Source organism: Corylus avellana, chromosome 11 (assembly GCF_965113065.1).
Source record: "Corylus avellana chromosome 11, dhCorAvel1.hap1.2, whole genome shotgun sequence".
Lineage (NCBI taxonomy): Eukaryota > Viridiplantae > Streptophyta > Magnoliopsida > Fagales > Betulaceae > Corylus > Corylus avellana.
The window spans coordinates 8,644,377-8,788,555 of NC_142500.1; the positions used below are offsets into that span (position 1 = coordinate 8,644,377).

The window sequence follows — 144,179 nt, forward strand, 5'->3', positions numbered from 1 at the left end:
TCGATACATGGGTCAATTAGAAAGCTTAAGGGAGCTAAGCACTGCATATCCTGCAGACACACACACACAAAGTCTTGGTTATTTCATTCGATGGGAAGTCTAACGAATTTTAAGTATTGATCCATGCATGATTGAGATTAGATTTTTATGGCCCATGACTATGTGTTAAGTTCACTTTACACTAAGTTGAATCTTGTGATATCTGATAATGCCATGTTAGTAGTTTGATTTTTAATTCCCTGAAATTGTGAAGATGGAGTTTGTTTTGTTAAGCTTGCTAATGAATGAGAACCATGATTTTTTTATGATGCTGCATTCTTGGAGATAACATGGTAGTAAAAATGTTTGTAGGTATCATTTCTATTAAACCCTCACAAGACTTCACTCGTCCTTTATGGATGCTTAAGGGTTTAAAAGGCTGTTGCATATACTAAATGCAATCGTACAGCACAAATGTACATATGGAGAAAAAAGGGAAAGCATATAAAGGTATATCCGATGACTTAGTGAGTATAAATGCACATGACGTGCCCGTCATTAAATGGTGAACTCGGTTGTTTATAAAAGAGATGCAGCATTATGAGGTGACAGTTTATCAAGAATGCAATATAGATATAAAACATGTTGTAATATGAGAATCATGTTATAGTTCAACAGTATAGTCTACCTGAGATATTACCCCTTCTCAGCAGGGTTGGTTCTGTCCTAAGGGACCTGTAATACAATGACGGTGCCCTGACCAGTATACACTACCGTCCACCACTAGCAACCTGACCGAGTCCAACCTTGAGTGGCCCACGCTACTAGTGATGTACGTCCTATAATGACCAACCATTTGGCAATGGTTGCGCCGGTCACGAAAACCACTTAGATCCGAGGCACACACATACACATACATTTGACCATAAAAGTTAATATGTATAGTAAGCCCATGGCCGTTATCCCACATGTACCGGTGTACCATGTCATATGATGCAATTAGTCTTATCTGTATTTTACATGCATGCTTTTACAAGTCTCATCATTATCTTGTTAACCAACATACGCTTTCACAAAAGAGAGTTCACTGTAGTTCCAAAATGTATTTCATGAAAGTTGCAAAATATGCATATTTGAAATATATAAAATAATTGTGCAATGCAGGAAAAGTAACAAGTATTCATATGAGTTTGTACTCACCCGGGTCGTGAGGCTTCTCCATAAAATCCCTTTGAGTCTTCATAAACTCAAATATTGTGAAAAGACCTATCATTAGTTCTAAGTCCAACTAAAACGAACCTAGAACATCAAAACAGAGACTATCGGACGATTGGTCCAAGTGGCATTCCCTAGAATGCTTCGGGTCGTACGTCCGGACTCAAGGCTGTACGTCCGCCTAGAAAGTTCAGGTCGAACCTCATTTGTTCCAAACGTCCTCATATCCTCCCAAATTGGTTCTAAAGCTACACAAAGGATTTCTAGGACCTTCCTATCTTAACACAATGCCTCCATGCATAAGAAAATACGTTCCACAAAGATGAAAGGCTAAACCAACTTAAACAAAGATTAAATGCACAATCTAGCTAGAAGCTCAGACCAATAACTAAGCTAGTCTAGAATAGCAATAAAACAACTAAAGAGAAAGTTTAAGCGTAGAAGGTTACCTCCTTGAAACAAAACCTTCAAGAATCACCTCTTTTTCTCTAAGAACTCACCACACTCACAAAACACTCACATAGGGATTTCAGAGGGCTTAGGGACGAAAATGGAGAGTAAATGGGCGTGTAGGGGTGGGGTATTTATAGGTGAAAAAAGTTGTGAGCATTGCAAGGCTATTCTGAAAAGCAGCATACATATAGTACTATAAGGGCGTACGTCAGTGTACTATTTACCTAGCGGACCAAAGGCTGCATTGTACGTATGGCCATTAACCAGTGGTCAACCCAAAAGTTAGCGTATGTCCGGGTGGTCCCCTATGCGTACGTTCGTGTACTATTTGCAAGCGTACGTCTGCGTGGTCCCCCATGCGTACGTCCGGTGTGAAAGTCTGAAATTTCTAAAATGCCCTCTCAGCTGTTCCTAGTGACCCAAAACCCAAATTAACCTTCTAACTAAGCTACCTAAGCTTAATTAATTATTTGGGCCACTACACATACACATAGTGAAGCATAATATACTAGAAAACCAAGAAATAAGTAAGCGTTTCTAAAACGTTTGAAAACCACTTTTTTTACAGGTAGTTGAGGATAAACAACAAAACACTGTTTTCAAATGTTTGTTAAACAACAAAATAAACAATCATATATGTATATAATAGTCTGAATACAGAAAATCATGCAATCAATCATATATGGCTAAAATGCTCAATTTTTTGCTTTATAAACACTTTATTGTTTATCATAGAAAAGACAAGGTCACAAAGGAATTAAGACTAACTAAATATTATGAAGTAGAGAAACAATTCCAGTAAAAATGCCACCTAGTATTCCTATGTATGAAACTGCATCCAAATCTTAAAAAGAAGATGAACTAAAAGGCAGCATGTGCAAAGACAACCACTAGACCTCCAATGAAGATCATCCAAATGTTCTTCAAGTTCATCAAGAACATGAAGTATGCAAAGATGATGATGAACAATATGGTATGAGTGTTGACTCATACTATGAGTTTGCAAGTATGCTTGAGCTTCAATTGCTCAGCCGCACACTTTTGGAAGAACGGATGTACTTTCCTACGCCTCAATGCTTAGCAGAGGCCGAAGTTATATGTAAGTAATCTAACTTATATGTTTGTTCTTGAATCTTATCATGTTTGTCTTGAGGGCTAAAGGTCTTGGGAATTGTGTTTTATTCCACTTGTAAAAAGTAAAATTTTTTAAATTTACGCAATCGATCCCAACAATGAGATCTTGCTGAGATCTCAATCTTGGAATATTGACATTTTTTCAGAACATGTTAAATGATAAAATTATACAGTTTTTGTCACTTTGTTTTCTCATATAGACACAACAACATGAAATTTTTCAGAACATGTTAAATGATAAAATTATACAGTTCTTGCGTCTACTTTTCTTATCGTGTAACAGAGTATCTATGAAGGGTCTGATAATGCTGAGATATTCTATAAAGAGTTTGATAATGCTGAGAAAGACAAAAATGAAAAATTATGAAACATATGATCTGATAATTGGATTTAGATATGACGAGAAAGAAGACAAAAATTACTTAATAAGAACAACAACAAAAAAAAACATATGGAGAAATGGGGGATTACATGGATATGGGAGGATTTCCCATGATTTTAGTCTTCTTGCTGGAGGAAAAGAAAATTTGGGAAAGCGGTTAATTTTTTGACTTATGTTCCTACATTGGTGGCAAAAGTCACTTAATTAATTTTCACAACTTATGTTCCTATTGCTATAACAAATAACAATATACTTTCACTTGCTCAAATCTCCATCTTGTATATGTCATTTTTTTTTTTTAGAACATATTAATGATAGAATTGTACAATTTCTAACAATTTGTTTTTTCATAATTCTAGTAATTCCCCCATCAAACTTAAAAAAAAAACATAAATAAATAAATAATTATTTGATAATTTGTTTTTATTTTAACTTGCAAATTTTACTATCAACTTGACAGGTACTTTCAATGTTCATGTTCTCATGTCTACTTTTGTTATTGTATGACGGACAAGTTATGAAGGGTCTGATAATGTTGAGATATTCTATAAAGAGTTTAATAATGTTGAAAAGGAAAAGAAATAGAAAATTATGAAACATGCAATGTGATAATTAGATTTGGATATGATGAGAGAGAAGAATTAAATTACTGGGTGATGAAAAGAAATCATATGAAAAAAATTAGGAAATACATGAATATGAGAGTATTTCTCGTGATTCTAGTCTTCTAGCTCGAGGAAAAATAAAATTGATAAAGCACTTATTTTTTACGACTTATGTTCCAGTGTTGGAGGCAAAAAACCACTTAATTAATTTTTGCAACTTGTTTTCCAATACCACTTTGAATTATTATTATTATTATTATTATTATTATTATTATTATTTAAAAAAAATACACTTTCATTTCTAGTATTAAGATGGACCCTATTGTTCTAATAACATTCACAAATATGTTGGAGATGAGATCTTGCTGAGATCTTGATTTTGGTATATTGACTTTTTTTTGGGAACGTGTTAATGATAGAATTACAAAATTTCTGCCAGTTTGTGTTTCTCATAATTCTTGTAATTCCCTCATTAAACTTTTTAAAAAATATATTTAATCATTTTCTCTTAGTTTAACTTGAACATTTTACTATCAACTTGGCAGGGACTTTTTCCATGATTCTAGTCTTCTAGCTTGAGGAAAAGTAAAATTGAGAAAGCACTTAATTTTTACGACTAATGTTCCCTATCGGAGGAAAATATTTTTGCAACTTGTTTTCTAATAATACTTTGAATAATAGGTTTTTTTTTTCGGTTTAAATACCCTTTCATTTCCAATACACTTTCACAAATATTGATGGAGATGAGATCTTATTGAAATCTCACCCTTGCTATATTGATTTTTTTTTTTTTTTTTTTTTTGGAACAGATTAACAACAGAATTACATAAATACTGCAAGTTTGTTTTCTCATAATTCTGGTAATTCCCTTATTGAACTTAAAAGAAAAACAAAAAATTATTTGATAATTTGCTCTTAGTTTAACTCAGATTTTACTATCAACTTGGAAAGAACTTTCAATTTTGTTCTCGCGTCTACTTTTGTAGAATAAACAAAGTGAAGAAAGTTTAACCATGGAGTCGCATGAAATACAAAAAACTTCCACTTTTAAAATTGAAATGACGACAAAATTGCTAGTTCTGCTAAATTCATAAGCCATGAATTGTGCAAGAGCTTTAAGTTACTCTCTAAATGGAACTGAGCTATTATCATTTGATGTCATCCAAGCAAAGGTTAGCAGGAGTTAATTGACGAAGAACGTAGAAAGTATAAGAAGATATGGCAATGCTTTTCTTGCTTCGTTTGTTTGTACTCCTTGCCTGTGCTTTCTTGTATCATACATGAATCTAACTGGACACTAAAATGTACCGAGATTATAAACCCAACTCATCTCATAGAAGCATGAAGACATGAATCTAAAATCGTGCATTGCTCAACACATCAAACTAGGGCTGACAATTTTGACACAACCTGAGAACCCAACACAAACAAGACACAAAAAAAAAAAAAAAAAGTATTGAGTTTGGCCTTATCGGGTTCGGGTCTTAATCATGTCTACCCGATTAAGACCCGGTTATTTTTATGTCTAGTGGGTCGACCCACCAGGCCCGGTTACTATTCAGATCTGGTGGGTCGACCCATCAGACCCGTTTAAAAAAAAAAAAAAAAAAAAGTAAAAAAAAATCCTAAACCCTAAAAGTCGCAAATTGATCGCACATATCCCAAATCCCAATTGCTCCCTCTTCTTCCGAGCACACCCAGGATAAACCATAATCAGCAATCAAGTGATGTTATCCACGAAGATGACGTTGCGCTCTCCAAGTTCCTCGCATCCTATTCCAGTATTACCTAACGCATCAAATCAGATTTCAGCCGACTGCCCAATGCCGACACAGCCCCCAACGCAGCTGCGCCTCTCTCTCTCTCTCTCTCTCTCTCTCTCTTTCTCTAAAACTCTCTTCACAGTATCATGCTCAGCTTAGCCTCCTCAGTCCTCACCAATAGACCTACGGACTCTTTTTCTTGGATTGAACAGTTGTGCCTCTCTACACTCTGTCTCCGACCCATATTTACACTGCTAAACATAAGACATCAATGTTTTGACGTTTATTTTGATTGTAAACACCCTCCCAATATCGCGTTGATTGTAATTTGTAAACTCCCTCCCAGTATCGCTTAGATTGTAATAACAGAGCATAATGCTTTGTTTTGAATTTTTGTTGTTTCCCATAAGAGCTTTTTTGCTATATCTTGATTTCTCTAAATAATGTTTAGTCATTTTTTCTCCCAAAAAAATAAAAAATGTAGCAAGTTATTTTAATCGTGTCGAGTCGTGTCTACACAATATGACCCGATTATTTTAAACGGGTAGTGTTAGGTTAGCCGGCTATTTTTCGTGTTATAATCGTGTCAGACATGCTAACCCGTTTAGCTAAACGGGTCATGTTCGTGTATAGGTTAATCGTGTAGGGTCCTCGCGAGTCGTAATCGGGTTGTGTCAGATACCTGTTTCGCCAACCTTGATCAAACATGCAGACTAAATTTGTAATATATACAAAAAGGTAAATAATCATATTAGCACTTCTAAGCTCCTCCCAAAAAATAAAAAAAATAAAAATTCCTCCCGTCTCTTGTCGTGAAGCATCTTCCAAATTGAACACCTGGTGCAGCCTCCTATAAAGATGACAAAACAAGCCAATTTGACATACTGACTTAAGATGATACATCTGGTTATCTTTCCCCTAACTTCAATGATTCAAGAAGAGCTGACTCTTCCTCCTGCAATTTTGATCAAACAAGCCAAATCATTCATTTAGCCCAACATCAGTACGAAAAGAACGAGTTTGTGCAGAAGGCTGAGACATACCACCAACGCATTAAATTCAGTCTCCTCGTCTATGGCGCTTATAACGGCTGGGTCCTCCAGGAGATCCTGTTTCAAAGAATAAAACCAGTGTGCTCGTAAGAGCCATCATCCATTAATCCCCAGTTCTTCAAGACCTTGTGTAAATGCTTAAGTTGGTATTGCTCAAACACAAGCTCAAATGGCACTTCTTCCCCCATAAGAACGGGGTGGAGGGTGAGATTGTAGGTTTATGACTCACTATGTGTGCATGCTTAACTTCCAGAAAAAATGCTTAAAGACAAACAAGTACATTATTCAGCAAGCAATTCTTCCTGAATGGTTTACTGGGAACATACAGCAGAACATCCCAAGTAATCAAAGATGCACAAACACGTGGGAATGGACACACAATGCTGTCTACTGAGTCAAGCTCAAAAGATCCAAAACATTCTTTGGGTAGTGTAACTGGGGCAAAGAATGTTACACGTACACTAGTGCAAACAATTTCCAGTTCTGGGTCCAAAACAACATCTAGAAATGAACTAATCTGTTATGGTTTTATACTAGGCAATCATAAACCAACGGCAAAATGTGTGTTTTGTGACCAAATGGTTAAGCTGACGTATTCCTTTAAGTGGCTTGTGATAGTTGTCACCTGCCATAACTAACCTCATCAATGTTGATCCTTGTGAAAGCAGGCACTTCTCCATACCACAGATCTTTTTTTTCTCTTTTTTTTTTTTTTTTTTTTTTTTTTTTTTTCGATAAGTAAAAAATATATAAATCTTACATAACAAAGAGCAACTTCATGTAATTATAACCTCAAAAACTTTGTATTAACTGATCTTCAGTGGAAACCATGGGGCACCCAAAATCCCCACAGTACTGACATAATTGGTACAGACGTAATATTTTGAAGAACCAAGAATGAAAATTATACTGACAGAAGTCTTGATATGCAGGCAGGAACATTTAAACTCATAATAAGATTGCTTAGTAAACAAAATTTCTTCTGAAATGAATGGGATTATTACTAGCTAAAAGAAATGAAATTACTTACATCATCTGCAATTTGCAATACCCCATTCTGATTCTGCATAAATAAAAAATCAACCTGTATTAGCTCTGTTCCCAAGTCACGCACTATCTAGGCCTAGTCTTAAGCAAACCATATAGCTCTTTCAAAAATAAGAACATTTTAGCTGACCATATTGACAATTTGTTTTTTTTGGCCAGGGGGAGGGGACTTCATCTTGAAATATAGCATATAACCTCTTTTCCTTCATTTTTTTCCCCAGAGAAAGAGGGAACAAAATATTATCAATCACATGGAGGTTCAGCTTGTGTAGGGCTGCAACACTAGTTCCCTTTGATAAGCATAATAAAATTTTGAAGGTACCTTAACAGCCACAAAAAGAAGCGGATCGGATGGCGTGTAAATCATGTAAGGTGCACCATCCTGTAACAAAAGAATGACAGATTAGAGAGGCAGGGAATAACCAGCTAAGCTCATAACTACAGATTGTCAGTCATCACATATATGCACATAAATATATCTAGAAAGCACCGATACTAACATGAGATATGAGTAAATGCGATACAGCTATGACAATACAGGGAATCTTAAAAAACTAGGAGACAATTAACACAGATACGATAATTAAGTAATTAATAAAACTATATTTTTGGAAATCTAATGCCAATTTTAGGCTTTAAAAATATTCCCTATATCCACAATAGATATTGTGATTTTTTGGCTATCTTAATATAGATGAAAGTCTTCAAAAATAAAAACATTTATCCGTTTTAACTTTACATATTGCCCTGTTATTTAATCATGAGAGAGGAGGAGAGAGAGTCGGGATGAATTGTGAGACACAGATTAGCACTAGCGACAAGGCTCTGAAGAGGAAAAGATACAGATGGCACAAAAGAGATTTGAGAAGTTCTTTATCTTCTTTACCTCAATTTAAGGAGAAGCCACATACTACATGTATCATTAGCATATCAGAACCATTTAGTTTTTATTTCCCAGACAAGTATCAAACACATAGACACTCCAGGTATTTTGGGGTATCCATGATTCATAGAAATAGATTTAAAAAAAAAAAAAAAAAAAAAAAGATATAAAAAACGTTTCTACAAGGTTGTCAAACCCATATAATAGAATGGCATGAAAATGCTAGAACTATACAACCATCAATGATATTTATAACTACTGACAACAAATTTCTCTTTCAAAAATCATAGCACCTAATCTTTTAAATAAATTGTTCTCACTGGATGCTAAAATGTTGCAGTAGGACAGATTTAGGAGCTGCAAACAGTTGAGGAAAGAAGTTAAGGTTGTAGATTGAGTTAGGGTGTCATAGGACCAAGCTTAAGAAAAAGTGTTGCAGCTTGAAGAATACTGATTGCTGGAAATTTCTTGCAGCAGCTACTAAAGGTATCCGAGCATTTAGATTGAAAACACCCATGGCATCTGAGCTCCAATCCAGAACAAAAATCACTTCTATATCTATCTATGTATGCTTTACTGAAGAAGATAACAGTTGCATAGGAGAAAATATTGATATGTTAACAATTCCCACAGAAGCATGCAAGTCAGTTGCTCCAACTTTATATTTTTAACCTATACAAAACATACAAGTTTGTCTTCATTTCTTAAAAAATTAACTGTTCAAATCTTTTTCACATATACAAAATATACAAGTTTGTCTTCATTTTAAAAAAATAAAATAAATAAGAATTGTTCAAATAATAGTATCACAATACCAGATGGAAGCATGTGATTTCTACACCCTCGGTTGGCAAGCCATCTATATCTTGCCCATCATCTGCAAAATAGTAAGTATCCTATGAGAAAAGACAATCACACAAAGACCTTAACTTGGAAATTGTTGAATATGATCATAGTCTAAGAAATGGGAAGAGGGTGGAGGGGGCATATAGATAAACAAAACACACTTATATGATTCAGGGAGAATGAATTAGTTAAAAAAGAGAAACTATTGCCTGTACGGAAATCAAATATGCCATCCTCTGAGTAGCAAAAACCTCCACGTGCTGTATAACAAAATCTGATAGAAGACAAAGAAAGAACAAAATGACATAAAGACATCCACGAGAATAGTGACGTTCCAAATAAGCAAAACTACACCATCATACCCACTATGTACAAGATGCATATGTATTTTGGCAAGAGCATAAGCAGCTGATGGAAGAATGGCTTCAACTTCTTCATCGTTGACCTAAAATGCAGAATATATTGATTACAAGGATGTGGAATAGAAAGCTTACGAAAGAAGAGGAAGACAGTGAAACATTGCTCAATAGATCTCAATGCTAACCACTAAGAAAAAAGAAAAGTAATTTTTTTTTTTTTTTTTTTGGAGGGGGGAAGCTATGAGCTAGTTTTCAACTAAGAACCAAAGCATAAAAATGAAGAAATGAATTGCATCCTTGTAATTTGATAATCTATAAAAACATCCCTAAGGAATGACCGGGCTTATGTTTGAGCACGGTGAATCACTTCATGCCAGCCTATAGCCAATAGACTTTCTGGCCTCATTAGAATAAAATATGTAATTGATTCTTCCCTATTTGTTCACAAAATTATGCCCATGGGAGCTCATTATTCATTTTGAGTTCATGTAGGAACAAAAACAGAGAATCAGTTCCTATTTTTCCACTTTTTGAGAGCCGTGTCCTCCCTCCTTCAACTCGTTCCAGGCATGGGATGTCTTTTTCAAAGAAAAGAATGTCTACCGTTGACCAGATGAGAGATTTGAAAAAGAAAAATTGAAGGCCTTTTTCTTGCTTCGCTGTCATGCTTGTTCTATGAGTTGACTACTCAATTGGGGAATACTCCTTAATGTCATATACTGTCTGCTCAAGGCTCACCCAATCAAAAGCTGTGGCAGTTGGGGAGTTTCAAGAAGACCAATGAGCACCCATTGATCGAGTTGGGGACCTTATCTCTACCTTCTTTCAGATTGATCAAGTAAAATTAAATCTAGTACACGTACTTAAAAGACTTATTTTGAAATTAAGATAAGAGTTATACAACTGTCAACTGGTAGTTAAAAGCTCATGCACCAGATACTTTCTGTAAAGAAAATTCTCAGCAAGGACTCGATACAAAATAGAAATTGTAATAGCTTCAAATGCATTAGGTCTTTATTTTTTCTTTCATTTTTCTGTTCTTTTAGCTTTGGGTCAATGATTACAGAAAATAACAACACAAGGCAGCATAACTTTAAGTTTCAGTTACCCATCATATGATATAGTCACGATTTCCATTGAAGCCTAAATTTCTCAGTAGAAATGAAAAGAAACAAACCTCTTCTTGGATGATTAATCAAGCATGCCCTAAGTCCTTCAGAGAATTTCTGAGCTAATACCTAACTTTTATGGATAATAACAGTCAAGACATCTTACAAAACTATCATAACCCCTATTTCTAAGAGGATTGAAACCATCTTGATGAAATGGAAGGTGTATGGAGATTTTAAAAGTCCATCGTGAGTTTCTCGACATACCAAAAGGTGACCTTGAAGAAAATAATATTATTTAGGGAAAGAAGCATCCTTTGGTTTTTAATAAATTTTGATTACTTATAAAGAAAAAGACATCCAGAAAATGTTCTAGCATCAAAACTTGGAAAATCATTTATCAAATCAAGTCTGAAAAAAGCAAAAACTAAACTAAAAATTTAAGGTGGAAGAATAAACATACAGCGGACCACCCATCAATGTTCGTGCTCTTTAATATCTGTACAGGCCTGCAGCAATTATCTGCGGGTTAAATATCAAGGAAAAAATAATATAAATTTGAATATGCCTTCTGAATATACGGTATACATAGAAGCAACATTTCTTACGTGTCAACCGGGCACAGCAGCATGCATTCATTCTCTTGAGAACTTCTGAATACTCTCCTTACAATGCACTCTAATGGAAGATTATTAGTAGGATCAACCTGTCCATGAATTCTTTAGAACCTTCAAATTTATGAATCCAAAAAGCCAACAAAAACGTAGTAGTCCATCACTTCTTACAACCAGTTTCATTAAAAAGTAACTTATCTACAACTAGCATTACTCATTTTCTTTAATAAAAACAATAAAGAGCATTGGCAAGAAAGAAAAATAATTCATACTCCATTTTGAAATTTTCACCTAACCCATCTTTGATTGATGCCACAACGCTCTATTCATCCTTTCATACTAACCAGTAAACACACACACAAAGTAGGCTAGTTGGGCTCCAAATCAAAACTGAATTGGTGGAAGAGCAACAAACAAAATAGATATACAATGACCAAAATGACGCAAACAGAAACAAAGGAAGCATGAAGTAACTCACAACGGTGACAATTCGCTTCGCCGGATCGGAAGCCATCACAACCCTCCCATGATCATCCACCACGAACCCAGCCGGCGGTTTCGGCAGCGGCATCGGCTGATACGGCAAGGACCGGCCATCCGAGCTCAAACCCTCCACACCATCATCACCATCCACATCATTATCAACAACACCCAAATCACGCACAACCTCAACATCGCTCAAATTCAAACCCTCGGAAGCACCGCCACTGGCCTTACTCTTTTTCTTCTTCTTATTGGATGGTCGTTTCTTGACCGGACCGGTCTGGGAGTTGGCTGCCCGGCATAGAGTGAGACGGAGCGTGGCGGTAGGACTGGGATATGGGATTGGGAGTGAGATTGAGGTTGGGAAAGGAAGGAGTGGGTGGTGGTGGAGGTGGAAGGAGAAAAAGGAGAGGTTTGAAGAAGAGGGCGCTGCTGGGATGGTGGAGATTGAGGAGGACATGGTTGAGTGTAGTGTGTGAGTGTTGGTTGCTAATGCCATGGAATCTGAGAATGGGGGAGGTTGGGCGGTAGAATATGTTATTTGTTGTTATTTGTGTGAAATGGATTGATATTGGATATTTTCTTGTTGACACAACAAAACTGGAGCTGAAAAATGCCGAAAAATAAATAAATAAAGACAGGAGCTGAGGTTTAATTAATGGGTTCCAAATTCTTGATATCCTCAAATCCCTACATTCTCTAAAACCCTCGGTCCCTCACCACCACCGCTAACACAGAAGACATGTCATCAGGCCCTGGTATTACGCTCCAACTATCGTATTCTGTCCAGCCAACGGCTCATAATCTGCCACCTAATTAAACGTCTTTTTTAACTTGCAAGTACATTAAACAACAAAACACGAACGAAGCAAAACAACTAAATAAGCCTAAAATTAACAAATCAAGACCAAAGCCGGAGGATTATTTCCACTAACAATCTGAACAGGGGGAGGTGGAGACGGAGCAATAGGAATGCTGCCATTAAAAAATTTGGTTGCGGCCCAATGTGCCACTGAATTAATACAGAAGTTTGCACTTTTATTAACTTTTGAACTGTCCAAAATGAAGAAATAGGGATAAAGTCAAGCGTCTCTAATATAATGGGAGAAATACGCCGATCTTGAGAGAAATTAGGATTGAGTAGAGCTAAAGTACTGACCAAAGAGTCTCCTTCTAGGATAAAATTGTTAATGTTAAGAGAAGACAGAGACACAACAAGAAGGGCTGTCATAGCTTCACTAGTGTTTGGCAAACATTTGGAGCTAATTTGAGATGTCATTCTGATAATGTTACCAAAATTATTATGACAAACCACAGCTTGCAATGAGAATGAATCCTTAATAGCAATGTCATAATTGATCTTAAAGCAACCTAGCAGGGGAAGAATCCATTTTTCCACCGATAATATATTACACTTAATGCCAACTTTCAAAATGATCAAATGTTATTTTATTAACATTCCTTGAAACTTGTAGAGCATCGAAAGTGGTTTCATCATGATAAGCTTTGTTACGAGAGAACCACAACATATCGCATGCTACCTAAGTAAAGATTTGAAACCGATGATAATCTTCTATTGGAATGCCTAGAGTAGCCCCAAGGTAGATGATAAGATTTACCCATTCCCACATATTAGAGAAATTAAGAGTCATTTAGTTAAGAGGCCAAAATGAGTTATGCCAAATAATACGGGCAAAGCTGGAATTGAATAACAGATGCTGGAGAGAATCTTCTAGTATTTTGCATACAGGGCAGACTTCAAGATTAGATGGAAAAATAGAATTTAGCTGCGCTTTTGTTGGAAAGGTGTTCCAAGCTATTTTCTATAAGAAAAGCCTAAGCCTATCATTAAGATTGAGTATCTATATGGACTTCCAAAAATTTGAAGAGACCAAAATAGCATTTGTGGATTACCTGGAACCAATAACAGAAAAGATAGGCTGAGCTAGTGGAGAAGCGCACTGAGCAAGAGGGAGTCTGATAAGCGTTGAATGTTGCACATTCAAGCTTCGTAACTCCCATATGTTAATTTTTTAGCTTTGTTATCTTTTTAATCTTCTGTTGTTTTAGTGTTTACAGGTTATGAATGAAGATGCAAACAAATTCCATTGATTTTTGGCTTAAAACATAACTTTTTGAGATGCTGAAGAAGTGACTTTCAGTGAACTCGAGCTCAAAACTACCTACGAGCGCAAGTGAGCTCGAGCGCATCAAGAATGGAGCTAAGGTTTAATTAATGGGTCCCAAATTCTTGATATCTCCAAATCCCTACAATCTCTAAAACCCTCACCACCTCTAATACAGAGGACATGTCAGCAGTCCTATTATGCTCCAACTATCGTATTCTGTCTAGCCAATGGCTCATAATCTACTGCCTAATTTAAAATACATCGTATGGTCAAAATTATACGTCTTTCTAGAGGAGTTCTTCTTTTTTTTCTTTTTTCTTTTTGACATGTCCGTACAAGGGGAGAGAAAGGGGTGAGGATGATTCGAACTAGTGACCTCCTCTTTATGGCATAATCCTCAGCCAATTGAGCTACCAATCTTGGACATTTTTGTCTTTTCTTATGCATGTATGGATTAAGATTTGAAGAAGTGTTACACTTCCAATTTTTTTTCTTTCTAAATGATGTATCACCAACTTATGGGATTATGACATATCATTTGACAACCAAATTTTGAAGAAATTTTTTTAGAAGTGTAGCATTTCTCTTCAAAGAGTAAAAGAATCACTTTGCTTAGCTGGAAATGAATTAATCATTTGCCAAAAGCATAGCCCCCCATTCTGCCTAGTGCCCATCCTCACCTATACGGAGACAGCACACCATAGGTAAATTTTGAGGTTATTATTGGCAATGGCACAACTATGCTTATGGCCATGACGGCAAGGTTTTGGAAATAACATTTTGGGGTAAGATCCTTCACCATGGATTAGTTTGAGGGCAGTTTAACCACCTCTGTCGTTGTTCTTAGGGTTGTTTAACCACTCCCTAATCCTTCCTAAAACATTGGGCTTTTTCCGGTGTCCAATTTTTTTGTATTATTTTTTATTGTATTTTTAATTGTGAATACTGAGAAATTTTTTTTTTTGAAATTATGTTTGAACAGCTTTAAAAATAGAAAACAAAATTACAAAAACATTGGGTAGTAGTATTTGGTATGAAATACCAAGTACCAAATGTCTGTTTGAGAAATTCGTTGGGATGGAGATGGATAGCGAATGGCTCGCATTGTTAAGTAATTCTAAAAAATTTTCTTGTTTCATTCTTGTAACACTCTAAAAATAAGGTAGCTTTCAAAATTATCATCTGATCAAAATTTAATTATGATTAATCACAAGCCTAATGGTAATTTTAAAAGCCACATCATTTATAAAGTGACATAAGAGAGACTTCTAGTATTACTCTGCATTGTCATGTCTGCTTAAATAAATGTGATCGTTGTCATCATAGTAATATTTGTTTGAAAACTCTTAGTTTATATTCATGATACATGATGTTATATAAGGATATTTGGATAGATGTCTCAAATCATTTATTTATGTTTTTCCAGTTGTTTTTATTTTGATAAGTTAACGTTTAGGGCAATACTACCAGTCAATTACCAGTTTCTAATGTCTTCTCTCTCCAAATCGTTATGGAGGCTAGTGAGGAGTGGGATTGCGGTTGGATGAGCTGGCCGCGGGGGGGGGGGGGGGGGGGGGGTGGGGTGTTATCTGCTCATAAGTATTTTCTTGGGAAAAATGCTTGGTGTTCTACTAGTATTCTCCTGATGTCTTCAAAACTATAATATGGCTTTTAAAATCACCAATAAATTAAATAATAATCTCAAATTCAACGCTAATTTTAAAAGCCACAACACAGTTAGGAGGACATTAGGATAACACTAGAAGAACACCTAACATTTCCCTTTTCTTGGTGATGCTGAGCTCGAGCAATTTACTCACGGACACTTTGTGGCCTCCATCTTGTGGCCAACTCGACCCAACTAGAGGATCCATCAATGCTCCTCTTCTTTAATTGTCCATCAGTTTTTTCGTAAAAGTCCATCGATTCCTTCGTGGAAGAGGGCTTTCTTGTTGGTCTGTCAGTCTGATTATGTAAGTAGTAGGCTTTCTTATAGGCCCGCTAGTCCGTAGGTAGTTCCTAGACCCTCCAAAAGTTCCCCAGTTCCTATAGACAATTGGAAGATCAATCCATGGGAATTTTGTGTGAGCTCTTTCCTCGGTCAATCCTTAGGGCCTTCTGTAAAGACTAGTGAGTTAATAGTCTTAGTGTCACGGGGCTAATTTTTCACCTTCAACCAGCCACGTGATGGCCCTAAGCAACGCACCACACAGCGCCTTAGGCAGCCAACTCACCCTCACCAACTGAGGTTAGTGGAAAGCCAAGCACAGCACAAGCACAGCACACTTTCTTTTTACGGGAGCAACACCTCCCAACCTTTACAATTCACTCAACGAATCTGTACAAGGACGGACTAGGGTCCACAGCACACTTTGGAGCCCTTAGTCTCAACACCAACTCAGCCTTCAGGCTTACAAGAGATACATGAATGACCCAGCCACCAAGGCTTTACAAGACAACAATGAAACTCTCACACAGCCCACTGTTTCTCACTACAAAGTCACTCAGCACTCCCCCAAGTGTGTGGCCCTCTTCCACAACACTTGTCTGTTACAAGCAAACCAGAATCTCCTATCTAGCAGCAAGCAACATCGGCCTCCAGCAGCACTTCGGCAGTCTCCAGCACACACAAGCCTTCTCTGCCCTTGGTACTCCTTCAGCTCACTTTGAGCTCTCAAGCTACAGCCAAGCTTTCTCTCTTAGCTTTTCTGTACTCTCCAGCTTCCTGAGACTTTCCAGCCTGCTCCAACAAGCAGCCATGCCTTGCTTAAATAAGCTCCAGCATGGTTCTCAGCTCATGGCAGTGGGCTGCCACCTGGCTCCAGCCCACTGCACCCAATGTAGCCACCAATAGGCATGCTGCCTCTCTTCAGCATGCCCTGCACCAGCCATCCACGTGTTGCAGGCCCCCTTGGCCCATTTGAATCCGTCCAACCCCTTCAGCTTGTGCACTGCCACAAGGCAGCCAACTTGTAGCCATCAGGAGGAATGGCTTTGCTGCAGTGGGCTGCCACCTGGCTCCAGCCCACTGCCTGTCGCAGCTTCACCATTTCCAGCAAGCAACCAGCCACCTGGACCATGCTCCCTGGTCCATTCGAATTCAGCCAACACCATCAGCTGATACTGCTACAAGGCAACTCAATTGTAGCATGCTTTGCTGCAGTGGGCTGCCACCTGGTTGTAGCCCACAGCATGGTGCAACATGGTCTCCTCCAGCAAGCAGCCTGCCACCTGGACCATGCTCCTTGGTCCATTTGAATCCAGCCAACCCCTTGCTTAGCTTGCTGCCACAAGGCAGCCCTTGCAGCTCCACTGCAAGCATCAACTGCACCATTGAGGCCCAGCAAGTTTCCTACCACTTGTCCAAGTCCTGCAGGCAAGGCAGAACACCACTCTGCCCACTGTAGCAGGCAATGATCAGCCATGGGGCTTGGCCAGCGCCCCACACCATCCCACTGCTACACTCAAGGTCAATCAGCCTTCCAACTCCACTGCAAGGCAATCATAGCACCCTGGCACAGCAGGTCTTCTTGAACAAGGCAAGGGCACCATGTGGCTGATCCAGCAAGCCACACCATGCTGAACAGCACCATCACTTGGGCAGGACAGTGCCACCACGTGGCCACTGCCTGCAGGCATTTTTCCAGCATAACTCAAAGGCATCTTGGGCGCCATGTGGCCCCTCTCAGCAGCATACTGCACCATGGTCCAGACAGTCAAGCATAGAAGGGCCTGGGCCACGCCCAGCCCACTCACACAAGCCATCCCAGCAATCCATGCGCCCCACAGCAGCTCTTGGGCCAACAGCAACATGCCCAAGCACCTTGACAGTGCATGGGCCACTCCCTTTGATCCTTTGCAGCAAGCTTTAGCCTTCTCCAAGCAGCATCCTCAACCTTGGCATGCCCCTTCATGCCTTGGCTTAGTGGCCAGCAGGGGTGCAAAGCACTCATGCCCCTGCTGCCACACCACAGCCACATTAGGGCCGTGACACTTAGACTCATTGGGCCCTTCAAGGAACAGGTATTTCACTCATTTTTTTAAAGGAATATGTATTCTTCTCCGTAAGAGAATAGCTATTCTTAAAATGGTATAGCGTGACTGATTTCGTTCTCTTTCTCATAGATTCCGCATACCAAAGTAGCCCTTAAGTATTTTGAGTTTATCGCGGTACTACATATTTTAGAGGAATATGTGCTCTTCTTCGTAGGAGAATATCTTTCCTAAAATGATAAAGCGTGACGGATTTTCATTTTTTTTTCTCGTAGAGTCCACATACCAAACTGGCCCTCAAGCATTTTTTTATTTTTTATTTTTTTGAAAGGTAGTATTTTGAGTCTATTGCGGCAGCGCTTTTATAAAAATATATTGCTTTTACATGATAACTAGAAGGAAAATGTTGCAGAACCAATCAAATTTATAATTTATAAAGACAAAAGAGAACAATATATTGCTGTTTGTACCCTTTTTTTTTTCATTGACATTTCTGCACAAGAGGGAGGAAGGGAGATTCGAACTAGTTACCTCCGCTTTATTAGGTGTGGTCCCAGCTGATTGATCTATTTCTTGGAGACTTGTACTCAGAGATGGAGGGAGGGGGGACCGGGATGGGCCATGGTCCCCCAAAATAAGGAAAAAAAATATTATAAGTAAAAAAAATAATTAAAAAATTAAAAAAGTAAAAAAAAGAAAGAAAGTAAAATTAAAGTTTTAATTGTAGTCATTTGGCCCCTCCAAAAAAAAAAAAAAAATTGGCCCTATTTTTAAATTTTTTGGCCATATCAAATAAAAACTTTTGGCCTTATTTTTAATTTTGTTGGCCCATACCCACCAAGTTTTTTTTATTTTTGGCCCTTACTTTCAAATGTCCACTTTTTTTGGCCCTTACGGTAGTCTTTAGTTCATAGAAAACAACAAAAATAATTTTTTTTAATAAAAAAATTCTAAAGAACCGAAAAAAAAAAAATTGCCTGGCCCCCTTCCATAAAATTTTCTGGCTCCGTCCATGCTTGTACTTCTTTACTCATGAAGTAACCACATTTTGAAAATTTATTTATTTATTTATTTCACTCAATAAAACGGGGTTTCACCACCATGTAAAATATTTTATATATGCATATTGTGAGAGCACAAATAATAAATGGGTAACTTCACTTTAGACCCCTCAATTATCACGTGATTTGAAAAGATCCCCTAATATTCAAAACCTCTCAATTTGAACCTTTGTACTTTTAATTGCAGTCAATTTGAACTTTTCCGTCAGATTTAGCCATTAACTTCTAATAGCAATACTTAAAAAGACCAAAATATCCTGAATTTTCCTTTTTTTTTTTTTTTTTTTTTTTAAAAAAAGAAAGATAAAAGAAAAAGAAAAAAAAAGACCCGTAGGTCACGACCAGACCCAAGCTGGGCACAAGGCCAGACCTTGAACCCTTTTTTTTTTTTTTTTTCAACTTTATTTATTTATTTTTTTTAATTTGGAATTAATGGTAAATTTGAAATTTTATAAAAAAATCAGGGGTATAAACATCATTGTCTCACTTTTAACATTTAAAGTCTAACAAATGAGTTTAAATTAACTGCAATTGAAAGTATAAGAGTTCAAATTGAGAGGTTTTAAACTTTGAGCGAATTCTTCTCAAATCTCGTGGTAATTCAAGGGTCTAAAGTCAAATTACTTCAATAATAAACCATCAATTACAACTAAAGAATTTTATTTTATTTTATTTTTATTTATTTTTTATTTTTTATTTTTTTCTCATTTCTATTACACCTGTCACCTAAAGATAAGATATGTTCGCTATCGAACCTATTCTTTGCTGCGACAGAATTGGCTCTTCTTTATATTTAATGGAAGAATTAGGTAATAAATCTAAATGTTTGATCTTATTTAGAAGTTTGAATTACAACAATATACACAGTAATTTTAAAATTATTGCAATTTATATCCATGGTGCGTCTCTATTATCTAAAAGTAACATCATCCACTTTAATCTTAAAGTTTTGGTGAAGATAGAATAAACCTTCATCCCATCCCCAAAGTTTATGTGGCCTGATTTATAGTCCGAAGACCTAATCTGAGCAATTTTCATATACTAAATGTTAAGAGAGACCACGCCACAGAAACTTTGAGGGAATAGAAAAGGGATGAGAAGTGATGTATAAGCATTACTCCGTTTTGCCAAGTTTAAGAAAGTTGTGTTGTGGATCTCACCCTCCCTACATCCAATGGAGCTGAATCCAAGAAATTAAGTCTTTACATGCCAAGAAAATGAATTGATATCGAATACCTTTTTTTTTCTTATATTGGCAGAAATTGGCTTAACGCCTGTCTTGCTCAAATCAACAAAAATGACCAACAGCAGACTTTCCTGCTACAAATTTGAATAAATTGTATCAGGAAAAAAAAAAACTCACTGATAAATTAGGAAAATAATAATATTCTTTTCCTTCTTTTTAGCTAAGCAGGGAAATTGATATCATGTGTATTTGAATCTGCTCTCCATTGGAACTGGTAGTTTCAGCTGCATACGGCTTCTACAGCAAGTTTCTTAGTTGCAGAGGGGCACAAACCCTTACTGAAATTTTCTTCTGTTAGTTCTATGGCACATTCGTTTTTGTTTAGGCACATCTGCAATAATGTGGAAGCATATTAAGGAATGAGAAAAATATTATTAACATCCATATGAAAACTACAGCTACGTATGTAATCGTGATATAAAATACTACAGGTTAACTGGAGGCCCACTAACCCTCGGACTCATGGAGGTCTGATCGCCCGCACAAAGGACCGAGCATCCCCTCGATGTGGGAGCCCTCAGAGGTTTCACTGAATGATGGAACTTCGACCAATGGGTATGGGCAGCCCCCTAAGGGGGCCGGCCGACCAACTATCCTTCCATGAACCGATGGCCCCCTAACTAATGGTCATAGGTTGATACTGGGTTCTCGGGATTACATGCAACCTCATGCATACGGGGGTAATAGCATGCGAGGCCATAATATGAAATGAATGAAAGATTTGACAAGTTCAGTTTTATATAAAGTTAAATGAACTTATTTCATATGCTGAACTGAAAAAGTTTTTATTAGAACATGTTTTTAACCAACCTGTTTTAACTTGGTTGGTAATATTGCATATTGAGCATTTCGCTCAGCCGTTTCTTTTTTTTTTTTTTGCCTTTTTCCTCGTCACGAGGAGACAAACTAGGAGGCTGGATGTTTTGTTAGTTGTGAGCGAAACATGTCATATTTATTATGTTTTAATTGTATCTTTTAATTTCAATAAGTGCCTTAGGGCACACGAGATGTTTTGAAACTTCATGTTGCATTTAAGTTTTTTTCTATGACCAAATGTTTCCACAATAAAGATTTCATTTCATAAATTTAATAAGTTTAGCAAATGCTCTGGATGTTCTAGTAAGTATCTTCGCACTTCTGAGGCTTTATGATAACAAACCTAACCCTAACGGGTCAGGGGTGTTAGAACAAATATCTCTGATGCAAAGATGTTGATGTCTATGATAGGAAGCTGAAATTAATGCTAAATTGATTCCCTATACCAAGTAACGCGCATAAGATTGCGGGGCCAAAAACAGTTTGTCCAAGAATAAGAAAAACAACTCTGGATATCTACACACAAACATATACTTATAATCCTAGAACCATGTTGATGTTGCACTTTGAATGGGACTTGTAAGAAATTCGTTGTATGGAGACATTTTAATATGTCATTTTTTTAAATGGAAAGATTAAACATGTCATGCTTTCATGACCACCTACTCATTTATTTATTCATATTAAAATAGGAGCAGAATTAACTTCCACTGGACAAGATGATCACCCGATAAAAAAGTACGAAGAAAAAGAGAACTAATTTTTACACATTGACAAACTAGTGTAATGGAAACACAAGACAGAAATACTTGCCTTTTCAACCACAGAAGTGGAATTAGGATCATGGCAGTCTCCCTTGCTATAGGATCCACAAGCTCCAGTAGGGGTCCCAAAGCTGGCAAATTTTACAGTAGACATACGAGTATTCTCGGGGCACTTCAAAAGGACAGTCGCCTTGGTTTCGTTGTTCACATTTCCATTTTCATGCCAAGATTCAAGTTCAAAGGAAGGATAATCATCAGCAACGGAAGCACATACACCTGAGATTTTCCGTCTTGAGAAACTGATTTTTGTCGGATCTCCACCTTTCTCCTCGAAGATCACCAGAATGTTTCCAGATGGCTTGAACCAAGAACGTGGAACATGGTACCTGCTCCATACAGAAAGTAAGAAATTTATGACAACAGGGCATTTTTGTTCTCTCTTTAATCACAGTTTACTTTTAATGAAACAATATATATGGGGGGGGGGGGGGGGGGGGGGGGGGGGAATGCAATCATCACCACGCTCAAGTAAAACAAAATTGGCCAAATTTCGTGAACATGAAATGAAGGTCTACTGACTTCTGAAAATAGTATCAAGAAACTGATGAAATAAATAAATAAATACTCTTAAGATGATAAACCAAGAAACTCTTATTTTTCATGTTTTCTAAAGAGCCACGGGTGAAAAACTGGTGAACTTCATAGATTCCATATAAAGAGCTAAATAAGTACCTTCAGTATCTTTGACAGGTAATAAATCTTTTAAGAACTCGAATATCACTTTAGACATGCCGCAAGGGTCTTCAAAGCCGAATGTGGAGGCCTAAGTGCTCTAGAATCAAGTGAAAAACCTTTTGTTCTTTCTCACAAATCTGTGATTTTTTTTTTATTTTTTATTTTTTAATATCGGATTAATAATTTTCTTGATTCTTTGAAAAAATAAAACTTGCGAATGACCTAATTTTCATTAAAATACAATCATCCATAGATTTTTATGCATTATGAGAATTTGTCTACAAACTATGCAGAAGCATGTTCTGTTAAAAATCTTCAGTGATTGTAGTTAGGCTGCAATTGAAAGGAAAGAAGAAAGAATACATGGATTCATAACTCCTTTTTTGTGGTAAGTTAATTTTTCCTTACCATCTTTGTGTTGGCTCTCCACATCCAGTGAAGCACTTATCAGGCATAAATTTGCCCCTGTAATCACATTCTTGAACACACTTATCATGGATAGAGCTTTTCCAAGGCCAGTATCTTCCAATTTCTTCTCCATTCAACCAAGCTAGACCTTTCCCCATATGTATCATATCCAGCCCAATAGGTTCATCCCCTGAAGGAGGGTCCACAACAGCCTGCAGAGATAAGTATTTCCACAGATGATGATTTGTCCACTATACATTGGTATCCAAATAAACAACACCTGTGTACTTCCACAGAAGCAGTCGAGAATGACTTGTCCAAGTAGTTACCTTGTACCATGTCAAAGGCTGTGTCTTTGGTGGTTCTGTGGTCGATGACCAATTTACATTTTCCAAACCATCAGCCTTGTATAATCCCAGGTGCTCTCCTTCCAATCCAATCTGGGAAAGCAGGAAAGAGAAGAGGTAAGCCTTTCAAAAACTTTTAAGCCTAAATCCTAGGAAGAATATTTCACCATTTAGCTCATCTTATCTGATTACAAAGCCCTGCTAAGGTTTCAGGAGGCACTGCTTGACTTGTAGTGAGTACAGGTAAAAACAAGCCAAGCTGATCTCAGCCTCTGTATTTGAGCTCAGTTCAGCTGATGAAAACTAAAATTTTAGCTTGAGCTAAGTAGAGAATTTTCTGAGGCTGGCAATCCATGCTCATTTCACTAGTTTAATCAAGCTACATGGCTTGTTCTTTTGTGTTAATTAAAACCAGGTGAGCACAGACAATTATGGAATAGTAGAATGGGATTTGACTTTTAGGAGTTATTGTCAGATATCTATTTCAAGAAATAAAACATAATTAACAAATTTATTTTAATGTATTTAAACAATAAATAAAAGAGAAAAAAATTGAAAAAAATCTGGATTTACCAATAAACCATGATGTATCTTTTGTTGATCAACTTCACATAGAAAACACATGTATTGCTTAATATGCTCTTTTATAGCATGAATGTTATTGAAATTACATTAGATCAATGACCTCAGATTGATTCGACTAATGGGCTTGAAATTAAGTAGTCGTTTGGCTCAATTAAGTTTATGAAAAGCCAAAACAAGCAATAGTGAGAGGAAAGTTGAGTATCACGTTCAATTTACAGTACCAGCAATTAAATTCTTTACTTGCAAATAAGATATTGACACTACATATACATTATGGCCCCATCAGTCACAGCCTTCAGTTGTTTCCCTTTTCTTGAAAAGTAGAAGCATTGAGATCTCAGATCAGCAAGACATAGGCCTTTGAAGCACAGGAAGCACTGGGATAGAAAAATGACATTTCAAACGAGAAAGAGGTTAGTTTAGGATGGTTGTCGTTTGGCTAAGTGAATGCTTTTTCCATTGTAAGATGATGCTTCTATCCAGCAACTGGTTCTCTTTTTTTATGTCAAATACTAGTGTTTTTCATGATTAGTGGCATTTGAATTAGCCAAGTGATGATTTAAATGAAAAAGGGCAATTCTATAAGACCCTTGGACCGTGAAAAGGATTAGTTTGACCCGAAAACTCGAAACTAGTAATGGATCGATGACCAGGGGAGTGGCGGTAGTGACTAGTGATTGCGACTGTTGGCAAGGCATAAGTGGGCCAGTTGAATGGGCTTGTTTGGCCCAACCCATGGACCGGATGAAAGATTGGTCTGACCCGAGAGTGCTCGCTGAAAAATGACCGCAAGAAGATTGAATTCCACCAAAAAAGGCCTGGACTGGGTTGAATTCTGCCAAAAAAGGCCTGAACCGGGTTGATCTGATCTTGAAATTACTGAACCAATGGCGAACAAACCTTGGAAGCAGTGTGACTGAATTGTACAATGCACGAACTGACTTGAACCGGACAAAACAAAGGCCTTACCTAGAGATGCCAAAAGCAAAAACAAACCACAAATATGAAATTAGGACAAAAATTTGAGAAAGAAACACCTGGTCACTCTGACGGTAGTCAAAGTCCATCACAATTGTCAAAAGTCAACAGTCAACTCAAGGCATGCTAGAGGTGCTGATGTGGCAGTGTGGCTGATGTGGCACTAGGGCTGACGTGACAATAGGGCTGACAGGGCGTTAGGGGTGAGGTGGTGCACTGTCTGGATGACACGTGTCTATACCGGAAAGGGTAGAGAGTTTGGCACGTGGGGTAGACACACTTTATTGGCGGTCATGCGTCCTGGCTTTGTTGGCGGCGAGCTCTGTGGATCTGAAACAGCCGTTGGCAGATCTATCTAACGGCGCAGCAACCAGGCTGACCGAATGTCTGGAGAGGCGCGTGGATCTCCGGCAGTGGCTGTTGAGGCGCGTGGTGGTGCATGAAAACCTCGTCTTGGCGGTGGAAGACTCGTCGTCACCGGATTTGTCTTATGATGTGGTCAGCGCACCGATTGGGTTGCTTTGGTGCTGCACGTATGCATGGGCAGATTGTTTGGGCGGTGCATGGCAGCTCGTTGAATCTCCGATGAAGCTGGGCTTGGCGGCGATAGACTGACCGACTCTTGATCTAGAGGGGTTTGCTGGTTTCAGATCGGTACAAGAAGCGGTTCAGCACCATTCTTGACCAGTTCAGTGTTGTTTCATACTGGTTCATTGGTGTTTTGTCTGGTTCAATTTGTTTTATAACTAGTTCAGTAGTTTTGTTCCTGGTTCAGTGGGTTTGAATACCTGTTCAGCAGCTTTTATGCCCGCTTCAGTGGTTTTCAGACCGGTTCAGTGTGTATTCTGACCAGTTCAGTTATGTCCAATACCGGTTCAGCCTCTTTTAAATCTGGTTCAATAGTTTTTTGTCTGGTTCAGCGCATTTCCTGACAGTTCAATGCGTTTCCTGCCAGTTCAGAGCTTTTCCTGCTGATTCAAAGCGTTTCATGCCGGTTCAAAGCATATTCCGGCCATTTCAATGAGGTTCAAGCCCAGCTCGTGTTAGTTCAAGTGATTTATCGCTTGATTGGGATACATGGAGCAACCATCAAGTTTGTTGCTCAGGGGGAGTACTAGAGTAACTTACAAGTTGTCGTTGTTAGTTTCTCTGTCGTTGGTGGTATTGATGATCAATTCAAGTGTTCTCTTTAATCTTCCCTTGAGCTCACGTCCAAGTGTTTTTGTGTAGGAGCTATTTAGTTGGATGTTTGAAACTTACAAAATGGGGATAGAGAGTCAGGTGACCTCCTATAGCGAGAATCCAACCCTCCACTCCAAAATGAGTTATTTAGTTGGATGTCTGAATTCACACAAAAATGGGGATAGAGAGTTAGGTGGCCTCCCATAGTAAGAATTCAACTCTCCACACACGAAGCTCAAGATGTCGGGAGACTTGTTGGAGATTTCATGGCTGTCATATGTGAAGATAGGAGAACAACTTGTGGATAGAGAACAACTTGCAGATATCTTGACAAATTGAGTGTCTAGAAGTGTTTTCCATTCCGCCTAGTGCAAGTGCGAGTCATCTATAACTCAGCTTGGAAACTATCGATACAATTTGGTCCTCCTTGATTTATGCTCTTATTGTTATTCTGATATGATCTTATTGTAATATATCATTACTTCTTTCCATATTAGTTCCTAGGTCTTCTTTTATTTAACCTGTATAACCGTATGGAAATATCAAGTAATAAGAATATCATTCTTTGATTCTCTCTTCCTCTCCTCCTTCCTTCTTATTCTCTATTTTTCTACTCGATCAAGTGCAGGAGTAGTGTATAGAGCTATGGCTCATACTGCTATTGAGCTGACTTGGTTACAACACTTTCTTCAAGAGATGAGCTTCCCAGTACCTATTCCTATTCCACTGTCTTGTGATAATCAAGTTGTCCCATGAGAGGACGAAGCACATTAAAGTAGATTGTCATTTTGTCCGAGAAAAGATATTGAGTGCAGACATAGTCACACCATTTGTAAATTCTGAGAACCAACTTGTTGATATTTTCACAAAGCCATTATGTAGAAATCAATTAGAGTCAATTTGTTCCAAGCTGGCCTTACAAGACATTCTCCAGCTTGAGGGGGAGTGTTAGAATGCTCAGAATACCATGCTACCATATGTTGTACTCTTCTAGAAGGAAACTCTACCAGCTATCCCTACCAACAGTCGTTCTCAGAATATTCTTCCTAATCATTGTAACTAATTCTACTATATATGTGGAATGGATTAAGGGCTGCATAGTGTAAGAAATGCCTCCCTTCTTTATTCACTTTCTATACTGCGATTATATCAGAATTGACATCCTTGTAATTAAAAGGTACTAAACGTTATGAGAAATAGATTTGGAAAATGAAGAAAATTACCTTGTATGACCAAGCATATGACGAAATGTCAATTGTCCCATTATTGAACCCCTCAATCTTGACACTTGTTAGTCCTGCTGCTACCCATTCATAAAATGAGCCTGCATTCTGAACACAACAAGAAAAGTGAAATAAGGTTTTGATAGCACTAACAAACCAAACACATAGAGTCTAAAAAAAGTTCATGCTACATTGTATAATTTCATTAAAGTAGCAAATATATTGTTATTGACACATCATCATGACTATATATTCTCTGATTTATAGGAAATTTAAGTTGTGAAGGGAATATATTTTCTTTCTAAACAATCAAAATATCGTTGGCTCTAAATGTACTGTCTGGCACCCAATATTTTATTTATCATGATAAAAAGCACCCAATATATACAAGAGTAGGAACTAAACTTGATGTAGAGAAATAAAAAGCAAATGCCTCCTAGGGATCCTTGATTCATATAAGTGTATGAAATACAGGGAGGAGCTCAATTTAGTGGCTAACGCATAAAGGAAAAGCATGAAGAAACCCTTCTACTTGCAAATCAGCTAACTAATGAATATGGAGGGTTACGTGACACTGAAACATGAGATGAGCGCAGAATATGAAGGACCATGGGGACATTTAACAAAGTTAATTTAACTACACATCTAGGATAATACCAATACCTAGGATCAAGTTTTTCCAAATACTTGAAAGCAATGAACTAGATAATTAGATAGAAATCTGCACACCGAAGCTCATATTTGACTGTAAACCAAACCCTATTGCCATAACATGAAAGAATTTCAACTAACAATTAATTTTCCCATTTGTACCAGATGAAGTTAGTGTCTTAATGCGAGAGCAAACAATCAGCACTTATAAAAGAAGAGTAACTCACTTGTAGACCAACAGTCATGCTTAACAGAGCAATTTCATTCTTCCCTGCTTTGAGAGAAATGGGTTTCTTAAATTTGAAGGGTGAATGCGTGCCATTTCCAGAGGCACTATCTGAAGATCACCAAGAATAAATTTAACTAAGACCACTCATAAGAGTTCTTTAAATAGATATGATGACAAGATTATTTAGAACACTGACAAATTTCAAAAGTAACTCAAAAGAATGCATGTACAAATGATGCTTGAATAAAAACCATAATATTCAATAATAACAAGGGGTAAAACAGTGAAAAAAAAGTGTCTAGTAGATAACCGTTGAGTAATACAAGAACAGTAACAAAGATAGTAAATTTGATTGTAGTAGTAAAACACTTACATTTAAAATAAGCAGCCTTGTACCAAAAAGATAAGAGAGAGAGAGAGAGAGAGAGCTGACATTTGCTGTCTCTAATGATACATTCATTCACTTTGAAAGGAACCTTTGTTCAACATTCATGAAAAATTATTAATTGGAATTAATTTCAAGTGCACCATCATAGTCTGGTAAGCTATTTATATATTCAACAATTTACATAAGAAGCAAGCACAATTCAACACCACCTAGGAACCTGAATGGTTGAAAACTACCTAAAAGGGCCACTAGAAGTCAATAGCTTTTGAAAAATATGGACAGCATTGAGAAGCACTGATATTCCATTTGTCAAAGCTAGGTATCCAAATAGGGGGATTACCTAGTATTGGTCCCTTCAAAAGCCTTATTGGATACCCTAAATTATTCTCAACATGACCAGAGTTTCAGTTGAAGCTATAGCTTGAGGTGCTTTTGGAACTTTCATGGGCAATATGCTTATTTACATAAATTTAAGCCATGGCTCAGCATGCTATACATACATCCTATCATCTACATCATCTATTTATTCGTTTATATTAAAGGCAACATAGGGTCAGGAACTTGGATTTAGAACTACATCAGTTCCAAAAAAAGAAAAGCAAGTATACATATGAGAGAGAGAGAGAGGGGGCGGGGGAGCGGGGCGGGGAGCATTACATTGTGCATGTATATTTAAGATTATAGCCTCCCATATAAAGAATAACAGGCTTTTTTTTTTTTAGAGGTCAATGCAAAAACTAAAAGTCTACATAAAAAATAATTCAACATACTTATGCCCCAAGAAAAGCTAAGTATTTTTTTTTTTTTTCCTTTATTGTTTTAATGAGAAGATTTGAACTTAAGAGCCTGTTTGAAATTGCGTTTGAGAAATAGAGCTTTTAAGTAAAAAAAAGCTTTAAGGCAAAAGCTTCATTTTTAAGCTTTTGCCAAAAGTATGTTTTAACCATTTTTAAGCTTTCTGGATCCTTAAAAGCGCTTTTAAATTTTTTACCAAACGAGTACTTCTTTCTTCAAATAGACTTTCTCAGTTTTAAAAGCACTTTTAGGCCTGTCAAATGCAATCTCAAACAGACCCTAAGATCTACCCCAACCTCAAAGCCACCCAAACAGTTGACACGTAAACCAAGGTCTAGAAGCATAAGAGAATCTTGGGGGCGGTGGGTAGGCATAAGGTAATCTATCATAGTTAACACTAGCACTACACATGAAGAATAATATACATGTTAAAGGAAGTAACAGGACATAAAACAGAAATTGCAAATTTGTCAATCATCCCAAAAGCTTGATAGGAATGAGTGAATTTAAACATGTAACTTAGTATTTCAACCATCTAGGCTCAAACTCTTCCTCAATAAGTTAGGCTTAACACGTGAAATATTTGATTGAAATGGGAAGTAAATTACAGAAACAAAGTTCTAACATAGGAAATCTACTCTAGTATCATGTTAAATCACCACTTGTCTTAAAAGTTTTTTCTGATAGAAATTGATGAATTTAAACATTTAACTTAATATTTCAACATTAACAACGTATAACAATTGAGTCACTGGATTAATGTATTATGTGTAAATAGAATGTTGGAAGAAATGGATACTGACCTTCAAGTTTCTGATTGACAAAAGCATGGAGAGCATGACCCTTTGACTCAATAAGAAGAACTGGATGGCTTCCCTTCTTTAAGAAATCTTCATTTTCATTAACAAATATACTGCCATCAAGAATAGTATGACTCAATTTATCTTTAAATCCACTTCTATCGCAGATGCATACTTCATTTACTTTGCATATACATTGCATTCTGTGTGGTCATAAGCTTAAAAACTATATGAGCAGTATGACAGATCCACCAAAGTGCATAAATCCCATAAAGAAACCATTTATTTTTTTCTCCTAACCAATAAAGAAAACATTATGTAAAAGGACGGGTAACCCATGGCTAGCTCTGTTGTGAAAATTCAATCAGATTCATACAAGAGACGGATACCCAAACACATTGAACATGTAAACCCTAAATTTGTGTGTTCAATATATTGCCTCTTGCTTGTTCTGGTAAAGAAAGTTTTTCTTCTATCTTCTTAGTGTTAAAGCACTTAATGTATTGGCAATGAAAGGAGAATCACTTTGTGACTCACACTCAAGAAGAGATCAAACCTAAACCGATAGCCACAAGTGGTAGAAGATAGGATAAGCCAAGAGGTTCAGTTGTAGATAAACTGCATGTAACGAGGACTCTTCCTCTGCTCTTCTAGTTCTCATGTATTTCCAACACTTTTTTAGTTCTATAAATATCAATGCAAACCACCAAGAGTGGTATGCATTATAAGCATTAAACCAATATTCTTCTAGTTCTTATACTGGGCAGCAGATTTAGAAATTCACAAACCTTGTGTGTGTGTGGGTGTGTTCGCTAGAGAGAGAGAGAGAGAGAGAGAGAGAGAGAGATCCTTTTTCAACAATTTCATACAATATTTTGCAATACTAGAACTTACAGAAAACCAATTTGAAAACTATCTCGCTTCACCATGTATACATATCGATGGGACCAATCACCCACTAATACAATGTTAAATATGACATTTTACTATGAGCTTGATATTTATTGTTGGCCTACTTCCAGTCAGTTTAAACTTTTGAGACACATGCTTTTTAACATAGTATCAGAGCCTTGTTTATACAATTCATTCCTGTTTCAGCATTTGTTTCTCTTTTTGTCGTTTGGAAGTGAAACAAAGTGTTTGCACATTCAACTAGTGATCATTAACATGGGATGCAAGCCTTTGTTAGAAAGGATGCTTTTTTATGATCTCATAACACCCATCCATGGAGCACTGATCATCTCAACCTCCATGTTTCTTAACTTTCAAGTAGAATGAAATATCTGCAAACCCTAATACATTTTAATATCTTTTCAAGGTTGATGATCATAGAAAAGATCATCCAATGTAAATTATTGGGTGATAAAAATTTTTTAAGAGTTTTTCCATAAGAATCATAGTAATCTATTTTATTACCTTGACAAGTGTTGAACAAGGGTGAGAACTGGCAGCAAGTTAGATAGTCGATAATTTGAATATTGAGAGAAGAGTTCAGATACAGAGTGAGCTGGAAGAAGACAAATTCAGGAAGGAATCTAGCTGAAAGCAGAAAGCGAATGTCAAGTGGGGTAAAAGTGGCACCAATTATAGCAGGATCTTGTTAGAATATAAATTACTTGATTAAATTCACCATTTCCTATAAGTTTAAGCTTTTGGGATAATTGGTGATTAAACATTGTATCAAAGCAAAGATCATGAGTTCGAACCGAGTCTCCGTCACCTCCCATTTCAATTACAAGTGGGGTAAAAGTGGCACCAATTACAGCAGGATTTTGTTAGAATATAAATTACATGATTAAATTCATCATTTCCTATAAGTTTAAGCTTTTGGGATAAGTGGTAATTTAACATTATATCACAGCAAAGATCATGAATTCAAACCTTATCTCCGTCACCTCCCATTTCAATTACAAGTGGGGTAAAAGTGGAGCACCAATTATAGCAGGATCTTGTTAGAATATAAATTACATGATTAAATTCACTATTTCCTATAAGTTTTAAGCTTTCGAGATAAGTAGATTTAACATTGTATCAAAGCAAAGATCATGAGTTCGAACCTTGTCTCCGTCACCTCCCATTTCAATTAAATATTCCACATGTTGGGCCTCACTTTCTTTTTTTTTTTTGATAAGTAATAAACTGTTTTATTAAAAAGCGTAAAGGCGCCCCAAAGTACACTGGGAGTATACAACAGGATCACCTAACTAGAAGGAGAAAAACAAAAGAGAAAATCATCAATTGGGGCTCACTTATTAAGAGAGAATTTGAGCCCAGTGATGGGGAATATTAGAATATTAATTCTATGATCAAATGAATCACTTCCTATCAGTTTAAGCTTTTGACATAAGTGGTCATTTAACATATCTATCATATAACTCCAAATGGTTGGAAAATGAAAGTTCCAAACAGTTGAGACAAACAACGAAGAGCACTTAAGAGTACTGACTCTTTTATCTTTAGTGGGCGGAAAGCATTTGGAGGACCAACAAGGGACTATAGGATTCTAGTTTAGCCCACTGTATGGAAGGAAGCTGAAATGATTTTTAAAGCTAGACTTGAATCGAAGAGGCAAATTGAGATAGGAATCTAAAAATGAATTTAAAGCTAGGTCATTTGACAAAAGGATTGAAGAAGAAGAAATTTAGATAGTGCCAGATTTTAGATGTTTCAATACTTCATATTATTAGGAAATGTAGGAAATGTTGAGAGATGTAGAGGGATTTGTTCTTTAAAAACAAGTTTTCCTCCAAACTGGACTTGAGAAATTTCCTTCAATACAATCTATTAAACTGGCATCTTTTAATAGAGCATGTGGTTTTGAACCAATGTCAGTTTAATTTGGGTTGGAGGAAAACTTCGTTGGGAATGGGGCCAACAAAGTAGTCCAGCCAACCGAGATCATTATAAGACTGACCATGACCTCATAGGCCCAACAAAGCCTGATAGCAGATCCAAAAACCCGGTCTTATCATATCACGTGCAGCAAGGATTCACTCCAACAACCACAAAATTGTAATCACATCCAATCCCGAGATACCATTAACGTTCCAAATTTTAGGGAAGAATGGAATCCCGATACCGAAGCCTTGTTCCCACGAATCAATGAGGCTAAAACAGATCCTTCAACAGCCATGATGAAATACTATAAAAGGGAAGATTAAACCAGGTATGAAGGAGTTTTTTCCCTCATCTAAAAACTCCCGTTAATTGCTTTCAGCTTTCCTTCTTAGATAAGATAATGGAGCTATCCCCCGCCAGCACCCATCGGCAAGCTCTTGTGCTTAGATTTTCCTTTTCTTGCAGGTCCAATTTGATTTGGTGTTGAGCACTAGGAAACTGTTCTAACAAACTTTGTGCTTTCTTTAAATAGGTTGTGGCATAATCAAAAATGTTGATCACATACAGACAGTAAAGTGAATACATACATTATTCCATAAGCATCTATATTTTCAATACGGCTACTAATCAACAGATAGTGATATAACTAAAGATGCTTCTACTTTCCTTATGAAACAAAAAAAAAAAAAATTGAACATTATGTGCATGCATGTTTCTCCATCGTTAGTCTGTTCTGTCCCACCAACTACTAAAGAGTACCTTCGAATGACAAAAACAACATTTCAAGTGACCAGAATATGATTTAATATTGTTTGGCAAGACAAACCTTGTTGTATACCAGAGGTAGTCAGTCGTATCTTTTGTGGTATTGATATGATCTACAAAGCCATTTTTAATGAAGTCAGCTTCTCCCCAAATCCCAGCTGTCTCCACAAATACTTCCCATTTAAGAGCTTTCATGCCTTTATCTGGTGATGCCATTGTTGGTTGCAAATCCTCCGGTACCATTTCCACTATGGTGGTTTGAGTTCTAACCTGTTAAGGGTTTCATGTTTACGTGCAAAGGTTCATGCAATTCATGAATACTATACGCAATAAAGGAGGTTCTGAGAATCCATGTCATCATGACTAATTTTAGCGGTGTATTTCCATACATTAATTGCCAACACGACAATAAACAACAATAAGGAAATTATGTAATAGATTTGAGTACAAAGGGATCTGTATTTTAGCATCTCTACCATGTCTAGAACATCTAGATTTACTAGTTTCAGAAAGCATTTTGTGACTGACAGCCATGTCTTGATTCACATTGCTACGAGATAGCCAAAATCATGTCAGTGCACTATTGTTAGCCATATACCATTGACGCAGCAAGTCGAAAGTAAGAAGCATAGGTGCAAATAATACAAATAATCTGACAACTTGTGCATAAAAGTTTCTACGAAGTTTGGTATTGAGTTAATAGGCTGCAAATTGTTCAAGTGAGTGATTTTAAATGCATACTGTCGCTAAAATAAGATGCTATAACAGTACACAAGGTCATTACTGATGCACATTGATAAACTTCTAGAATTTGTTGAAAACTTCCCATGATCACATTGCATTCTTCTTTTCCTAGGAGATCGGATTTGTTCCAATAAATGTTTGATAGACTACAAGCATGAAAAAAAAAATTAATAGTTACCTTGGCTGTGTTAAACACAGCATTCTTGCAGTCAGGCAGAATGCTAACTGACCACGCAGGTAGGTGATATGAAACATTCTGAAATTCTACTGTCTTGTCATTTTTTTCATCCATGTTGGCAATAAAGGCAGCACATGCTCCTGAAGAGTCAGTGTAGACATCGGCCTACAACATATTATTCAGTAAGCAGGAGCAATTGCAGAAGAACAGATAAAGGCAAATTTCAGTTCAAAATCATAGAAAACAGAGAATATGAAATTAAAAATAACAGACATAGAGAAACTGATGAGTAGTATACAGGTTGTAATAGTTTTCAATGCCCACTAAGTAATACTTCCACCATATGCAGTATCGTAATTACGCAGCCAACATTACTCAAGATAGGTTATCTTCAGCTCAGCATCCAAATTCAGGTGATTAGGAAGTTTATGCTCATGATTTTTTTTGTTTTTTTTTTATAAGTTTACACTCATGATGTAAGACAATGATTTTATGCTGGATATAGGATGATTGAGAAAGTAATAAGAGCTTCAAATTGCTACAATTTTCATACTCTCTGAGTCCAAAAGTGGATGTGGTAAAGCATTTTAATGAAGTAAAATAAACAAAACATTCTTCCTAAAATCCCCTTGGGTGGGTGTTAGAGAATCTAACCCAAAAGCTTAAACTAGTATGTGAAGAAAGCCAACAAATACATATACCCCCAACCAATGTCGGATTCCCTAGTACTCTCTCATGTCAAAGCCCCAAAAAATTAAATAAATCAAAACCATGACAAATAGGCGTATGCCACAACCGAAACAAAGAAAAATGGGCTTGATGATCCAACCAAAACTGAAACGAATACTAACGAGCTTGGCACATGGAGTCCAAGAACAAATTTTGCAGCCATACCATGTTAGAGCATCCAGTCTATAAACTTAAACTAGTGATGGATATACATACTTGGGCTCCATTCTAAAAAATATTAGAAGCTGTTTTTTATTTAAAGCCTACTTTTTCTCTGTTTTCTCTATCTATGAGACACACGAAATTGTGACAGGAACTTTGTGTGATACTACATTTCGGTTGTTTTTTGTTCCGTTGCATGTTAGGGTCTAAATTTTTTTTTGATAGGTAAGTACTGATATTATAAAAAGCGTAGGGCGCCCCAAAGTACACTGGAAGTATACAACTAGGAACACCTAACTAGAAGGGGAAAAGCGTACAAGGAAATCAACATAGCTAAGCGGAACCGGAGAAACATAAGCTACAGTCCAGAGATAAAGAGTATGGAAACAATAGGCTAAAGTGTCCTCAATAGACCTCTCCACATCCTCGAAACACCTATTATTTCTCTCTCTCCATATACACCAAAAAAAGCAAATAGGCACCATCTTCCAGACTGCAGCACTCCCCCCCCTTCCTGCAGACCACCAACATGCTAGCAACTCGAAAACCCGTCTAGGCATCACCCATGATAACCCAAAACGGCCAAAAAAGGCACTCCACAGAGCAGACGCCACCTCACAATGAAGAAGAAGATGATCCACCGTCTCTTCACTTTTCTTGCACATCCAACATCTGTTCACCACAATCACATTACGCTTTCTGAGATTATCTAATGTCAGAATTTTCCCCCAAGCTGCCAACCACACAAAGAACGCTGCCCTAGGGGGAGCCTGAGTCCGCCACACCCTCTTCCAAGGAAACCTCCTCCCTTCCGAACAAGCCAAAGAGAAAAAGAGATACTTGACCTTGAAAGATCCTCTTTTGGAAGAGTTCCACCATAACTTATCTTCCGACCCTCTTCTTACTCTAGTAGAATGTAACACCTGGAAAAAGGAGGCAAAGGCCTCCACCTCCCAATCATGAGCCTCTCTGGAAAAACTCACATTCCACTGAATGGACCCACCCAACATCTCCACGTTATCCGCAACTGAGGCATCCTTCGCACAAGCAATACTAAAAAGGATCGGGAAGGCTATCTTGAGAGCAGAATCTCCACACCACCAATCATGCCAAAAGCTAATCCTGGTCCCATCCCCCACTTCAAATCTCGTAAAGCCTTTGAAAGTATCCCACCCTTTCCTAATATTCTTCCATAACCCCACCCCACACGTCCCTCCAGGCTCAGCAGAACACCACCCTCCCCATAAACTTCCATACTTCGCATCTACCACAACTCTCCACCAAGCATCTCTTTCCGACCCATAACGCCACAACCACTTCCCTAAAAGAGCGCGGTTGAAGATCATTAGATTCCTAATACCCAACCCTCCTTCCTTGATCGGAGTGCAGATCTGCGCCCACTTCACCAAGTGGTATTTAAACTCTTCTCCTATCCCTCCCCATAGAAAATTGCGTTGAAGCTTCTCAATGCGCCTCGCAACACTCGCCGGAATATGGAAAAGAGACAAAAAATAAGTGGGCATATTAGCAAGGGTACTCTTGATAAGGGTGACCCTGCCCCCTTTCGATAAATACAACCTTTTCCAACTGGCTAACCGGTGTTCAATCTTTTCAATAACTTCATACCAAATATGCTTGGACTTATAAGAGCCTCCCAATGGGAGACCAAGATACTTCACTGGCAAGGTAACCGCCTCACACCCTAGGATACCGGCTAGCATATCCACGTGCTCCACATTCCCCACCGGAATAAGCATCGTTTTAGCCAAATTAACCTTCAACCCTGAAACAGCTTCAAACCACAGAAACAAACACCGCAGGTAACGTAACTGGGCAGGCCTGGCATTGCAGAAAATCAAGGTGTCATCGGCAAATAAAAGGTGAGAGACTGTAGTGTTGCTGATTTTGAAGCCTTCTAACAGCCCCCTCTGAACCGCTGCCGAAATCATCCTACTCAATATCTCCATCACAAACACAAACAACAAAGGAGAGAGAGGATCCCCTTGTCTCAAACCCTTGGAGCTGCTAAAAAAACCTTCGGGAGACCCATTTACCAGAATCGAAAACCGCACCGTGGAAATGCAATGTTGAATCCAAGAACACCAAACCCCTCCAAAACCACATCTCCTTAGCACATACAACAAGAAGCCCCAATTCACATTATCATAAGCTTTTTCCAAGTCCATTTTGCAAATGACCCCTGGCTCCCCAGATCTCAGCCTACTACCAAGGCATTCATTAGCAATCAATATGGGATCTAGAATCTGTCTACCTTTGATAAAGGCATTTTGCGACTTGGAAATGATCTTATCCAACACAACCTTCAATCTGTTTGCTAAAACCTTGGCAATAATTTTATACATACCTCCCACAAGGCTAATCGGGCGGAAATCTTTGAGATTGGTGGCACCAGGAATCTTCGGAATAAGCGAAATGAAAGAAGCGTTGAGGCTCTTTACAAACATCCCTCCCTCATGGAAAGCACTAAACACCCTCATAATATCCTCCCTCACCACGTCCCAACAAACTTGGAAGAAAGCCAAAGAAAACCCATCGGGGCCCGACGCCTTATTGCCATTCATCTTAAACACGACCTTTTTAACCTCTTCCTCTTCAAAGACTCTAAATTATAAGAGTTGGATTCAACTCTTGTATTTTTCAATTGGTATTAGCGTGAAAACACACTCTGCATGAAAAGTATTTTTTCCTATGTGATCCTAGACCCCCAGTTTTCATGGATTCTTTCATGAAACATGTTGAGTGGTGAGGACCTTGAGGTTCCCACAAGTGGAATGTCCACTTAGAGTCATGATAAGCGTTGAATGTTGTACATTTAAGCCCCTTAAACTGGCATATGTTAAATCCTTAGCATTGCTATTTGTTTGATTTTGTGTTGTTTTTGTGTTTCAGGGTTTTAAATGCAAGATGCAATAAACTCCATTGAAAATTTAGCTTAAAGGACAATTTGGATGCACTCTGGAGACTTGGTATCGAGCGCAAAAGCACTTGGGCTTGAGCACACCTGTGCTCGAGTGCCCAAGCACTTGGGCTCGAGCACACCAACGCTTGAGCGCCTCCTCCCCTAAGTGAGCTCGAGCGCACGAATCCCTGGGCTCGAGCGCACACAGGCGTCCAGCACACGGCAGAAGTCCTTTTCCACCTTGGAGTAGGTTTTCAGTCTCCCACTTGGACTGGGAGACTGACCTACAGTTTTCCTTGGGTTTTTTGGGTTTTTAGGGTTCTTCTACTCCCTATAAATAGGTCTCTAACCATTGAAGAAAACACACTGCTACCTAGAGCAAAAATTCAGTAAATACTTTCGGAAGGCTTGAAGAGTTGAAGGAAAATAGATACTACACAAGTATCTTGAATAGGTACTCCAAGAGGATCATCATGTGGAAATCTTGGAGGGTTCATTGAAGCCAACATGGTGATGTGATTGCACTATTGAAGAAACAACACAAGTCTACCTACTAGTAGGGATCGGTAAGGAGTTCATTTGGTGAAGATCGGCCACGAGGGAGTTGGAGGAGATACTCATGAGGAGCACATTGTCCTATAGATGGTCTTGGTAAATTTATTAGGATTTAAGTTTTACTATTGCCTATAATTAGTTCTTCACATTATTGAGTGGAATCCTGAGTTTGGCTGTCCTAGAGATGTTTTTCCTAGGTATCAATATTTCCCTCTTCATCAACAAAAACTTTTGTTTTGTGTGGTTTGTTGGCTTATTGTTTTATAACTGTAGAAGTTTTACATTGTGATATTTATTATATCAATTGTCATGTTGTTTTTTGTTCTGTTGCGTGTTGGGGTCTAAAGTTTAAGAGTTTGATTCAACTCTTGTATCTTTCAAAAGTGATTTTCTCTTCTTTCTCTTTCCCAGCTTTTTGCCTTCTTTCTCTTTCTAGCTTCTACTTTCTTCTTTCTCTTCTTTGGGCTTTTTCACTTCTCTTTCCTCAATTTCCTCTCTTTACACTTTCCTTCACCCTGTGATTTCTTTTATTACTGTGTGTCCTCCATCACTTAGGCTATTAGAAAGTGGGCAACCAATGAGTATCAAGCACACTAGTACTACCAAAGTATGTTTCAATTACTAAATATATTAATTTCTATTCATAGAAATATTCTTGCAAGTATGAAGTCAGCAAAAGGTTATATGAATACACTGCACAAATTTGGATTTAATCAACCAGCAAAAAAAAAAAAAACAAAGAAATCATTTAACAATATAGCACTGATAAGTGTAAAAGGTATAAAAGAAAATTACCTCTTGATTAGGACCAAGTGACATATGAACTGGGTCACCATTGAGTAATACATGCTCACATTTCTTTATAGCTCCATGAAGTTCTTTAAGGTGACCCCATTTTGGAAGCCTTTGCAATCCTGTGAGTGATGTGAGAAACCTTCAACTAATATTAAATTGCATGTTGATTGTAGTAAATTACCTATTATTCCATATTGCAGATATAAAACCTGAGCATATAATCATTAGAACGAGAAATGTAGTGCATACCATATTCATCAACTGGTGCATCATAGTCATAACTTGTTGTAATGAATGGTCCACCTGAAGTGCGACCAAAATTTGTCCCACCATGATACTAAAAATAAAATAGTAATGAGATTATAATGAGGACCGTGATAATGTATTATGATGAGGACCACGATAATGTAACAATATCAATTATGACATACTACTAGTAATTAGGAGTTGATAACATGGTACTACAAGTAAATTACCAAATAAAACAATTACTAAACGTACAAAACAATTCATGATAAATAGAAAAGTAAGTGAAATACCATGTAGTAGTTTTGGACACTACCACCTTTCTGGAAAAAACGGGCTACAGAAAAAGCCACATCTTCAGGTGGCCTATGAGGATCTCTGGACCCAAATGTTTTAAACCTGAAAATAGCGAAAGACTTACTGCAAAATTAGTAAAGACATAAAAAATGATTTCAAGAGCTAGACTGGAGGGCATTTAAAAGACTTTTGCCTACCTTAGAGTAAAAAAGTCAACCTAAAGCAAGAAAACTCAAACATCACTGAATTAAAAATCATTTGGCAGAAAAATCAAACATTATTCTGGACCTCAGCTAATTGCACTTAAAATACAGCTCAAGAAAAGATTACTTGACAAAGTCAGAAACAGCTAGGAGACTGAACCACAAACAAGCAAGAAAACTTTATGGAGGAGGCACAGTAGCAGTAGATGAGGGGATAATTTAAAGATTCCTCTGAAACCAAGCCAACAATTGAAATGCTCTATGAAGAAAATTCTATCCCAAACTTCTATTTTAAATAAATGTCCACACATAGAAGAAAAATGAACGTGACCTTAGAAAGTGAAAGACATCTGGATCCTATATACAAAAATATATTGCATATATACACAAAAGCAATTGCACATATATGTACATACAGATATACATGCATCTATATAAATATATATACATACGTATGCACATACGCACACCCACACACACAACATACATATATTACTATATCTATAAAAGAGCATGAAACGGGGCACATTAAGCTAAAATAAAGGTTATAACGGTGAAATGTCATCAGAATCAGGCAACCAGCAATTCTGGTACCAGAGTTTACACTCTTGATATAAATACTAGCAGATCTTTTCTAGGACTGAAAAAAAAAAAAAACCAACGAAATTGACTTTCTTAGAGTCTTTTTTCTTTTTCTTTTTTCTCAGCGACTTTCTTGCTGAGAAATTTTCTAAGGACCCACGCCTTCAAATGACATTGTAAGATTTGAAAAAAAAAAAAAAAATGCTTAGAGATAAATATTTAAGTTTCACAGCAATACAATTAAGGTATCCCTTCTAGGCAACCTCCCTTGTTCAACGCAGGCTTGTGAGTTAGATAAGCTTCACTTTTGCCTGAGCTTAATACCTACACAGTACTCATACATAGGTGCCATTGCCAAAAACATTACACGAATGGCTTAATCAAAAAAATACCTAATCATTGTGCATCATGGGACTGAAGAACTTCTAAGACTAGTGATCCTTTCAAGACCATGCCAGTAGTTTCTCCTCAATTACAGAACACACAATTATGCTATCCAGTCTAGGCAAGCCTCCCGTGCTCAAGGTGGGTTTGTTCACTTACTGAGCTTAACTTTTGCCATGACTTGCCTCCCTACCGAAATCACATGATCCTTTTTGTCAAAACATTTCACTAATAATTAGGGTTGGTATGGTGGGAAGGATGGAAAAGTGGGAGGAAGAAAAATGTAGGATGGAAGAGAGGATGGAAAGAAGAGATGATGATTCTCTATGATATATGTTTGGCAAGAGGGATGGATAAATGGAAGCATGAAAAATGTATCTCTCTTTCCCTTGTTTGGCAGAGGCAAATGACGAGAGCAAAGAAAGACAATTTTGTATTTTGTGTTCTTTTTGCCATAATAACCTTTTTGAAGAAAAGGACAATCTTAAAAATTAAGACTATGAGGAATAAAATTGTGAAAGCACATCAACCCTCATCCTCCTTTCCATTTTTTCTCCCAAACTGGGAGGATTAAACGTGTGGGTCTGGATGAACTATCACCATCTGTCCCTCCTTCCTTCCAACCCATTTCCCCTTTTACCAAACACTAGAAAAAGACAATCTACCCCTCATTTTCCTTCCTCCCTTCTCCATCCTGTTAGGAAATTAATCCTATTTCCCAAGACCCGTGAGATGCGAAAAATAAGAAGAATGCGGAATAACAAAGATAAGCAATCACACACGACACAAAGATTTAAGTGGTTCGGCTTAACAAGCCTACATCCACTGGCGAAGACGACCCGGAGAAAATCCACTATCAAAAGATGGAGTACAAAAATAGTAGAGAGAAAATCACTCAGATCCCAAAGCCCCAATACACCCAAATCTCACTATCACACAAGAGAGATTATTCCCAAAATAGAATACAAAAGACAGATGTACAAACTCTTCTTTTGCTGGAACAGATGGCGGCTGATCTCTATTTTCTTCTCTCACTCTGCAGCACCCTTTTTCTTCTAATCACTTGTTTTTGGCTTCCCCAAAAACCACCAAGAAGAAAACACCCTTGCTGCCCTTGTACCTTCTTCTCTCAAATTCTCTTTATTTTCTCCTCCCTTTGGTGCTTCACGTTTTTGGCACACACACAAATTCACCTTGTGCTTTGTTCCTTATATAGAAGCTTTAACTCTCCTTTTACATGTTGGTCTAGGATTTCTACTATAAGTCAAACAAGGAGTCCAATAACACATAGGAGAAGGACTCTAAAACAAACTTGGACAAAAGTCTCCTAAACCCAAAAGGAGTAGAGAACTAGTGGGGCCCATGTGTGATGGGTGGCAAGTCACACCTAACAATCTCCACCTTGACTTGAATCCCATCAAGTCTACCAAAATGTCTCCTCTAGATGTCTCCGCCTCAGCCCCCAAGGGCAATCACACTCTACAAGTGTCCCTCAAGTCCAAGCGCCTCTTGAACTTGAGCATAGGACCTGATTTAGACATAATACCATGCCTCCCTATTTGTCCCGTCGACCATACAGCTTTATCCGATGACTCTTTCTTCCTGTAGACCCATCTGCACCCTTTAGCCTTCTTTCCCTTGGGTAATTCTGCCGATTCCCAAGCTTTACCACTCCGTAGTGACTCCACCTCTTTCGGCATACCATCCTGAATAGACAACGGATCTCCACTACTAGCTTTTAGAGCAAAAGAAACCATATCCTCAAAGCCATACCTCTTTGTTGCTTTTCGATCACGTTTCTCTTTGCCTCTTGCTAAAGAATAAGACTCTTCCCGGTGCTGTAAGTTTCTTGAAGATTTTCTGTCATCACATTCATCCGTGAGTGAACACTGTTTATCAAGCTCCACCTCCACGAATTGTTTCTCTTTCTGCACTGTACTTTCAGAAAGATCATCTAAGTTAACAAACTCAGACTTCTTCGGTTCCTGCTCTGTAACTTCAGGTTCTGTACTTGACCCATCCTTGTACATAGCACACTCATTAAAAGTCACATTCCGACTTCTAATGATCTTCCGATTTTGATCATCCCAAAATCGATAACCGAAGGCCTCATCTCCATATCCAATGAAGAAACACTTTCTAGATTTAGCATCTAGTTTACTCTGAGAATCAGACTCATCATGGACATACGAAGCACAACCAAAAACTTTCAGATGTGAAAGATTTACCTCTTTTCCACTCCAGACTTCTTCCGGTAGTCTATAGCTCAGGGGAACGGAAGACCCCCTATTTATCAGGTATGCAGCAGTGCTCACTGCATCAGCCCAGAAAGTCTTTGGTAACCCAGCATGCAACCTCATACTCCTAGCACGCTCATTGAGAGTTATGTTCATGCACTTAGCCACGCCATTCCGCTGCGGCATTCCCGGGATAGTTTTCTCCATTCTAATCCCATTCACTGCGCAAAACTGTTTAAACCCCCTGTCTTCGTATTCTCCTCCATTGTCTGATCTCAAACGCTTGAGCTTCAAGCCTGTTTCAGTCTCAACCATGGCCTTCCATTTCTTAAAAGTCTTAAATACATCAGATTTACTTTTCAAGAAATAAACCCATACCTTCCTGCTTGAGTCATCAATAAATGTGATGTAATACCGCGAGCCTCCAAGAGATGCCACTGGTGCTGGACCCCACAAATCCGTGTGTACCAGCTCCAGCTTTCCAAGCTTAGGTGCTTTGCCAACTTCCACGAAACTCACCTTCTTCTGCTTCCCTATGATGCAGCCTTCACACAAATCAGACTCAACTGACTTTAACCCCGGTAGTTTCCCTTTTGACATAAGTACCTTCATCTCTTTCCCGCTCATGTGCCCAAGCCTTAGGTGCCATAGTTTTGAGTCAGCAGTCGTATATACAACAGCATCTGTATCCTTGCTGTTCGTGGTCATATAGAGAGTACCCGTCTTATGACCACGAGCCAAAATCCTAGCTCCCTTGCTGACCTTCCACTTTCCACCGTGGAAATGAATTGAATGCCCTTCCTCATCAAGCTGTCCCACTGAAATTAGATTCTTCTTCAGCTCCGGAACATACCTGACCTTCTGTAGCTTCCATACCGAGTCACTGTGAACTCTAATGCGAACATCGCCTAAGCCCACAACATCCAGCGCCGTTCCGTCAGCCAAATACACCTTCCCGAAATCTCCAGCAACATAGTTCTCGAGAATTTCACGGATCGCTGTCGTATGAAAAGATACTCCTGAGTCTAAGACCCAAGAATCAAGGGGACTGTCAACAGAAAGAAGTAGGGCATCATATACTTCTTCTGTCACTACGTTTGCATAATCATTCTCAGTCTCCTTCCGCAGTTCCCTGCAATTCTTCTTGTAGTGGCCAGTCTTGCCACAGTTCCAACACTCAGGTTGTCGGTCGAATCTAAATTTGCTTCTCCCTTTTCTGGAATTTGATCTGCCTTGACCAGAGTTTCTATCTTGTCCTCTGCCCCGAGTCTCGAGGTTTAAAGCAGCACCAGAACAAGAGGCTTCACCCGCATCTCTTCTGCGAACCTCTTCACTGACAATCAAATCTCTGACGTCTTCATAGCTCAGTTTACTCTTTCCTACAGAGTTACTCACAGCCATCCTCACTGCTTCCCAGCTATTTGGCAAAGATGCCAAGACGATCAACGCGCGAACCTCATCATCAAAATTAATTTCCACCGAGGACAATTGATTTGTGATGGTGTTGAACTCATTGAGATGATGTGCCACCGAAGCTCCTTCCGCCATCTTTAGGTTGAACAATTTCTTCATCAGATGCACCTTGTTGTTAGCCGACGGCTTCTCATACATGCTTGACAAAGCCGCCATTAGACCTGCTGCTGTCTTCTCCTTTACAACGTTGTGTGCAACTGATTTTGACAGTGATAACCTGATAACTGCTAGGGCTTTACGATCAAGCAGAGCCCACTCGCTATCATCCATGTCGTCGGGTTGTTCTTCCAAAAGAGGTTGATGAAGATCCTTCCCATAAAGAATATCTTCAATCTGTACCTTCCAAAACCCAAAATCTTTGCCGTCGAACTTCTCGATTCCCATCTTTCCTTCTTCACTTGCCATCGCTCCCACTCGAACCAACAGCTTTGATACCAGTTGTTAGGAAATTAATCCTATTTCCCAAGACCCGTGAGATGCGAAAAATAAGAAGAATGCGGAATAACAAAGATAAGCAATCACACACGACACAAAGATTTAAGTGGTTCGGCTTAACAAGCCTACATCCACTGGCGAAGACGACCCGGAGAAAATCCACTATCAAAAGATGGAGTACAAAAATAGTAAAGAGAAAATCACTCAGATCCCAAAGCCCCAATACACCCAAATCTCACTATCACACAAGAGAGATTATTCCCAAAATAGAATACAAAAGACAGATGTACAAACTCTTCTTTTGCTGGAACAGATGGCGGCTGATCTCTATTTTCTTCTCTCACTCTGCAGCACCCTTTTTCTTCTAATCACTTGTTTTTGGCTTCCCCAAAAACCACCAAGAAGAAAACACCCTTGCTGCCCTTGTACCTTCTTCTCTCAAATTCTCTTTATTTTCTCCTCCCTTTGGTGCTTCACGTTTTTGGCACACACACAAATTCACCTTGTGCTTTGTTCCTTATATAGAAGCTTTAACTCTCCTTTTACATGTTGGTCTAGGATTTCTACTATAAGTCAAACAAGGAGTCCAATAACACATAGGAGAAGGACTCTAAAACAAACTTGGACAAAAGTCTCCTAAACCCAAAAGGAGTAGAGAACTAGTGGGGCCCATGTGTGATGGGTGGCAAGTCACACCTAACACATCCCTCCCCTTTTCCTTCATACCAAATGGACCATTAGTTCAGAAAATAACCTTGATACTAGGCCTCATAGAACCAAGAGTTATTGATGGTTCCTTTAGAGACCATGCCAGAGACATTAAACACTTTACTAGGTCAACATGCCAATATTCAATCTTTCTTCTCAATCTGAAGACAGTAACTTCTACACAAACTTCTAAACATAAGTGGCTCTTATAGATCTTCAGGCTAGGCTTCTCAGGAGGTTCAGTGAGGCTATTAAGTAATCACATCATAAAACAAATTTTCAGGATGACCTTTTCCTGAATACTACTTCTAACCACATGTTCATTGTCAACTGTAGCACCATAGTGGAATTGATAGGTCAGACCTCCTTTCACCAGAAGACAACCCTTTTTAATACTTTAATGATATCTCTCTCTCTTGCTTAGGCATCTAGATAAAATTGGGTTTTACTGACCCATATCCCCCTTCTTTCTCATATTAACACAAAATAGATTGAGAATCAACCAAGATTGAGAGAATGAGGAGTTAAAGAATCCAAAATATGTTAGTTTATAGCTTCATCGTTATGTTGTAGTTTCCATTATTATATTAATAACTTGCTTTATTTATTTGACTTGTATGTGTAATTAGTGACACAAAGGAGCAGTTTGGACACAAACTTGCGTAAAAATCAAGTGTTAGATATTACTATATTGTACATCTATAAAAGGTAAATAATGAAAATAATTAGATCAAAAAAGAGAAATAAACTTTCAAATGCGAACATAGAAAAAGGTGGAAAATACAGAGATAAAAGGTGAAATATAACATTACCAGCCAGGCCAATTCTCAGTCCAAATTTTGGGCTTGTTGGGAGAAAGAGGTTTGAATTGGTCACAGTAGAAGGAGTTACAAGTATCAATCTGCAAAGGAAATATGAAAGGCCACGCTTTGAGTTGAATATTAATATTCTCATTGATCCAAATATTATCAATCAAAAGAATATAAGAACTGATCCTTATGAAAGAAGTGAAAGGAAAGCCCAATCTTGACTACATCAAGAATAATAAAATCGCTATGTTTGACAAATATTTGTAAGCATATAGTGTTCCTGTAACTTTTTGAATTCATGTATAAGTACCATAACAATTTCCAACTCAAATAAGAATGAACTAACATGTCGGCAAGAAGACGCACACAAGTCAGAGGATATTGCATCTGTGTATGAAATGAATGCCTTGAGCACATGGAGAGAGAGAGAGAGAGAGAGAGAGAGAGAGAAGATTTTAGAGAACAGGTCTATTAAATGAGAAAAAGAAGAAAAAAGAGGGGGCAGTCATCAAATCAAAACTGTTGACATTCTGTAGTATTTAGAGTGAGTTGATGGGGACACCAGGACAAACACTGATCACAACAATACACTGAAATTAGGGCAAACAGAGAAGAAAAATGCTTCGAGAAAGAGGGGAGAGAAAGGAAGAAGAAGTCCAGAGAAGAGGAAGCCAGGAAAGAGAGAAAAGAGAGAAGCTAGGGAGAAGAGATAGAAAGGAGAGGGGGAGAGAAGGAGAGCGAAGAGGGGAGAAGAGAAAGAGAAGAGGCAAGACAAATCTGGTAGAGGTTCAGCTTAGAAATAGTTTGTGATATTAGGATCAGCATTCCATTTAATATTTTCAATAAATGTAGATAAACAACGCTTCAGGTTAGAAAACAAATTCTTACCACAGTATCAGGAGCATCAAATTGCTGGCACATAATCCAAGGGACGCCTATATTCTGAGAAACAGCCATGCTAGCAGCCCACATGGCATATCGCTTCCCTCCATCTCCATACGCACTCTCGTAGTATCCATATTCATTCTCTATCTGCAAAAACAAGAACAAAATGCTAACCGCAATCTCCATTTTTTTGTAACAAAGATAAACAGAGAAGCACATCAAAGCAGAGGACTTGCAAAGCAGTTTTTTGATAGGATCATAACCTAAACTTACCAGACAGGCCAAGGCCAAGGGTCAAAGGCGCTGACAAGCAGTTGAAAGGTATAATTAAGAACAAATAATTTAAAATTACAGATAAAGGAAGCATTTAGTATGAAATCTAACTTTGGCTTTCAATCCCTATCACAAAAACAATAATTTCAAAATCAAATAGAAATAAAATAATCTTTTTCCAGAAGGAAATTTCTGAGAGATGCCTCCAACTTCTTTTTTTTGATAAGTAATAATGCATTAAAGAGCGCAGAGGGGCGCAACCCAAGTACACAAGGAGTATACAAGAGAGCGACTAAGCTGGGGAGAGAGAAGAAGAGAACAAAAAGAGGAAATCAGAAAAATTAATCACTATAGGAGCAAGCCAGCCTGCAGTCCAAGTGAAGAGAGTGTACAAAAAGAAATGAACAAGGTCCTCAAGATTCCTCGACAAATCCTTGAAACATCTCGCATTTCTCTCCTTCCAAAGGCACCATAACAGGCAAAGGGGAGCCATCTTCCACACCACGGCACTACTAGGTCTCCCACCCGACCACCAACTGGCAAACAAATCCTTGACACTTCTAGGCATAACCCAACACAAATTGAAGCGAGAGAAAATAACCTCCCACAACTTGCGCACAACCTCACAATGAAGAAATAGATGATCCACAGACTCCCCGTCCGTTTCACACATACAGCAGCGATTAATCACCACAATGCCTCTCTTTCGAACATTATCCAATGTGAGAGATTTTCCAAGGGCGGCCAACCAAGCAAAAAAGGCCACTCTCGTAGGAGCCTTTGTGCGCCAAATGCTTTTCCAAGGAAAGTGATTGGACTCTTTTGAGACAAGCATCCTATAAAAAGAGCGAACCTCAAACTTCCCTTTTCTTGAAGGGGTCCACCACATCCGATCCTCCCCTTCCCCACGAATTGAAGACGAATACAAGAGCGAGAAGAGGGAGGCTAAGACCATCTCCTCCCAATCATGAATTCTATGGGTAAATGTAACATTCCAGTGAACCATACCATTAGAACACTCTCGAATATCCGCAATGGAAGCATCCCTATTGCTAGCAATGTTGAAGAGACCGGGAAAAGCTTCCTTGAGGGACATATCGCCACACCAAGTATCTTCCCAAAATCTGACTTTCACCCCCAATCCAGAATCAAATCTAACGTGGCTATGAAACAACCCCCAACCCTTACAAATATGTTTCCACAACCCCACCCCATGTGTTCCACGAGGAACTTTAGAACGCCATCCACCCTGTTAGAAGAGTTAGGGTTTGAGTCATTAAGGTTTTGGGGGTATTTTAGTCTTTATGGTATTTCCCTAATCCTATATAATAGGATGCTTGTATTAGGTTAACATAAGTTGAATAATAAAATAGCTTCCGCCTTTTGTGTCTAAAACGTTCATACAAACTATAACATGGTATCAAAGCTTGTTTCGATTCTTGGGTAGTTTAGTTTTCAACTTGGTGGCCGCACTGCCCGTGTGGGCTAACCCACACGGGCAGTACCTTCAAAGAGTTCCATAGAGCTGTTTTGTTCTTGTTTTATGGTGACCGGAACTCCTTCTGGTGAGAAAAAAAAAAAATATATATATATATATATATATATATATATATATATATATATATATATTTTTTTTTTGTTTGTTTTTTATGTTCTATGATGCTGGCCGGATGGTTCTGCGGTGGTTTTCTGTCTTGTCTGAAGTGGCCGGAGTGTTCTGTGGTGGCCGGAAAAGTTGCAGCGGCCATCGGGGAAAAAAAATATTCCGACGATTTGATGCTTTTGGTGTTGAAACGTTACTGTGTGGCCCTCTATTGATTCTGTAGTTGCTGTTTTTGAAGTGGCCGGAGTGTTCTGTCTTCTCCGGCAAGTTCCGGCGATACTCCGGCAATGGTCCGGCGAGCCTCCAGTGACTGTTTCTGTTCTGTTTTTCAGTGTTTTTCTTCTGGTTTTTAGGTATTGCCAGCCTGTTCTGTGTGTTTCCGGCCAGTTTTGAAGCCCCGACAAAGTTCCGGCGTATGTCTAGCGAAGCTCCGGCAAAGTTTTTTATTTTTCCGGTGTCTGTTTTCCGGCTAATCTTGTTGGTTAATCATATGAAAATTTGTTGTTTGTTTGTTGTTTGTGATTGATGTATCCGACCGGCCTTGGATTCTCCGGCGAGAACCGATCAAGTGATCGTTGCATCCGACCGGCCTTGGTGTTTTTCGGCGAGAACCAATCCCAAGATCGATGTATCCGACCAGCCTTGGATTCTCCGGCGAGAACCGATCAAGTGATCGTTGCATCCGACCGGCCTTGGTGTTTTTCAGCGAGAACCGATCAAATGGTTGTTCAAGTTACCAACGAGTTTTTGACCGGCATTGAAGTTTTATTTAATTAACTTGTGTGGTCCAAGCAGTTCCAGCTTGAGGGGGAGTGTTAGAATATGTTTTCTAGTTGTTTTTCGTTTGCTTGTATCTTCCAAACTGGATTCATATGATGTATATGCTCCAGCTTGAGGGGGAGTGTTAGAAGAGTTAGGGTTTGAGTCATTAAGGTTTTGGGGGTATTTTAGTCTTTATGGTATTTCCCTAATCCTATATAATAGGATGTTTGTATTAGGTTAACATAAGTTGAATAATAAAATAGCCTCCGCCTTTTGTGTCTAAAACGTTCATACAAACTATAACACACCCCAATCCACCCCATACTTTGCCACCAAAATACTTCTCCACCAAGCTTCTTCCTCATTAGCAAATCTCCATAACCATTTCCCCAAAAGAGCTTGATTAAAAAAGTGCAAACTTCGAATCCCTAGACCACCCTCAGCTATCGGAGAACAAACCTCTTTCCAACTGACCAAGTGGAACTTAGGCTCGTCATTGAGACCCCCCCATAAAAAATCCCGTTGAATTTTCTCAATGTGCTTCGCCACAGAAATAGGAATGGGGAACAGAGACAGGAAATAGGTGAGGAGGTTGGATAAGGTGCTCTTGATGAGAGTGAGTCTCGCCCCCTTGGACAGGTACGAGCGCTTCCAAGGGGCCAACCTTCTAGCAATCTTCTCCAACAAATCATCCCAAATAGCCAAAAGCTTGAACGAAGCCCCTAGCGGAAGACCCAGGTACCTCAAGGGCAAAGAACTAGTGCCACAACCCAGGATACCAGCCAACTCCCCTGTCACCACCGAACCTCCGACAAGGACCAAGACAGATTTGGCTCAGTTCACTTTTAACCTTGAGACCGCCTCGAAGCCAATAAGGAGGGCTTTAATAAATCTAACTTGGCCAGGAATAGCCCCACAAAAAACTAGCGTATCATCAGCAAAGAGAAGGTAAGAAAGAGTTACCCGCTCAGGCACTCTAGCACCCACATAGAAGCCATTGATAAAACCCCTACTGATGGAAGCATTGATCATCCTGCTGAAAGCCTCCATGACCATGATGAACAAAAAAGACGAAAGAGGATCACCTTGTCTCACCCCACGCGAACTCTCAAAGAAACTGGAGGAAGAGCCATTAATCAACACTGAAAACCGCACCGACGAGATACAATGCTCGATCCATGTACACCATTTCTCACCAAAACCACACCTCCTTAGCAAATAGATTAAAAACTTCCAGTTCATGTGATCATTAGCCTTCTCCATATCCAGCTTACACAAGAGTCCGGGATTCCCAGATCTGATGCGGCTGTCCAGGCATTCATTGGCTATGAGCACTGAATCCAAAATATGTCTTCCTCTAACGAAAGCATTCTGCGGGTTGGAAATCACCCGATTCATGACTCTCCTCATTCTATTGGCTAGAACCTTCGCAATAATCTTATAGATCCCCCCCACGAGGTTGATAGAGCGAAAATCCTTCAGATCAAAAGCCCCATGCGACTTCGGATTAAGAGCAATAAACATAGCATTGAGGCTTTTTTCGAATTTACCTCGGTCATGGAACTCCATAAAAACAACCATGATGTCCAGTTTGATCACCTCCCAACAATCCTGGAAGAAAGCCATAGAGAAACCATCCGGGCCTGGAGCCTTGTCCCTATCCATTTTTTTGACCACCTCCCACACCTCCCTTTCCTCGAAGGGAACCTCCAAACTAGAAGACTCATCCTCCTCCAACGTATCGAAATGGAGATTATCCAACCTCGGTCTCCATCCAAGAGTCTCTGTGAAGAGTGACTCATAAAATTGAGTGATATGATTACTAATAGCCTCTTGATCTGAAGTACTAGTGCCATAAATGTTCAAAGACTCAATATAATTCTGTCTTCAGTTGGCATTAGTGATCCGATGGAAAAATTTCGTACACTTGTCGCCCTCTTTCAACCAACGGATCCTAGATTTTTGCCTCCAACATATTTGTTCTTGAAGAAGAGAAGATTCTAGCTCTCTAGCAAGCACCCTTTTCCTCTCAATCTCTTCTGAAGATAAGCCTCTCTCTTCCTCCATCCTATCCAAAGCTTTAAGATCTTCCATATGAGCCTTGATGCAAACCCCCACGTTGCCAAAATCTTGATCATTCCATCTTTTAATATCCCACTTAAGCGCTTGCAACTTTTTAGAAAGGATGAAGCTCGGCGTGCCCTGAAAATGATACGAGTCCCACCAGCTGCGCACTTTGTCCACAAACCCCTCCACTTTGAGCCACATATTTTCAAATTTAAAAGGCCTTTTACCTCTCGGATAAGAATTGCAATCCAAAATGATAGGAGCATGATCGGAGCAAACCCGAAGCAACCTCTTTTGACGCAAGTCCGGATGACGGGCTTCCCAATCCAGAGAGACAAGAAATCGATCAAGCCTGGACCAAGAGCTATTGTTTGACCAGGTAGAGATCCCCCCAACTAAGGGAAGGTCCATGAGGCCCTGCTCCGAAATGAACTCACCAAAATCCCTCATTGCGGCCTGTGAGTGAGTTCCCCTCGACCTTTCGCTTGGGTAGAGGGTGACATTGAAATCCCCACCGATACACCACGGCACGTCCCAGCAACTCATAACCCCTGTCAGCTCCTCCCAAAGAAAACGCCTAGAATATACTCTGTTAGGACCATACACTCCCACAAACGCCCACAGAAAACCATCCTCAACATTCTTGAAAGAGCAAGCCACCACATAATTCCCCAACACTACCTCTACCTTCTCAACAGCCCTCTTATCCCACATGAGTAAAATGCCCCCCGAAGCCCCAATGGAAGGAACATAGCACCACTCCACATACGGGCAGCCCCATAAACTCCTCACAAAGTTAAAAGAAATAAAATCTATTTTAGTCTCTTGGAAACAAACTACATCCGCTTTCCAACTTCTAAGCAAATTTCTAACCCTCAGCCTCTTATCCTTCTCATTCAAGCCTCTCACATTCCATAAAAGAATCTTGAGCTTCATGATTTAACTCGCCTGGCCCTCCCCGTTTTCCTGTCCCTCGAAGAATACTCCAAAAAATTGACAGAAGACTCCAAATGATAAAGCTCCCTCTTACCTTTTTTGGCTGTAGAGGTACCCTCTTCCCTTTCCAATTCATTGCCTTTGTTGTCAGCCATCAGTAACCCGATGGTCTCCTCAAGCTTTCCTTCTTCTTTGTCACAAGATAGTCCGACTTCCTTGCAAGCCTTAGTGATAAAGACCCTCTCCTGCTCCTCCAACGACTCCTCAGGAAAAGAATTTGGAACAAAAGACTCCTGGGCAGTAGAAACCTCTACTGTGGTAGGACCCCAACTATCAACCGATGTCGCACTTATCTCCGATTCCTTGCACAGAAATGCCAACACAGAACCACCCAGAGATTGATCAGCTGGATTGCTTCCCACTAAAACTTCCCTCCCAACCTCCTCACAGCCACCAACAGCGGGCCCAGAAAACACCCGCTCGCCAGGCTTCTTACCCAAAATCCCTATTGCAGGGACACACGATCCCCCCTCTGGGGAACACTGAGCAGAGAGACTAAGAGGAGTAGAGTCAATCGACAAAAAAGAAGCTCCGTGGGCCTCCCTGTCGCAGAGCATCGAACTAGTTGCAGAGCATCCAACTTCTAAACCAAGATAAATGTTTGCTTTCAAAATTTAACACCCTTCTTGTAAGTAAGGAATATATCCATATCATATTAGGATAATAGCATAACGAATATAGTAATAAAAGATTAATTTTATTAGACCATCAAAATTGTGAATCAATTCCAATCACATGATATGACAAATGAATGAATAAGAAAAAACTGCTCCTACAACCGCAACAACTTCCCTGAATCAAATTTCTAGCCCATCAAATTAGATTATGAAATCACACATGGTTCAGTAAGCTCTTAGATATTTTCCTTTCAATCGAACTTCATGATAACAGTTCTTTCAAATCATGATTGTCAAACACCAACTGATAGAAGCAGCCACTTATATCTTTTTTATATGCATATATTAATATATATAAGTAATTGAAATATCATTAAAAGCGCAATGCGCAACCCAAGTATACAGAAGTACACAAGAGAAACACATAACTAAGAGTAGAAAAAAGAGAACTCGTTAAAACTAGTCACCAAGAGAGCTAAAAACACATATGTCCAAGTAAAAAGAGAATAAAAGGACTTGAGCTCCTCCAATGTCCTCTCTCGGTCCTTGAAATTTCTATAATTTTTTTCCCTCCATAGGCACCACAAAAGGCAAGATGGCACCATCTTCCACATGACAGCACTCCGAGAGCGTCCACAATTGAGAAGATGGTCCACGGACTCCCCATTTCTTTTGCACATGCAACACCTATCAACCACAATGACATTTCACTTTCTAAGATTGTACATGGTAAGAATCTTTCCTACAACTATGACCAAGCAAAAAAAGCTACTCTCAAAGAAACCTTGGTCCGCCAAATACTCTTTCAAGGGAAAGGAAATCCACCTTTACAAGCAAGGACCATGTAAAAGGAGCTAACATCAAACATCCCTTTGTATGAAGGGGCCCACCAAAGCTTTCCTTCCCATCTCACTCAATGAGAGAATACAACAAAGTGAAGAAGGAATCCAAGACATCCATCTCCTAAATAAACTATAACAGAATCATCCTTCACACGAGCAATATAAATCCGGGAATGCTTCCTTAAGGGCCATCTCTCTCCGCACCACACATCATCCCAGAATTTGATCTTAGACCCATATTCCAGCTAAAATCTAGTATGGTATAGCTATAAAAAAACCTCCACCCCCTCCTTATATTCTTCCATAACCCCACCCTATGCAGCCCAGGGGGATCAATAGAACACCACCAGCCTAAAGCACTACCAAATTTAGATTTCACAACAACTTTCTACCATGCCTCTCTCTCATACACATAGCGCCACAACCACTTCCCTAAAAGTGCCCAATTGAACATCCTCAAGTTCTGAATTCCCAAACCTCCCTCAGAAATAGGAGAGCAAACCTTGGACTAACTAACTCAGTGACATTTGAATTCTTCACCTATCCCACCCCATAAGAAATCTCAATGGAGCTTCTCTATGTAACGTGCCACACCAACAGGAAAGGGGAAAAGAGACAAGTAGGTAGGTAAGTTAGAGAGAGTGCTCTTTATAAGGGAAAACCTATACCACCCATATACAGATACATTGTTACGATCCTAGTGTCCCACATGGGTTAAGTCTAATCTTGACCATGTGTATATAAGCTCTTGGGCACCCTTCTCTTGCAAGCCGATTCTCAAGAGTGAGTTCTACCCAAAGTTCATATCATTTGGTATCGGAGCTAACCACCACGTTGAAAATGGGATCGAATGAGTTGCAGCTTTGTGGTTGAGTCATGAAGGAGGCAACCTATAGGCTGGATGAAAATGTCTTGGTGATATGTATGGGCATAGTATTAAGTCATTGAATATTGATAGATGAGTGAAGCCGCCAAAAGCGAAATGGCTACCATAGGGTCAATGTCGATAGAGTGAGCCGCCGTGGACATCAGCTGCGAAGCGTGGTGGTATGTTACGATCCTAGTGTCCCACATGGGTTAAGTCTAATTCTGACTATGTGTTTATAAAATTTTGGATACCCTTCTCTTGCAAGCCGATTTTTAAGGGTGAATTATACCCAAGGTTTATATCATACATCATTTTCCACCTAGCCAATCAACGCTCAATCTTTTCAACAACACCATCTCAAATAGACTTGGCCCTGAAATAGGCACCCAAGCAGAAGACCAAGATACTTAAAAAGGCAAAGAGAAAACCCCAAAACCTAAAATTCTAGTCAACCTATCCACATTACCCACAAGAACCAAAACTGACTAGCCAATTAACCTTCAAACCTGAGACAGCTTCAAAACATAAGAATAAAATACGCAGATAGCGAAGATGATTAGGGTTGGCCCCACAAAATACCAAAATATCATCCACGAACAATAGGTGTGTAATATTTACCACTTAGAGAGCCTAGTTCCCATAGAGGAGACCCCTATCAACAGTAGCAATAAGCATTTTACTTAAAACCTTCATGACAACAACAAACAGAAGAGGAGAGAGGTCTCTTTGTCTCAACACACGGAGCTACTGAAGAGATGCAATGCGCTATCCAAGAACACAATTTTTCCCCAAAACCGTACTTGCTCAGCATATACAATAAGAACTCCCAGTTGACAATCTAGTCGAGATGAGTATGCCTGGCTTCCCCATACATTCATTAATACAGACATATGGTTCAATCATCAGGTCATGATGGTCACTTCCATTCGAAGCAGGAACAAAAAGAGACATCAAGTTCAAATAGTCAAAGAATCATATGCCTTTTCAATATCTAGCTTACAAGGAACCCCTGGTTTTTCACCATATTTGATTTGACTATCCAAACATTTTGCTATAGGAACTCAATCAACAAATTAATTTTTGTAACAAAAGTAGCTAGAATATGTCATGGATATGCTAGGATGGGATACCATCTGGGTCCTGTAGGGATATGATTCAAGCTAAGAATTGAATTTTTTTTTCCTTAAGGAAACGCCAGGGGGGTGTTAATGTAAAATGGCTAACTTTGTGTTTATCAAAGTTAGAGTACTTCAAAGTTAGAGAATGCTATGAATGTCAATCAAGGATCACTGTTCCCCTACCCCTACAAGTCCTCAAGCAGAACTCTAGGTTGAGACCAAACATTATCATAATATCTATTTACATATATTTAATTATATATTAATTAATTACATATCCTTTCCCTATTGTATCTAGATTTTCCAAGAATTGACAAACCGCCATATCAACTAGTGCCCATGTTCTGTATCAGTGTTACATAGGTTTCTGCTAGTTTTTGAATTGTCAAATTCAGTGACAAAATAGGCTCGTCTGCAATGGCGTCTAAAGCATGTCCGAAAGAGACATAAATTCCAAATTCATAGAGACGCTCATCTGCAAATGGTCCGGACTCGCCACGCCAAAAAAAATCTGATTTAGTCGTTATTAACCTAGTGCATCCGAATGAGAAAGGACCTCGTCCGGACGCCATAAGTTCTGCAGTTTTATTTTCAAAGTTCGTATTTTATTAGAATAGGGACTATTGTAGTCTATATATTGGAAACGTCTAAGCACGAAATATATATAGATTCTACATGAGAATCAAGTGTGCTAAGAGAGCTTTTGAGATTTAGAACGTTAAGAGTTTTCTCTCTTAGAGTTCAGGTTGTACCTTCATCCACAAATCATGAACAACGTATGAAGCCTATCGAAGTTCCGATAAAGGAGATTACATAGAAGAAACGTTCCAGAGGTTCTGAAAGAACTATTGCGGTAGCAGACAAGTGGGTCACTTGTCTAGTACACAGGATTGTCAATTGCAAAGGTTTTGTAAGTATTGACATTGTGTAATTTCTTGTTTTTATATAGTGAAGTGATTTTATGGGTTTGGTTGCCCCAGAGTGGTTTTACTTTTGAAGAGTTTTTCAAAAGGTTTCCATTTCGTAACCAAATATCTGCGTCTCATTAATTTACTACACTTATATATATTTGGTGAATGACTGCATGATTATTAACTTTTAATTCTGCATATTGTTGGTGTACACCTATTCAACCCCCTTCTAGGTGTCTAATTTTTAATATATATGCAGAATTAAAAATTAATTCTGCATATATTTTCAGTTTCAAGTCAAGGAATTACGTGGGAATAGCCACACCATTTTCAACATTTAGCTACCAAATTAATCTGCTAATGGCCCATCAATCTCTTATTAAGTCAAAAAAAGAAGTGCAATTATGTACTTGTAAGAGGAAGGTGAACAGGACAAATAGGGTACCTTTTTTTGGATGAGGAATAAATAGGGTAACCATTGTTTATGTAAAGGAAAAGACAAGAGAGGAAGAAAACAGAAAAGAAATAGGAAGTGGGGTCTCATTGTCAAATTATTTACATGAATGACTTTGAATATAAGTTGCATGGTTTAGTTTTACATCATTAGAAAGCATATGGTCAAGACATAAATAAGATACTAGAGAAAAGGAAAAAAGATAAAAGAAGTATCCTCCAAAGCAAAACTGCTTAAGATCCTGCAACAACTAAGAAGCTGAAATTGATAACTCCAGACAATAACTAAGAAGCTGAAATTGATAACTGGGGTTCATGGGAAGTAGTGTGCCTACTAATAATACCATTAATACTTTTGAATCAAGTATCATCCTCATGTGCTGCAAGTAGAATAGCACTTGTTGGGTTTGTACAACAATATCCTGCATTTACTATAGCCTAAATTTTTTGAATAACTAAGGCTCAAGAGCCACAAGGCCCTTAACTTTCCATATTGCAACTAAATATTGATGGAAGAGCTGTGGAAGCAGATAAGGAAAAGTTCAGAAAAGTTCAGAAGTAGATAACGATAACAAAAAAAGGCACACAAGCAGTCTCATCAAACTAATTTCAGAATAATGTTAGACTTGCCTGGGCCAAAATGATGGGACCTCCTTGTGATGCAAAAAACTTCTCTTGTTTCATTAGGTTCACTATGAATGTTGTAAACTTCTGCATGTAATGCTAAACCCACCAAGCAGCAGAATCAGTTAGAAAGAGCCTCAATATCATTTTATAAGGTAAAGATTGTATCACAAGAAATTAGAACATAATGTTGTACTATTTTTTTTCTTTTAAGTGTTCTTAGAGTTTAATGGTGACAATCCCATTTCCATACCTTAAAAGGCTCATTGTCGGTTCGAAATACAGTTCCGGGCACATAGTGCAACCAAACAGGTACACCACTGTATCATAGAACTGTCTTTTAGGAATTTCCAATCAATAGTTGAAGTTTGAAATAGTGAACGAACATTAATAACTGCCATGCTCCATAGTCTTAGACATCAAGAGTGGATTTAAAATCTATTCATTATTCTAAAAGAGACAATATCACAATATATGATTGTAATAACATACCCAAAATTCCATTCTGCCGCAACAAATGGACCAATTCGAAGAATCAAATACAACCCCGCCTTCTGAACAATCTTCACAAACTTGACCAGATCATATCGCCCCCCGAAATAATACTACCGAAATCAAAGAGAAGAAGAAACAAACCAACTGAATATGATTAGATACATAGTGATCAACACATCTGTTATTAATTACTGCCTCTATCTCAAACTAAATGATATGGTCTGAAAAGGCAAGATTATGAAAGAAAAGGTAAGAATATAGTGATTTTTCTAAAATTTCATTTTATATTAGAGGTCGCACGATTTTTGTTATCTCACTCACATTGGTCAATGATCAAGTACTACTTATCTGTTATCTCACTTACATTGTCCGGAGAAAGTTCATGACCATTCCAAAATACATATGTTTCGATCACATCAACCCCTCCATCCTTCGCTGTTTGAACCAAGCCCGGCCACATCTATCACAAATCAGAGTCATGTAAACAGAATTAATTTCCATCAGAAATAGCAGAACAAAGAAAAAAGTAGTCCAAAATAAAGCTATAGAGAAAACGATCAAATAGCCAAAGCAATGCTTAACCCCAAATGCAAATTACACAGGGAATCAATTAAAAACCAAAAATGAGAACGTTCTATTAAAACGGAAATGTAAATTAAAGAAAGAATATTAAACTAAACAAGCTAACAAATCAGTAGACTCCCTTCCATTACGAACAAAATGAATGGAATAAAAATAACAAATACATTTTCTTTTCCAAAAGTTTCTTAGCAATGAAAAAAGAAAACAGAAAAATCAAACAAATACGCAAATATAACTCATGGAACTCTACGAAAGCAGGAAACTGCAGAATCAGCGCATTACAGAGAGTGAGCAATCGATAAAATAAAACAATCAGGCCCCGTTTGGTCGCTGCGAAAATGTGAAATGAAATGAAGAAAATGCGAAAATGTGCAGCAGCTCAAGATTTCGGTGCTCTCATTCTCGGACGCTAACTTGTGAGCAAGCGAGCGGAGGATTCGGCAAAAAAGTGGAGTGGAGAAGAGAAGTGAGAGAGTGGTGGCTCACCGCGGGAACGCTGCGCGGGTAGTGAATGGAGGCGGAGATGAGGAGCTTCCGCTGGCCATTAATGATGAGCGAGCGACTGTCGAAGGTCACATTGCCGGCAATGGATAAAGCGAAGCAGAAGAGCAGCAGTATCGTGAATCGGAGAAGAAGAGAGGAGGAGAGCTTCATTTTTGGTTGTGAGTGAGCTGAAAGAGAAGCTATGTATCCATCAGAGGATCGTGTAGGGAGGGAACACAGCATGTGTGTAGTTACGACAAGCTTAGCGCGTGGGTGAGGCCAGCAGGGGAGGCCAGGACAGATACTGCCGTATCACAATGTCCAACCGGTAACTTTTAACTCCAATTTCTTCTGAAATCCCGTAGCCGTAGGATTAGAGGTTTTTCTTTTTTCTTTTTTTTTTTTAAAGAAAATGTATTTTTTCACGTGTAATAAATGTAAAATTAGTTTTGAATTTTTTTTTGGGAAATTGTATATAAAATCCTTAGGTAAACGCGCCTTTTTTAAAAACTCCCTGGGTTTTTTTTTTCGAAAATTTACTCCTTGGGTCACTCGAAATTACTAGAAACTCCATACCGTTAAATTTTGGTAACTGCCGTTATTTGAATGAAACGAACCGTTTCACTTAAGTCCACCTAAGTGGAATTTTTGTATCCTACGTGTTCACATTGGACACGTAGGATATAAAACTCACCGTTTTGGACCATCCAAAACGGTGAGTTTTATATAACTAGATGGCTTCTTTTTTGAAACCCTTCCATACGGACCATACGAAACCCACCCGATAGAACCAGCGGCGAGCCACCGACGCAGCAGACGCCACCGACCCAGACTCCGCCGGCGACAGAACCACCGGAGACGGAACCCACCGGCGACAGAGGCCACCGGCGACAGTACCCACCGTTTGGACCATCAATTCCGGCGTCACTTTTCCGGCTAGGTTTCCGTCGATTCACAATATTTTGAATCGGAAAAATCCGGTTTCGACGAAGGTATTTTCCGAAATTTCTCTGTGGGTTTTGTTGATTGACTGAAATGGAAGCCTTTAATAGTTGTGTTTTGAATTTTCTTGTTGTGTTGGAAGCTTTTGGTCGAAACCCCATCCCCAACCATTTTTTGTCCAACATCTGTCGAATATTCCACTTTTGAGCCAATATTATTGTTGATTGGCAGTGGGTGTGGTCCACCTTGGTTGTGGTCCTGGAAAGAGACTGGTTTTTTTCGTGTGCACTGGCAAGTTGGTCAAGGGGGATTGTTTGATTTGTATAATTATTTATTTTATTTTGTTGCTTCTCTACTCAAATGGTGGATTGCCGAGGACATGAAAATAGGAATTCTTTGTGCATAGTTTACGCCAGTTTCATCATTCTACAATTGAGCAGTATTTTTTGAATTTTTTTTTTTTTACCTAATAGTTCATGCCATACTTGCCATACTTTTCTATGCATGTCTTTGTTTTTAGGTCCTCCAATATTGTTGCCACCTTTTTTAGTTGATGAGAAGAAAGGTCAATTACTGAAAGAAATGTTAATCATATTAGTATTAACATTTGGAAGAAAAGTATTTTTCAATGGAGAAAAAAGTGGTATTATTGTTGGGATATGATAGATTGTGGTTGGTTGGGTTTTAATGACTTTGTAAATTTTTTTAGGGAAGTTTCATCATTCTACAATTGAGCAGTATGATATATGTGGTTGGATGCTATGGCTAATTTCTTCTTATTGCATGCTTGATTACACTGCATATTTGCATGTTTATAGGGAGCCCTCTATGCTCATATACCATCTCTAGCTACTACACTAACAACTTAGTATTGTTTAGATTACAAATTGAGCAGTACTATTTCTGTAGGGGAATCACATTTTAAACAATGTGATTATCTATCGGTTAGGGTTTAGGGTACATTATTTTTCCCAGTATTGTTTAGATTACAAATTGAAGTGAGAATAATCTTTTGGCAAGCTTGATTTTATTTTTCTTTTATGAGCTTGATTATTCTCTCACATGTCAGTTATATATTGTTAGGTTCATATTATAAGATGAACAGGAGGAAGAAAGATTTCGGGATAGGAGACAATGAAAGCGAATTCTACGATGGAAAGATGAAAAAGGTTTGTGAATTTTAATTAGTGAAACCCATTAGGGAATTGTGATTACTTCTAATAATTGTGGGTTTCACCGTAGAATGAGCAGTCAATGTCGTCGGCATCTATGACATCATCGGTGAAAGAGGATATGGAACCTGTGCAGTGTAGGTGCGGACATACAAGCCCAATTATAACATCCACTACTATAAAAAATCCTGGGAGGCGATTCTATGGGTGTGCTATGTATGACCGTAAAAAGGTATTTGAATTTGGATAATTTGGTTTTACGAAATAGTTATTACTTTGTGCTTGTTCGTAATTATCAGATTTTTTTTTGTGTAATTACAGAAAGCTGGCCAATGTCTTTTTTTCCAATGGTATGACAAAGAAACCTGTGCTCGCGGAAGGGAGGTCCTACCTGCGCTGTATAAACAAGTTCATTCCCTGAAATGTGAAGTGTCATTACTTAGGGGCAAACTAAAGATCCAAACATATTTGTTGGTTTTTTTGTTGGTGATTTGTGTACTGTTGATTTGTCTAAGGTTGATGGGGCATTGAGGCATGGGAATGAGGCAATTAGATTATTATCAGTGAAATGGACTATCTGTTTTGTTGTTGTCAAGGATATTGTTTACTTACCTATGTTGTCCACGTGGATATATGGTTATGTCTTCTATGTAACAATTACGTAAAAATCCTGCTTGTTCGTAATTATCAGGTTGTTCGTAATTATCAGGTCGGCTGATTACTTTTATGGAACAACTATTTCCATGCATTAGTTTTATTTGTATGCGGCAATTTATGATTATTTGTACGTTGCTCTTAAGTCTGAAATATTGAACCCTACAATATAATTTGCAGGCATAATTAATTTTATCCGTCCACTAATACAATCTGGAATTGGTAATTGTGATGACGAAATTTAAAAATGTAATTCAATAACTAACAGTACATGTTTAATGCTTAATGAACAACATTGAAGCTAACAAGCACATAAAGTCCCAAAATGAATACCCCAAATGTTTTTATATTACAAACATAAAACCAAAAAAACCCGACATATCACTTGATTATAAAATGGGTATGCGGGAAAAAGGCACTATGAAGAGATGTGATAAGTTTCAGCTTGTGATCATTGCGTGGCACTACTTCCACGGCTTCTTAGTACACGTGTACTACCACGATGTGATGATTCCGCTGTTGCTTCTGCCTGTGGTTCATGTTGGGATCCAAAGGATGCGTTAACAAAAATAATAATTATTTGCAGATACCAAAAAAAAAAAAAAAAAAAGAAGAAAAAAGAAGAAAAACCGGAAATCAGTGTGAATATTACAAATTAAGCACAAGTATATGAGTTTTTTAAGTACAAAAAAAAACTGCAGACTAATTTACTAAATTAAATCACCAATTGCAAACATTCAGATATTAGTGGGCAGCTATGGAGTCATCGGGAAATAACAGTTTTGTTAATAAAAAAAAAAAAAATAAGAGTTTAAAAACTTGAATTTTACCTGTGACTGAGTAGCCCTACGTGTACGCACAGTTGGCTGTGATGACTCGTGGGCTTCTGCCGCTGCCTGTGATTCATGTTGGGATCCAAAAAATGCGTTAAAAAAAAAGGGGGAGGGCGCGGGGGAATCATCGTGAAATAAGAGTTTTCTTAACCACAAAAAAAACTTGAATTTTACCTGTGCCTGAGTAGCCCGCCGTGTACGTACACTTTGCTGTGATGACCCGGGGACTTCTGCCTCTGCCTGTGGTTCATGTTCGGATCCAAAAAATGTGTTAAAACAAAAAAAAAAAAAATGAGACAAATGCTTATTCACCATATGTAAACTTGATAGAACATTCAGATATCATGATTCTCGCTTATAGATGGACATCAAGTAAATAAGTCAACATCTATTTCCTACAACATAAGCATCAAGTTTAACTCAACAGTAAAGCTGTCTAGAATATACCCATGTAAGTAACTCAAAATACAGCAACCTTAGTAACCCAATGAGCATGTTTAAAAAACTCAAAAATATTTTCTAATTCTAATAGCCAAAACAACCCTTTATTTCAAGTAATTTCTATTCCACATGTAGCTTCCATAGCTTCATCTATGTACCACAACAAACCAATATAACCAAGCATTCTTAAGATACATCCTTCAACAACCAATAACAAGAATTATTTTTCATCTTCACAATCCAACTTGTAATAATTTATCCAATCAAGTAACAACACTTCATCACTCACAAAACAATAAGAGATATCATGCCTTAATCAAGGGAAACATCCTCAAACCACCAAACAATTCAATCAAAACACCCATTTTCCATCGAAAACTCCACCAGAAATAACCCCAGAAATCCGTTACTTTAGCTTTTTCAGTTTCAGCCAATGTCTACAAATATCCAAGAAATCAACCCACAAATTTGTGTTCAACTCTCCCCAATCGGTATGGACCAAGAACTAAAACTTCATTTTAGCCATAAAACAAAAATCGGAAACCAACCCAAAACTAAACCATAATCTGTTAAACACAAATCAGAACATCAAAACAATGTCCATAAATTTCAGCATGAGAACATTCCACTAAATTTGGCCAAAACAACAACTAAATCAGTTCCATTGCCAAACCAAAAACTTACAAAAATCTACACAAAATTTCCAACACCCAATCAGAATCAGAGAGACAATCCAACAAGATCTACCTACAAAATTTAATAATTATTATATTACTTGTACAATAATAATTAAGTTAACAAATGTTGGAATTGTTTTACCTGTGCTTGAGCAGCATCTTTTTTCGGCTTATATTTCTTTGGTTTCCACCTCTTCCGATCCGGGTTCAAAGGTAAATGACAACCTTTATAATTATGCCCTAAACCCCCACAATTTCCACATTTAACGATATATCCACTACGGGTTAGCTTGTAGGGGTTAGTCGGCTCATCTACATCTTTTCGCCTACTAATCTTTGGTCGACCAGGAGCCCTTCTAATGATAGGTGGCTGGATTTCATCGCATGGATCATCAGCTGGCCATGTCTGTGGACCTTCCATGCCATACACTCGAGCTGCATATCCTTGCATATACTTGTCCATCTTGTAATAATCATCCAAATAATCCTCTGGTTTTTGTTTATGCATGTAAATTGCAGCACAAGCATGTGAGCAAGGGATCCCACTCACCTGCCATCTTCCACATGTGCATGTGAGATGATCTAACCGGACTAAACGCCGTGGCTCGTATATGTGCTCGATCTCAAACTCCAACTCATTCTGCCACCGACTAATACAATTCCTTGCATCGCTTTTTGACCTCTCCAATTTTTTCTGGATCTTTGGGCATATTGTGTAGTGCGTCGACCGGATTCCATTCCTTTTCTGCTGGAAGCGTGCCATTATTTGCAGACGAATTTCTTCAAGCATAGTCAGTATAGGCTTAATCCTAGCTTCCTTAATCCACGCGTTAAAGCTCTCAGCCAAGTTGTTTAATAACATATCACTTTTGGTTTGGCAGTTGAAAGCATGTCTGGACCATGATGCTTTAGGTACACCACTAAGGTAATCGTGTGCACCTTTCTCCATTGACATTATATTCCGCATGTGATGGTCAAACGCATAAACATTGGAGGCACGTGCAGCCCCCCACAACTCATCCTTCATAGCTTTCCCTGTGTAGCCTTTCGCTTTGAGGTTCGCATGTAGGTGCCGAACACAAAAGCGATGCTCAGCGTGTGGCAACACAGCCTCAACCGCAATTCCAAGCCCCTACACACATAAATTTATGTTAAATTATATGTAATAACATAAAGGAATAAAATAATACAATAAGAACATAAATAGTATTTTACACCAAATACCTTCTGTCTGTCAGACATTATAGTCCAACCAAGTCCGCCATCTGGCCCGCATAAGTCCTCAAATAAAATGGCAATAAACCACTGCCATGAATCTCTTGTCTCTGCCTCGGCCACAGCAATTGCAATGGGGAACATATCGTCGTTGCCATCCTTGCCTATGGCACACAACAATTGCCCCCCATAGTCCCCCTTCAGATGACAAGCATCTAAACAAATTATGGGCCGACACCCATGTATGAACCCCTTCTTGCATGCATCAAGACAAATATACATCCTCTGAAAGAATGCTCCATCTCTGTGTACAAACGCACTACTACCAGGGTTGGTGCTGAGTATTGCCATTGCATATCGCCGTGTGAGGCGATATTGCTTAGAGTGCCTACCAAAAACTTGATGTAATGCCTCCTTCTTCGCTCTATAGCAACGATCAATAGGAACATCGACGTTAAGGTCTCTCTTCACCCTCTGTTTCAATGCATATGGTGTCCACGTGGGGTCATCCTTGAAGTCCCTCTTATAAGTGCGAACAAGATACTCCACATCGCATCTGGAGTTTTCGTATTGATTACCACAAATATGAACCGGGTAGTACGTCTTAATTTGAAAACAAGTCCTGGTAGCATCAGTAGAGGCATGAATCCTCCATGAGCAATGCCCTAATTTACAGACTGCACTCACCCTACTCGTGTCATTGTGCTTGTAGTTGTAATCAAACCCTTTCTGCACAGCATGCGTCTTCAGTGCCTTCTTGAATGAACCTGAATCTGCAAATTGATCCCCAAGCTCAAACGTCACTGGAATCTTCAAGTCATGCTTCAGATTGAACTGTCTATACCGCTTCCTTTTTTTTCCAACCTCGCCAGCGTCACTTTCTTGCAAACTTGCAAGACCATCACTTTCATCATCAGATTCCTCATCCCCCAAATCGGCTCCTTTCTCACCTATGTTAATGTCAGCTTTTTCCCACCATTTGGACGTCCCATCCTTCTCTTTTCTGACACCATCAGCATCATAGAAAAGGTCCTCATCCTCGCCATCAGTTGCTTCGAAGTCAGTCAACAGCTCCTTGATAACTTCATCAATATCCTCTTCCACTTTCTTCTTTCGTGGCCTACCACCACGTCCTTTTTTTTTTGTACCAGTTTCGGGCACGGTGTCTGCACCAACATTCGGATTGTCTTCCTCGTCCTGCAAAACCGGTTGAGCAACCCGTCTCCTTCTTCTTCTGCGTACTGAAAAAATATATACAAAAATTAAAATAAAAAACCAAAAACAAAAGAATCAACTAATTAAAAACCATAAATAATCATGACAACATAAAGTTAGTTGCTGGTGAATATTATTTCTAAAAAAATAAATAAAATAAGAATCCAACTCAATTTCAGTTTGTATGTACCTCCTCGGCTGGTGGTCGGTTCCCCGCTTGGTTTCTTGGATGGCGTAATAGAACGGGCAGCCTTAGTTTTAACTCGTGGGCTTTTGAAATGTCTTGATTGAGAATTTCCACCTTCTCCACCTTGACCTTGTACATCTCCATCTTGGCGTGCAGCATTAGGTATGTCCTCCATCCCTAAAAGAAACAATCAAATTTGTTGTTAGTCATTCGGGAAGGGAAGGCTAAGTGCTGTCATGATATATTATTTGAAAAACAATTAAGTTAACAAATAAGAAATAAGTATACTACCTTCAGCCCTAGGTATTTCATCCACCCTGTCACCTTCTCCATCTCCGTCATGAAGGGGAGGACTAGGTATCTCACCCACCCCGCCACCACCTTCTGCATCTACATCATGACGGGGAGCCGTAGGTATCTCACCCACCCCACCACCACCTTCTCCATCTCCATCATGCCGAGCAGTGCTAGGTATCTCACCCACCCCGCCACCACCTTCTCCATGTTGTCTTTCAACAGCTTCAAGAAATAAATGCTCATCTACCATTATAGCACTGTCCACCATATGCTCAACATATAAATGAACATCTTGTGATCTGTACTCAGCCATAATATTTACAAAATCTACAACGTCTGCATCACTATTTAAAGATATCACTTGAGTATGTGGACTATCACCGACATTATACCAACATCTAAAGTCGCTCATGTATCCTAAGTCACGAACCAACTCTTTCACTTCCCACATACTAAAATAGTCAACATCATAGCCTTTCACTTCATGGACGTCGCCACCAATGTATTTAAATGGGGTATGGGTCATTGTCCCACCGTGGTGCATGATTATATTGACAGCCATATCTGTAAACATATAAAAAAGTGTAAGAAAAATATAAAAGAGTGTAAGAAAAAATGTTTGTCCATACAAGAAAACACAAAAACAATAATATCTATCTATTGCATGAAATAGATTACGTGCATGTTTTGGACTCAAGATGCCCAACTTAAGCTGATACATGTCCATCATGATTGCTAAATATTAAGAGAATGCGATATTTACATGATGTAAAAGAGCGTTTACAATAGACTATTTAAATAAAAGTTAAATTAGAGAAGAAAAATTTATTTTATCAAATTTAAAGAGCCACTTTTAAAATGAGACAAATTTCTTCCAAACTAATTGGGAGGAAATTTCATTCAACCTATTCTAACTTAACTTTTTCTCATTTAGTGTCTAAGAGCATCTCCATCAATAATAGTCCGAATACCTACCGAAAAATTACACTATCTACTTTAGCTACTACTTTTTCTCTATGATCTCTCCAACAAATTATCTATTTCTTTCACTACTTGCATTTAAATATTATTTCTCATTCTTATATCTTTGCATTTAAATGTTATATTCTTTTTTTTTTAAGTATACGTTGACATTGAAGTCATTAAATTATTCTTCCCAAATATTATATTGAAAAATATGGAATCAATTTCAAGTATTCAATTGCCATTGAAATCATGAAGTTATTCTCAAGCATTTAAAAATAAAAAATAAAAACGTGTAATCAATAGAGGACCATGTAAACTAGCAAATACAAAGCCATGAGTGTGATCAACAATAAGTATCAGAAAAACAAAGCAACATAAAACAACCGACCAAAGCAAAAAAAATGAAACTAAATGGAAATATCTAAAAAAAAAAAGGAATACAAGAGAAACAGGAATATCAATAAACAAAGGAACCCATTGATTTTTCGTCCATTGTTTATTATCTAGTGCGTGAAAACATTTCACTGTTCACACTAGGTGAAAAATCTGCAACTTAGCTATTCGGTTGGAAACCAAAAATGACTCAAAATAGTCAAATCTGACTATTTTAAGTCATTTGGCTACTCTTTTGGAGATGCTTTAAATAGGCTGATTAGTTTATTCACTATTCACACTATAAACTTTGGTTATTATTTGTTCTCTCTCACTTTCTTTATTTTACTCTCACTCTCTCCTCATCTTTTTTTTACTTTTTCTCACACAAAATAATATTTAAAGAAAGTAAATAGTATAACATGCAAGGTATTTTTTTCTTTGGCTCCAAACTGATAGAGATGCGATAACATGCAAGGTATGGAGATGTAAGCAAAAAAGTTTGTCGGTGTAAGCTCATGAAAAACAATTTCGATATATAAGTTAGTAGAAAAGAAAAGACGTAAATAATGTACAATAGGAATGTACGGTTGTAGGTATTTCCCTCATAATCGAAATTGCAACCAATTTAAGCGGTTATTCATTTTTAAATAACCGCAACCATAACCGATATGCCGATTAGCGGTTAATTGTAAATGATACAACGTTAATCATAATCTAATCCATAAAGTTCTTTCACTTTTTCCATTGCAATTAGAGTAACCATTCAAAATTACTGAACTTCACCAAATGTTGAGAGAAAAATTGAGTGAGCTAAAGCTTTTTTTCTGTTTTTTAACAGTATATTGGGCAAGTTGAGTTGTACATTAAATGGAAGGAAATTAAGCCCCACATAAAAAAATTGGTAGAATCCCTTCTGCCTAACACGACAAAATCAGTCTCTTTCCAGGACCATACAGTGCACACGAAAAAAACCAGTCTCTTTCCAGGACCACAACCAAGGTGGACCACACCCACTGCCAATCAACAATAATATTGGCTCAAAAGTGGAATATTCGACAGATGTTGGACAAAAATTGGTTGGGGATGGGGTTTCGACCAAAATCTTCCAACACAACAAGAAAATTCAAAACACAACTATTAAAGGCTTCCATTTCAGTCAATCAACAAAACCCATAGAGAAATTTCGGAAAATACCTTCGTCGAAACCGGATTTTTCCGATTCAAAATATTGTGAATCGACGGAAACCTAGCCGGAAAAGTGACGCCGAAATTGATGGTCCAAACGGTGGGTACTGTCGCCGGTGGCCTCTGTCGCCGGTGGGTTCCGTCTCCGGTGGTTCTGTCGCCGGCGGAGTCTGGGTCGGTGGCGTCTGCTGCGTCGGTGGCTCGCCGCTGCTTCTATCGGGTGGGTTTCGTATGGTCCGTATGGTCCGAATGGGTTTCGAAAATAAACCCCTCAAGTTATATAAAACGCACCGTTTTGGATGGTCCAAAACGGTGAGTTTTATATCCTACGTGTCCAATGTGAACACGTAGGATACAAAAATTCCACGTAGGTGGACTTAAGTGAAACGGTTCGTTTCATTCAAATAACGGCAGTTACCAAAATTTAACGGTATGGAGTTTTTAGTAATTTCGAGTGACCCAAGGAGTAAATTTTCGAAAAAAAAAACCCAGGGAGTTTTTAAAAAAGGCGCGTTTACCTAAGGATTTTATATACAATTTCCCTTTTTTTTTTTTTAGTTTTTTTTTAATACTTTTACCTTTTGCTAAAGTGCAAAAATAAAACTTTTAAAGCAAACATTAATTGTCAAACAAAACTATAATCCTAGTAGAGTCTTCTCAAATGTGATAAAATTTTTAAATAATTATCATTTCAAATTTAACAAAAAATTTAAAAGGTTAAAAAAATTCTAAAATGATTATAATCATCTTTATATCATTATTTAAATTAAAATCATATTATACGGGTCAAATAAGACACCATATAATAGTGGTTATAAATAGAGGTTTAGAGCATCTCCGTCAATAGTGATTATTTTAGCTATTTAAAATACACATTTTTTTTTTTATTTTAGCTATTACTTTTTTTTTTTATATAAACTCCAATAATTTATTTATTTGACTCTCTATTTTCTTTAATTATTATTCTTTAATGAGAAAACTAATAAAAAAAAAAAAACAGAAGTAAACTATTGCTTTTAATATTATATTTATTTAATGTGCTATAGTGAATTTTTGTAGCAAACACTACGTTGCTAGAGAATCAAAATGACTCATATATATATTAACCAAATACAACTAAAATGACCCATATTAAAGCATCTGTTTCTTGCCCCCCGAGTAGTCTCATGACAGCCGACAGGTGAGTTGCACAACACTTTATTATTATTAATTTTTTTTTTTTTTTTTTTAATTTTTGTGTTATCGGAACAGCTTAATAAGAGAGGAGATTTTAATTCATCTCAAAGGACCCTATTCCATCTTTGTGTAGTTCAAGTGTCCTTCAATTAATATTATATTAACTAACTTTTTTTTTTTTAATTAATACGATAAATGAATGAATTTTGTAACTGTAATTAAGAATTATCGAAAACATAAAACAAAAAAAGGGTAGTCCCAACAAAGAAGTTACTGCCATAAAAAAAACATAAATAAAAATAAAAAAGACACATGATCTCGTGGTTATGTCGGTGGGTGGCTGCTATTTGGAGAAAAGGAGGGTTTTGGGCATTTTGGCCGAGTTGAAAAGAAAATTTGGCTTCTTATTTACAACAACAAAAAAAAATACCGAAATAGGCTCGCAGGATAAGAACAACACAGATATGGATGCTGGCCAGCCAACTCCAGCTGATCAAGAATGCAAGCTTCATTCTTCAAGGAAATGAAGATAGACACAAACATCACTCTACATAGTTTTAAGATCATATACAATATCTGCTCACGTACGGCTGTAACAAATTCTACGTAACCAAGAGGAGTTTGTTGTATCCGATTATTATAAATATAAACATTTCTCTCCATGATAATCATTGAGAGAGAGATTAATTGTATATTCTGTTTGTTTTTTTATACTTCATGAATCATGACCATACTTTTTATATATTTATCAAGTGTTCTCAATTAATGTATCACAATTTTATAAGATTGGGATACATTTTTCAAACTAATAATTCTTATAAGATTGTGACATACTATTTAAAAATCAATTTTTTTAAAAAATATTCGACCTCAAAATTTGATCAGGCCCGATTCCCAAAATGGTTACCTAATATATATATATATATATATATATATATATAGGAGAAATTATGACCAACGGCAACAGCTCTCATGGTCATGGGCATGGCCCGCATGGGATTGAAAATGCTGACGTTTATGTCAGACTTTGGCTTCTTTAACGAACAGGGAAATAATACTTTACACAATAGTCTACAGGTTTCACCCAACCTCAACACATTGATATTTTGATGGTAACATGTTACTAAATAGATAAGGAAATATGGTCTTTGTTCAATTGTTTAGTTGGCGAATACAAAGATATTTCTATTTTTTACTATTTTTTTTTTGGTATTTTTTTGGTTTATTTTTAAAAAATTTATCGTTAAATTAGTAAGCTCTTCATCGTAGATCTCACTGATTTAATAATAAATTTACATATTTTCTATATGAAAAAGGACAAAAAAAAAAAAAAAAAACGTAAAAAAGAAAACAGCTTTCCTTAATTTCCAAGCCTTACTGTCAAAGAAACTGGGCCAGTGGAAAGGACATTAGTCACATTACCTAGCAAGCTGACATGAACTACCAGCACGTGATTGCTTAAAAATTGTTGTCCGGTTCCGACGCATGATTTATCCAGGTAATGGGTTTTTTTTTTTTTTTTTTTTTCCTTCTTTAATAAACATTTTGGTAATTACCTTGAAAGCTTCTTTATTTATTTGGTTTTAATGGCCGAGAAAGTTACTGGGGACCAGTTCCTGCCTTTGACCGCAAGGCATTTTAGTAAAAAACAAAAACCTGAAGAGAAAGTTTAGAGGTCTCAAATCTAGGAGGAACATTGAAATCAACCCATCAATAAGCTCACTTTTCTTAGAGCTATTGTTGTCGTCTTGCAAACAACATAATTTTATATTATGCTTTTCATGACACTTGTTTTAAAGACTTTTTCGTTATATCTTTTGAGATATATTTTTTCAGTGAGTCATTGAGTACATGTTAATGACGGATGAAGTTTTAGCGGCAAGCTTCATTAACGAGTGGTGAGCCATAGATGGGGTGAGAGAGAGAGAGATTAATTAAAATAAAAAAAATTGAATATAAATTATATATATATATATATATATATATATTAAGAAAAAGTTAAATACTGTATTAGGGATTCCAGGGGATCCGAATCCCTTTATCAGTACCTGGGTTTGAATTTTTTTTTTTTTTTTTTTTTTCTTTTCTTTTCTTTTCTTTTCTTTTCTTTCTTACATGGGATTTAAATCCTATCATAAATGGTACATTGACTTACCAGAAAAGACCAACTTAATACCTCTATAAGGTTCTATTAGCCCAAACTAACAGAATGTCATATATTATCACATAGACATATCACGTGTCCTAAAAAATATTTTAAAAATAATAATATTAAAAATTAAAAAAAAAAATTGAAAATTTATGGGGTGTCCCGGCCACCCTATTATGGGCAACAAGGGTGGCTAGTCACCCCCATTTTGGCCATTAGGGGTGGCTTGGGGGTGGTTTGGCCACCCCCAAACTAGCCTTGGTGGTGGCTGATGTCCAAAATGGGGTGGCCGGGCCACCCCATAAACTCTCATTGTTTTTTTTAGGTTTTAATTTTTTAATTATTTTTAATTTTTTATGACACGTGGCATTTCTATGTGATGACACGTATAACAAAGTGTAACGGAACAGGTACTAACTTAATCTTTTCTCGTAAGTCATATACTATTTATAATAGGATTTAAACCGCGGGTGATAAAAAATAAAAATGTCCAAATCTAAATACTAATAAAATATTTAACCTTTAAAAAAAGTGAAGTTTTGAGCTAAAATTTTGTTTGTCCATCGTTCTCGTAGGAGTTTTACCTTAAGCAAAATTGATTTATTTTTTATTTTTTAATATTGCATTCCAGATAGCATGCATATTAAAAACAAAGAATAGTTAACTAAAAGAAGCTTATGATATTTTTGTTCAATGGTTTTCTTTTCATTTAGAGAAAAATATATAAGATTCGATCTACTGTGAGCATAAGACTTGAGAGATTTTTTTGTAAGTTTTTTCTAAAAAAAATTAAAAAATAAATAAAAACTTTGATCGTAAAACAACGTAATAATAAGCTTAATGTAACTTTAGAAAAGCTATCCACCAGGTGGTTAATGCTTGTAATACGTAAGAGCATCTCTATCTACCTTTTTAAATTTGGTTTTTTTTTTAATATTTGAAAAAATTTATAAAAAAATCATTTAACAAGCTCTCTATTTTATTTCAAATTTAACTTTAATCAATGAGACTTTCAAAATACCAAGTGTCAAAAAGTAAAGTTATTTAATTTTTTAATCTTATATATTCATTTTCTTTATCTCTCTTATTTACTAAGAATAAAAAAGGAATTAAAATAATAATAAAATAATAATATTTAATTAAAATAAAAAAAGATATAAAAAATTTGATATTTAGTTCATTTTAAAAATAAATTTTTAAATTTAAAATAATAATTTTTTATTATTTTTTATAATTTAACTTTTATTTGAATAAATGAGAGAGGGCTCGAATGGTAAAGACGATTTTTAAGCAGCAATTTGCTGCGATGATGTCAAGATCGAGCTGATTGATGAACTTGATTAAACAAATAAAATAAAATAAAAATCTTATTTCCATTTTTCAAAGCAAAATTGTCGCATCGAAATTCGACAACTGTAACGCGGAAACATGGTACCGACATGTAGCTTAGTGAGATCATGGATCAAAACAAAATCTAATTTATTGGGTCCCACAAATCTACGAGCATTAATAACTATATATGATATGTTGGGAGTATATATATATATATATATATATATATAGAGAAATGATATTTTATTTTACTATAATAATCATAGACTCAAAATGGTGGAATTTTCTCGGCTCAAGGAGGTGTTTGGGTAGAAGGGTGCATCATCAATTGGCCAGATTCCCAGTAGTCCAAGTAATGGTAAAGTTCTGCAGATTTGGAGGTGCACCGCCAATATAGAATTTACGTTGGAAGTGCCTATCCTCTAGGAAGTTTTATGGGTACAGGTGGTGAATGCTGCCAAAATTTTCATGTGGAGGGCATGCAATAGCCTACAAAATATAATTTATTTAAAGGTAAAATTATGACTGATTTGTAATGTCCCATATGTGGCTTGGCCTCTCAATATCAATAGGGCATATTTTATGAAATTGTATTATATGTCAGGGACACATGATAGAGTTTCTCCATGTAGTGGACTCTAATAAGAGTAGGCTAGATATGAATGATTTTGAAGCATCGGCGCTGGTTGCAAGAAGTCTATGGTTTGGAAGAAATTCCTTGATCCATGGGAGGGAGTTTTGCCATCCGAACCGACTTGAACGTAAAGCAATGGAGTCCCCTTGTGGCTTACAAAGATGCCCAGTTAAGACCGCAATTGAAACAAGAAGGGATGGTGGGAATCATCGATGGAAAGCCCCTTGTTGGGGGCGGATGAAAATTAACTGGGACGCCGCGAAAGATAAAATTAAAAGAAGGATTAAATGCTTTTTAGTTTTAAATTTTCTCCAAACCGGTATTGAAGAAATATTCTCAAAACCATATAAAATAGTGTCAAGTGTCTATAAATATTTAAAAGACATATTAAATTTAGTCTAAATTAGTAAACTGTTATAAATAAAGTTAAGAATTTAATGTGTATTTTAAATGTTTATAGACACTTGACATTATTTTACATAGCTTGGAGGATATTTCCTCCAAATCGGTTTGAAGAAAATTTATGTCCATACCTTTCAACCCTCTGTAGTTTAATGACTTTATTTTTTTGTCCCCTCGATTTTAATTCATATCACAAATGGTACCTGGGTAATGGCAAAAAACGGAGATGGTATCTCCGTCTAAATTTCGTTTAAAATTTGGCCGAAAGCCACGTTAGTACCATTAAAAAATCGATACATATCCATATATTAATTAAAACTAAAAAATATAAATTAAAATTTTTTAAAATAAAAAATGGGGAAAGGGGTGGCTCGCGCTACTAACCACCCCCATTTTGCCCATAAGGGTGGCTGCTAGAGCCACCCTTTGCCAGTTTGGGGGTGGCTCCACTCCCAAGGCTGTTGGGGGTGGCCCGACCACCCCCGTTTGGCCTGGGGTAGTTTGGCCACTCCCATATCGAAACCACCCCTAAAGGCCATGGGGGTAGTTCGGTCACCCCTTTCCTTTTATTTTTTATTTTTTTTATTTATTTATTATTATTATTATTATCAATTGGTCATGAGGGGTGATTCGGCTACCCCCAAAGGCCAACCCCTTTCCCTAATTTTTTTTCCTAATTTTTTAATATTTTTAAGGGAAAAATATAAAAAAGCCCCCCAAACTACTAGCCGTTTGCGATTTAGCCCCCTGATGTTTCAAAAGTCATAAAGTAGCCCCCCAAACTACCAAAATGTTGCATTTTGGCCACTCTGTTAGTCAAAACCGTTAGTCTGGACGGGAACCTCGAAACGACGCCGTTTTATTAGGGTTAAGTTACGAAATCGCCCTTATGGGATTTTTTTTTTTTTTTTTTTTTTTTTTTTTTTTTTTTAAGCTGGAGCAAAACGACGCCATTTTGCTTAGGGTAATAGGTAAATTTTTGGGTTTAGGTTTGTTTAGTTCTCCTTCTTCTCCTTCACGTTCACGTAGGCCCCTTCTCACCCGGTCCCCTCGTTCACCCAGCCCCCCGCCCGATTGTTGGCTTCCCCATTCACGCAGCCCCCCCGCACGGTGCGCCGCCCGATCGTAGCCATCCCCCAGTCACGCAGTCCCCACGCAGCCCCCCTCGCACGGTGCACTGCCCGATCGTAGCCATCCCCCGGTCACGCAGCCCCCACCCAGCCCCGCGCACGGTGTCGACCGGTCGTCGCAGTCCCTTCACGCAGCCCCCCGTTCACGCACCCGGTCCCGTCATCTTGAAGGTAGCCCACTTTCCCGATTGAGTTTTTCTAATGGGTTTGGTTGTTTTGTTGAAGATTTTGTGGAGAATGTGTTTGGTTTGTTTGTAGAAGATTTTTGTGGAGAATGGGTTTGGTTGTTTTGCAGAACATTTTGTGGAGAATGGGTTTGGTTGTTTTGTATATGTATTGATGTTCTGATTTAGTGTGAAGGAGAATTCGCTTTACAGTGTCCAAAAGTGATATGGGTCCCTATGTTTAGAATATTTTTCCCTTGTCTGCAGCATAGTCGTTGTTTTTAATATAATTTTTTTTTGGTTAAAAATTGAAAGTTATTGGTTGCTGTGTATATTGTCTGCTTATTGTCGGATGGGTTGGTTTAAAATTTTGCATTCTGCCTTCCCTTTGTTCTGTGGTCCCCCTTGTTGTAATGCATGTCACATGTGGTCCCCTTTATTGTCTGCTGTAAAGGAAAAGAAAGAAGAAAAATCTGAAAAAACCATGACAAGCAATACATCATAAGGTGACCGAAAATTAACAAAAAAGAAATGAAATTGTCCAAATGTAGAGCACCCACCTTGCTTCTTTCAACCTACGGCTTGGGTGTCGAATTATGATTTTTGTATGCTACATAACGCCATTTTATTTAAAATGCACTCCCAAATGAGGAACTTTCAACTATTTTTTTTAAAAACACATCTTTGGCTTGCAAATTCTTAAATGAACTCCAATAGAAAGTAGGCATTAAAAAGTTTGGAATATAACCACTCTTTCGCAAAAATTTTGGAATAAGTTAAGTTAAAAAGAAAGTGAAAATGTCTAGGGTTAAACACAAAACACAAATGTCAACGAATTAGTTGCATCCTGAGGCCATGCTTGACTAGCTCCAAAAGGGGTATCCAAATATACACGTTTTTCTCCCTTTTGATGTGAGAGTTTCAATATTCAAATATTAGTATTTTCTTCTCTTGTTTTTCTTTTTTTTTTTTTTCTTTTCATTTTATCTCTCCTTAATTATATGCATCATGCATGCATGGGAGAGGACAAAGATAGGAATATGTCTCACTTTTGTGGTATTTTGTTGCTACTTGTATGCTGCACGTGTTTGAGAATGTCGAAGTTGACAAGGATGAAAATTTTTTAATTTTTAATTTGTGTAAGGGAAGCTTGCATATTTATTTATCGGAAAAAAAAATCAGTTAAAGTTACAAAATTGTGTGGTCATTTTGTAACATAAATAAAGTTAGATTGGAAAAAAAATATGTATAGCACTTACTTCATTTTTACTCTAGTAACGTAAATATATATTCTTGAATTATTTTTTTATCGCACATATACAATCATGATAATTTTATAGTGTCGAGTAACCCTACATCCCATCACTTTTTCCAACCTCCATCCGCAATGGGTGACGTGGCCATATAAAATAATGTCATATAAAATATTCATATGATCATATGAAGCTTCATGTGCCTTTATAATTGGGTGTGCATAATTAATGACCATATATTGTCTAGATTTGTTTCCGATATGTTCCCTTACTTTAGATTGCATGCCTTGTACAATTTAACGTTAATTATTATTTTTATTTTTCCTGTGAAGTGACTTTAAATTAGTTAAAGTTAAATTGTACTTAATAGTAGTTGATATTTACATAAACTTGAATTTCCATTAGTAATTTTTTTTTTTAATATTTTATTGAGTTGTTAATTTTCTTTACTTCTTTTATTGTTTAGGATGACTATACGAGAGCTTGTGTTTGAGGTGCATTACGGTGGTAAGATTAATAGGGGGTTTACGTGCACATATGTGGGGCGTGAGGTAGATGTGCATGATGAGACGTACGATGAGGACAAGTTGTCATTTTTTGAGATTGAGGGTATAGTAAAAAACTATGGATACAAGTCAAAGGATCTGGTGTATTACTTACAACTAGGTTGTACTTTTCAAAGGGGTTTGAAATTAATTTCATCGGATCATAACGTCTTGGAAATGGTTGCTGCACATAAAAGGGTACCGGTTATTGAGTTGTATCTTGTTTCATTTGATGAGCCTGCAGTTAATGACGATGAAGATGAAGACGATAATGATGATGATGATGGTGAACATTGTGAAAATAGTAGGATTGATTGAGATGATCCTTATTGGGAAGAAGTATTCGAACCGGACTTGTTTGATGAAGATAGCAATCTACCTGGGCCATCCACGGCAAAAGGAAATGTTGAGGAGGGTGGTGTTGAGGGTAATGACGAGGGTGATGGGGAGGGTAATGAGGGTGAGGATGGTGAAGAGGATAGTGATGGTGATGAGGATAATGATGAGGAGGGGGAGAGTGATGAGGCGGCGGAGGATGATAATGAAAATGCAAATGCAAGGGTAGGTAAAAAAGGTAGTGGAAGGGGTCAGTGCTATGGTGATGAGGTTGATGATGATGATGCAAACTCTGACATGGCTAGAAGTGACATTCTTGTATCCCCTCCTAGAAGTGACGAGGAGAATGAGGTTTCATCTGTTTCCAGATTTGTAACTAGGCAAACAGAGTTTCAACCGACTGACATGTCGAATCCACAGTTGAGTAATGGACAGCTATTTCCCTCAATCAAAGTGTTTAGAGAAGCAATTAGGGAGAACAATTTGAAGAAGGGGAAGGATGTAAGGTTTTAAAAAAATTACTTAGCCAAATGTATTGTCATATGCAGAGATCCAGGTTGTAGGTATCGGGTTTACGGTCGTAAATCCAAGGATCAAGAGTCATTTGAAATTAGATCGATACAAGACAAGCACACTTGTACAAGGCAGCATAGGAATTCGACTGTGAAATCTGCATGGATTGCAGATAAACTTATTGACAAGTTTAGAGTGCAACCTAACATGCCGTTGAAGGCAACTCTTGGGGAAGTGAAAGACAAATGGGGTGTTGATGTTAATAATTGTCAATTGTATAGGGCTAGGAGAATTGCAAAGGAAATGCTGCAGGGCAAAGTAAAGCTGCAATACAATAAGCTGTGGGATTATTGTGAAACCGTTAGACAAACGAATCGGGGTAGTTGTGTGATGATGAAGGTTGAGAGACCTTTACCTGACTACCCATCATGTTTCCAAAGGTTGTATTTCTCATTGGCTGCCATGAAGAAAGGTTTTCGAGCAGGTTGTAGGCCTATCATTGGGTTGGATGGGTGCTTTTTGAAGGGAACTTATATGGGACAGCTTTTGTCAGCCATTTCGAGGGATGGCAATAATAACATTTACCCAGTGGCTCTTGCAGTTGTTGAGGCAGAAATCAAAGACAGTTGGATATGGTTTCTTGAGACATTGGTCTCAGATCTTGGCACCCCTCCTGCACAAGGATGGACATTTATTTCTGATCGTCAAAAGGTAACTATATTATAAGTTCATTATGTTTATTCTTTTTTTGTTTTTCATTGTTTTTGTCAAAAGATAACAAAGTGTTGTTTATTATTCATTGTGGTTGTAGGGGCTACAACTAGCATTTGACGTGGTGCTTCCCGGGGGTGACCATCGGTTTTGTGTGAGGCATTTGTATGCCAACTACAGAGACGCAGGGCATCGTGGTCTTGCATTGAAAGACAAGTTATGGGCTGCGGCCGCTGCATACACTGAAGCTGAATTCCATAAGGAAATGGATGAATTGAAGCATATAAGCGAGGATGCATACAACTACTTGTCAAATGTTGACCCAAGCTCATGGTCCAGGGCTTGGTTCAATACATTCCCAAGGTGTGATCTACTTGTCAACAACCTCTGTGAGTGCTTCAATGCTTACATCCTGAATGCGCGTGACCTGCCAATCATATCCATGCTGGAATTCATAAGGAAGAAGTTGATGAAGAGATATCAAACGAAGAGGGATGGCATCCGCACCATGACTGGTAGGCTATGTCCAAGGGTTGTTGCCAAATTGGACGAAATTGGACAAGTTGCTGGGCATTGCTACAGCACATATGCTGGGGATGGGTTATACGAAGTAACCCACAATAATAAACAATATGTTGTGAATTTGTTGAGGAAAACTTGTGGGTGTAGACAGTGGTACATGACAGGAATTCCCTGTGCACATGCAATGTCTGGAATTTGGTTTTTTAATGCAAACCCTGAGGATTACGTAGATGATTGGTATAGCATTAAGATGTATAAAAAGGTGTATGATGACATTGTGTATCCAATGCCTGGAGAGGACCAATGGGTGAAGACTAACTATGACAAAGTGGACCCCCTATAAGTAGAATACAACCAGAGAGGCCCAAAAAAGTAAGGACAAGGGGTCCAAGAGAGCCGGTTAATCAATACCGTATGAGGAAGGGTGGAGTGAGGATGAGATGCAGCAAATGTAGAGGAATTGGACACAATAGCAGAACAGCCCACGAAACAGAACAGAGGCAGTGAATTATAGAAGAGGAAGCAGTAGTGGAAGACAACATGAAGTGAGTTACTACATACATATATTATTAATTTTTAATTTTTAATTTTTGTCAAGCGGATTTTCTCCTGTTCATTATATATTGTATGATGTTATTAATTTACAAACTTATTATCATAGGTACAAGATGATAGTGGTCGAGGTGTACATGATCAGACCCCAACTCCCCAGCCAACCATTGATGCTGAAACAGTAAGTGATAAACTGTTTAAATGTCATTACTCATTATAATTAGCTCATTACATTTGATTTACCAAGTTGACATCATATTTGCAGATTTCGCAAGATACTGATGCATCTTCTAGAGGTAGAAGGAGTACTAGGGGTAGGGGTAGGGGTAGAGGTAGAGGTCAGTTTCAACCTACCCCAGAAGGGTCTACTGGACTGCAAAGAGGTGGACCAAGAACTAGGGGAGGGCCTACTGGGCTGCACATAGGTGGACCAAGAACTAGGGGAGGGCCCACTGGACTGCATATTAGTGGACCAATGACTAGGAGTGGAGGTAGAGGTCGGTTTCAGGGTACAGTCCACACCGTCAGATTATATGGGCCATCTCAACATCAAACCCCACAGTCTCAAGGCAATGCTACTGTGAGCAAATGATTATAATATTACTTTTGGATGACATAATAAAATGTTATTTCAAATATTTAATATTGTGAAATGTTACAACGTTTCAGGGTACTGGTACTGTCAATACCGTAAGGTTATACGGACCTCCTCATACACAGTCCGCACAATCTCAGAGCCTTTCTAGTGTCAATGTGAGTACTTCACACACTAAGTGTTTCTTTTGTTAAATTATTATACACTTCAATCATAACTTGAAGAAGGATGTTAAATAAATGATATTATTATGTTTAGAACAATCGATAATCTACGCCATCGATTCATTTGTCCCGTTGATTGGTTGGATTTTTTTGTTTAGATTGTAATAGGAGTATGAAGATAATGGTTAAATCTTTTATGGAAGAACATGTTTGTATTGACAAAGTGTTTAAGCATATTTGTGATATTATTTTTGTTGACTGTTGTGCCGATATTGCCTTATTAATGAAATTCTGCCTAATTCCTTATTTAAAAAAAAGCTGAATTCCATAATAAAATGATTAAATAAATCCAATTCAACGGGATTTTTAAGTCCTATTAAGTGAAACTTTGATTTGTATTGTAACAATATCTTTCATATTGCCATGAGAAAACAACCAAGTAGTGAGTAAGGAATCCTGCGAGGCTTGGCTTCTACGTATTTCAAGTTATGATTTTCAAACTAAACCCATCAAGTGTTGGGTTTGGTCCTTCTTATTGACATTTACTTCACTCACGTATCTATCCTCATAATTAATTACAATGATGTGTGTGGGATGAGAAATAAAAGCAGAACAAAACAAAAGAGTTAGGGTTTTTTTCATTTGTTTGAGCCAAAAAAAGAGAGGAAAAAAGTTAGGTTTTAATTTGCTTAATATGCGTTTTTGCGTGAGAAGTTAGGTATATATAGCAAGTGAATAGCAAGTGCATGTAAGTTCGATTTTATAATGAACTCTTAGTATGATAAGAAAATATTATAAATTGAGAATGTTTGTCAATATGTTTAGTTTTGAACTAATTTTTATATCTCCCCCAAAAATGTTATAATGTGACGTGTGTGTGTGTGTTTTGAATTGTTTGTTAATGTGTGTGTATGTGTTTTGAATTGTTTGTTAATGTCTTTTGTCTTCTATTTATATATATATATATATATATATATATATATATATATATATATATATATTAAACGTATCTACAATTTTGGGAATTTTTTATTTTTTATTATTGGTTCCCCAAATGTGAGCCCACACTTGTCGACGCAGGAACATGGAACATCGCAACTAGAAGGGTCTGCTTTACCAAGCGGATCTTCTCAGCATTCTCAACAACATTTGGGGTGTACTACTGCATGTACATCAGCGCCTGCCAGAAGAGGTAAAACGATTGTACTGACTGTGGAGAAGGCAATTGCAGTCATGGAGGCTAACAAGAGAAAAAGGAAGAAGCCAGATTGGTAAAAATATTAGACACCAAGAAAATGGATTACTATAGAGATAATTGATCGTTGTGGATGTGTATATATATATATATATATATATATATATATATATGGTTAATGCTACAATTTGGTTATTTTGGATGTGTAATATGTATATAGGTGATGGTAGACACATTAACCTTGTAGCCGTTACAATTTGGTTATTTTGGATGTGTAATATGTATATAGGTGATGGTAGACACATTTACCTTGTAGCCGTTACAATTTGGTTATTTTGGATGTGTAATATGTATATAGGTGATGGTAGACACATTAACCTTGTAGCCGTTACAATTTGGTGATTTTGGATGTGTATTATATATTTGGTTTATGTTTAGAACATGTACCTTGTGTATGAAACCATTGTAATTTGTGATAGAAAATTCAACTTATCAAATTGTATCATGAACAGACTCTTAACTACAATTGCACGAGGAAAACACCAATTACACCAGGACTAGGTGTAAACACTACTTTATAGAACACAATCAATGCAATTCGGTTGGAATAGGTAAATGTACAAACAATTGAAACTCATCAAATTGTCATATTAGGAAATTGAAACAAGGTTTCGCACTTTAACATAGGTTTCACACTTTAATACAACATACTAAATAATAGTCCTTAACGTACATAGGTTTCTCCCTCTCACGTCAACATTGCCCTACTAACAGTGCAATGACATTTCTCCCTATCATTAACAAAACAAGACAACAACAAAAAAGCTAAGATCAAACAAGTGGCCAATGACATCCTTAAGTTTTTTTCAATGCTATTATTTTTGTACTTTTCAGCAGCAATTTGCAACGTCAACTTCGCCACTTCAGTTTCAAAACCTTTCTTCTGATCAGCTATTTGGGCATCAAACTGTGACACAGGGAGCATAACTTCTTCGTCAACCCACATAAAATAATCACAACCCCGATCACCTTCGCTCTGCATATTTCATAAATGAGAATTACTAACCAATTCACAAACAGAGTGTAATATAATTCACAATGGATTTTTTCAATGTTATTTGATTTAAGAGAGTCAAAAACAAAAGAAGACAAATAAGACAACAACAAAAGGAGACCTTATGAGCTTTCAAACTATTTCTATTTATGGAGTGTGAAACATTTACATCCTTCAATTTTCCAATACTCCAATGGAAAAGACCCAAAAACTTTGTCAAACATGGCCACCCTTATTTGGTAATAGACATGCCTAATTCTAATAAAAAATAATAATAAGAATAAAAAAAAAAAAAAAAAAGAGTCTAAAGACCCACCTTTCTAATTAACATTATCTTTATTTGCTTAGAACAATAAATAATTGCTGTATGCTCTTAGAGAGAGCTAAAACAGTCGCATAGAATGGGAATATATACCATGTTATTATTAATTATTATTATTGGGAATAGATTGACATATGTTTTCATCATGTACATAAAAACGATGTCATTAACCTTCAAGAAGCAATTAACCAAATTAATAAGGCAAAAGGGGATAATAATTAAACTTATGCTATTGGGATACAAAGTGATGAATGGGATACAAAGTGAATATGCTATTGGGATACAAAGTGATGAATGGGTCTGAGAAAATGGGGTCCTGCGTTTCAAAAGTAAATGAATATGTTCATCAAATATCTTTTTTTTTTTTTTTTCTTTCCTTAATTTTTTGGCAGCTTACTTACTCAAACAAATTCATATTAATGGGTGTAAGTCTTCTATTCTCATCACAGAAGCAAATGAAAAACGTCTAATATAAGTAGTCATCATCAAAAACATCAAATGGAACCCACAAAAAAACATTGGCTACACAACATGGAACACATCTCTTAGAATAGACCCACAAATCCAAACCAGCAATCACTGTACAGATTTGAATCAAATGGAGAAAAACATAAAGAAAGAAAGAAAGAAAGAAATCGAAAACCCCTAATTTTTAAAACCTAAATTCGCACCTTATATTTACCGCATCCAATAAACCTTCTACCAAGATTTTTCTGCGTGCGAGAAGTCATCACTGGTGATTCAATTCCGCATAGGCATTTCATACACGTAGAGGTAGACTTCGCCTGCGAACTTCCCACCGACAGTACACAGCCATTCGCATCATCTTCGCCGGCAAACTTCTCCATCGTTGACGACAGGACGGGATGATGGGACCGGCTGCGTGACATGCATTACAACAAGGGGGACCACAGAACAAAGGGAAGGCAAAATGCAAAATTTTAAACCAACCCATTCGACAATAAGCAAACAATATACACAGCAACCAATAACTTTCAATGTTTAACCAAAAAAAAATTCACAGCAACCAATAACTTTCAATTTTTAACAAAAAAAAAAAAATTATATTCAAAACCAACGGGTCTGCTGCAGACAAGGCAAAAATATAGAGACAAAAATATTCTAAACATAGGGACCCATATCACTTTTGGACACTATAAAGCGAATTCTCCTTCACACTAAATCAGAACATCAATACATATACAAAACAACCAAACCCATTCTCCACAAAATGTTCTGCAAAACAACCAAACCCATTCTCCACAAAAATCTTCTACAAACAAACCAAACCCATTCTCCACAAAATCTTCAACAAAACAACCAAACCCATTGGAAAAACTCAATCGGGAAAGTGGGCTACCTTCAGGATGACGGGACCGGATGCGTGAACGGGGGGCTGCGTGAAGGGACTGCAACGACCGGCCGGCACCGTGCGCGGGGCTGGGTGGGGGTTGCGTGACCGGGGGATGGCTACGATCGGGCGGTGCACCGTGCGAGGGGGGCTACGTGGGGCCTACGTGACTGGGGGATGGCTACGATCGGGCGACGCACCGTGCGGGGGGGCTGCGTGAACGGGGAAGCCGACAATCGGGCCGGGGGCTGGGTGAACGAGGGGACCGGGTGAGAAGGGGCCTGCGTGAACGTGAAGGAGAAGAATGAGAACTAAACAAACCTAAACCCAAAAATTTACCTATTAACCTAAGCAAAACGGCGCCGTTTTGCTCCAGCTTTAAAAAAAAATCCCATAAGGGCGATTTCGTAACTTAACCCTAATAAAACGGGGTCGTTTCGAGGTTCCCGTCTAGACTAACGGTTTTGATTAACGGAGTGGCCAAAATGCAACATTTTGGTAGTTTGGGGGGCTACTTTATGACTTTTGGAACATCAGGGGGCTAAATCGCAAACGGCTGGTAGTTTATGGGGCTTTTTTATATTTTTTCCTATTTTTAATTAGTATATGGACACATGTCAATTTTTGAATGGTGCTGACGTGGCTTTTCGGACGGAAGTACTACTTCAATTTTTATCCATTATTCAAGTACCTTATGCGCTCTCATAGTATCCATATTCATTATCTATCTGCAAGAACAAGAATAAAATACTAACTGCAATCTCAATTTTTTGTAACTAACATAAACAGAAAAGAGCATCAAAGCAGAGGACTTGCAAAGCAGTTTTTTGATAGGATCATAACCTAAACTTACCAAACAAGCTAAGGCCTAGGGTCAAAGGCACTGACAAGCAGTTGAAAGGTTTAATTAAGAACAAATAATTTAAAATTGCAGATAAAGGAAGCATTTAGTATGAAAAATGACGTTGGCTTTCAATCCCTATCACAAAAACAATCATTTCAAAATCAAATAGAAATAAAATAATCTTTTTTCAGAAGGAAATTTCTAAGAGATGCCTCCAACTTCTACACCAAGATAAATGTTTACTTTCAAAATTCAACACCCTTCTTGTAAGTACGGAATATATCCATATCAAATTAGGATAATAGTATAAAAAATATAATAATAAAAGATTAATTTTATTAGACCATCAAAATTGTGATTCAGTTCCAATCACACGATATGACAAATGAATGAATAAGAAAAAACTACTCCGACAACCACAACAACTTCCATGAATCAAATTTCCAGCCCACAAAATTAGATTATGAAATTGAGTAGTGATTTAGTGGACACCGGCTTGCGTGAACAGTACGCACGCGGGTGACATGGCAGGTGACACGTTTGCCCCAAATTTAAAAAAAAAAAAAAATCAAAATCAAAATCAAAATCTCAACAACAGGTGTGTCCCCAACCATTTCATCCCCCCACCCCAAAAAATTTCCCCACCAAACTCATTTTCCCTCCACCCCAATCTCCATCCAACCATATTCTCTCTCCACCGGCATCGGCTCCGTGATCCCCACCAAAACCGACATCATGATTTCCTCTCTCCCCCCGTCACTGCCGCCAACTGACCCCAAACCCTTTCCTTTCCCCCTTTTTCTTCCCAAACTCATTTTCTCCCCCCACAGACACCATGCGTCCTCTCATCTCCCCACCGTCACCGCCGCCGACGACCACCTCCACTTCCTTCCATTAGCTCCAGCCGGAATCCATTCCCCCACGAGAGGCAACTCTTCCCCTAAAACTCTCAATTTTCTAAAACCCAAAATGCTCCCTAGTCTGCCATCTTTATCATCGCCTACAACTACTACCTCCATTACCACAATGGAACTAACAATAGGCTCCACAAATGCCTGGAAGGCCACCGACGCAGTTCGTTCTGCAAGCCACAGCTCGACAGATACGGCCACGCATCCATCTACTGCTACCCCCAGTCATGGCTAATCCCCTTGGGTCACTCCTCCATCAGTTGCTGCCCCAAATTGTGGTAAGCTCACACTCTGCAAAATTTTTCACTTTGAACACTAATCCTCATAAATTGTAATTGTAATGGGTGTGTTGAGGTTAATGTACTGGTAATGCAGAATTTATTGTTCATAGCCTTGCGCATTTTATGTTTATAGAATTCTGAAAATAAAATTTGTTGTTGCCTTACCATAGGCTAAGTCTCGATATTTATAATAGTGTTCGTTACAAGAAAATAGAAGCAATTACAAATTGTAAACAAGTAAAACTCTATGAGTTAGATAAGATAAGTACATAGCAATTTCAAATTGTAAACAAGTAAAACTCTATGAGCTAGATAAGATAAGTGTTGTACACGATAATAAGTGATTGTAAGAATTATCTAATGCTTGAATTGTTGTGATCTTCATCTTTATCATTCTGATAAGAGCTTGAGTCGAGGATGTCTATAGTTTGATCTTTATCTTTATCCTTATCACTCTTATGAGAGATTGAATTGGATATTTGTCTAACAATGTTTAATTAAGTTTTATGTCATTTGTTAACTTAATATGTTGTTAGTTAACTTTGTAATGTTGTATTGAGTTGTGTAGCTGAAAGTTGTCCATGTGTAAGCTTCCTATTCCTATTGGATGTACTCCCATGTATAAAAACTTGCTTGTAAAGAGAAAAACATGATTGAACTCCACTCATCTCATTAATTACCGAGTGGTGGAGCCTGGGAAATGTCTAAAAAAGGTTCCTTATGTTAACTTCTAAATAAACAGAAAAATTAGATGTAGATTAAACTCTTCCGGCAAAAGTAATACTTAGGAAGTTCTTGGATTTTAAATGGGGAAGGATAATCTTGACAAATCAACAAATAGCTGCCATATCAATGAAGGAAAAACATGGAATCTCTCTAAAGCAGTGCCCTTTGGATCTACTTCTATAAAGTAAACCCTGAATACCTATAGTCACCCACAAACCATTCATAAATGGAGGAAATTGGTAATTGTTTCACACCCATGTGTTTGCTTTTGTTATCTTGTTGATAAATGATATATAAATATATACATATATTGAACTTGCATCGCTATAAATGCAAACAATTACAATATGATAGATGTGCAACCTTTCTTTTTCTTGAGTTTGGGGTTTCTTTTATTTATTTATTTATTTCTAATTAAATATTATAAAATGAGGGATGTGGTCAATGATGAATGATATTGGAGAGTGGTGGTGATGATAGTAGTGATGTTGGGGGAGTTTCCCCAGTGAGAAGTGTGTGTGTGGTGGGGTCCAATCTTAAACATAAAATGACACATGTAACACTTCCATTATTCACTTCCATTATTGTCAATGTTTATATAGTGAGAGCCAGAAGGTGGGGGTTGTTTATGAACTTATAATAATAGGGCCTTACTCTATGTTTCTAGAGAGAAAGAAAGTGGAGTTTCCATATATTTGTTTTATTCATTACTTTCGGGATAACATGTGTTTGATAGTAATAATATTTCTTTGGGATAGTAAGATTTGAATTTTTCTATTCTAGATTCTTAATAATGTCAACATGATGGTTATCCTTCAGAGACAATGGGCAACCGTTACGAAGAAAGATATCACAGCTTGTTGCAAAAGTTTCTTCAAATAGTAGTGGTTACAGCATTAAGCGATGAGCATTACATGGATGTCATGCGTGCTATACACATGCTAATGTTGAAGTACAGTGGCTCAAGGTTTGAATCTGATCAACCTTCCCATCACTGCAAATGTGCATTCTCTACAAGTAATGAAGGTAGTGTGGCAACTCAAAGGAAGGTGCGACTATCAAAAAGGAAGGTGCTTATAGTTAAAAGGATTGTGGAACAAGCAGGAAAAAAAAAAAAAAAAAAAAACTGAATAAATTCCTTGCCAAACAGAAGAGAAGAAAAAATCAAGTTTCTCATTATTTTTCTTTCTTTACGTGTGCTTAATTATGCTTACTAAAATTGGTTCTGCATCCAAAAAAAATTTCATGTATATTGGAAAACACTTGGTACTTTATTTAATTGAAGACCTATGAATCAATACAAGAAGAAGAAATGAACACAAGTTAAGTTCCATTGAATTCAACAACTTGTATTCATCACGGTCGTGTAATTGGAACTGAAGATAGTGTAATGACTCAGGTATACATTAAATTGTAGAAGCTCCATTACCTTTGATTTATATATTTGTAAGTGTCAAAACTATTAAATACTTGTAGGGTTCATAAGAAATCACAAAGTTTATTGCAGCTGGGACGGAGAAGTTGGCATTAGCACCTGTTGGTGGTGGCACTTTTGATTGTGTAATGTTTTGCTTATAAGAACCTAAATTTTTTTTGTTCCTCTCTCCCGGTCTTAATTTTTTTTTTCTATTGTCAAAAGAAATTATGTACTTGCTTGTCTCCCTTATCTTTCATTTTTTTTAAAGCTTTTTAGAATTTGTGCAAGTTTGTTGAATTTGCTAACTTATAAATTTGTTTTGCTGCAAGATACATGTTTCAAGCTCTTCGACTAGGCGATTGAACATGTTGTTTTGTTTCTTTTTGAAAGCATTACTCTTTTTTGTTCAACTAGTGCTTTTAGCAGATGATACTACCTTTGAGTATGTAATTGTGTAATGGTAGTGTATTGTTTTTGTAGTATCAATTAGTTGGAATGGTGTATAGTTTTTGTAAGTATGGAATAGTTGGAATGGTGTATGGTTTTTGTAAGTACTGAACTTGTTGAATGATTTTTGTATGGTTTTATTAAGCGTTGAATAGATGGACCCCACTTTTGACTACAAGAGGTACCTATCTATTTACTGTTCCTATCATGTATTTTCAAATCAATTATTTTGCTTTACTGTATTCAATGACATTAATTCAAAGGTATGAGAGTTGATTTGTATAGAACAATGATAGAACCTTTTTGTTTTGTTTCATTTTAAATAGGTAAACATGTGATCAATCTATTTATTCAATTAAATAGCTGGAGAGCTTCATTGTGATCCTATTCATTTACCAATAGGTAAGCCGAAACTTCTCATCTCTTGACTTGTTAGGTTTTACTGCTATTCCTATATTGGCTTGAAAAATTTTGTCCATTTATTCAAGAATAGGTAAAACTAGGGTTGTGCAAAATAACTGCATACCGCTGGCTGGCCGGCCAAGAACTGACCGACATTGACTGTCATCACTTAACTGACGGCCGGTACGTGGTAAACGTTTTCTATTTTCAACAAACTCGGTTCAGTAGGCCGAATAACATTTCTAACCGACCGACTTTACCGTCTTTTTCCATTTCTTTGCTTAAACATATAGTCATATGAAAGGTTAGCGAAGATTACTAAATTACCAACCGACATTACGGATTGTCACCATAATCACGTCAGGAATGGAAAAGAAGGTTAGCGGAAGAAGTCGGTGAAAATTCTGACTTTATTGACCATGGCAGTGCGAAATGCGAAAATGCCATTTTTGTAACCGAGTTATCCGACTTCCAGCCCTAGGAAAACTATCATGTTGATTTGTTATATTACGGAAGTATTTAATGAATTATTTGCTTATTGGATTGCATTTTGTTTTTACATTTTAAACCGTCAATGAAGTTACTAATGCTCTAATTTTGTACTTAGAATATATAAATAAAGGACCACGTATGTCACCGCCACAGAGAGTGTGTGTATTGGACTTCTTCTATGTTTGGATTTGTTTTTTAAATTTTTTTTATTTAGAAGGAATAATAGATTTATGCAAACTAGTCAATTGTGACAGATCTACATGATGGGATGAACTGCATGCCTCTTTTTCACTTACGTTTCCAATTCCATTCGCTTGTACTTTTATAAAGCCTCTTACAAGCATGTTTTGTCATTGTAATCTTTCATCCATTTAAAATTTTTGTGTTCCTCAATGTTATAACTAAGTTTGATTTTTTAAACAAATTTTGGAAATAATTTGTCATTGTCCTCTTTCTTTCAGTAAGTGGAACTTTTGACTGCCTCTAATACATTTTGACTATATCATATGACTTAAACGTGGTGAGTTCATTCTTACCATCTCCGTAAATGTTAGCTTGCTATCGGTTTATTCTTATTGCAGTTATTTAGTATGGTTTGTTCTTTTTCATTTTTATATTGTTAATGGTTAAGTGTTTTAAATTCTTGTAGGGATCTCATGAATGATGGAACATGTGGGAAGGTCTTGGAGCTTTGGGGGCAGTGTTGTTGATTTTGGTTGTCGATGCTGTTAGTTTCTAATATGTATTGTTTTAAGAGTTTATTATGTTAAGATTGACTTTCAAGGTTTGTGAAACTTCTCACTTTTTTAGTATTTTCAAAATGGACATGACACTGTATGTTTAAAAGTACTCATCTTTGTGTTCATTTTTTGGTTGGTGTCTTTCTGATTGTAAGATCTTAACCATAAAATTAAACAATTGTAAATGTGAAAACAATTTAGTATACAAGGAAAAAAAAAAGATTAAGAAATAAAGAAAGTAGAACAAGACAAAAACCCACTTTTTTCTCTCCATCTTTGAGTTATCCAAAAAGAAAGAGATTGTGCTAGAACACTGAGGTTGAGAGTGGCTTAATCAAACCTTCTACTAGCTGTGACTTGTAGCTTATAAGGATGACCATTCATGTAGAATGGTAAGCTTCATTTTTTATTTTACGTGAGTCCGTGAATGAGCAAGAGATCATCAACAAATTAACCATTTGCAAGGGAAATGGGAGGAGGAAATTGCTTGAATTATCTTCTTTAATCAAGTTAATAAATGTCGTCCCCTTATAGAATTATATTAATAAAATCTACTTCTCTAAATTACTAGCCTTGGTTGTTCACTTTTTCTCAAGAAAGAAGTAAAGAAACTGGTAACTAATTTGACAACCTTGTAGGCAAAAAGTATCCTGTTACATAACAAAGACATAATAGCTTTGATCTTAGTATCACAATTTATGTATGTACTATTCCTCATCTATCGATGCATTTGATTCCCGATCAGGTTGCATTTCTCATGTTCTCTTGATAAGAGCAATCATAGAAATTTTATGTGAACTCAATATTCAATTAAGCATCATTCAAATTCACATAAACACACAAATTAAAAACCACAACATGATCTTGAATGGTTAATTAAGCTTTGGTGAAGTAGTACTAGTCAGCCATACATATTGAAACTTAATAAATATTCTTATTGGACGCATGTTAATAAACTTAAAAACCACCACACAAGTGTGGTAATGAGCATATGTACAATGATGTACTCAGGTACATGCAGCTTAGGCTCTTCCAAGACCAGAACCGAATTGACCTTCTTGTAAATTATATAGAGCAGCATCTGAACAATGCCAAAGAGAAAACCCACTGTAATTGGAAGTTGCATGTTGAAGATCCCAAGAAGAACAAAATGTAAATATAGTGATTAGCCAGCCAGATAAAATTAATAATAATCAATAAATAAAAATCTGCCAGGCAAAAAAAATTAATAATAAATAAATAAAAGAGTGGCTGTCAATTTTTGGTAAAGAAATGAGATGGGCAAAGAAGATTGTATAGGACCTGCTTGTGGATTGGTCTAGATTTTATGCTTTCTACAACTTAATTATTCTGAATGAAATCTCTACATCAACTTGCAAGAAAGGTGAAAGATACATGGAGAAATAGTGCATTTTTTATGACAATTGCAGCACTACTAAGTACCAATAAACAAAAAACAAAATCAATATTCTAAGTGGGTTTTGATCGACTTGTACAATTACATACATATTGAAACTTCCTGACGGCATAGATTAAGCTGCATGTTGATGATGCCAAGACTTTTCAACAACGTCAAAAGTCAACACACACAAGAAAATGCACCTAAGCTGTTAAACATCAAACAATGTGCAAATAATTAATGCCACATGTGATTTCCTTCCATTTTCTGCATGCAATAACTTTTGTATATTTTTCAGTGTAGATATTCTAATGAATCTCCATAATAAAAACACTTTATGCCACCACAAATGAATTTCCCCTTTCAGTTTCTGAATGCATGTTGCAACCAATTGACATTCTATAGCCCTCCACAAATTCAAAAACTAGGTCATACCTAGTTAATGAGTTAGATCACAATGAAGCTCTTCAGCTCTTTAGTTGAATAAACGGATGTATCATATACTCATCTATGTAAAATAAAATAGAAAATTAAATTCTATCAATGTGCTATCCAATTCAAAAGTTAGTGTAATAATTCTTTCAATGTTGATCGACAATTGATTTGGAAATACCTGGTGGATACAGCAAATAGATAGGTAGCTATTGTAGCCAGAAGTAGCTTGCATCTATTTAACGCTTACAAAAATTGTACACCATTCCACATGTTTAGCACTTACAAAAACCATGCACCATTCCAACTATTTCACACTTGCAAAAACTATACCCCACCATCAGCCAAAAAAGAGCAATGCTTCCAAAAAATTCTTGTAACATGTACTAAAAGCACTAGCTAAACAAAAAAGATCAATGCTTTCAAAAAAACAAAACAACATGCTCAATCGCCTATTCAAATAGGTTGAAACCATATCATGCAACAAATCAAATTAGTAAGTTAGCAAAACAAAAAAACCGTTATAAGTTATTAAAGAATAAAATAAAAATAGAAAAGAAAAAGGAAAAAGGAGAATGACAATGACATAACAATGTAATTTGACAATAGCATGTAGCTTCAAGTGTGTTTACCTTACTAAAAGCAGTTTCCTGCGTTCCAATTATGTGATCATATTGAATATCAGTTATTGAAGCCAATGGAGCTTCATTTGTGTTCAATTCCCTTTCTTGGATTCCTTGGCAGGCCTTCAATTTAAAAAGATACCAAATGTGTTACAATATGCTTGAAATGTTTGTATGTGATCACGTGTTTAGTAAGAATAAGTGAAACAATCATAAAAAGGAAGAAAAATAAGCAACCTGATTTTTTCTCCCCTTCTGGTTGGCATTGTTGTGACTCTGATGTTTCTTTTTTGCTTGTGTCATGACTTTTTCAATCGTAGATACCATTCTTTTGAATGGTGCCTTGCCTTTATAAGAACCTTAGTACTTTTCATTACTACACCATCAATGGCTTCATTACTTTTGGAAGATGCGCGTAGAATATCATGGGAGGGTGGATTGGGTTCATACCTTGAGCACTTGTATTTCGTTAGCAACATGCCTACACAACGCATGACATCCATGTAATGGTCCTCACTGGTTGATGTAAGCGTCGCTAATTCACTACATTTTTTCAACAAGCAATCATATCTTTGGGCGTTAGGGTTGTAACTGAAGACATTATAACTACTCTCAACAAGAGTATATGTGCGCTTCAAATCCTTCCTCCATCGGTTAAGAAAATATTTTGTGGGCAAAGATTTAACTTTCTTTAATGTCAGTACAACAAAGGCATGCCTACATAAGATTCCTCTACATTCAAACAAGCCACAAGTGCATTTAACTTCACCTCCATCTCCATTGAAGTAACTACAAAAATTTCGTTCTTTTGTGTAATCATCAATTGTTACCTCATCAGATACTTCATAGGTAGAAATTGCACCTTCACTTTTAATAAGAAAGCAATTGCAATACATTAAGCAAGTAAACTCCTTACGAACTTCTTTGAACTTTGCATTGGTGAAAAGTTCTTGAAATTTCTTCTTAATAGAAAAATGAGATATACAGGGAATGATGGCATTAAAAGAATTGAAATCAGCTACTTTCTCATTCTCAGCCTTTCTCCTCAAAGCATTGTTAAATTGGTCAACAAATTCCTTCAGCATGCTTCTGGAGTGCACATAATTATCAAAAAAAGCATTCATACTTTCACTTCGTTGTGTAGTTTGCATTCTGACCCAAAATGTATCTTTTAAATATGCTGGTACCCAATGAGCCCGCTCACTATATAACCAACACAACCATGCATTATCCTGAAGATTATACCTTTCAAGTACATCTTGCCAACTGTTATCAAATTCAACACAAGTTTGAGAGTCGTTCGTATGGCACTCTTCAAGCCACACTTGTATTGAGCATGTGATCCTAGCTTCTTTGGAAATTTTTTCATGATGTGCCATAAACAAAATCTATGTCGGGTTCTAGGAAAAACTTCTGCAATTGCACTTTTCATAGCCTTATCTTGATCTATTATTATTGCAAGTGGAGCTTGGCAGTTCATGCATTTCAACCATGTTTCAAACAACCATACAAATGTGGCTGTATCCTCACCTGATAGTAATCCCGCCCCCAAAAATATTGATTGACCATGATGATTCACTCCCACGAAAGGAGCAAATGGCATTTTGTATATATTGGTCAAATACGTCATGTTAAATGTAACCACATCCCCAAAATACTCATATGCAGCCTTGCTTCATGCATCAGCCCATAACACATTCCTTAGCCTAAAGTTGTCATCCAAATCCATCACAGCGTAGAAGCCATCATTCATTTCTCGCATTCTAGTAAAGTAGTCATAAAGTACTCCAGCACCTCCTTTGCCAAGCTGAAGATGTCTTGCCTTGTTAATAAAATTCCGACAATCTCTCTCTATGAATGACAGATTCTCATACCCTCCACCTTCAACAATGAGAGAGTTAAAGTTCTTACTCACACCTAACCTAGCTATATCGTTTAATTCGACCCTTCTTTTCACATTATCATCTATCCTCCTATAGCATCGAAAAAATCTTGTTTTACTAGGGCTTAAAGCATGATTATGGTTCACATTAACAGTAGTCAAACACCATGCTTCATCCTTGAACAATGCAATGATCTTGGCCTTACACCCAGTTTTTGTTGTCGGATTTGGCTTGTCAATATTAATTGCATCAGTTTGCTTCTTGCCATAACGAGCACATGTAAGGGTGACACACTTATGACTCCTGTCTAGATTATTTTTACCTCCTTTAGATGTCACCCAAACCCCGATTGCTGAGCATACTGCCTATAATATAGTTTTAGATCTTTTTCAGGACTAAACTTCATTCCTACCTCCGGTTTTGCTTCTTTCTTATTGCATTGCACATCATTGTCATCCTTGTCTACCAACTCTAAATCACAGACAACTTCATTTCCATCTAGATGACAAAAAAAAAAAAAAAATACAGTTACCCAATCAACATATCGGAACAAGATTGGAATCACAACATTCACAGAAATCATCCAAATTTCTCATGGAAGAATACACATTCAGGTAACTCAGCCCCAGGGCCACACAATCAAGCTCAATCCAACAGGCAACCCTATCAACCTCAGTCCACTTACCGGCCTCCACAGTAGCAATACCAGGCCCCAAAGACTAATCTTGAGGATCGGGTGCTCAAAATAATGAGTGAGCTGGCGGGCAAGATAAAGCAGACGGTCAAAGCTCAAGAGGAGATAGTAAACTCTCACTCCCAATCCATTGCCAAGCTAGAAGTTCAAGTCGGACAACTTGCCAACACCCTCAATAGAAGAGACAAGGAAAGCTTCCAAGTCAGCCGGTGGTAAATCCTATGGGGCACTACATGGTAGATGAGGGCACGTCATACCATCAGCAAGTTCAAGCCATCACCACCTTGAGAAGTGGAAGAATAGTTGACAATCATGTGGAGGAGAAGAAGGATGAGCACACGGAGGTTGCACAGAATCTGCAAAATGATAAATGAAAGCAAGTAAGCAAGGAGGCGTCGTCATCAGTATCGCCCACTCCAGAGATTTCATATGAGACATGGGCCCCCTTCCCAGAACGTCTCAAGGCACCATCCCACTTTGGGAAACAAGGAGAGAAAATACAAGGAATGATGGAAATGTTCAAACAGGTGAAAATCAATCTCCCTCTTCTTGATGCCATCAGACAAGTGCCTGCCTATGCCAAGTTCCTTAAAGACTTGTGTACTCAAAAGCAGAAGACCAGGAATAACATCCCCAAGAAAGTCCTTCTGACTGAGCAGATGAGTTCCCTGATTAAGCACAACACTCCTCCGAAGTTCAAAGATCTCGGGGCTCCTACAATTTCATGCATTATCAGAAAAAGAGAGATTGATAAGGCACTTTTAGATCTGCGAGCTGGTGTGAATTTACTTCCATATTCAGTGTATCAGCAGCTCGGCCTAGGGGAGCTGAAGCCCACCACAGTAATTCTGCAACTAGCTGATCGGTCAATTAAGAAGCCTGGAGGGATTGTAGACGATGTGATCATCCAGGTGGATAAATTTTTCTTCCTAGTTGACTTTATAGTGCTGGATACCGAGCCTGTGCCCAATCCGGAGAAGCTGGTTCCTGTCATTCTTGGGCGTCCTTTCTTAGCCACAGTGAATGCCTGTATCAACTGTCGAACTGGAGTCATGGAGATCTCATTTGGCAATATGAAGGTTCGGTTGAATATCTTTACTGCATTTCAGCATGCTCCTGATCAGAATGAGTGTTTCTTTTTAGACAGCATTGAAGAATATATAGAAGACTCACTACCCAGTCTCCTGACTAAGGATCCAGTGGAAGCCTACCTGAATTACTTCGACTTTGAAGAATTCAACACTGACCAATACATTCAAGCGGTTCATGATTTGCTCGAAACAGCCGCTAGTGCAGATTTCCACCCATGGAGAGTAGTAAAGGAGCCCCTACCTGTGACATCGAGCACTCCTCCTGTTCCACCTCTACTGTCTCCACCGAAGCTTGAGTTGAAGCCCCTGCCAGCAAAGCTCAAGTATGCATTTCTGGGGTCTAACAACACTCTGCCGGTTATCATTGCTTCCGACCTACAAAAAGACCAAGACAGTCTGCTCGAAGAATTAAAGCAGTACAAGGAGGCCATTGGGTGGACCATGGTAGATTTGAAAGGTATCGACCCTTCTATCTGTATGCACCGGATCCATTTGGAAGAAGATGCTTGACCCTCCTGTGAGGCACAGCGCCGGTTGAATCCCAACATGAAGGAGGTAGTGATGAAAGAGGTAGTCAAGTTACTTGATGCAGGCATCATCTACCCTATCTCAGATAGCAAATGGGTAAGCCCCACTCAAGTAGTACTAAAGAAATCTGGCATCATTGTCGTGGAGAGTTGGTTCCATAGAGCACAACCACGGGATGGCGCGTCTGCATCGACTACCGGATGCTCAATTCCCATACCCGGAAGGATCACTTCCCACTCCCATTCATTGATCAAATTTTGGAGCGTCTTGCTGGCCAAAGCTACTATTGCTTCTTAGATGGCTATTCCGGGTATAATCAGGTTGCAGTTGATCTCCAAGACCAAGAGAAGACGACATTCACATGTCCATTCGGCACCTTTGCTTACCGACGCATGCCCTTCGGCTTATGCAATGCACCTGCCACATTTCAGAGATGTATGATGTCTATCTTCTCCGACATGGTGGAGAAATTTTTGGAGGTATTTATGGATGATTTTTCTGTTTTTGGATCTTCTTTTGATAAATGTCTCCATAATCTTTCACTTGTGCTTCAATGTTGCAAACAAACTAATCTGATTTTAAGTTGGGAGAAGAGCCACTTCATGGTGCAGGAAGGTATTGTTTTGGGCCATATAGTGTCCAAAAGAGGTATTGAGGTGGACCGGGCTAAGGTTGTGCTAATTGAAAATCTACCGCCGCCTACTTCAATGAAGCAAATCTGTTCCTTCCTAGGGTAAGCCGGCTTCTACCTCCACTTTATTAAGGCTTCAGTAAAATTTCAAGGCCCTGATGTAACTTGCTTGCTAAGGACGCCCCTTTTCACTTTGATGAAGCATGTCACGAGGCATTCCAGAAGCTCTGGTCTCTGTTATCTTCTGCTCTCATCTTGTAGCCTCCTGACTGGTCTTTGTCCTTTGAAATCATGTGTGATGCGTCTAACTATGCTGTGGGAGTAGTTTTGGGACAACGAGTAGGCAAGCTCCCTCATGTCATTTATTATGCTAGCAAGACTTTAATGGATGCTCAAGTCAACTACACCACCACCGAGAAAGAATTGCTAGATATGGTCTTTGCTCTGGATAAATTCCATTCATATCTTTTAGGATCAAAGGTTATCATTTTTTTGGATCATGCTGCTTTACGACATTTGTTGGCCAAGAAGGAAACAAAGCCCCGATTGATCCGCTGGATATTACTTCTGCAATAATTTGATATTGAGATTCGGGACAAGAAGGGTATTGAGAATGTTGTTGCCGACCATCTGTCACGAATTTTATTCGAGACACCACAGCCGATTCCTGTTCATGACTCTTTCCCAGATGAGCAATTATTTGAAATCACTCCGCGAAATCCGCCATGGTATGCCGATATTGGTCTACGCAACAGGACGGATTCCTTCTCATTGGTCTAAGCAAGATAAGGACCGCTTCTTCAAGCAAGTTCGATTCTATTTTTGGGAAGATCCGGAGTTGTTCAAGTATTGTGCTGAACAAATCATCCGACGCTGTGTTCTTGAGAGTGAATTTTCCAGTATTCTCACAGTTTGTCACTCTCTAGCATGTGGAGGTCATTTCAGTGCCAATAAGACAGCAGCCAAGGTTCTACAATGTGGATTCACATGGCCCACCTTGTTCAAAGATGCCCATGAATTCTGCCAAACTTGTGAGAGATGTCAACACCTAGGAGCTATGTCTCGGAGGGACATGAAGCCATTGAACCCCATCCTTATTGTCGAGATTTTTGATGTCTGGGGTATCAACTTCATGGGCCCCTTCCCACCATCTTGTGGATATGAGTACATTTTGGTAGGAGTGGATTATGTCTCTAAGTGGGTAGAAGCCATTGCCACAAAGGCCAATGATCACAAGGTTGTGGTGAAATTCCTCCAAGCCAACATCTTCAGCAGATTTGGTACTCCTCGGGCAATCATCAGTGATGGAAGTAGACACTTTTGCAACTGGTTTTTCAAAGCCTTGCTTCTCAAGTACTCCGTCACACATAAGGTAGCCACTCCGTACCATCCTCAAACAAGTGGCCAAGTGGAAGTTTCTAACCAGGAAATTAAGCATATTCTGGAGAAGATGGTTAAGCCATACCAAAAGGATTGGTCCTTGCGCCTCAATGATGCATTATGGGCCTACCACACAGCTTACAAAACCCCCATTGGAATGTCTCCCTATAGGCTGGTATATGGCAAGGCGTGCCACCTCCCTGTGGAATTAGAACACAAGGCTTTGTGGGCAATCAAGCAGTTCAATTTCGACATGCAAGCAGCCGGTTCCCACCGGAAACTTCAGTTGACAGAGTTGGAGAAGCTGCGGCAAGATGCCTATGATAGTGCTCGCTTTTATAAGGAGCGGACTAAGGCTTTTCATGACAAACATATCTTGCCCAAGACGTTTGTACCGGACCAGAAAGTATGTCTCTTCAATTCCAAACTCCGGCTTTTCCCTGGAAAGCTCCGCTCCAGATGGGACGGCCCTTTCATAGTTACCTCGGTGTTGCCCCATGGCACTGTCGAATTGCGGGACCCAAAGGATGGCACTCTGTTCAAGGTCAACGGTTAAAGGTTAAAGCCCTGCATCCAGAACTTCGAGCCAGGTACAGACGTGGAATCCGTCGATTTGACGGATCCCGTCTATTTTTCTGATTAGGGCACTGACACCCTGGGCTCGAGCACACCCACTGTGCGCTTGATCCCAGACCACGGGCCTGCGCTCGAGCCCACCCTGAGTGGGATCGAGTGCAGCAGCTCCACACTGCCACACACTTGCACGAGTACGATCGAGCGTACCTTCTGGAGCGCTCAAGCGTACTCCTGCCCATGCACTCTACCCTCTGCGCAAGTGCGATCGAGCGCACGCTAGTGCCGCTCGAGCGCACTCGTTCAGAGGCCTCACGTGACCTTTTTAGGTCACGACCCCATTTTTTCCCCATTTTTCCCCCAAGCGCCGCATCCCCTATAACCCAAACACCCCGCAGCTCCCCTCCTCTCCCCCACACCACCCACCGCCACCATGCCACCTCACCACCACCGTACCCCCTACGGCCACCGAACACCCCCACGCCGCCGCCACCATCCTCCCCCCACTCTCTTTCTCCCTCTCCGACCTCTTTTCTCCCCCCTTTCCTATTCTCCCAAATCCCCACCGTGCCCCATTTTCTTTCACTTTTTTGTGGAAATAGCAGTCCTTGGGTAAACAGACTGCTCTGTGTTGGTATTTCCTTCTTTTGTAGGGGGTTGGGCAGCCGAGTAGGGTGGTTCTTTACCACTTTCTTTTTGAAGTGCCCCTCAAGTGTTTGACAAAAAGCCTCAACGAAGCCCAATCATGCTTCTGGCCCCTACGTCCACTTCTTGGTCTTCCCCTGCTCAGGACACCACCCCTGAGGCCCCATCCTAGCCGCTACACCGCCGTGGGAAGCAACAGAAGCTTATCTTGGAAACCTCATTTGCCGTCGACACCGTCTTCCGAAGCCTCCAAGCAACAAAGTGGGCGGTCAAAGAATGTCAACGACGCGGCCTCACTGCACTATTCCAGCCAGTCAGCCCCGTTGCTTACGAAGGGCTGGTCCGAGAATTTTATGCCCATCTCACATTTGACTGTACTCAGCCGGGCATCCTCACTTCATCAGTGGCGGGCATGGACGTTGAGCTGACCACCGACGACATTGCTGCTGCTTTGCAATGTTCACATGATTGCCCGTCTAACATTTTGGCTCGGGATGGCTCCCCTCGGTACTCCGACCTACCGACCGATCTCACATTGCAATATATTGTGGACGACATCTGCCGCGGCCGCTACACCGATGACCTCCGCAACTGTACAAGCAAGGTCCTACTACCTTCCCGCCTGTGGTTTGTGGACTTCATTTTGCAGCAGAATGTGTGCCCCTTCGGGCATAAGACTCAGAGGCGCGGCTCCTTCCTCGCGGCCCTCTATGCCTTTTAGAGAGGATTTTGGATTTCAATCCCCAGCTCATTTGGGATTAGATACACAAGTTTTGGGACGGGGCGATTGTGCGGTGCACTTAGGGCTCGTCTTCATGGGGACTTCCATTCTCTTTTCTCCTCACCCATATCCTTTAGACCCGCAGCATTGAGGGTACACCCGCTGATGGGCCGATCTCTGCACACCCCCAGTTTGGCCTGATCCAGTGGAACCAGAGTTATTCCCACATGCCGAGACGACGTCGGGAGCCCGCAGCAGCTGAGGTCGTTAGGGAAGCTGATGGGCCTACACATGATGAGCCACCTGCAGCTGAGCCGGTAGCCAGAGAGGGAGCGGCAGCGACCGTCACTCTGACCATGTCACAATATGAGTCCCTTTAGAAAGAACTGCTGGAGCTCTGATCTGAGCTTGCTACCTAGAGGGCGGAGGACAGGAGCCGGGCAGATGAAAGGTTTGAAGCCCAGCAAGAACTGTTGTGCGCTATTTTAGCATGGCTGCCACCTGCTTCAGGGGCATCTTCTTCTGCGCGACAGTGACAGGTCAGGTTCTTTTATCCATTGCGTTGCTTTATTGTTTTTCCACACATTGAGGACATTGTGTGTTTTAAGTTAGGGGGTGTGGGCATACATGTTAGTTCTGAGCATGCAATTGATTTTCCTATTGTGATTTGAAATTCATTGATGGGCTTAATATGACCAACACATGATCACTTAATTAAGGAATTAAAATTGTGTTACTGTCATTAGCAGCATGAAATATTTCTTGTTTCAATTTGATTTTCATACGCACACCAGCATGTAGTCTGTGGGGCATAAAATCTAGAATCAATACTGTCTGGTTTCAATATTTGGAATAAATTGGGTAACTTATTAGGAAAATGACCTTGGCATAAATTCAAAAAAAAAAAGAAAAAAAAAAAGAAAAATCATTTTAAACTTTTCACCAAGTAACCGGACCTCTTGCCTCATTAAGCAGTGAGTGTTCGTGTCAAAAAGTGAGAAGTTTGGTTTGATTGAAAAAAAGAAAAAAGAAAAAAAAAAGAGTAGCTTAGCTTTGTAGCCTTTTTGACCCGAGTTAGTAAGTCCTTAGGGGTGTCTTTACACCTAATGCCCTAAAACTATCTGGTTTGAGAGTCATTGGCCTAACACTCGATAAATGGGTCAATCAAAAAGCTTAAGGGAGCTAAGTGAGCTAAAAAAAAAAAAAAAAAAAGAGAGGAAAATTGTTGCCTTGGTTGTTTTATCCAATGGGGAGTCCAATGAATTTTGAGTATTGATCCATGCATTAGTTTTGAAATCCCTTGACTATGTCTTGAGTTCACATACACTAGTTGAATCATGTAATGCTTTATAATTGCCATGATTGGAGATAATTTATGGTTCCTGAAATTGTGAAGATGGTGTTTGTTTTATTAAGCCTGATAATGACTGAGAACCATGATGGTCATGATATTGCATTCTTGGGGATTACATGGGTAGAAAATGTTTGTGGGTACCATTCCTGAAAAACCCTCACGAGACTTCACTCGTCCTCTAGGGAATTCCTAGGAGTTTAAAAGGCTTGTTGCATACGCTAAATGCAACCGTACATCTCACGAAAGCTGGATTTATCTTTTTGTTTTCAGTTTATTTTCTGTTTTGTATTGCTAAGGGACTAGCAATATGTAAGTTGGGGGGTGTGATAAGCGCCGAATGTTGCACATTCAAGCCCCTTAATTTACATATGTTAATTCCTTAGCATTGTTATTTGTTTGATTTTATTTTGTTTTTGTATTTTAGGTCTCATTTGACAAACCATTGGAAATTGGGCTTAAAAAGACAACAAAATGAGCATTCTGGATCTAGGATCAATCGCAGGAACTCCTAGGATCGAGAGCACTGCACTCGAGCGTCTGCGGCCAGGGATCGAGCGCATGCCTGCGCTCGTGCGCACAAAAGCTAAGCTCGAGCGCACTGCACTCGAGCGCACAAGACCTCGGATCGAGCGCAATCGGGCGTGTACAGCACGGTAGCAGTCCTTTTCCAACATGGACTTGGTTTTCAGTCTCCCAATTGGACTGGGAGACTGATTTCCGACTTTCTGAGGATTTCTAGGGTTTTAGGGTTTTCCAAATCCCTATAAATAGGGCTCTAAACATTGTAAACAGGGACACAGCTTTCTAGAGCAAAATTCAGTAAAATTGTCTTTGGAGCGTAGAAGATCATGAGCAACTAAACCCAATTGTGGGGTATTGATGTAACCCTCTCCAATCACAATGGTTTGATTGTATTTAATTTCTAGTTTTTCAATTTATGCATGTTGATTGTATAACTCTGAGGATTGCTACAATTGATTTCTGTTCTTCATATTAAATGCAATTGTTTTTAATTCCAATTCAATAATAGTAAAATTCTTATCTTGTCTTAGAAATTATTTTACTATTATCGAACTCAAATCATTCTTATTTTCTGTGATTATAAGAATTATGGTTATACAATGGTTCTTAATTGACATGTAATCAATAAGGTTAAATAGACCATACCTCGGAAAGACGGATCGTACTACACCCTAGTTTAGTGTAATTTAGGTAGACGATCTGTGCCAACCGAAGATGGGTTATGCTATTCCGTTGATTGCATGAATTTATTTTTATATGTTTTCTTGTTTAAATTATAACGTGCATAGAAAGAATTGCTAGAATTAAATATGGTTAACCATTGATGTGCGGATAGTGGTAAAATCAATACCCTACTCTCTCTCTCAAATATTTACTTCCTTTATTTCCGTTTATTTTATGCACTTTAAATTCACACAAACAATTCACTCTCTTTTAATTAAGTTAACTTTGATCTTTTAATTTTGATAATTAAACTCTTGCAGTCCTTGAGGTTCGACACCCATTCTATGGCCGTATCCTACAAAGATTCGTCCTATTGCGAGTGGTTATTTTTATAATTGATATTTTTGGTCACAAAAATACCACATCAATTTCCAACTCATATAAGAATGAACTAATGTCAACAAGAAGACGCAAACAAGTTAAAGGATATTATGCATCTATGTAGGAAATGAACATCTTGAGTACACGAATAGATAGATAGAGAGAGAGAGAGAGAGAGAGACAGAGAGAGAATTGGTTCTGTAAATGAGAAAAAGAAGAAAAAAGAGGGGGCACTCATCAAATCAAAACTGTTGACATTCTGTAGTATTTAGAGTGAGAGTTGATGGGGACCCCAGGACAAACACTGATCACAACAATACACTATGAAATTAGGGCGAAGAGAGAAGAAAAATGCCTCGAGAAAGAGGGAAGAGAAAGAAAGAAGCCCAGAGAAGCGGAAGCCAGGAAAGAGAGAAAAGAGAGAAGCTAGGGAGAAATAGAAAGGAGAGGGGGAGAGAAGAGGGGAGAAGAGAAAGAGAAGAGGCAAGATGAGTCCGGTAGGGGTTCAGGTTAGAAATAGTTAGTGATATTAGGATCTGCATTCCACTCATTATTTTCATTAAATGTAGATAAATAATGCTTCAGGTTAGAAAATAAATTCTTACCACAGTATCAGGAGCATTAAAATTGCTGGCACATAATCCAAGGGACACCTATATTCTGAGAAACAGCCATGCTAGCCACCTACATGGCATATCACTTCCCCACATCTCTATATGCGCTTTCTTAGTATCCATATTCATTCTCTATCTGTAAGAACAAGAAAAAAATGCTAACCGCAATCTCGATTGTTTTGTAACAAAGATAAACAGAGAAGCGTATCAAAGTAGAGGACTTGTAAAGCAGTTTTTTGATAGGATCATAACCTAAACTTACTAGACAGGCCAAGGCCCAAGGTCAAAGACCCTGACAAGCAGTTGAAAGCTTTAATTAAGAACAAATAATTTAAAATTACAAATAAAGGAAGCATTTCGTATGAAATATAACTTGGCTTTCAATCCTAATCACAAAAATAATAATTTCAAAATCAAATAGAAATAAAATAATCTTTTCCAGAAGGAAATTTCTGAGAGATGCCTCCAACTTCTAAACCAAGATAAATGTTTGCTCACACTCTTAAGTATTCTTAGTCATTGGTAAGAAGACTTGAAGGTTTCAAGATACTTGAGGCTCCACGTGATTTTTATTGGAGGAGCAATAGATTTTGCCCAATTGGCAAGGAGTGGACGACGAAATACTGATAAGTGTTAAAATAGTCATATTTTAGCCCCTTAATTTACATATGTTAAGCTCTTAGTTTTGTTATTATTTGATGTTTTGTTTCCTTTTTGTGTTTCATGTCTTTTTATAGGTTTTTGAAGAAAATGAAGCATTTCTAAAAATTTCGAACTTAAATGGCATTTTTGGGAAAATGTCGAGGTTGAGATCGACCACATGCAGACTAGGCTTGAGCGCACATACGCCTAGGCTTGAGTGCAACAGCGCTCGAGCACCAGATAACAAGGAGCGAGCCCAGTAGCCACGCTCGCACGCACAAGAAACAAGCTCGAGTGCACACAGGCAAGGATCAAGCATAGACTTGCGCTCGAGCGTACCGCACCTAGGATCGAGCACACTCATATGCTGGAGAAAAATCAGATGCAGCCAAGACTCCTTTTTCAACCCAAATTTGGTTTTCAAAGTCCTACTTGTACTAGGAATTAAAACCTCCGATTTTATTAGGTTTCCTAGGGCTTCGATGTTTTCCTAAGCCTATAAATAGGCCTTTAAACCTCTAGGAAAAAGTGTGGAGAAGCAGACATAAGCTCTGGAGAAGAACTGAAGCCTAGATCAAGAAGAGTTTGGGTTTTTCTTCTCTTCCACCTTTTATTTTGTTATGCAGTTTAGTATTTTAATTAGGGTTAGATTGAAATCCTAATCATGTTTGTTTAGGATTGCAATATTGGCGCCTTTGAAGTCCTAATGATTTGGGTGTTTAATTTGATTACTTCTTGTTTACTTGAATTCTTTATATTAACATGTTTAAAAATATGCATGTGCTTGGATTTATGTTATTTAAGTCAATTTGGATGACCGAGTCCTTGGCTTAATAAAGTGACAAAACAACCCCATCACAAGTTCTTGGGCTAATCAACATTGGGAATCGAGAGTAGATACCATGCCTTAGGCGGATCAAGATCCCCTCCAATTGTGAGTAATTGGAGAATCTCATTTTTTGAGATCCTAGCCATGTAAAATATCCAAGGGTCTAAAAACATCTAGGAACACAAAACTCAAAAACAAACTTAAAACACCTGATTATATCAAATAATAAAAACATTTTTTTATTTATTTAATAAAAAAAACAATTGGAGGAGAAGCCACCCCATAAGGCAGCTCATCGCCGCCGCCGCCCATCCCATGGGCGGTTGGGGGTGGCGCGAGGCTAGCCCTAGGCCATGGGGGTGGTTGTGCAGCCACCCTATGGCCAAGGGGTGGCCTCACGCCACCCCCAGAAGCCCATAGGGTGGTCGTACGACCACCCCCAGCAGATCTAGGGGTTGGCCATAGGGGTGGCCACACGGCCACCCCCTAGCCCTAGGGGTTGGCTGCGCGGCCACCCCTAGGGCCTAGGGGGTGGCCGCGCGCGGCCACCCCATGGCCTAGGGGTGGTCGTGCGCGAACCCCAGATGGGCAGCTCTAGGCGGAGCCGCTGCAGGTGTTTTCTTATTTTGTTTTCAAAATAATTAATTAATTAATTTTTTAATTTAAATTTGGTATAAAATCCATTGTGGTTGTGTTTGTATTTGGGTTTTGAGATTGAACTATTTTGAACCCTTAGATTCACCTAAGAGGTGAGATTAGAGAAAATGAGATTCTCAGTTTCCCCCTCAATTGGAGGGGATCCTTATCCACCCTAGGCCTTGTGTGATTGTCGATTTTCATAGATCTATGTTTCCTTAGTAGATACCATGCTAAGCCCTTGGGGGAAGAAAAGAACTATAGATACCATGCCTAGCTTGTTACTTAGGGAAATCAATAGCTTAAGGAGTAGATACCATGCCCTTAGGTTGACAAACATTAAATATCTAGATATAATTGGAATATTAGCATATTGTTAATCTTATGTGAGTGTGGTTAGCAGTGGATTTCAAAACCCTAATCCTTTTTAGTTAAGTTAATCTTTTATTTTATTTCTTTATTTTAATTCAATATGTGACAATTGAGTTAATTCTGTTAATTAAATAGGAAATTACATTCTAAGCATAATTTACCAATCCTCGTGGGAATGATCTCGTATTTGTCTACTATACTATCGTTTTGATCTTGCGCACTTGCGAGTAAAACGTAGTGAATATTCGCCTATAAATTTAGGTGGGTATTTGTCATAACAAGTACCAAGTAGGTGTTTATCTTTTTTGTTTGTTTATTTTAAATAGCATTGTTCTTCACATGTTCCTCATAAAGTTTGATCTTGAATTGAGATTTATTTTAAAAAAATTTCGTTACGCATATATCATGCTATAATCCCAATAGGACAGTCAGAGATTGTGTAACGACACAAGGAAGAGCGCAATCTCGTTATCTTGTGATAGCCAAGCTGCTATACATATTGTATCTAACCCAGTTTTTCATGAAATGAGCAAACATATTGAGGTTGATTGTTTTACGTTAGAGACAAAATATTCGATAGAGATATATCTACAATATTCTTGAAGTCTGGAGACCAATTAACTGATATGTTTACCAAATCTTTATGTCGTAACTGGTTAGAGTTTATTTGTTCCAAGCCGGGTTTATATGATATATATGCTCTAGCTTCAAGGGGAGTATTAGAAAAATGTATTAGGGTTTGAGGGTAGTTTCGTCATTGTTGTATTTCTTTAGGCTTATATAATAACATGTTTGAGGTTGGCTACGCTAGAATGAACTAGCCTCTTAAGAACTTTATTCTTGAGCATTGTTAAGAATAAGTTAGAATTTTGTAAGAGATAAGAACTCACACTCTTAATTATTCTTAGTCATTGGTAAGAGGACTCGAATGTTTCAAGATACCTAAGGCTCCACATGATTTTTATTGGAGGAGCAATAAGATTTTGCCCAATTGGCAAGGAGTGACCAAAATACTAAGTATGTGTCTATCTTTTTTGTTTGGTTATTTAAAATAGCATTGTTCTTCATAAAGTTCGATCTTGAATTGAGATTGTTTTAAAAAAATTTCCACTGTGCATATATCGTACTATAATCCTAATAGGACAATCAGAGATTGTGTAATGATACAGGGAAGAACACTACCCACATTTGCACTATCACCTCAAAAAGACTAGTCAATTTGAAACTTCCTTAGAATTCATTATAACGGCGAGTTTTACCTAATAACTAGGCAATGTGGGACTTAACACTCATAACTATCTTGATAAACTACTCATTCTATGTGACCTACTTTTAATCTTTCCAATATGGGAACGTAGTGTTACAAACTCCTCATTTTAAATTCCTGACGTCCTCGTCAGGGCCATGTCATGCAATGCTCCAGTACCACATGGCCTAGTGTTACTAGGTGGCTTTGATACCATTTGTAATGCTCCCACCCCAATGACACAATATTGTCCGCTTTTAGCTCTCTCGAACAAGACTTCTTATGAGGTCATCCATCCTACTATTGTTCTCGCATAAACACGTTTAACTACAGAGTTTTAATAGGTTCATGACTATTACGACTTTAAAACATGTTATTGCCAAGAATGGTGCAAGTATACATATAAGTGTGCTTATGCAATATGTAACACCTTACCCTAAATGATATAATATTGTTCGCTTAGGGCCTCGGTTTTATTATTTGGTTTACCCCTAAATGATATATAATTGTCCGCTTAGGGCCTCGGTTTTATTATTCTTGGTTTACCCCTAATACCATTTACATAAAGCATGTTCTATATAAACATATCCCTCTTCTGACACCCAAGAAATGTTGGACGCCATAATCACCCCATCTTGGGACCTAGAATCCTCGTCGATGACCCTTATAGGCTTGTGCATGTTTCCCTCATCTCAAGTTGGGCTTCAGTTATGATACCATTTGTAACAAACCTAGAAAAAAGTGCTAGCCACATTTGTATATCACCTCAAAAGGACTAGTCAATTTGAAGTTTCCATAGAATTCATTATAAAGCCTAGTTTCACCTAGTAACGCTAGGCCATGTGGTACTCGAGCATTACATGACGTGGTCCTGACGAGGACTTCAGAACTTTAAAAAGTGGAATTTGTAACACCCGAGTTGTAAGACCCAAAAAATTTATTAAGATAACTAAGAATACTTTGGCATAAATATTGGGTTTAAGTTAAAACAAATATATTCAAAAAGATATTAGATGTCTAATTTAATGTTCACAGTCTAAACTTAGAAGAATTTGATAATTCTAATTTGGTTCCAATCAAGTTCTAATTTAATTTAAATTGTCACATTTTAAATAAAAGTATGGAACTTTATAAGTTTTTATAGAATTTTGTTTAAAAAATAAATTGAAGCATAGTTGCACGTTTATGTAGGTGCACCATAGCTTATTCTTAAAATTCTAGAAAAGTACACCTCACCCTTACCTCTTGTGAACAGTAGCTTGTTCAAGCGTATCCTAGAGCTTGTTTTACGGCTTGAACATTTGGTAGTAAGGATTTTATAAAATCCTCTGGTAACTTGGTTGCACGCCTACTTCAGCAAATAAAGTAAAATAATGATATTTTTAAAAGTATTATATTCTTTTTATTACACGCAGCAGTTTATTGAAACTTTCCACCGCTTTTCTTTCATGAGAACTGATTCAGCAAATTTTTTTTTTTTTTTTTTTTTTTTTATAAGATAAACAGCACGGGCGTGCCACGCACGCTGCATGCTGTTTATCTTTACCCTTCTTTCATAAATGCCGATATTGTCCCAAAAATTCTGCCTATAAATAGCCCACGGCACGATTTCTTCAGAAAAATAATAATAACTCTCTCCCTCTCGCACAGTGAAGAAAAAAAAGAAAAAAGGAGAGAAAAAAAAAAGAGAAAGAAAGAAAGTGAGAAATAAGTAGAAAAATATATAGGCTTTAAATCCTAAAGCTTTGGAGCTACTTCAAGTGGGAGTGCTAGGTATACATCTTTTATTCTTAGTTTATGTCAATTCTAATTATTAGAATTTAAATTATATCGTTATGATGTCTAAATTGTTCGGGAAAAGTGCGATTGAATATCTCAGGGAATGATATTTTATTAAATCATCATTTTAGATGTTACAAATGCGTTGTTGTACTGCCTAAATTTTATTAGGTATTTTATAATAGCGCCGTTGTAATGCCCAAGTAATGCTAGAGTTTTTATTAAATATTACACAAATGCCATAGTAATGCCTGTATGAAAATATGAAGAAAAAAAAAATGCTATATAGTCGTTATGATGCCCAGCCCAAATAGTATTACGATATTTATATGTGTCATTATGATGCCCAATTGATACCAAGATATTGTAAACATGTCGTTATGCTGTCCAAATTTTTAGAATAAGGGTAAAGCATGAAAATAATGTTTCTCGAGGTATTTTAAGGATTCTAGGATTTAAAATGAGGCTTAAGAATAAAATAAGATAAATACATGCTAATGTGAAAAATACAATATTAATGAAGAAGGTGTACAAAGGAGAGTATGTATAAGGAACTTTAAGCTCAAAAGGTAAGTTCAAACTTACTGACCTTGCATTATTTTATAAAAGCATGTTAAGTATATTTTGTTGAGCCCAGCTATTCTAATTACACGTATGGATATATTTTGAAATGTTTTACATGAAAATGTGTTTCCAAAAGAAATGATTTATGAAATGAAGTTGAGTTTTGGTAGGAAAACGAGATTTGCGAAAAAAATAATTATATAAAAAAATATGATGTTATGTATTAATGCATGTAAAGCCCAACGGACAGGGGGGGATTATGCGCCTGACACCTCGATGTTAGGAAGGGGGAAACAAAGTTGCCTAACAACCTAGTGGTTGAGTGGGGTTACACGCTCAACACCTCAAAGGTATGAGAGGGATAAATTATTAGCAAGTGGGGTAACACTTAGCAAACTCCAAGGAATAAGTGGGAGTATAAATTCACTTATGATGTTATGTATGTTATGATATGCATGTTGTGAAATATTATGTTATGATATGATATGTTATGCAAAGATATGTACATAAATTATGATGACTTTTAACTGACGTTTTACTCATTATGTTATGAATTGTTTTACTGCTTCATATTATCAAATGTGAAGTTAATTATGTAGTAATAAATATTATTACGATTTATTACTATGTATCAAATTATCTGTCGTCTAGTTTACCATTTAGCCATATGTTTATTAAAACTTATTTGTGAAAACCCTGCATACATGACTCTTTAATAAACATTGGTGATAAGATTGACTTTCAAATAAAGATGGGCTCACATTATAAATGGTCAGTTTGCTTGAACTTACTGAGCCGTAGACTCACACTTTTACCTGTGAAACCATAATGATTTTACAGATGTCACTACAAAGACTGTCGTTGAGGAACCGTATGCCTGATTAGATTCCTACCTTCTAGGTTTGTAGGAAGCTTTTACTTTTGAAGAGCTATCTTTTCATAAGTTAGTATGGTTAGTTTATTTATATTTAAGATGCCTGTGACTCATTGTATTAAGGATAAACTTTATGATGTCATAATGATGTATAATAGAAGCTCTGGTATGTATTTATTAACGAGTGTTGATTATATAAAGAAAAGAAAATTTACTACAGATTTTTCGCTGTGTTATTTAGTAAGGAGAAAGTAGTAATGTCACGTGAGAATTTAGATAATTCCACTTACAGCTTGCCTGGAAAAGCCGGGGCGTTACACCAGTCCCTGATAAGTGCTAAAATATACATATTTTAGCCTCTTAATTTACATTTGTTAATTTCTTAATCTTGCTATTATGTGTTGTTTTACTTCATTTTTGTCTTTTCTATGGTTTTATAGGTTTTTGAAGAAAAGAAAGCATTTCTAGAAAGTTCAAGCATAAAAGATCAAATTTGGGAAAATCTAGAGCATGGGATCAATCGCACCAGAATTAGGCTCGAGCGCATCTGTGCTCGAGCACATACAACATAGGATCGACCACAAGGCAACGATCGAGCTTACCCCATGTGATCGAACGCACTCAAGCGCCCAGTTGCGGCCAGACTCCCTTTCCATATCAGATTATGTTTTCAGTCTCCAATTTTAACTAGGAGAAAGACCTACGGCTTTATTAGGTTATCTAGGGTTTCTAGGGTTCTTCTAAGCTTATAAATAGACCTCTAGGCCTCTTAGAAAAATATACAATTTTAGAGAGGAGAATTTGGAAGCTACTTCCAAGAGTCGTTTTCAATTCTTTCTTTTCCTTATTTTTATTATGTGTAACTAAATTATTGTTAGGAGCTAGATTGAAGGCCTAATCATGTCTTTTTAGGATTTCAATATTCGCGACTTTGTTACAATCATATTTTGGTATATTTAAATTGGTTATTTTCTGGTTAATTGAATTCATCATGTGAATGTGCTTGATCATCATATGCATGTGTTTGGATCTGTTAATTAAGTCAATTTAGATGACCAAGTCTTAGGCTTAATAAAGTGACTAAAGAATCTCATCATGGTTTCTTGGGGTAATCAACATGTAAAACCGGGAGTAGATACCATGCCTTAGATTTTATGTGTTTGTCGATTTCCATAGATTTATGCTTCCCTAAAGAACAACTTAGTAGATACCATGCTAAATCCTTTGGGAAAGAAAATAATTAGAATAAATACCATTCATAATTCATTGCTTAGGGAGATCAATAGTTTAAGGAGTAGATACCATGCCCTTAAGTTGGCAAACATTAAATATACCGGTATAATTATGACATTGGCATATTATTATCTTAATTAGTCTGATTAGTAGTGGATGTTGAAACCCTAACACTTTTGTAATTTTATTTATTTTCAATATATCAATCTTTCGTGACAATTCTGATATTTAATTTAGAAAAACTGTTCTAAGCAAAATCACAATCCTCGTGGGAATGATCTCGTACTGGCACCCTATACTATTGTTTTGATCTCATGCACTTGCGAATAAAACGTACAAAGTATTTGCCTATTAATTTATGTGGGTATTGGCACAACAGCCCCATATTGGGAAGAGATGAGTAACCTACATAGAGTGGATAGTTTATAAGAAATAGTCATGAGTGCTAAGTCCCACATTACCTAGTTATTAGGTGAAACTGGACTTTATAATTAATTTTAAGAAAGCTCCAAATTGACTATTCATTTTGGGGTGATAGCACATATATGGCTAGCGTTGTTGGTCAGGTTGTTACAGATTGAGATTTTGCTTTGACAACAGGGTTAAGGATCACACAAATGAAATTTATCCAACAAAAATGAACCAAGGCTTTGATACCAATTGAAACTAAAGATTTAGACCCCAATTAAAAATTAGCCTAATCAAGATTACCAAGCCAACAATTAATCCAATTACCATAAAAATAAAAATAAAAATCACTATAATCACAATAAATAGTAAAATAACTAAGCACATAAATTTGGTGATGAAATGAAAACCTTTTTAAATAAATTAAAAAAGTAAAACCACTCTGGGGCCAACAAACCTCAAAGGCATCTACTATAGAAGACCTACGTTTTATATTGCTCTACTTGCAAAACCTTTGTAAGCCTAATGACCGAATCTCATTTGCTTCAAAACTAGAACTCTAGTGGGTCCATGCTCTTTTGTTTTTTGGAAGGCCATGAAGAAACTAGAAAAAGTTTAGGATTTGTTTAGGCTCAATAACAATGACAAACTTCTCTCCTAACAAAGGAGCAATGCCTGTCTTGTTGTATGGAAGTCGTGGTATATGAGACTTACATTGAATGAGAGAAAAGGCTTTTTAGACTAAGTTGGCTAGAGTTCTCACAATCTGTTACAATCTTGTTCAAACGAGATCTAGGGTTTTTGCAATTTTAAATATGTGGCATTCGCACGAACTCTGAATGACATTCCTACGAAAGAACTTTGCAGACCTCTCGTCGAACAGTCTTCCAATGAGGCTCTTTGGAACTTCTTTTGATCCTCCGTTTAGTTGAGATACGATCAAGACAACAACCGAAGCATTATGGAACTCAACTTAGCATCTTGTTCAAACCAACCTAGCCTCGTTCGAATGAGAAGTTCAACTTCTTGATTTTCATTCTTTCATCTCCCAAAATGTATTGACTCAACCCTAAACCTAAAATTACATCCAAAGATGTTTGGATAGCATTTGCCAACTAAAAATCTAACACTATATATTGTTCTTCTTTTATCTAATTGTACTAATATGCTCATACTTGCATATAATAAACTATACAAATCCTTCAAATAAATACTTCTACTCATTAAACTCATGTTTATGTTCTTTTTCTTTTCTTTCTTAAAACTAATATTTGTATCTACTTCGCTTTCAAATCCAAAGATGAAATAAACCTTCAAAGTTTGTAAGCTTTTACATGAATGTCATGTTATACTTTCAAAGATAAGTGTACACCTAAACATAATGAGTGCTATTTATCCCAAACACTCTTAAACAAGGTTATTAAGAGTGTTTGGGAATGCGATTTCGCAAGATAATCTGCATTTTTAAAAGATAACGTAAAACGTAAGGCGTTTGGTATTACAATTTAGAAAGCACTTAATTTAAAATAGGAAAAAAATCTGCAAGTTCTATAAGCAGGCTATGGGGTGCTTATTTGAAAATGCGTAAATTTAAATCAAAATTACGATTTCTCATTACAAATATTTAATAAAAATATATTTTTTAACATGTTTTACCAAACGCCTTTGCGATTTTAAAAAGTATCGATTTCAAAAACACATTTTTTAAAAACGTAATTTTTAAAATCGCACTTATTAAAATCGGAACAAAGTTTTCCTTCAAACTGGGTTGGATAAATTTCTTTCAACCTAGTCTATAAAGTGACATGTGTCCATTTTTTAAAATACATATGAGACGTACATGAGTTTTTAATAAAATTTATTCTAACTAACCTTGCTATTAAAAAAACATGTGTTTTTCACATGTTCAAGGAATACATGTCACTTTTATAGACTAGGTTGAAGAAAATCCCTCCAACCCAGTTTGGAAGAAAATTCTATCCTTAAAATCACAATCTTAAACATACCCTAATTCACATGAACTTAATTAGGTGATTAATGCCCGTTTCAAATTATTAGGACAATGACTATAAAAAGAATAGAACAAAGATTTATTGCTGATTACTACTTTTCATGTTATTATTACATTACAATGTTGATAAACTCTGCTAGAGCCAATAAGATTATCACTTTGTAATAAGCTATTCCATCCCTCATAATATATCTCTTCTCTATGAAATCATCGAGGGAGGTGATAGTAAGCTATATCCTCACGTACGCTGGTGACCGACACAATGTTCAAGGAAATCTGAAGAGGGTTTCCACCAGCTTCTTCAAGCAAAACTAAAAGGTTTTCAGAAGCTTTAAGGAAAGATCGGGGCACATGATACCTACGAAAACACAAAAGCGTAGATAAGAAACTGTGGATCTATATTAAAATAATGCAAAATAGTGGATAACCCAATAACGATAACCTTAAAAAATTTTGCAATAGCATTCAATTTTGTACGAGATAACCGAGTTTCGTATATGGTATGTTATAGAATTGAAATTAAATATTGCATCCCATGACTGCAAGTTCAATTGTAGGCCTACGAACATAAGTGACAAAAAAGAAATCCACAGGAAACCCTAGCTTTTTCTCTAGAGCGCTGCACAAGTAATCTAAACTCAGGTTTGGGGAGGAGGAACGGCCGTTGGCTGCCTCCCTCCTCCCCTCGCTCCCTTCGCGCGGTGAGTTAGCCTATTTACTTGATGCCCCTAGCTCCGTTACCTCCTCCCTCCCCTTTCTCCACTGTGCCGTCTTTTTTCACCACCATCTGTCTCTACCCCGCCTTCTTGCTCTATGGATCCATTAGTGTCCATCCCACCTTTTGCACCAGATCCGTCGCTTCGGCTGTTGTTTGTTTCTGTTATGTTTTTGTGGCTTTTTTTCCTTCCTGATTTTGCTTGTTATTTGCCGTTTGCTTCTCATGGTGTTTGTGTTTGTTTCTTGTTGTTTTTGCTTGTTTGACACACTTTGTGGGTACCGCTCTTCGGGGATTCACTCAAACTCTTCCCCCAGTTTCTTTGAGTGCACTGCTGATCTCCTCCATGCCTGCTTTGCCGTCCACCATCCGCTACCGGGTCTTTACACGCGTCCCCCCACGATGAGCTTCTAACGCCACCCTCTGCATCGGTTTCTAGCCAGCACGCGATCGGCCTTCTTCTGGCCGCTACCATCTACTTTGTGTGCTTCTCCTATTATTTTCGCTATATTGTGATTTTTCTTTTGTTGTATTTCCGTTTTCCATGTATTTGTTATTTACTTTCCTATTTTATTTCCCTGTATGTTTTTTCTTTCCTGTTTTTTGTTTTTAATAAGGCTCTGTCCTCCCTCTATGATTTGCCGGTTTGCTTTTTGTTTAGACCTTTGGGTTGTGGATGTAAACGTTATCTTGGCTTTCGGGTTGAGGATGATGAGTTTTAGCATGGGGTTCTTTGCTCTCAGGGCTGAGGAATAAGTGCTGCCTATGCATTGGATTGTGTCTGTTTGGTGTAGATCTGATCTTAAACCTGATGAATAGTCATGGGTTAGCGGATGTTGTTGCCTTTGTTTGGCATGTTTGATTGATGACTATAATTTTAGCTTCGGCTATAATTTGCTTCAGAGCTTTTTGCTCTGTTTGTACGAGCTCTTACTCGCGACATTTTATCAATGAATGAGTATGAAATATTTTCCCTTTAAAAAAAAAAAAAAAAAAAAAAAATTGTAGGCCTACGACCTTGTTCAAATGATAGTGATCGAAATTAAAGTTCACTTTTTTTAGCTGCTGTTGAATTAATTACTCTTAGGAATAAGATCATCTCAATTTCAAGTGAAATTGATAATATTCATTTTATAGTCATGATTTAAAGTTGATGCATCTAATGATGTACATGATTTCACATTATTTAAATTTTTTAAAAGACGTATCAATATTGACTTTATGTACATCATTAGATAAACTAACTTTAAATCAAGACATTAACGATAAAAATGATACAATCAATTTCATTTGAAATAGAAAGTGCAAATAATAATGCAAACTATAACAAGTGACCATAATAGAGGGTGTATAGACCAATTATCATGCTAGAAAATTTCAGGGGTAAGGATAGGGTGCAATTAGGCTCTGGACCAAGATCACATTACCAGCAGATTACATCATCCATTACTTTATTATGCAAACCATAATAAAAATCTTTATTTGTATTTTTTTTCTTTGCCATTATTATTTCATTTTCAGTGTTTGACATGTAAGGTTGTATTCTTTTAATTCATTAAGGTAGTAAAAGAACATTTTGAAGGTTATTGGAGGATCATTTATGTTTTGATCTTTTCTGGTGGCTACCTCAAGTCAACCCATTCCACTAAATCTTTCATGACATAGTAAAGATTTTCTTATAGATATAGCATGAAATTGTCTGAAATAATTTTGTATAGGTTTTATTTGTATTATTGGCTTGTTTGTTTCGGTGTTAAATATGTTTTGAAAAAATGTTTTTTTATTTTTTGCGTGTTTAGCGCAATGTAAAATAGTGGTCAACTTAAAAACAATATCCGTTGACCATCGAAACCTAAGGGTTGAAGCATAGAACATCTTTTCCCACTTGAGAAGCACCTTACTGGCTTACTTCCTCCGATTCTCTTCCACAACTCTGGTTCTTGAACTCATCCTCGCCATCGCCATCCCCACCGGAATCTAAACAACGGCTTCGTCCCCGCCACCTAGGCTTATGCCTAAAAGTAGAGAGTTCTAACCCATTTTTATTTTAGTTTTTTTTTTCTCAAACATTCTTGAGGCAATTCTCTGATCTTGTGTGTTTAATTAATGCTTATCATTCTAAAAAAATAAAAATAAATAAATAAATAACTAGTACCAATATGAGTGTGTACGTACAGTGTTTGTGATGGATTGCCTTTAGAGTCAGGGAAGGAGACCCAATAACGACCAATGCTTTGTCCATTAACCCAAGCTTCACCTTTACCCATTGTGCTCAGGTTTAAGGTGACGGGGTCATCTCCCGTGGGTGCATCGAAAAATATCTGCAAATTAAATGAGTTATAAAAATAAATATATATTTAATTATGATTATCTACCCTCAAGTCATGGGAAGCTTACATTTCTTATAAATTGTAAGATACCATGGGGAACATTTATAAATATCTGGTATTGAGGACCAGGGCCGGCTCAGGCCCTAGGCGAGTTAGGCCCTCGCCTAGGGCCCCCAATTTATTAAGGCCTAAAAAAAAATTTTTGAGTTAAACAAAAAAAAAAAAAAATTATTTTGGAACAAAAAAAAATTGAAGGCCTCAATTTAATAAGACCCTAATTAATAAGCCCACTATAAGTTTTAAAAATAATTAAAAAAGGACAAAGCATTAAAGCCTTATACATCATTACGCCAATTCCCTAAAGCTCCTACCGCTACAGTACACGCCTGACGCTACAATACCCTAACGCTACAGTACGCCTACCTCATTCATTCATCCTCTTGGCCTCTTTCTAGAAATTTTTTGTTTTTGATGAGAAAATATAAACGTTAGAAGTAAAATATTACCATTTATTTTCTATTTATTATTTAGCCATCTAGGGAAAGCCAAAAGCCAAAAATATAAACTGCTGTCAACCATGGGCATTTTAAATATCAGTCTCTATATTTGCCATTTTACCTCTCCTCAGGGCCGGCTCAGGCCCTAGGCGAGTTAGGCCCTCGCCTAGGGCCCCCAATTTATTAAGGCCTAAAAAAAAAATTTTGAGTTAAAAAAAAAAAAAAAATTATTTTGGAACAAAAAAAAATTGAAGGCCTCAATTTAATAAGACCCTAATTAATAAGCCCACTATAACTTTTAAAAATAATTAAAAAAGGACAAAGCATTAAAGCCTTATACATCATTACGCCAATTCCCTAGAGCTCCTAACGCTACAGTACACGCCTGATGCTACAATACCCTAACGCTACAGTACGCCTACCTCATTCATTCATCCTCTTGGCCTCTTTCTAGAAATTTTTTGTTTTTGATGAGAAAATATAAACGTTAGAAGTAAAATATTACCATTTATTTTCTATTTATTATTTAGCCATCTAGGGAAAGCCAAAAGCCAAAAATATAAACTGCTGTCAACCATGGGCATTTTAAATATCAGTCTCTATATTTGCCATTTTACCTCTCCTCAGGGCCGGCTCAGGCCCTAGGCGAGTTAGGCCCTCGCCTAGGGCCCCCAATTTATTAAGGCCTAAAAAAAAAAATTTGAGTTAAAAAAAAAAAAAATTATTTTGGAACAAAAAAAAATTGAAGGCCTCAATTTAATAAGACCCTAATTAATAAGCCCACTATAACTTTTAAAAATAATTAAAAAAGGACAAAGCATTAAAACCTTATACATCATTACGCCAATTCCCTAGAGCTCCTAACGCTACAGTACACGCCTGACGCTACAATACCCTAACGCTACAGTACGCCTACCTCATTCATTCATCCTCTTGGCCTCTTTCTAGAAATTTTTTGTTTTTGATGAGAAAATATAAACGTTAGAAGTAAAATATTACCATTTATTTTCTATTTATTATTTAGCCATCTAGGGAAAGCCAAAAGCCAAAAATATAAACTGCTGTCAACCATGGGCATTTTAAATATCAGTCTCTATATTTGTCATTTTACCTCTCCTCTTTGCTTGCTCTTTTCTGAGTTTTTCTTCTCTGCCTATCTCATCATTTTCTCTTCCTCTCCGACTCTGAGTGACTAAGTCTCTTGTCTTATCTCCAAGAACTGCTTCATAATTCATTTGCCAAATCAGGTTTTATTGTTCTATTTTTGTCATTTATTTTATTATAGTCATATTTTTTTTTTTGATAAATCGTGTTTGTTTAATTTGTTAGTATTTTTAATTAAACATGTCTACTAGAAAATATGCATCTGGATATGAAAAACTTAAAAAAAAAAAAAAAAAAAAAAAAAAAAAAAGTAGACAAATTGATTGAATCTCAAAGAGGAGCCTAAATAAATTTGTTATTAGCAATAAACAAAATATTGATGATAATTTAGGTGAAAAACTCATAAATGAACAAGAAACTCATCAAAAAGAATTAGAAGATAATGAAAATATTATTGATGTATCTAAATTTATTGCTACAAATATTTTTGACCCTGGCCAATGGAAAAATATTGATGCAAAATTAAGGGATTTGTTAGTAGAAAATGGTCCAATAAGATACAATACTATAGATTTTCCTAAAGATGAGAACTCTAGGCATTTTTCTAATACATATTATATACGAAAATTATAAATGGGGAGCAACATAATAGAAAATGGCTAGTCTATTCAAAAGATGTAGATAGAGTATTTTGTTTTTGTTGCAAGTTGTTCAATTCAAAACCTAATAGAATGCAACTAGTTAATGAAGGGACTAATGACTGGAAAAATCTTAGTGCTAAGCTAAAAAGTCATGAAACAACCAATGAACATATTACTAACATGAATGATTGGATTGATTTAGAAATAAGATTGTTAAAAAATAAAACAATTGATAAAAATGTCCTAGAACAAATTAACAAAGAGAAAGATTATTGGAAAAGAGTATTATTGAGAATTATTGCTGTAGTAAAGAATCTTGGTAAGAATAATTTGGCATTTAGAGGACAAAATGAAAAGATTTACCAAGAAAATAATGGAAAAAGATATTAGAAAATCTTAAATATAAAAACTTAATCAGAAATTTTGCATCTCAAAAAGCGAGTAGAAGAATATATATATATATAACTTTAAAAAAAAATTGAATATTAAAAAAAAAAATTTAGGTCCAATTTCAAAGTTTTGCCTAAGGCCCCAAAATATGTTGAGCCGGCCCTGTTGAGGACAATCTATTTTGACCCACTATCTAATTAAGCCATTTACGATATGTTATTATTATAGGTCACTTTGGGAAGATCCTATAAATTAATTGGATAAATTAAAGGATATAGATCGAACATGTTAGTCAAAAATATCAAGGCATTAAGTCTTGCAGTTGATTTAAGAAAAAAGGCATATACTTAATTTGAGTGATATATTAATGGAGAGGACTACACTTGTCTATCCAGAGCAACCAAGGTGAACTAATTAAGAGTATGTATGTTCAATAACGTAGGAATAGAAATGAGTATTATCAGGTGTATAAGGATCTAAAATGAAATCATCATTCTTATTCATTCATTTAGTGACAATATATATAAGAATGGCCAAATTTTCTAACTAGAATCACATGAGATTTCAACCAAATTTTCTAAAATACTTTTACTTATAAATATAGTATCTCCAAAATTCTTCAGTTATATTCATCGTCTCTCCCATGAATAGCCGACCACCCACTTGAGGTGGCCGGTGACGGCAAAGGGTTGCCGGAGACGACAACAAATAATGGCTGGTGACGACGGTAGAGGGTCGTAGGAGACGGCAGCAGACGAATACAAAATCGTTTTTTTTTAGGGCGTCCAACAAAAAATTATTTTTGGAAATAATATTTTTAAAGCTATTTCATTCTTAGAGGAATACCATCTATTCCCTATCTTGTTTAGAAGAATAACAATTCCTCATTTAGGGGAAGAATCAAATCATTCCTAGATTTATTCTTGCATACCAAATGCGCCCATATCACTAAGGTGAACAAGTACGAGTTATTTTTTCCCTTAGCTTTCCTTCTCTTATCTTACATGATATCTTTTTTATTTATTTATTTTTCATCATATACATGACATGTAAAGTAAAGTACCTTGTACCAAGTAAGTGTGTGATTCATTGATGTCCCAATTTTACTCCACACAACAGCACCCAAATTTTCTTCTCTAAATATCTGTAGCTTCTCTCCGACTAGTCCAACCTATAGGAACAAGAGGCAGCCAGCATGTTCAGTATAAAATATTTCTTTTGTAATAATGGTTCACAAGTCTTTAGAGATAACCTGATATCCCCATGTATAGTTTGTCAAATTGTAGGATTCCTTTTCAGTGCATTGAATTTCCACTTTTCTTAAGCCAGCAAATTTGCTTTCGAGAAAAGGTCCTGAATCCTTCAAACAAACACAAGAGAATGTAACATGTAAAAGAGGTGATCATTCGTGTCAACGTTACCAAAAAAAAAAAAGAAATACAATAAAGAAATGAAATTAGAAAATGAATACCGGTAGCCCAACCATAGCGCTGAGTATAGAAATATTGTTCATCCCATCATTCAACATGATTGGAATATCCATTGTGAAGCCCTTGGCGTCATGACTTCCATGTGCAGCTCCTGAACATATATAATAAGTGAAGCACAAAGTTTCTTATATTTCACTCAAGCTAGTAGGGGTGTAAAAAAAAACTGAGAAACTGGTTGGAAAAAATCGGTAACCGGGGTGCTCAGTTCCGGTTACTGGTTTTAGGGTTTTTAAATACCAGGTTATAACTGGGTAACTAGGTATATATATATATATATATATATATATTCAAATTTAGTATATTTATTATTATTTTTTTACTCTAGGGTTCACAAATATCGTAAATCACTCTATATTTTCAAATTTAGTATATTTATTAATATTTTCGATTTTTTTTAAAAAAAATGGACACAAAATGGTTAAATTAAGCCCAAAAATTAGGCCTAATACCTAAAATAAAACCAAAATACAACAAAAAAATAAAATAAAATAAAATAACAGATTACCCGGCCCAAATAACCAGATACCAACTGGAACCAGTCGGTTATTTTATAATCAGTTAACTGGGTACCCAGTTCCAGTTCCGGTTCCGATTTTCAAAAATAAAAGACTAGGTACCCCGGTTCCGGTTCCCGGTTTTGGCCAATAACCGAGAACCGGAACCAGGTTTCCACCTCTACTAGCTAGCATAAACGTGTGTATACATATAAAACCCAATAATCTTCTTAGAAGGAGCATGAATGGTTGGGTATTGTTAAGTAATATTGTACCTGTATAGATATTGTTCAAAAAAGCATGTGCAACATGCCCAGCAGATTCAACATGAAGCACTGGCTTGGTGCAAGACAAATTGTTCTCAAACCTGTAATTCAACAGACAACTCCATTAATTGTCCTCAAGTTGATGCAAAGGAGATCGAGATATATAATTTAACGAGAGATGAAGAAGTTCAAATACCTGAGACTATACCAAAGATAATCAGATTTATCTTTTGTTGTATTCATGTGCTCAAGGAATGTTTCGGATTTCAGTAAAGCATCTTCCATATTCGGGATAACATCTTTGAATTCTTCCCAGCTATCACTTGAATCAAATATTTGGGTAGCTTCTACAATTCTGCTATTATGCTCTGTATTCACCTATGTATGAATCATTAACTTAGGAGAATAACATCTTTCATTTCTTTCTAAAATATTTTGAGTAATTCTCTTTTGCAATAATCTAGTAGATGCAATAGAACACAACATTAAGTCAAACTCAGTTTATAAGAATATCATGTATTTCTGGAACATATGAAAAGTAGATGTTTTTTTTTTAATAACAGAAACATATGCAATTTTTATACACTGAATTAGAGAACAGAAGGCCTTAAATGGGATTCCAAACATGTTTTTTTTATGATATGCTCAACTAGAGAAAAGGTTTTACCTTTGCCGTGTTGAAAATTACATTTTTACAGTCTGCTAGAATACTGATCGACTTTGGAAGCAATTCATGTGATGTATTTTGAAATTGTACGGTGACGTTTTGTACATCATAATTTGTAAGAATGGCCACACACCCTCCATCCTCTTCTTGGAAAACATAGGCCTAATAAGTAAAAACAAAATAAATAAATAAATGAGACCATAAATGAGATAACATAAATAAATATTTGGGACATCACCTCTTGATGTTGACCTAAAGAGAAATTTGTTCGCTCTCCTTGCAGTAGAGTTGCAGAGCACACTTTAATTGCAGCATGCAACTCCTTAAGATGTCCCCACTTAGGTTGCCTTATTAGTCCTAAAATTATATATATATAAAAACAAAAATGGAATTATTTGATCCATCCAAGAAACATAGGAAGAATAAAATCTAATTCTACTTATACTCACCATATTCATCTAGAGGAGCTTGATCATAATAGCTTGTTATGACATATGCAGAGCTTGTTCTCCCAAAATTTGTTCCACCATGGTACTACATAAGGAGGGTAGTATTAGACGTGATATGGTAATCTGGTTAAGACAATTAATGAAAATGGGTTTTTTGTAAATTTATATTAAACATGTAATTTTTTGCTTGAGTGAAAATCTAAAAGAAACTAAATATAGTGAATTTGAACAAGTAGTAGTTAGATTTAAAATTGAAATATCATACATACCATGTAATAATTTATATAGCTTCCGTTTCTCGCTATAAAAAGCGCGACATGAAATGCAATGTCTTCAGCAGACCTTATGTATGGCTCCCCACCATATACTTGATAGCTTCCAAAGAAAAGTACATTTAGTTTACAGTTAAAATAATAATAATAATAATTATTATTATTATTATCCGCATCATGCAACAATTGAACTCATATTTCTTTTTGGAGATAATATTAAAAAGAATAACGAAAGTAGCCATCATGATTACATGATTTATGAATAAATGTTAAAGTCTTGATTTTGTTGGAGATAATATTCAGAATAAATAATTCCATGAAATTTAAATGAATTGAAGAATAATATTGTTTTTCTCTTTTCTTTTTGCTTGTTGCTAGACAAATTACCAACAATATACTTAAAGTCGATCTCCAAATCTTTCGTTTTCAATGACAGTCAAGAAACTAAAACTAAGAAAATACTCGCATGACAAGCCCACTTATATTTATTATGATTAACGGTCATCTCCATATTATACATTTTCTCCCGCTTTTTTTTTTCTTTTTTTTTCGTCTTTTTTGTTATAATATATATTTTTGTTGACATGTCCGCAAAAGAGGGGAGAGGGGGATTCGAACTAGTGACCTCCACTTCATTAAGTGTGGTCCTAACCGATTGAGCTACTTCTTGACGACATTAAAATATATATTAGGATGTATGAGATGTGCTAAAAAGCCTAGGTGGATCTAGAGAGGTGACCTTCTATAAAATGGGCCTCTTGTCAAGGCCCAGTAAATTTGATCCGGTCCACCAAACTTCTACTCTACCACCTTAAATATTGCCTACGGCCCCTTTTAGGGGGTGTTTGGTAACAGGCAGGAGTCAGGCTAGACACTGTACATTCTCGATAATAGTGCTTTGTCAACACAACTCATTAGTCTCTTATTTATAAAATTACACTCTTGTCCTTCATTTTATTCCTTTTTTTTTTTCCAGTGCACGAAAGCTGCCTAACCTCTGTTTTCTTTCCTTTTTTTCCCAGGCAAGAACTCTGCCCCCAGCCTTCGTTTTCTTCCCCTTTTTCCCAGCGCACGAACTCTTCTCCCTCACACAATCTCCCCTGCGAGCCCATCACACTTTCACCCCCAAATCATCCAACCATCAATTATTAATTCACACTCCGCCTCTTTAATTTTTTTTTTTTTTTTGGGGAGGGGGGTGTTCTCTACAATTGTAGCCCATAAAAACATCCCCCAGCTCCACTACCACCGACACCACCAGACTCAAACAATAACCCCAAATGTTTACCCTTTCATGAAAAATCCATCCCAGAAAGCCAAATTTTCCTTATAATTTCACTTGCACGAGAAGTGAAATTTGATGAAGGCCACAAAGGGAAAATGGGAAAATGGTGGCCGGTCTCTTGTAGAGACTATTCAATTCCTTTCTTTCTCTAATTTTCTTTCATTTTTTCTATCTAACCAAACAAGGCAAAATCTATATGCAGTACACAAGCCAAAAATCTATATGCAGTACCTTCAATCGTGATCTTGTGCGTGGGGGACGTTGAAGGATGGAGCGCAGGGGGGGGGGGGGTGGGGGAGGACGCCTGTTCGGTGCTCTGGGGATTTTTAAGGGAAAAAATCAAAAAGTGAAGGATGGAGCGGGGGGAGGACGCCTGGTTCTGTGCTTTCACTGCTTTGGGGATTTTCAAGGAAAAAAAAATCAAGAAGTGAAGGATGGAGCGCAGGGGGGACGTTGGTTGTGTGCTTTGGAGATTTTCAAGGAAAAAAATTCAGGAAGTGAAGGATGGAGCGCAGGGAGGCAATACGGTCAAAAGTGTGAAATTTTGAGGTTGAAAGTTCAAAGTTTATGGTCAACCGATCAAATAGTAAACAGTATCTACGACAAGGCTGTTGCCAAATGAAGCCTAAGTCTCTCAAGTACTTCACCCTACTACTCCAACACCAAAAATAAACGGAAAAAAGGAGAAAAACAGTAATGTAAAATGATTGGAGGAAAGCGTACAAAGATGTCCAATTCTCTGTCCATAATGATGGCTTGTTTGGTGAATTGGGTCCACTAAAAGTTTCTCCACATCTCATCCCGTTGCACGTATTAATCTGCATATGGATAACGTACGGTCTCTATAATTAGTCAGTGCAATCTTAGAATTAATGGCTGAAAAATGAAAATTCCTAATTAAGTCAAACTGCTACTAATTAAAGTCAAAAGTGTTTAGATGGGAAGAAAACTAACGACTGGATCCGGAGCATCTGTTTGCTTGCACATCACCCATGGTACACCAGTTTGGAGCTCCACCGCCATTTTAGCAGCCCAACGAACATACGAGGGTCCTTTTTCATGAAATGCTGCTTCAATGTTTTGATATTCATTCTCAATCTACGTACACCCACCATATTTTCAATATGTAAGATATTTTATATATATATATATTGGAAACTCACAAGAGAGAGGTTGAGAAGGTAGTACCTGTGAGAGTATGATTGGACCTCCTTGTGAAGCATATAAACCCTCTGACTTCATCAAGTTGACGATTTTTGTGGTAAAATTTTGCATGTAGAACTACACATATGCATGGGATCATCAAAAAATAAGAAATCAAATCATGTTTTGGGAAATACTTACTGAAATTTGAAGATGATTCAAAAAATTCATGGTAGATTATGTTTAAAAAGTTATGGAATATCCTACTAATGGTGCCCTAATTGCACCTTTTAAGGAGCATTTACTTTACCCTTAATTTGTGATCGGTCATAGACCTCAAATTAGTAAATATTAGGTATTGATAATTTAGGAATATAGCCGAGATGGATGCCATAATATAAACAAGCATTTCTCCTGGGGGATATGGGATAATTCTAAAAAAAAAAATCCAAACTCTTTCTTTTTTTTTTTTTTTTTTTGTATAGAAAAAATCCAAACATAGGATGGAAAGATCTGACTTCTTTATATGCCGGCCACAATGTGGCTTTTATTTTTATTTTTTAAATGTGTTACATTTTTGTTTCCTCGATGTACACGTTTTTAAATCACTTTCAATCTTGATCAATGCCTTTACTCACGTATCGAAGTATCACACTAAGAGCTTGTTTGGGATTGAGTTTGAGAAAAGTTTTTTAAGTTAAAAAGAGTTTTTGGACAAAAGCTTCAAGCTTTTGCCAAAAGTACTTTCTGGCCATTTTTAGATTTTTTGGACCTTTAAAAGTGCTATTAAATATTTTACCAAACGAGTACGTTTTTCTTCAAACGGGCTTTTTGAGCGTTAAAAGCACTTTTAAACTCCTCAAACGCAATTCCAAACAAGCCCTAAACATGTTCTTCATGAGATTGATTATCGGGCATTGTTCTTTTACTAAAGCATTTCATGGTCTTTTTCTAGCAATCCAAGCGCAAATTCATGATTTTAACCATAAAAAAAAAAAAAATTAATTAAAAAAAAAAAAAAAATTAGTTAAGATAAGATGGACAAGGGACAGGATCCGAATACTGTAATTAAAAGTTTTAATGAAGATAACAAATATTGTGTAATTGGAAAAAATATTAATCAAAGTTAGAGGATTAAAAGTGTAATGCATCAAGACTTTTTATTGTGTGATTTGATTTAAAATCATATTTTTTAACTATTTAATTACAATGTCAAAAATAATAATAAAAAAAATAAAAACTATTTCAAATTAAACATTAATTTTAGGGGTAACTTCACTGAAAACCACTAAACTTTCACTCAATTTTACAAACCTCCTAAACTTCAAAATCTCTCAATTTAGTCTCATGAACTTTCAATTGCTCTTAATTTGAATCATTTCGTCAAATTTAGCCATTAGAAATACCAGAAAAGACAAAAATATCCCTAATTTTCCTTCTAAAAAAAAAATAGAATTAAGGGTAAAGTTGAAATTTTATAAAAAAAAGTCATGGGTATAAACGTCATTTAACGTTTAAAATTTGACAAGGATCTAAATTGATTGCAATTAAAAGTTCAAGGGACTAAATTAAAAAATTTTGAAATTTGAAGAGGGTTTGTCAAGGTGAAAGTTTAGAAATTTTTAGTGAAGTTACTCCTTAATTTTATAAATAGAGTGGTGGAGGGCACCCAACTCCTTTGGGTGGAAGCTGCTCACAGAAGGGGCAACCGGGGCGACCCACCACTAGTCTGAAGGGAGGTAGGCATAATATATATATATATACATATATATATATATATATATTGTTTTCTTCCTGTTTTTTTAATATGTTTTTTTCTTTGTGGCATGAATATTAAAACACTGCCAGACTTTTATTAGAAAATTGATAGAATCGTTATGGAAGAATCTATTTGACCAAAATATAGTCCGCTATTTGATCAAAATTAAAACCATAAAGAGTTTTTTTATAATTGATCAAACCACAATGTGTTAAGTTGATATTTTCCCAAATAAAAAAATAAACTTGACATATATAGTAGTTATTAGTTCTTACATAGTAAAAGTTGCTGCAGTAAAAATTATTAATAAAAAGTTAAGAGTAAACATAAGTAGTATTTGAGATTGCAATTAATTACAGAAAATGTATTGTTAGAGAGTGTGTCTCTACATTTTCAAATTATAGGCAATGGCGAAACTACAATTTTAATTGGCAATCTACTGTTTTACCGAACACTTAATTCCATTTTTTAAAATTATGTTTTCAAATTGTATAATTTAAAATCGCTATTTTTAAATGAGAAGTGTTATACATCCATCTCTTGCACATCTATTGTCTATCTCTTTTACAAATTTACTATTGAATATGTGAGACCTATATGTGAGTCCTACAAATTTAATGATAGATTTACCTTCTCTAATATAAAAATGAACAAAAGATAAAAACCAAATATTTTTCTTTCCAAATGGCAAACGCAAGTAGACCCTTAATTAATTGAGATATGCTATAGTGCAATAAAAATATCATTTTTGGCCCATAAAGTCTTAGGTGGCAAGAGGCCACAGGCCCATTAGTGGGTGGGGCCACAGCAATTACGGATGGGGCCTATAGCCTCTTGCCACCTAGGACTTTTATGGGCTAAAAATAGTATTTTTACTGCACTATAGCATTTCTCTAATTAATTTGTCTAGAACTAACTAGCTAGACATAGTAGTAAAAAGGATCTCTTGCCATGATGCCATTGCTAGACTATGACGTGGCCGGCCATGTTAAACAACTTTTTTTCTTCGAGAAATGCTAGTGGTCAATAAATTTCTCATATTTGGCTCATATTTTCTTATAATCAATTATTGAATTTGTGGGATTCATTATTAACTTATGTGAGATCTACATAAATATTTTTCAAATCCAATTATGAGAAACTTATTGATCCCTACCATTTCTCTTTTTCTTTTTAACGGAAGAATACCATAATTGTCATTTAAAAAACCTACGAAGCTATTTTAAAAAGTGTAATCCTAGAAATTACATTTCCATTCTATAATATTGACTACTTTTAAATTAGTATTTGTTAAAATAAAAAACAAAAAATTATTGAAATTACCATATTAACTTTATAAAATAGTTGCGAGATAAAAACGTAATATTTAACATTTCTCTTTTAAAATCTACTGTGCCTATATATATATATATAGAGAGAGAGAGAGAGAGAGAGGTGCTGAGTACCTTAAACGGCTCATTGTCTGATCGAAAAACAATGCCAGGGATATCATGCAACCAAAATGGAAATCCCCTGTTTAATTCAAAACATTATAAAATCATGAAATAGATGCCATGTTCATTGTTCGCGAGTGAGCAAGATACAAAGGTAATTCTACAAGTTAATAGAAAAGATATATATATATATATATATATATATATATATATATATATATATAAAAGTCTTCTTAGAGTCTTCATGTAGTCATCCTAAATGTAATATGGCTTTTACAATCATCAATAAATCAAAATTCAATACATCACATTTCAAATTCAACTGTAATTTTAAAAGTTACATCACATTTAGAAGGACCCTAGAATAACTCTAAAAATACTTATAAAATTACTTTTATATATATATATATATATATATATATATAGACTTTCATTAATATCATGGACAAAAAAGATATATTGGTATAAACCATAAGAAGATTTAATTTATTTTCTATAAAACATTTTACCATACTAAAGAGAATTACCTTATTACTTTCTTCCAAATAAGTTCAACCCTGCACCAAAGCAGTGCATGGCAGAGCTAGAATTTTTCTTAGAGGAGTCAAATAAAATATGTCGATAACTTTTAAGTGTGAAAAAAAAAAAAAAAAAAAAAACCCTACTAATAATAGATGTAAATAAACATATATCAGAATAAAAAAGAAATAAAGATATAATAAACAACCAAGTATTCTGAGAAATTCTACATAAAATAGCAAACACATTAAAAAAAAAAAAAAATTAAAAAAAAAATTCCAATTTACATATAAAGTTTCAAATGATAAAATTGGAAACAAGAATTAGCAGCCAAAAAATCACGAAATAAGATGGAAATCCAAAGAAAAACTTTTAGAAGAAAATAGCCATGTGATTTTTATTTATTTTTTAAAATGTTGATGGTGGCACAGAACTTTGTGTTACAAAAGGTGATTGCTTTTTTGGAAAGAAACATTCAGAAGTAGATGTTAATGGTTTTATATATAAAAAATCATAGACTTTATTTATAATAAAAAAAAAATAAAAATAAAAAAAAAACTTAGCATATATACTTTTCCAATATGTAACCAATAATTAGGCAACCCACGGAACTTGGCAGTCCGGAGTCCGGACCGTCCGGTACACTATAATTGGTCTAAACTAATGATAATTAACAACTATTATGATTTAAAAATAAATAAATAACAATAAACTGTTTAAATATTAGGAAAATATGTAAAATTAGTTCTTTACCTAATTTATAAATAGCTCTATGTGATGTTAAAATGAACTCAGAGATCCTTTAAGTATGCTAAAAAAATAATTTAGCTCATATAATTAAGAGCCTGTTTAAGATTGCGTTTGAGGTGCCTAAAAGTACTTTTAATACTCAAAAAGCACGTTTGAAGAAAAAAAGTATTTATTTGGTAAAAAAATTAAAAGTGCTTTTAAGGATTCAAAAAACTTAAAAATAGACTGACAAAAGCTTAAAAATGAAATTTTTTTTCCAAAAGCTCTTTTTGACTTAAAAGCTCTATTTATCAAACGCAATCACAAACAAGCTCTAAATTATGTTTACTAATTTAACAGATTTCGTTAGTGTGACACTAATTTTTTTTTTTTTTTGATAAACTGTGACTTTCATTTCCAATCAAACATCAAAAACAGTTTCCTCAAGAACCAGAAGGTTCTGAATACAAAGAGGCGGGTCAACAACCCACATAGCATCCATTACACTTTTCGTTGCCATTCTTGCAAGCTCATGGGCTGGCCTGTTAGCTTTTAAATATAATTTAATTATAAGAATTATAGTTAGTCAACATAATAAGTGTGACACTAACTTAAATATAATAAGTGTCATATTTTTATTGGTTTTAACGTTTTACGCTATTAAAATTTATTAAGTTAGTCAACATAATTTAATTATAAGAATTAAATTTTTTTTTTTTTTCACATATCTCAATAACTTTTGAATTTATTTTAATAAGTGCCACCTACTAGTTAAACCATCCGAACTAATTTTATATTTTTTTCTAAATATTATAATGTTTGTGGGGATAAGCGGACCCTTTTGTCGGGCATGGTGGAGTAGGTTAGGAACGCTAGCTAGTAGGGATTGTGGGACGGAAGGCTTAATATCTACCGTTGGATGAGAAGATACGTACCCATAAGTCCATTCACTCTCTATAAAGGGTCCAATCCGAAGGCAAGCATAGAGCCCCTGAGCCTTGATTTCCTTGATGAACCGCACCAGATCATTGCTTCCACTGAACTCGTACTGTGCAACACAAAATGCCAAATCTGCCCCCGATCTGAGAGAATAAAAAAAGGAAAAAGAAAAGAAAAGGTAATGCAACTAACCTGACCAGGTTGGGGCTCGTGAAGGTTCCAAAAGACGTAAGTTTGAATGACGTCCAATCCTCCTTCCTTGGCTTTGCCTATCAAAGATTCCCACATCTGCGCCATTGTTTTTTTTATATATATATATATATATATATATATATATATATATGAAGAACCAATGAACAATATCCAAGTAAAAAAAAAAAAATCATTTCTCTTTAATAAAACAAAATCAGGGTCTCCTCATTCGATGGGGTGTTAATAGAGTTTGATAATTATGAAAAAAGTAAGACAAAATGGTTGGTACTACCCGTGATGCAACAGAAAACCAATCATCTCATCCCTGAGGCACTACTGCCTTTTCTGTGCCGTTTTTCTAACCAAAAACATACAAAGCTACTTTTTTGGTTTTACACTGGAAATGGTTGCCAAACAGCTTGTATCTGTTAAAAAGGAAAGGAAGAAGTTGAATATTCTCTTATATATATATATATATATATATATATATATATATATATATATAAAATACTAGAGAATCATTTGCAACGGCTTTAATTTCATGCCTGAACCATTTGCAGCAAAATGAGACAATTTGTGATCAAACGGGCTCGGGAGATCGAGCCTATACAGATCCAAAAGTCTCGAGTATTTGTTCAAGAAAGTGAACCTCTCACCGTCTCACGGACAGTTGCGTTTACGTACAAACAATGCAGGAGGATTTAAGCAAATTTCACATCTCTTTTCTTCTGAGTTCCAAGAGATTTACCTGAGGAGTGCTACGAGGATAGTGAATTGAACCGGAGAAGAGAATATTTCTGCTGCCGTCAATGATGAGAGATCTTCCATCGTACGTGACATCTCCTCCTTCAACGCGGCCACCTCCTTGTATCAGTACTATGACCACCGCAAGCCCCCAATGCAGCAACCACCACCGCCGCTCCATCTCCGCCTGCTTAATTTTCACTCTCCCGCACTCACTCACTCACAACAGCTATATATACATTGAAACGCTGAGGCGTTAAGGAATTAGAAGAGAAGAAAGGGATTTAGAGTAGGTGAACAGACATGAGAGAGGTGACCCGTGACTGCGATTGGGAATCCCCCTTACTGTAGGGAAATATGTACAAGAGGATGACAGTATACCAGCCCCAACAGAAACTCTCTTTCGTGGAAACTGGAAAGCTAAGGGGGGACTATGGGAATCCCACGTCAATTGTGCAACCACATGGGTCATGTGAAACAGTACTGTCGTGATTGACACGTGTCATGTCAAACCTAATATAATGATTAATAAGAGACATAATAATAATAAGGGTTAAATACTAAATACCCATTAGAGTTTCATTGCTTTATATATATATATATATATTTTTTTTTTTCTTATGATTTGATTTTTATTACAGGAGGTCCATGTGGTTTTGATAATAGACTAAACTAATCATTCTATCAATTGACCATTAGTTGATTTAACGAAAATCCACATAGACCAATCAAATATTGACACATGACATATACTTAATTTTTCTTTTAATTAAAAAAAAAAAAAAAAAAAAAAAAAAAAAAAAAAAATTGGGGGTGGCTTGGCCATTTGGGCACCCCCATCTGGCATGATGAGCCACCCCCTCGGTCACCCCTTTAGTGACCAAGGGGGCAGCCGAAACCACCCCCAGTGGGTACTGGGCCACCCCCAACCACCGTTGGGGGTGGTTTTGGCCACCCCCTTGGAGCCAAGGGGGTGGCTGAAACCACCCCCAACCCTAGGCTCCATGGGGTTGGCTCCCAGTACCCACTGGGGGTGGTTTCGCCAAAGGGGTGGCCAAAACCACCTCCAACCCTAGGCTCCATGGGGGTGACTCCCAGTACCCACTGGGGGTGGCCGAAGCCACCCCCAATTTTTTTTTTTTTTTAAATACATTATTTTTTAATTTAAAAAAAATTTAAGTATGTGTCACGTGTCAACATTTGATTGGTCCACGTAGATTTCCGTTAAGTCAACTGACATAATGACTAGTTTGGTCTATTGTCAAAACCACATGAATCTCTTGTGATAAAAATTAAACCCTAAGGGAGAAAAAATAAAGCAATAAAACCCCAGGGGGTATTTAGTATTTAACCCTAATAATAATTAGGCGTGTCAATGGCAATGCCGGCGGTTTTCTAACCGCCCGCTAACCGTTAACTGCTATAATTGCCTAGCAGTTAGCGGTTATTGGGTTTACTAACCGTAACTGCTAACTGCCTTTTTATATAATATATTTTTATAATTATTATTATAATAATATTTATACATATAACATAATCAATTGACCATTAAATCACAATTTTTTTTTAAGATAATTAAATCACAGTTTGAGTATTAATATATTATCACTATAATTTATATGATTATATCACATGATCAATTCATCATTAAATCATTTGATTATATAATAACAAATTATATATACATATATATATTATGACATAACTCATAAGTCATAAGTATGCTAGTTCATACTAGCTAATACAACAATTAAGTATCTAGACACTTAGTTCCAATGTATGTTATAAACTTATAAGTTCATATATGTTATAAATTATAATTATACATTATACATATATGCAATTATGCATATTGAATAATATAAATGTATAAGATCAATACTTAATCATATGATTCAATAACAATTCAAATATTTATTAAAGTGAATCATATTATTAATGTATAATGATAATGTAATTCGTATAATATCAAATTAAGTAATTGACATTGGATTAAACAATGTGTTACCTTTTTTTTTTTTTTTTTTTTTTTTGACATGTCCGCACAAGAGGGGGGGATGGGGATTCGAACTAGTGACCTCCGCTTCAATAAGCGTGGTCCCAACCGATTGAGCTACCTCTTGGGGACCAAACAATGTGTTACTTATAACTATAATTAAGTATTAATGTATTATCATTCTAATTTATATGATTATATAATAACAAATTATACATATATAATATGACATAAGTCATAAGTATACTAATTCATACTAATACAACAATTAAGTACCTAGACACTTAGTTTCAAAGTATGTTATATACTTAGAAGTCTATATATGTTATAAATTATAATTATACATATATGTATATGAATAATATAAATGTAGAAGATCAATACTTAATCATATGATTCAATGACAATTTAAATACTTTATTCAAGTTAATCATATTATTAATGTACAATGATAATGTGATTCGTATAATATCAAATTAAATAATTGACATTAGATTGAACAATGTGTTACATATAACCACAATTAAAGTATTAATGTATTTTTTTAACAATATTTTGACCATTTTTTGAAAAGAAAAAAAAAATTGAACCATTTGTTGAACAAACTTTTAACCTTTTTTTAAACAATTTTTTTTACCATTTTTTGAACAATTTGTTGACAATTTTTTTAAACGGAACGTGCGGTTTTTTTTTTTTTACAATGACAAATTTTTGAACAATGACAATTTTTTTAACCATTTGTTTACACTTAAAGCATTTTTTTTTTAAAAAAAAATAATAATAATTGAAGGCAAAAAACAAATGGGGTAAATATATTCATATAAATTATAATACAATAAGTTTAATGCAAAAAACAAATGAGGTAGAAATGATACAGTGATAAAAAAAATTGAAAAAAAAAAAAAAAGCCAAAAAGAGTCCAAAACACCCAATTTTAAAAAAGCGGTTATAGCGGACAGTTACATGTGTTACTAACCGTTAGGCTGTTATGATTGCGGTTAGTAAAATTTAATAACCATTTAGGCGGTTACAGTTAGTGATTTTGGCCCATAACCACTAACCGTAACCGCATTAACACCCTAGGATTTGGTCAAAGATAGAGTCACGTAAAGGAAATTAAACAAACGCAAGAAATATTATGGCATTGATTTTGTAATGATAATTTTTATGTCTTATTAGTGTAAATTATTTTAATTATTAGGAATATTTTACTTAATTTCTTTAATTGTTATTATTTTTGCAATGTCTCATTTAAAGTTGAACTCCTTTCAATTTAGTGTATCCCATTTTTTAATTGTTTGCAATTATTTCACCAATCTGTTAACTTTTTCGTCAACTTTTTTCAAAATACCCCCAATTGTTTTAGGAAAAAAAAAATTTGCAAAGATTAAGTGTTGGTTCGAATTTAACGATATTTGCAAAAATACCAATGCCTCAATCTTTGCAAAAACATTTCAATAGTTTTTTCTTTTAAAAAAAATGGGGCTATTTTGGGAATTTTGTTGGGACTTAATGGAAAATCCTAACGGATGGAGGACATTAAAAAAAATTAAAAGTTCGATATACTAAATTGAGAGGTTTTGAACTTTATGGGGCATTGCAAAATGGGTGACAATTCGGTAGGGTAAGTGAATTTTCTTCTAATTTTTATGGGAATAACTTATATCCAGACCAAGCGTAAAACATGGGTTTTACAGCCTCCAATAAAATGGTTACACCTTAGATAAAGCAAAACAATTGCACAAAAATACTCTAGAACAAATACACCAAATTTCAGATTTGACAAAGAGAGAAAGGAGAGAGATTGGCCAGACCCACGGCTAGGTCACGCTAGACCCACGGATAGTTCTGGCCATCACCCATTCATGGGTCTGTCCAAACCCATGACTAGGTCTGCCGTGACCCAGCCGTGGGTCACGCCAGACCCACGACTGCGTCTGGCGCCCATCACCCACTCTATATGGTTGAATGAGCTTTTCCAGCATCTTGCTGGCAGAAGGCTTCCAGAGATGGCATGAAATATGGAAATTTGTTTAAAAAATTGACGAAACACTTGTGGAAGAGTGTTAATTAATTTTGCCTTGAAATCAAGAGGTGCTTTCATCGGGGCATTCAAAAAATTTATGGGTAGGGTGAAATTGATACAAAGAGAATGTAAAAAATCCTTGTTATACTTTTTTTTCTGTCCAACTCAGCTTTATATGTGGAATTACTGATCTACCCTCAGTCACAGACCGTTATGACCTCGGTGGGTTGATTATGCATCGGGCTGGGCCCACTAAGTCTCGGCCAGGGCTTGGTCTTGGCAGGTTTGTTCAGTAGATTGGGTCTTGAGGCTTGTTGGGCATTATGTGGCCGATCCATGACCCAACAATATATATGTAGGGTTTATTATATATGTGTAGGGTCAATATTATATGTAACCTATAATTATATATAATAAAACCTAAAATTTATTTATTTTTTATTTTTTTAATCTTTCTCATGTCATTAGCGGCGACCTTTAGAGTTGCCGATATTGACCCCTCATCAGCGGCGACTCTGCTGTTGACCCCTCATTAGTGGTGACCTGCGAATGATCTTTTTACCATGTTATTAGCGGTGACCCTGAAAGCCGCTACTATTGACCCCTCATTAGTGGCGACCTACGAATGATCTTTTTACCATGTTATTAACGGTAACCCTGAAAGCCGACGCTATTGACCCCTCATTAGAGTCGCCGCTATTTTCCACTAAATAGTGGCGACATTCGGTTGCCGCTAATTGAATCTTATTAGCAGAGATCCGAGGTGTCAACAGTGGCGACTCTCAGCTATTTGGGTCGCTGGTAAATACATTTTTTTTTTTTTTTTGGTATTTAGCGTCAACTATTAGCGGCGACATGGAAGTCGCCGCTAATGGTTAGTCACTAGTGGCGACTTTAGGGTCGTCGCTAAACATTGGATTGCTAAAGACCAGTGCGCTATGGAGTTTTCGGCAATGAAGAAGAAAAAATCTTGTGTTTTCAATCATATTTCATAAGATAAATTTAGCTTATGTGTCAACCATGTATTGGAGGTTGCAAGACTGGTCTTTTACACCAAGACGGGATAGTAGGGGCTCTCAATTTTTATTGATGCCCTACCAGGACTGAGTCCGGCTCTGGTTTAGTCGCACTTGAAGGAGCACATGTGGTTCCTAGCTTCTAAGCCCTTCTGTGTGGCTCCTAGTAGGTAGGTGTTATTATTATTATCACACCAAAATAAAATAATCACAGTTAGTCTCTCCTATCTTCCTTTTTGATTTAAAAAAAAAAAAGAAAAAAAAAAAAGGAGACTATACAATCTTTGAAACAATATGATTCTATGCAAATTAATCATCCTGCAGCAATGCAGCAACACAGACAATATACATGAGTAACATGAACACTCACTACAAAAATTCTTTAATTTGGTGACGTGTGAACAGTTAGTCATTAAAGAAAGGAAAATATTAGGTGTTCTTTTAGCGTTATCTTGGTGTCCTTCCAATTGTAGTGTGACTTTTAAAATCACCAATAGATTAAGTCAATAATGATAATCTCAAATTCAATGATAATTTAAAAGTCACATCACAGTTAAGAAGATATAAATAGAACATTAAAAAAACACCTAACATTTTTCTTAAAAGATGTCACTAAAGTGCGACTTTTTAAAACGTCATTGGAGCTCAACTTACACGCTCCGTATATACTTGAATCAGTCCATTCAAAGGAAGAAAAATAAAATTGTTTTGCACGTGATGTTGGCGTGCCTGGGGTTCCAAGTTTGAATAAACGTGAAGATCGAACAAGAGGGTGAGCATGCACGCATATATAGCGCGGGCCAACCAACCCCACCCCCTACGGTTGGATTGTGGTGGGGAATTAGTGGGGGAAATAAATATAGTAAAGAGAAGCTTCGGGGAATTGGCTAGGCAAGAAGCCACTAATTAATTAACTCCTACGTACTGCTTAAATGCAATTAATTAGGGAAAAAAATCCATATATACCACTAGTGATATTTAAATCAATGCAAAGTCATGTTTCCAACAAATTTGGTCACCCAATATTATTTTCAGGAGTCCTCAAGAGGTAGTTCAATCGGCTGGAACTACGCTTAATGAAGCGGAGGTCACTAGTTCGAATCTCCCTCCCCCCTCTTGTGCGGACATGTCAAAATATATATATATTATTCCAGATGAATATTTTGCTCCTAAGTTAAGGTTTCAAGGCATTAAATGAACTTAGCTTGAAGTTTGTAAATCTAATGGATATGGTTGTAATTAAGTTGAGTATTAAATGTTCAAGTTTTATTTATTTTAATTTTATTTCGAATACGAGTTAAGCACCAATTTGTCACTAAACTAGATAATTTGTTCAAGCTTGACTCATTTATTTTTTGAATAAACTTGAGCTTATTCACGAGTTGTTCAATTAATTTATTCATTTTTTATATAAAGTAAGTGTTAGGATTGTTTAGTTTTTCGTAAATACATACCAATTATTACTTATTTAAATAAATTAACTTTGATCTTAAATAATCCAATCTCGAGTTTATATGTATATTTATAGTATATAAATTAACCACACACACACACACACACACACATATATATATATATACACACACACACACACAAACACACTCATATACATATAAACACACATATATCTATATCAAGACTCACAATAATAAAAAAATTCAAACTATATCTATAATATTAGGAGAATAATTCATCATTACTTAAGCTGTTCTAATTATGAAATAAAAAAATAATTATAGGAGTCTATACAAGTCTAGCCGTGTTTATATTAGTATAGTTCGTTTAATAATTGAGCCTAATTTTGTGTTCATGGTTGGTTCATTTATTAAGCGAATCAAATTCGAGCCGAGTTTATACAAGCAAGTTGCCGAAGAGACTTATTTATTTACAACCCTACTAATGAAAGATATTTTGTGACCCTTTTATATTAAAGTATGTATTTTGTGTCTTCAGCCATGGGATCTTATGAAGTGGGGAAATATATGATTTTTAAATTATTTAACTTGCAATTTGTCTTTTAATTTCTATATTCGACTGCGTTTTAGAAAATAGTTTTTGAAAGTTATTATTTGAGATCAAAAATAATTTTACAATAATATATATACATTTTTTTTTTCCTTTTTCCTAAATTGAAAACACAAAAACACTACTATTTTGGTATTTTTTTAACTTATATCCTCAAGTCTCCCAAACTCCAAAAATTGTCAATATCCCCCAAAAGGCAAAAATGCTCATGGTGGGCTGAGCAACAGGCACCACATGCATTCTGGCTGAACTAATTATGAATTTCCACCAAGTTTCTTGTGAATTCCGGTGCTTCATGGCTTAAGAATTTGTCATTGGAGAGAGAAAATCCAAGTCTGAATTAGTCAATGAAGAAACCATAATCATTAAAGAAATTAGAGAAGGGTTAAATACTAAAAACACACCTTAGGATTTCAACTCTTTATTTTTTGCTCATTAGGTTTTTATTTCTATCAAAGGAGGTACCGATGGCTTTTATAAAAACAGAAATGGTACATACGTTAAAATTCTGTCCAAAACTTAATAGAATGCCACGTCAGCACCAATCACATTGTACCACGTGTCATATAATTACTTTTTTATTTTCTTTTTTAAAAAAACATAAAAAATATAAAAGAATTATATTTCTTTTTTTAAAAAAAAAAAAAGAAAAAAAAATTAAAAATTCTGGTGGTGGCCGTAGCCACCCCTTTGGCCATTTGGGGGTGGTTGGCCACCCCCTTTGGCCATGGGGGTGGTCGGGCCACCCCCATCTGGCCAGTTTGGGGGTGGGGAGCCACTCCCATGACCAGATGGGGGTGGCCAGCCCAGGGGGTGGCCAAAACCACCCCCAAACCCACTGGAGGTGGTTTCAGCCACCCCCATCCGGCCATGGGGTGGCTCCCCACCCCCAAACCGGCTAGAGGGGGTGGCCAGCTA

General features: G+C 36.9%; 6 protein-coding genes, 1 long non-coding RNA gene and 1 pseudogene across 7 annotated transcripts; 2 read left to right on the plus strand and 6 right to left on the minus strand.

Annotated features, from left to right (window-relative positions):
• Positions 1-6,227: 6,227 nt before the first annotated feature.
• On the minus strand, positions 6,228-12,536 carry LOC132165412 (BTB/POZ domain protein TNFAIP protein). The gene is made up of 10 exons (XM_059575957.2): positions 11,920-12,536; positions 11,436-11,533; positions 11,291-11,336; positions 9,722-9,804; positions 9,569-9,633; positions 9,329-9,390; positions 7,953-8,012; positions 7,614-7,646; positions 6,575-6,640; positions 6,228-6,486 (listed from the first exon to the last, which is right to left on the minus strand). The coding sequence occupies exons 1-10, from the start codon at positions 12,421-12,423 to the stop codon at positions 6,439-6,441; spliced, it is 1,065 nt and encodes a 354-aa protein (XP_059431940.2). The 5' UTR covers positions 12,424-12,536; the 3' UTR covers positions 6,228-6,438.
• A 7,793-nt stretch (positions 12,537-20,329) lies between these two features.
• On the minus strand, positions 20,330-61,156 carry BGAL10 (beta-galactosidase 10). The gene is made up of 19 exons (XM_059575955.2): positions 60,897-61,156; positions 60,193-60,288; positions 59,826-59,938; positions 59,587-59,653; positions 59,340-59,432; positions 48,203-48,346; positions 47,318-47,406; positions 40,480-40,585; positions 40,190-40,277; positions 39,941-40,059; positions 34,780-34,944; positions 33,919-34,127; positions 30,258-30,367; positions 28,270-28,379; positions 27,392-27,499; positions 23,406-23,516; positions 23,077-23,288; positions 21,983-22,319; positions 20,330-20,684 (listed from the first exon to the last, which is right to left on the minus strand). The coding sequence occupies exons 1-19, from the start codon at positions 61,134-61,136 to the stop codon at positions 20,574-20,576; spliced, it is 2,628 nt and encodes an 875-aa protein (XP_059431938.2). The 5' UTR covers positions 61,137-61,156; the 3' UTR covers positions 20,330-20,573.
• A 1,925-nt stretch (positions 61,157-63,081) lies between these two features.
• LOC148583064 (uncharacterized) lies at positions 63,082-63,715 on the plus strand. The gene is made up of 2 exons (XR_015909426.1): positions 63,082-63,239; positions 63,329-63,715. It is a non-coding gene; the product is annotated as an uncharacterized LOC148583064 (long non-coding RNA).
• A 375-nt stretch (positions 63,716-64,090) lies between these two features.
• Positions 64,091-66,986, minus strand: LOC148583065 (uncharacterized). Its single transcript, XM_088511636.1, has 5 exons — positions 66,837-66,986; positions 65,755-66,744; positions 64,669-64,734; positions 64,492-64,557; positions 64,091-64,190 (listed from the first exon to the last, which is right to left on the minus strand). Exons 1-5 carry the CDS (start codon positions 66,969-66,971, stop codon positions 64,113-64,115), a joined length of 1,335 nt encoding a protein of 444 aa, XP_088367762.1. The 5' UTR covers positions 66,972-66,986; the 3' UTR covers positions 64,091-64,112.
• A 4,154-nt stretch (positions 66,987-71,140) lies between these two features.
• Positions 71,141-84,505, plus strand: LOC148583066 (uncharacterized; annotated as a pseudogene).
• Positions 84,506-96,165: 11,660 nt separating this feature from the next.
• Positions 96,166-98,200, minus strand: LOC148583067 (protein FAR1-RELATED SEQUENCE 1-like). The gene has a single exon (XM_088511527.1). The coding sequence runs from the start codon at positions 97,243-97,245 to the stop codon at positions 96,166-96,168; it is 1,080 nt and encodes a 359-aa protein (XP_088367653.1). The 5' UTR covers positions 97,246-98,200.
• Positions 97,542-98,757, minus strand: LOC148583068 (protein FAR1-RELATED SEQUENCE 4-like). The gene is made up of 3 exons (XM_088511528.1): positions 98,701-98,757; positions 98,435-98,581; positions 97,542-98,114 (listed from the first exon to the last, which is right to left on the minus strand). The coding sequence occupies exons 1-3, from the start codon at positions 98,755-98,757 to the stop codon at positions 97,542-97,544; spliced, it is 777 nt and encodes a 258-aa protein (XP_088367654.1).
• Positions 98,758-118,230: 19,473 nt separating this feature from the next.
• Positions 118,231-136,513, minus strand: MUM2 (Glycosyl hydrolase family 35 protein). Its single transcript, XM_088511635.1, has 18 exons — positions 136,203-136,513; positions 135,455-135,550; positions 135,259-135,371; positions 133,088-133,154; positions 129,929-130,021; positions 129,695-129,838; positions 129,464-129,558; positions 127,453-127,558; positions 127,184-127,268; positions 126,973-127,091; positions 126,735-126,896; positions 126,264-126,445; positions 126,077-126,168; positions 125,289-125,398; positions 125,070-125,177; positions 124,881-124,988; positions 121,031-121,176; positions 118,231-118,498 (listed from the first exon to the last, which is right to left on the minus strand). The coding sequence occupies exons 1-18, from the start codon at positions 136,377-136,379 to the stop codon at positions 118,348-118,350; spliced, it is 2,154 nt and encodes a 717-aa protein (XP_088367761.1). The 5' UTR covers positions 136,380-136,513; the 3' UTR covers positions 118,231-118,347.
• Positions 136,514-144,179: the final 7,666 nt, after the last annotated feature.

What these genes read in the sequence shown, in the direction of transcription:
- LOC148583065 (XM_088511636.1), bottom strand. Translation starts at nt 66,971, where the DNA reads ATGTTCCCCATTGCAATTGCTGTGGCCGAGGCAGAGACAAGAGATTCA. An exon ending in AAGATGCTGCTCAAGCACAG is followed by an intron (nt 64,735 to 65,754) that starts GTAAAACAATTC and finishes CATGAACCACAG; the next exon opens with GCAGAGGCAGAAGTCCCCGG. An exon ending in GGCGGGCTACTCAGGCACAG is followed by an intron (nt 64,558 to 64,668) that starts GTAAAATTCAAG and finishes CATGAATCACAG; the next exon opens with GCAGCGGCAGAAGCCCACGA.
- LOC148583067 (XM_088511527.1), bottom strand. Translation starts at nt 97,245, where the DNA reads ATGGCACATCATGAAAAAATTTCCAAAGAAGCTAGGATCACATGCTCA.
- LOC132165412 (XM_059575957.2), bottom strand. Translation starts at nt 12,423, where the DNA reads ATGGCATTAGCAACCAACACTCACACACTACACTCAACCATGTCCTCC. An exon ending in CATATTTGATTTCCGTACAG is followed by an intron (nt 9,391 to 9,568) that starts GCAATAGTTTCT and finishes ACTATTTTGCAG; the next exon opens with ATGATGGGCAAGATATAGAT. An exon ending in TTCTTTTTGTGGCTGTTAAG is followed by an intron (nt 7,647 to 7,952) that starts GTACCTTCAAAA and finishes TTATTTATGCAG; the next exon opens with AATCAGAATGGGGTATTGCA.
- BGAL10 (XM_059575955.2), bottom strand. Translation starts at nt 61,136, where the DNA reads ATGCTGTGTTCCCTCCCTACACGATCCTCTGATGGATACATAGCTTCT. An exon ending in GTCCCATCATTTTGGCCCAG is followed by an intron (nt 48,347 to 59,339) that starts GCAAGTCTAACA and finishes TTGTTTTTGCAG; the next exon opens with ATAGAGAATGAATATGGATA. An exon ending in GGAGAGCCAACACAAAGATG is followed by an intron (nt 22,320 to 23,076) that starts GTAAGGAAAAAT and finishes TGTATGGAGCAG; the next exon opens with GTACCATGTTCCACGTTCTT.
- MUM2 (XM_088511635.1), bottom strand. Translation starts at nt 136,379, where the DNA reads ATGGAGCGGCGGTGGTGGTTGCTGCATTGGGGGCTTGCGGTGGTCATA. An exon ending in ATCCTCGTAGCACTCCTCAG is followed by an intron (nt 135,551 to 136,202) that starts GTAAATCTCTTG and finishes ACAATGGCGCAG; the next exon opens with ATGTGGGAATCTTTGATAGG. An exon ending in GTCCAATCATACTCTCACAG is followed by an intron (nt 129,839 to 129,928) that starts GTACTACCTTCT and finishes GGGTGTACGTAG; the next exon opens with ATTGAGAATGAATATCAAAA.
- LOC148583068 (XM_088511528.1), bottom strand. Translation starts at nt 98,757, where the DNA reads ATGATTGTCAACTATTCTTCCACTTCTCAAGGTGGTGATGGCTTGAAC. An exon ending in ATGGCTTGAACTTGCTGATG is followed by an intron (nt 98,582 to 98,700) that starts GTATGACGTGCC and finishes TTGAACTTCTAG; the next exon opens with CTTGGCAATGGATTGGGAGT. An exon ending in TATTGCTACTGTGGAGGCCG is followed by an intron (nt 98,115 to 98,434) that starts GTAAGTGGACTG and finishes ACTATATTATAG; the next exon opens with GCAGTATGCTCAGCAATCGG.